At 48.5% G+C, this 144,179-nt stretch overlaps 1 protein-coding gene and 1 non-coding gene across 2 annotated transcripts; one reads left to right on the top strand and one right to left on the bottom strand.

The window, feature by feature from the left end:
• Window positions 1-76,460: 76,460 nt before the first annotated feature.
• On the bottom strand, window positions 76,461-135,658 carry Tfcp2l1 (transcription factor CP2 like 1). Its single transcript, XM_020175363.2, has 15 exons — window positions 135,501-135,658; window positions 131,940-132,091; window positions 105,811-105,887; window positions 105,135-105,240; window positions 104,216-104,322; window positions 102,920-103,072; window positions 98,779-98,889; window positions 96,419-96,510; window positions 93,641-93,692; window positions 93,469-93,562; window positions 91,609-91,699; window positions 90,479-90,582; window positions 88,578-88,720; window positions 83,577-83,628; window positions 76,461-82,476 (listed from the first exon to the last, which is right to left on the bottom strand). The coding sequence occupies exons 1-15, from the start codon at window positions 135,560-135,562 to the stop codon at window positions 82,430-82,432; spliced, it is 1,443 nt and encodes a 480-aa protein (XP_020030952.1). The 5' UTR covers window positions 135,563-135,658; the 3' UTR covers window positions 76,461-82,429.
• On the top strand, window positions 116,737-116,838 carry LOC141423002 (small nucleolar RNA U13). Its single transcript, XR_012447681.1, has one exon. It is a non-coding gene; the product is annotated as a small nucleolar RNA U13 (small nucleolar RNA).
• Window positions 135,659-144,179: the final 8,521 nt, after the last annotated feature.

The following is a 144,179-nucleotide window of genomic DNA, read 5'->3' as shown; positions in this document are numbered from 1 at the left end:
GGGCATGGAAATGAGCTATTGCCGTATAATGGCCCTGGGAGGGTTTGTCAGGGGCCCTTGGTGGGAATGTTGCCCTAACATTTCTCAGTTGCCCTAAGAAAAAATGATGGCACCCAGGCCTCTTTTGTTCCACCAGAAGGGAACAAGCATTTATGGAGCACTGTGTGATGACTACCTCGCTGTATTCTCTCCCATCTCTTCTTGCTGATAGCCTATGACAATCGTATTTGTAGTTCTTTCTGTGTGTGTCATTTTTTTGGGGGTCTTGCTATGTAGCCCATGATCCTCCTGAACTCATGATCCTCTTGCCTCGGCCTCCTGAGTGCTGGGAGTACCACCCCTGGCTCTATAGTTCCATTTTACAGATGAGTAAATGAGGTTCAGGGAGGTGAAATCAATGTCCCAAGATCACACAATCCAGTCAAGGTGCAGGAGATATGGATCTGAAAGCAGTGTTTTTTGTGCCCCTCGCTGTTCCTTCTCTCTCAGCCTCATTCTGTTTTTTGTTTGTTTTTTTTTTCCACCCTAGCCTGCCCTGCTCCTCTCTCTGTCTATCTGCCTCTGTTTCTGTCAGTCCTAATCTCACCAGCTCTCACTTTCACCCTTTGCCCCCTACTCACCCCCAACAAACATACCCCAACAGACAGGCAGGGCTGAGAGGTCCTCAAACTCTACCTTACACAAATTCCAGCAATCCCCAGCTCTGCCCTGCCAACCCTGTGACCTTGGGAAAGTGTTCTCATTGTCCCCTTTAAGATGTTCCAATGACACCTACCTAGCAGGTTTATCACTAGGAGCTGTGGGCATGGAGTACTCAGCCATGACCTGAATGGCAGGTGCTTGGTAAACTCTGGCTCCTTGTCCCAGGTGGTGTTGGTGACAGCAGGTGGGAGATGGGGGCCAAAGGACCCAGCTGCTTCTATGAATGGAGAGTTCTCAACTCTCATCCAACTCATGTGTGCTCCTGAATGACCAGGGAGTGTCACCCAGTGTCTGGCATGCATATCACCCCATGGAAGTGGGCCACTTTAGAAGCTGTGCCCCAGCACAAATGGGAAAGATACCCAATTTGTCTGGCATATGCCCAGCTCCTGTATCTTTCTCTCCTGCCCTCACCCTACTGATCACAGCCCTGACCACCTGCCAACTCTCACTCCCAGGCCCAGGCTGGCCCCCAAGGAGTAACCAAGGCTCACCATCTTTGAACAAAGTGGTCTGCCTTGGCATTATTTACCAACCCAGAAAGGGGAGACCACCAGTCATGTGGAGGCCTGAGGAGAGTGACACCAGTGACACCTGCTCTGGACCATGCTAGGTGAAAGGGACAGCTGGTGCCCAAGGGCCTGGTTCTCTGGGCATCCTGAGGTGAGGGAGTGCTTGGGCTGAGAGCCAGCTGGGCACAGTGGGAAGACTCCTGTCCAGGCACATCGCGTGACTTGTCACTTGCAGCCTCCTCCCAGAAGGGAGACCCCCAAAAATTGAAGGAGGTGCTGAGTGACTGCTGCACGGATGGTCTGCTTACTCAGGCTCTGTTTATGCAAGATTTTCTGAACTCGTTCAGCATCTTTGGCAATGTGGCACAGAGGGGCTAGGGCACCTCTCAGATCATTCTTGCTGACTCTTGTCACCAGACACAGAGGTAGACATGTGGAAGGGAGGGATCAGCTTCAGAAACCAGCAGACAAGGTCAGGGTGAGGTCAGGGAGCTTCTGCCCTGCTGGTCACTGTAACCCTCCTCGTCATCACCCTTGTTTTCTTTCTGCACTTCTGTGAGGTTTGGCTGTGTGGTCTTTAAGGTTTCCATCAGCTGTAAAAGTCTATGGCTTGGGGAGCCACTGTGAAACCAGGGGCTACCTCTGACGTAACGGTGGTGGTCACAATTCTCAGGTTCTCCCTGGAGGTAACCTGAGCTCTGTGCTCCACAAAACCACACAATGGACCTCTGACTGGAGGAGTTTCCCACACCCCTTTTCTTGATTGTAGGGGTGAAAGTCTGAACCCAGAGGTGAGCAAATGGTTAGTGGGTGGCCCAGGCTAATGTGGACCACCATGAAGTCTCCGGCAGGTGCTGGAGCCTGAGCCTCCCGGGTCACGTGGAAGGGGCAGGGATGGCGGACTCAGAGCAAGATCCCAGGCTTAGAGAGCCTCCAGGGGCTGCAAGGCCATGAAGAACCATGTTTCTAATCATTCGTGGATATCTCAGCCTGCTAGACCCCTCCATTTTTAATGAGGAAGCCAAACATATGCTGGGTAATAAGTTTTAGCCATGACACATGAAGGTGGACGCCTAGACCACCTTCAAGGCCCCTGCTTGGAATTGGCACTACTGTATTAGGTTTTCTTTGAGTGACTGACTGACCCCACTCTCTAATGGTCTCTTCTACCCACACTGCCCTCTGACAATCCGTCCATGGTGCATCACACACAGCAAGTCATCTGATGAAGGCCCCTGTAATCCCTGTGGAAAGTGCCAAGTCACTGTGTCACCTTCCTGCCCACATCCCCCAGCGTCTAAACTAGCTGTGGGAAAACTATTACTTTCTTTGCCGAGGGAAACCCTCAGCAAATTATCCATGGGGCCTGTTACCATTTGCCAAAGTGTGTCCTGGAAGGAAATTTTCATCCTGAATGGGTTTAAGCAAAACCAAACCTACTGACCAACACTTGGAGTACGTTCTTCAGCATTTTCTGATGAAAGGAAACTTCACTCTCCTTCCTCTTTCATTTTGATCTTATTTTCTCCAAAAAGAGTCGTAAGACTAGCTGTCAGTTTGGGTGTATCATGTTGTATCACTCAGGTGATGAGTATGCATGTGTGCAGGCAGGTGGGGGCGTGTGTTCAAACTTCCTCCTGACTCAAAGTCATGGGCCATTAATAATGTCTGACTGCAAAACTAAGGAACCACAAAATATTATACTATTTATAAGTAATCTGTTGCCCAAGGCATTGAGCTACTTAATGAAACCTGGAATTAATGTGTAACTTAAGAAATAGATCATTCTACAAATATGGGCTACTAGAAGCATAATTTAAGTTGTTCAATTTGCTGCACTGCAAAGTGAAAGGAGTAAATGAATACAAATAGTAATAACAAAATGTATTGAGCCAAGCCTTGTGCAAATTACTTTGCACATGCCATCTCTTTTGGCTGCCATAGTAACCCTCTAAGAGAGACTTTTACTATTCCCATATTACAGGCAAAGAAACGGAGGCTTAGGAGCATTTTTGTAATTGGCCCAGGTTCACATGAAGTCAAAGTGCATATGGCTTTTATAGTTTGTGGACAGTGCATTGCTAGGGAAGAAAGAATGAAGCAAAAGATGGGTATAAGTATTAGAATATCAATTAATGTCTGAAATGCAAGTATTGATTGGTTAGAAGCAATCACAAAAGTGAAATGAGTTAGAAGAACAATGTGGTTTTATGGCCAAGACCTTGGGAGAGAGAGCTAGACAGCCAAGTTGTGTTCAGTGTCTGGTAGTTGAAGGTGACCTGGTCACTACCCAGGGGTGATGTGGGGAGTCATTTAAGAAACTTTGGGAAGATGTGTGGCTTTAAAGGATGCCCAAGCTGGAACCATTAACACTGTCTTGGGCTTTTTTCAGGTAGAGGCTCCTGGATTCCCTGTGGCTGACCTTTGTGGGCCACGTGGGTAGTATGACTCCATGCAGCTGTTTAGGGAAGGCTCCACACACTCTGCATTCAGTCCCGCAGTCCTGGTGAGTAGACAGAGGCTATAATTCTGTGGTCCTCAAAGAGAAGGGGAGGCTTGTGGAAGGGGTGTGGAGGGGTGCCAGGGAGCCCAGGATTCAACCAGAAGCCAGCCTGGCTACAGAAGAACATCGTGCAGTGTTCTCTGTTCTCTGTGCCTTGATGTTCTGCAGCTACTAGACCCATCCACAGAGCAGGTATGGATTCCAAGTTGCAAGTCCCTGGAGGAAACTAGGGCCACAGGAGTTATGCGCCTGGCTCATGCCCCTGGCTGGGGACAGAGCAGGTTACAGTCCAGCCTTCTCAATTTCTGGCCTGTAGCCATCCCCTTCTCCACTGGACATACTCAGCAGAGCACTTGCTTAGCTACAGGCAGCTTTTCTGGTCCCCTTTGAGCACCCTTGGAACTGTCCAGCCAACAATCTGCTGAACCAGAAGGGCCATTGCCCACCACAGTCTGCCCACCTGGAGAAGAGCAGTGGTCATTTAGTTGGACACCTGCTCATGGACAAGGAGGGCCAGGCTCAGGCCTTGGAGGGCAGCTGCTGCCCTGTCACCATATTTGACCTGTAAGCATTTGCATTCTTGATGTTCATGGTCAGTTAACTTATAAGTAAGCCAAGGGCCTACAGAGGCCCACAGAGGGGTGGGAATGTCTCTTTGCTGCAGAGACTCCAAGTTCCAGACTAAAGTAACATAAAAGGGAAAAAAGGTCTGTGGTAGGTGACAAATTGGAGGTCCTGAGAGGGACAGGGACCAAACCATTGTCACATGCTAGAGACAGGTCTTAGCCAGGCACTGGTGGCTTATGCTTGTAATCCTAGCTACTCAGGAGGCGGAGATCAGGAAAAAAGCCAACCCTGGGCAGATAATTCACAGACCCTATCTTGGAAAAAACCCAACACAACAATGTTTCTACTACCAGCAGCTGGTGACCAGCATCTTTTCTTATTATCATCTCATTTCAATAATGTCATGCCATATTTGGTCCCTAAGTGCTTCATGTTATTACTTAACTCCTTCTGTCCCCTCAAAGTTCCTGTGAAGCAGGAATGACCCACTTCCCATACGGGAGAATGGAGGAACAGGGAGGTGGAGTAATTTCCCTACAGCTGGTCAGCGAGAGAGCTGGGACAGTCTGAGGGCCTCCTGACCTCTACACTGTGTGGCCTCCTAAGAAATATTTGTTGGCAGCCAGTCTCAGTGGTTCACACATCCCAGCTATCAGGAGGCGGAGATTGGGAAGATGGTGGTTCAAGGCCAGCCCTGGCAAAAACTAGCAAGACCGTAACTCAACAAATAAGCCAGGTATGATGGTACCTGTAATGCTAGGAGGTCATAGTAGGGTCACAGTCCAAGACTGGCTTGGCTAAAAATGTGAAACCTTACCTGAAAAATAACCAAAGCAAAAAAGGGCTAGGGAATGTGGTTTAAGTGGTAGAGTGCCTGCCTAGCAAGCAAGAGATCCTGAGCTCAAACCCTAGTGTAAGAAAGAGATGAAGAAAGGAAGGAAAGAAGGAAGGAGGGAGGGAGGGAGGGAAGGAAGGAGAAAAGGAAGGAAGGAAGGAAGGAAGGAAGGAAGGGAAAGGAAGGAAGGAAGGAAGGAAAAGAAAAAATATTATTTGTTAGAACACTTGCAAAAAGGAGAAAGAATGAGAACAGGAAAGAATCCTGTGAAGAGGAGGGTAGTGGAAGGTCTTGGGGGCCTCCTGGGAAGTTGAACTTTGGATCCCATCAGTCAGAGAGGCCCTCCCACAGGGGGCGAGCTCATAACTCAAGGCCCTGAGGTCTTTGGATTCAGTGTCTCTTCACTGCTGGGCTCCCGCTCCCCTTGGAAGTGAAGGGTTCTCATGCGTATGTGAACGTTAGCTACCACCTTAGAGACACGTCCATGACCCTGGTGGATGCCTGAACACTTCTATGTACTGCTGTTTCCTGTTCGTGCACACAGCTTTCTGTCTGACAGATTCCTTAGGTAAACACCTCAGAAAGAGGAAAGGCTTATTTTGGCTCATGGTTTCAGACATTTCAGTCTGTGATTGGTTGGCCCCATTGCTTTGGGGCCTGTGTCAAGGCAGACAGCATATCATGGTGGGAGTGCATGGTAAAACAAAGCCGTTCACCTTGTGGCGGCCAGGAAGCAAAAAGAAAGAGAGAAGAAAAACCTGGCATTCCAGCATTGCCCTCCAGGGTATGCTCCCAATGACCTCACTTCCTCCCTCTAGGCCCCACCTTCTGAAGGTCCCACCACCCAATAGCACTGCAGGCTGGAGACCACGCCTTCAATACATGGGCCTTTGGAGGACATTCCAGATAGACACTGTAGTACATAGGATAAAGCTTAACTTATAAATTAGGCACAGTAAGAGATTAACAATAGCAAATAATAAAACACAGCAATTATGACAATATATTATAATAAAAATTATACAAATGTAGGCTCTCTCAAAACACCTTATTACTTACTTCTAGAATTTTCCATGTTACATTTCCATGTAACAGTGATGCCACTGATGAGGGAGGACTACAGTACTGGCTACCCTCCCAGGTAGGAGACTTACAGGAGGGCATAAGCGACCCTGCTCTGCCTGCAGGTGAGTCAGGCCCACACTGGTGACCACAGCAGCGTGATGGCCACTTCTGATACACTTACTATTCTCTCTACTTTTCTGCATCTTTGAAATTTTCCTCAATAAAAGCTTTGGGTTTTGGGTTTTGCAGTGATGGAGATGGAACCCAGGACCTTGCATATGGTTGGCAAGTGCTCTATCCCTGAACTGTACCTCTCAGCCTCAGAAATATGTTTTTAGAATAGTAAAAAAAAGTCCTGTCCTCAGGAAAATGTGAAGGAGTCAGCTATAGTTTGGTGGCAGGAAGGTCTGTGTGACCACAGAGGAAAATGATGCAGGTGCTTTCTAGGGCAAGACAGGAAAAGTTATCCTAAGGGATGCCCACTGAGCATTAGTGCAGAGGTCAGGCAGGGCGCTAGAGTCAGACAGTCCAGCTCTCCCACTGACCAACTGTGGGGAAGTTACTTAACCTGTCTGTGCCTCCATTTCCCTATCTGGGGAATGGGGCTACTGATGAGAGGGGACTACTGACCACAAGTCATATGACAATGGGTGCCCACTGCACACAGGATGCTCACAGTCAGCTACTCTGTAGGACACAGGTCTGGGTAGCTGTGACTTCTGGAGCACAGCCACCCCACCCGTTTCCATACTGTCTGTCACAGAGACCATAGGATCTGTAAAAGTAAAAACCATTTCCTACGTGACCCTCACAGCAAAGTCTCCCAGTCACTCTAGACCATCATGGACTGCTGCCCTTAAACACAGAGTGCATCTGGTTCCAAACCTATTTGTACCAGGAGTATTAGTTACTGTAAGTATGTAATTTAGTTGCACAGAGAACAGATCAATGAAATAAAATTGTGAAAATGTGTGATTTCTATGAAAATTAGATGAAAAGCCTTGAAAACACTTGATAAACACAGATTCTGATTATACCTATTAAAGTGAGCATGAGGAAGAGAGTTGTAAAAAGGTGGGTTGGGGCTGGGCGCCAGTGGCTCAGGCCTGTAATCCTAACTACTCAGAAAGCAGAGATCAGGAGGATCATGGTTCAAAGCCAGCGTGGGCAAATAGTTCGTGAGACCCTATCTCAAAAAACCATCACAAAAAAGGGCTGGTGGAGTGGCTCAAGAGGTAAGAGGACCTGACTAGCAAACATGAGGCCCTGATTTCAAATGCCAGTGCCACTGAACAAACAAACAAACAAAAGGTTGGGTTGAGGATACGGCTCAAATCCAGAGTAACTTTGCATTCAGACAGCTTTGAGAACATGTGTTTTCTTATTATTATTTTTTTAATTGGAAACAGGGTCTCACTATGTAACCCAAGCTGGCCTCAAACTCTCAATCCTCTTGCCTCAGCCTCCTGAAGGCTGGGATTACAGCCATGTGTTACCACTCCTGGCTGAAAACCTCTTTAAGGATCATGCTGGGGAAATACAAACTGAAATTTGTGGATAATTCCTTGAAGGAGTGGTTCATGGGCAGTGGATGATGCAGTCTCTCAGCAGAACCACATCAAAGAAAAACCCTTAGCCCTATATCAAGATATGGAGTGTGTCTGTGTTTTGAAAATATAATAAAGGTGGAAGCAATACATGCATACACAGGAATTTGGAAACATGTTTCACGGATCTGTACTTGAGACAACTTTTTCAAAGTAACCCAACTACTAATCCCAACCGTGTCGAACAGAGCTTCTGCCAGAGCTCATCCTGAACTTGCTTAGAAACAAGAAAACTCCCCTTCAGTCATGCTTCCCATGATTCCACGGGCGAGGCGTGGAGAAGGGTGCTCCTGAGGAAGCAGAGCAGGAGGGAAGGTCGGACCTGGCCTTGGTGTTAGTGATCCAGGGCTCTGAGGACATGGGACAGCGGTTGTGGAAGTGACTGAAGTGGCTCAGTTTCCCTGAGCAAATGGTGAACTGACTCACATATAAGTATGTGCCAAAAACAGTGGCAGTCAGTTTTCTGATTATTCAAGGAGGGTCTTAGAAACAGGAAATGGGGAGGGTTGGAAAGAACTCTGCGTGGTTGGAATGGAATTGGAAGTGTTGTGTGAACTTCAAATTTTTTAAATAAACTGATGCAGAGCGGTATAGAACGAGTTGGAGATGTCTTTTTAGATGCAAACTGGGGTGTGCATATGTTGCCTAAGTGATCTAGAAACAATCACCCCCTGTGTTGATGACACCCCTGTGTGCAATCTTTGAATAAAATAGGAACCCACAAGTCCACATTGATTCAAATGAATAAATGCCCACCTGAAATGGGGAGGGGATTGGTCTTCCCTACAGGAGACTGCAGCCTCTGAAGATAGAGGGATGGAAAGACCACCATTCAGCAAGCATCAAAGTGCTACAGTTGGTACAGGCAGGGGCCGAAAGTAATCCTAAGGCTGGTGGGTAGAGGTTTGATAGGAGCAGAACACGTGATAGCAGACCCCACTCCCCTGCCCATGAACTACTAATTACCTACAGAGGGAAAATGATGGCTTTAAGGTGGAGAACACGACGAAGCTGGCAGACATCAGGGGTAATTCAGGTGAACTTCAGCTTGGTAGAATGGGAGGACACAAGGCATCCCTAGTGTGAGGGTCTGAGCAGCCATCCTGAGAAGGGCACAGCATGGATTCTGTAGCTCCTGCAGACTCCTTAGGGGTTGTGTGATGACAGCCAATGTTGGATGGACCAGGGGAAGATCAGCCTATGGAGTGAAAGGTCTGTGTTCTTCAAAACACTCCACTTCAAAATGAGGACCTGATCCACAGGGAAGGGGACTAAGAGAAAATATGTGACCCTGAATTAGATCCTGCCCCTGCTGCAAAAAAAAAAAAGAGAGATTTGTGAGGATAGTTCATGAAATTTGAGTAAGACCCATGGATTGAGTGGGCGATTTGAAGACTCATTCTGACGTAGGAGCCTCTCTTTATATTGGGGGAGCTACACCCCAGAATATAAGAGAGAACACTGCAGTACAAGGTTGACAGTTTGGGGAATCTGAATGTAGACTATGAAGGAGTTCTTTGAATCATTCTTAGCTTTTCAGAAGGTCTGACACTTTCTAAATAAAGTTTTATTACTTAGTTACCAAAAATTAAAATAAAATAAGAGAGATTTACTAGGAAAAACTAAAAATTCCAGACTCACAAAGGCTTCAGGCATGGTTTGATCAGAGCTTCAGCGCACATTTTTCTGCCATACTCAGCTCTGTCCTGCTCTGTTGATTTTATCCTCAGGCTGATTTCCTCTGAACCTCATGATGAGCTGCAGGAATTGTAGGCCCTCGGACTGCAGCAGGAGGACGAAGTTACATTTACTGGATTAATCCCAGGCTGGCCCATCCTGATGCTGAAAGTGTGTGAATCCCCTCCCCCAACCAGATCTGGGAAGGGCAGCTCTCCAAAGGATAATATGCCTGTTGGGAAGAGGAAATAAATTTAGGCAGTTATGGGGGCGGGCATAATAAAAAATAAAATAAAAAACCTAGGCACTCAACCAATGAAAAGTCCAGTGCACAGCTGTGTAGAGTGAAGAAGGAGTTTAATGCTGGTACAATGAGTTATCACCACTGCACGGCAATCACAAAGCCTGACACCATTGCTGGTTGGGGACATGGAGTCTTGAACTCATCACTGGCAGACATGCAATGACCAGTTTGACGGTTTCTTATAAAACAGGCCAGCAACCATAAGCCAGTACTGATCCAAAGGAGCCTAAAACTTGGGTCTTCCAGATGCTTGCATGTGGATGTTGATAGCAGCTTGATTCAAATTTGCCAAAACGTAGAAGCATCCAGCACACCCTTCAATAGGTGGGTGGATAAACAGTGATACATCCAGTGGAGAATCCAAAAAGAAATGAGCCATCAAGCCATGGAAAGACATGGAGAAACTTTAAATGCATGTTGCTAAGTGAAAGAAGCCACTGTGAAAAGACCCTGTAAAAGGAAAAAGGTCATTGGTGGCCAGGGTTTGGAGGGGAACACGTGCCTGGGCAGAGCACAGGGGACTTGGGGCAGTGAGAGTTCTATATGACACTGTAATGGCAGGTATGTTACACATCTGTCAAATCCATCAGAAGGGTCGGCACAAGGAGTGAACCTTAATGTGAGCTCTGGACTTTTGGTGATAACGATGTGTCAATGAAGGTGCCACTCTGGAGAGGGGTGTCAATGGTGGGGAGGCTGTGTGTATCTGGGGCCAAGGGATATATGGGAATTTTCTATACCTTTTTTTCAATTTTCTCATCCACCTAAAACTTCTCTGAAAAATAAAATGTGGATCTACACACATACATATATATAATACAATATGTAATATATTACTGTACATAATATACACAGACATATAAATCCGAAAAGCAATTGGAAAGGTTGTTAAGGACTACATTATAGCTAAAGACAGCAGGCCCGAGTAGTCTTAGAGACAAGTTCTACTGCTTCTTTTTATAATGCTGACATGCAAACATCTTAACTGTTAGCAGCGTGAATTCGCTACTGAATTAAATGAAAAATGCATCATGACCAATAGACTTGGCCAGGCACTGGTGGCTCACACCTATAATCCTAGCTACTCAGGAGGCAGAGATCAGGAAGATCATGGTTGGAAGCCAGCCCAGGCAAACAGTTTGTGAGACTCTAACTCAGAAAAAAACCCAACACAAAAACAGGGCTGGAGGAGTGGCTCAAGTGGTAGAGCACCTGTCTAGCAAGCCCTGAGTTCAAACCCCAGTACTGCCATAAAGAATTTTCTCAGAAATGCAAAGAATGTTCACGATTGATCTAAAGGAAAGTCTAAAACTAGATGTCAGAGAGACTGAATTGCATAAAGATGTTGTTTCATCCCAATTCAATCTATAAGTCTTTAAATGTAATTCCAATCAGAACACCAACAGGATTTTTAGTGAAATAGGTCAAGATTACTCTCCCGAAGTTCACCTGGATTAGAAAATGCATGAAGATAACAAAGTGGATTTTGAAAAAGAATAACTCAGAGGTACATAAACTCCTGTGTCCCAGCTGGATTTGATTAGCACGTGCTCTAGGCATACCTTGAAATGCCACACGAACCCATCAATAGGTGCAATTCATACAGGTCACTCAAACCAAATGAAATATGTTTAAATAACGTATTTTCAGGTTATGTAACTAAAAAACACTTATGTATAGTACAAGAAGAATCACATAATGCCATGAAGCAGAATAAAGTACAGAAATAAATCCAATTGTTAAAATATTCACTCATCTAACAACTATTTATTGGATACCTAGTATGTGTCAGTACTGTTAAAATACAAAAAATGGCTAAGAAAAAAATGTAGGAATACAAGAACAAACAGAATAGATAATATTCTAATCTCCTTGAACGTAAGAATACACAAAATGGCTAGAATAACCACAGTGGATGATGTCCTGGTCCTTTGGAACTTACACTGTTAGCAGAGAGATGATGGATGATCTGTACCACTGCAGAGGGTGCTTAGTGCAGCCCGGCCAGGTGGCAGCAGGGAGGGAGGAGAGAGAAGGAGTCAGGACCCAGATGTGTCCTGAAGGTAGAGGTAGCAGAATTTGCCCATCGATTTTGGTGTAGGGTACGTGAGAGAGGAACCAGCAATGGTGCCCAGGTTTGGGGTGTAGCCACTGGAACAATGAGTTCCCAATCACTGAGGCAGGAAGGTTCTGGAAGGAGCAAGTGCCCAGGGTGCGTGAGTCTGACTCTGATCCTTCCATGGCTAATGCCCATGAGATGTCCAAGAGGCGTGTCCATATAGGGTCTGCAGCTGGGTGCATATTGATCTAAAGATCTCAGCATACAAGTGGTAACTAAGGCAGGACAGTGGCTGAGACATGGAACAAGTGCAGGAAAATAAAGGTAACAGCCAGCAAAGTAGGAGGAAATTCAGGCAGTGTGCTGTCCTGGGTGCAGGGGCAGAAGCGTCTCAAGGAGAGGGAGTGATCACTTTGCAAAGAACTACACAGAGGCCCAGGACCATGGCACTGAGTGCAGTGTCTCCCGTCCTCACTGGAACATGCTGGGAGTCATGCCCAGGAACCTCAAGCACTGGCAAGAAAGGGGACCGTTGTACATCAGGTTTTATTTCTTTTATTAAGGAAAAAATAGCTCCAAATCAAAAACAGTAAAATTGCATTTATAAATTGCTGTTGAATCTGGGTACTAAATGTTATTTATTATCTTTTTTCCTACATGTTTAAAATGTCACCTAAAGACAGAAGGAAAAACATCTGTAAGCAAATATTTAAACCATAGATGCATAAAATATGTTTAGAACGATGGCAAGAAGCTGTGGAAGGGCTGGCACTGGCTCACTGGCAGGTCCCCATGCATTGTGGATTTCCTGGGCATTTTTGCTTTTGCTAAAAATTTTAAAAATTGTATTTTAGACCTGCCTTGGCTAAAGACCAACGTGATTCTAAGCTGGATTCATCATTGTATGTTCATTATAATTACTTTCATTTTTTTCCTCATTTTTTTTCTTTTTGTGAGTACTGGGGTTTGAACTCAGGACCTCACTCACACTTTCGAGGCAGGTGACCCTCGGCCCTTTTGTTTGCTTGAATTATTTTTCAGGTAGAGTCTCTCACTTTTGGTCTGGGACCGGCCATGGATCGTGATCCTCCTCCCAATACTCCACCTCCGGGATAGCTGCAATGACAAGTACTCTCCACCACATCTGCTTGTTTGTGAAGATGTACTCTCAGTAACCTTTTGCCTGGGTTGGCCTCAAACCACCTTCCTCCCAATCTCCACCTCCAGAGTAGCTGGGATTATAGTCATCTGCCACTGTATTCAGATTTCCTTGTGATTTTAAAATAAAGTGAAAACATTTGGGGAGTTCTGCTGAAAGTGGTGTGGCCATAGGTGCTATGCTGTGGGCTCACTGGGGACATCATCCTGGGCCCTGGGCAGTCAACTGGAACCATGAACGGGTGGGACTCTTCATTGTCACTCCAAACCTGTTGTTTTATTTGAATTTCCAAAACCATGTGCATCGATCCTTTTTTCTTTTTAAAGGAAATGAATGAATTAAAAAGATAATTAACCTACTGGAAGATTGGGCAAGGGTAGAAAAAGCCAATTTGCAACTGGGTAGATAGGAATGGCCAAAGCCGTGAAAGGCTTTTTTTAGGGAGAGGGTAATGCAAATCATGGAACAAAGAGTCCCCATTGGCAAAAAGGAAAAACACAGGCTGGGGAGCGTGCCCTAGGCGTTGACAAGGGCACGGGGAAATGCATCTCTCACAATGTCGTGGGAGTGGTCATTGGTTTAGTCTTTCAGGAAAGGGATTTTTGGTGTTTATCCACACATATAATGCAAATACCCTTTGCCCAGGCACTTTTATTCCAAGATATCTAACATTGAGAAGTAATTTTATACACGCATAAACATGCATATTCGTATATGCATGATGGCATTGTTTGTTTGATTGGAAAATTACAAATAATCTAAATGTCCGTAAGTAGGGAATTGATGAAGTATGGGATACACACCCTGAAAAGGTGTTAATAAATAGCTGGGCACCGGTGGTTCATGTCTGTAATCCTGGCTACTTGGGAGGCTGAGATCAGGAGGATCATGGTTTAAGGCCATCCAGGGCAAATAGTTCTCAAGACCCCATCTTCAAAATAACCAAAGCAAAACAGGCTGAAGGTGTGGCTCAAGCAGTAGAGTGCTTGCTTTTGTCAGAAAAAGCCCTGACTTAAAACCCCAGTCCCACAAAACAAAACAAGTTAGTCACATAACGTAATGAGATAGAGGAACATGTGACAACACAGAAAGCCTGCCATATTGTTTTGTGGAGGAAGCCAGTTACAGAACCACCTGAGTGTGCTGGCCATGAGCGGGGCTTGTGACCTCTGGCCTGAGTCCCCCTGACCCTAGCCAGTTGGCTCGGTTTCCTCATCTCTATGGTGGAGCTAATGGTAGCTTCTAGAAGGCTGGAATGGGGTTGAGCAGGCTTATGTTTGCCGAGGTACAGTGTTAGTTTCGGACCTGCCACACTTGGGGCTTAATAGATACTTGCTGACAGAGTGAGACTGACTCTCCAGCTGTGCCACCTGACTTTGGAGCCCACCTGCAAAATGTGGTAGGTGAGGATGGGGAGCAGGACAATGATGAGGAGGCTGCCTGGGGAGAACAGGGAGGGTGCCAAAGCTCCTGGTGTGACCCTGGTGGCCTGGGCATGCCACCCTGCAGGATGCCCATCCTCTACACAGGTGGGGCAGCTGAGACAAATGTAGGGATGAACAGTGCTAGTTTGTAATGTCCCCAAAGACCATGTGTTTAAGGCGTGGCCCTCAGCCTGGGATGCTATTGGGGAGGTGGTAGACTTTGAGGAGGTGTGGCCTGGTGGGAGAAAGTTGGATCCTTGGAAGCGTGCTCTTGAAGGGAGCGTTGGGACCCTGGCTCCTCCTCTCTCTGTTTCCCAGTCACTGTGAGGTGAGCAGAGCTCTGCCACCACACATTCCCCACGATGATGGGCTCTGCTGCTACAGGTCCCTGGCCACAGGGCCAAGCTCCCATGCACGGAAACCTCTGACACTGTGAGCCAAAATAAACCTTTCCTTCCTTAAGTGGATTATCTCCAGTGTTTGTCACAGTGATGGAAAGCTGGCTGTCACAGACAGACAACCCTTGGACAGGAAAGTCTCACAGCAGCGTCAGGGTGACCCTGGTTTGTCCTCTGAGCTCTCAGTGTAGTCTGTGAGATGAAGACCTCAGGGACACCTCTCCTGAGGCACCTAATCTTACAGGCCAAGGTCACCTACTCCGGTGGCAGAGCCTGAGGAGAAGAAGCCTGGTCAGGAAGCTGATGACCTTCCTGCTGGATGCTCTGGCAAACTCGGCAGGCCTATGTTCTGGCCTCTTTGAAACGCCAACCTTGAGCTGCCAGAATGGTTGTGTCAAGGCCCTGGGGCAGAGTTTAGGGCTCTGTCTCTTGTCTTTCTCTGTCTCTCTCACACACAAAAGGAAACTGAGAGATGAATTCTTGAAAAATGAGTGCAGGCCTCTACACAGTGTGAAGACCAATCTTTTAACCTGCTGGAAAAACTCACACCAGAAAGAGCAGCAGCCAGCATGTGGTAGACAGTGACCTGAATCAAGACATGCTCCCCGTCCCTTCTTCACGTTGTCACAGGGCTGTCCCCACTCCGCTCTTGCCTGTCTTCCGTCTTGACTCTGACTTAACTACATCTGCTCTGTGTCCAGGGCTCTCTCCACTCCCTACTCTGCTCTTTCTTCCCTGACCTAAGAGTGACAGGCTCAGCTGTGGGGATCTTGACCTCATTGTGCCACCAGTCTGGGGACCTGAAAAAAGCAAGGATGGCTCCAGCCCCTTCTTACCCCCCACTGTTCTCACATTGCCACTGCTGCCTGCAGCAGGCTCTGTACTGAGGTAGCAGGTGTGTCCCCTGCAGTTTTCATGTCTTCTGGGGGTGTGAGGAGCACTATGGCACCTCTTTCCAGAGGAAGAAACTGGGGCCCCAAGGGCATAGCGCCCCCAAACCAGGTCCACAGCTCATTACCACAGTACCACAAAAAAAAAAAAGTTCTGGCAAGAATCCAAAAGCATTGCTGGGGAGAGAAACAGGTTCAGCAGACAGTGGGAGGATGGTACTGGTGGCCTCACCTTGGGTGTATTTTAAATGTTCCACAATAAGACCTTGATGAGCTTTTTGGTTTTGTTTGTTTGTTTTGAAGTACTGGGGATGCAACCTGGGGTCTTGTGCATGCTGAGCAAGCCCCTGATTAAAGCACTCATGATACAACAGGCAGCAAGGAAAGCCAGATGTGGATCTGGGTGACTACCAATCTTGCCCATTTGTGATGTGCATGTGGGGTGGGGGGGCGGGGTGCAGACACCCTGTCCCTGCACAGATGTGAAAAGGTCCCAGGTGAACGATGGTGCTAATTCACAAACATTTATCTCTAGGTGATGGGCTGATCATTTTTATTTCCTTCTTTGACTTTCCTGCATTTTCCAAGGTTTCTAAAGTGAGTGTGTGTTTCTTTTATAGCCAGAAAAGCAGTCAACACTGAGATGTCTGGTGAATTGCTTTGCCAATCTGCACATCTGTGCACATGGTCCCTGGCATGTTGACCTCCAGGCCTGGTTTGCTAAGCTGAGCGGTAGGACAGGAAGAACTGATGGACAGCAGAGGACCCTTCCAGTGCTTGGCTGAGCCTGAGCCAGGTCCCACAAGGATTGGGAGAAGGGCCATGTGCCTGTCACCTTGGAGAACAGGGCCACCACACAGGTGCCCTCCAGTTTTGAGGAGGGACCCAGCCATCCTGCATGCTGCCTGGCTATCTTGGCCCTGCCTCAGGAGCTGGGTGCCAGCGAAGGTGAGCCAGGTGTCAGAGCTGCCACTGTGTCTAGAGAATGGTGGCAAGGCGGCACGTCACCCCAGTTCTCTGGTCGAGATCTGGTTTCATCATCTGAGCCCATGGTGCAGGGCACCAGGGTAGGGGAGTGGGGCAGGCAGTGCCAGCCGGACCCAGCCGGTGGGGCTCCGCCCTTGCTCTGGCTAAGAGCAAACAGGCACCTGTTCCACTACAGAGGACCTGCACGTGCCATGTGCATCCACCCCACAGCACGCACAGGCAGGGTGGACAGGCCCAGGCCCAGGTCCCAGGTCGGGGAGAGGAGGCTCAGTGTCCCACTCACCAGACTGAAGCCCTCTGGGCCCAGTCACTCCTGCTCTTACTTCTGCCACTCTGACGGGATCACTGTGCCCCACTGGCCTCCACTCTGTGCCCAGGTCTCTCCTCTCTGTCTCAGCTGTCCCTTAGGCTTCCATCATCATGTCTCAGTGCCAATGCCTTTTCCTCCAGGGCGCTGTCCCATAGGATCAGGCTGGTGTGGGCAACTTCCAGGCATGCAGTGTTCCTGGAAGTTCTTTCATGTCACTCCCTCCAGGTGCCCCATCCCAAGGAATCCCCGAAGCCTGAGATAGTCAAGGCTACCACACAGACATGTTCCTCCAGGGAACGGTAGTCCCATGACACCTAGCATAATGGTGTAGTGAATGGTTTATTAATTTGCCTGACATTCTTGTGCAGGATGCAACCTGTGCAACTGTGCTCAGCACCTCTGGCCTGATAGAGGTTTGTGTAAATGGAGCAAATGCATGAATGAATAAGGGAGGGAGGAGAGGAGTTGGCCGGAGTCTCCCAGGGGAAATGGCACAGCCAGGCTTCTATCCCAGGCTGGAGAGACTCCAGATCTCATGCTCTGCCTGCTAGGTGAAGGGAGAGTTTGGCTGTGTCCAGGCACCAAGCCAAAATTGCAACACCCAGAGGCCTGAGCCCTGCCCAGGAAGGGCCTTGGACTGGGCAGCCTTGAGCCTTCAGGGGGTGAACACTGGAAGGCAAGACGTGCTGCTAGTGGAAGAGGCAGTGGGCCAGCTAAAGCTATAAACTCAGAACTGCTGGGCCCAGTCTGCCTCCCTTGGGCATGTGAAAATTGATAAGCTCAGGCAGACACTGAGATTGCTGATAAGATTTGCTAGTTAGTTTCCTCCCTGGCTTCATGTCCTCAAGCCATTGTCCCCCAGGCCATTTGTAGGGAGCATATCTAGTGAGACCCACAAGGTGCCAGGCAGGCACAGGATGCTGGAGCCATCAGAGATGCTTCCTGCTCCCCAGGGTCCTCAGGCCAGGACAGATCTCCTGTTTGAGGCCACTGGTAGGTGAAGTCTGTCTGGAGAGGAGCCCAGGGTGCTCCTTACCTGGGGGGGAGCCTAGAAGTCCAGGTGGGGAGCCCTGTGGGTTCTGCTGCTAGCCAAGAGGAAGAGCCGCATCTCTGGCATGCTACCGCACCCCTACTGCTCTCCGGCTATGACCTTTTTTGCCTGTCTAAGCAAGTATCATTGTCAGATTTAGATAACTGTTTTTCTGGGCTTCTTTTAACTTTTGATCTATGTTTAGCCAATGATTCCTGTTCAGAGCTGTATTCGTAGTTCAAAACAAAAATGTCCAGCAATATGGAATATGTTCTAAAAAGTTAGATTGACTTTCAAACCAGCATGTAGACTCTTGTGGTGGTGGTGGTGGTGGTGGTGGTAGTGGTGGTAGAGTTCATGAACCACAAGGTGTGAGTAAGAATTTCTCTGGCAGTTGTGACAGTGACTATGTGACTATTCTTTTTTTTTTTATTTGGTTATTTTGGAGATGGGATCTCATGAACTATTTGCTCTGACTGGCCTCAAACCTCAATCCTCCCCAGCTTAGCCTCCTAAGTAGCTAGGATTATAGGCATGAGCCACTGGTGCCCAGCAACAGTGACTATTCTTAATACTTTTTGCTAGGTGATAGCACTATGCTAAGAAATGATCCTGTGCCAGTCTAGTATCAAGGCAGAAATAGTGCCATTGGTCTACGGAGCCAAATCTGTGCCGCCTGCTCCTTTCCCAAGCCACGCTCAACTCACCTGTCCACCCTGGTCTACTGCTGCCCTAACCTCCCAACTGTCCCCCAATTTCCAGGCTGGCCCCTCTTCTCCATTCTGCACCTGTGAGATCTTCACAAAATGCAAATCAGATGGGCTGTTTTATTTGCGGGGGAGGCAGGAGGTCCTGTGCTGGGGATCAGCCCCAAGGCCTGTCGCACACTGGGCAAACGCTCTGCCATTGAGCAATACCTCATGCCCTGCTCATAGCTGCCTTCTGTGTTAATATCCGCTGATGGCTCCTCCTGCCATGGGGAAGCCTGGACAAGGCCTTTTATAGACCAGCCCTTCCCACCTGCATGCTCACAGTCTCACGGCTCACCCCTACCCAGGCTCTGATGGAATATTCCAGGCTTTCTGTCTTTGGGGGGTCACTGTTAGAGTGACTGGCTCCTTGTAGGTCTTAGTCAAGCCACCTTCTCTGCTGAGTTGCTTTCCTGCCCAGATGCTCCACGGCCCTGGAACTTGTCCCCTCTGAGCATGTGACCTCCTCATGTCACTTTGTCCTGTGCCTCTGTGGTGCTCCCGCATGCTGGAGCCTCAAGGATGGGACAAGCTCCCTGCTGGAGAAAATGGCCATGAGGGGTTGTTGGGAGTGCACAGCAAATTCCTAAGAAGGCATTTGCCTGAATTCCAACCCACTTGGGTCTTTCTGCCTTGGCACAACCGTTTTTGTTTGTTTTTTAAAACTCTTTCAGCCCTTGATATCTTGCTTTTGCTAAAGCTTTTACAGAATCCACTGAAATTCTGCTTATTTGACCCTTTCCCTACATGGGGATGTTTTTTTCTTTTGGTGGTACTGGAGTTTGAACTCCAGCACTTACCACTTGAGCCATTCCACCAGCCCTTTTTTTGGAGGGGGAAGGAGGGGGCTGAGTATTGTCGAGATAGGGTCTCATGAACTATTTGACCGGGCTGGCATCAAACCATGATCCCCCTGATCTCTGACTCCTGAGTAGCTAGGGTTACAGACATGAGTCACCAGCACTTGGCTGCATAGGGGATTTTTAAAAAGCACGTGAACAAGAAAATAAATAGGGAAAGGGGAGAACGAAAGTATAAGCTAAAAACAAGAAAGCTCAATGCATAATACATGGATTATAATGCTAGCCATGGATTAAATTAAATATGTGAGCTTCCTGATAGCCAAAGCAAAGAGAGAAAATAGTCAGCCCCAAGGTATTCAGATTCCACAAGATATAAACAAATTGGTTGCCCAGAAACACAGGCTTTCCTGAGTTGATATCTGAAGGTGATTTCTCTTTAGGTTCCAAATAAAAATGGTATCATGAGATGAGGGGATTGTGTCCTGATAACATCCCCAGTTGGTAAATTGCTGCAGGTCCTTCTTAAGTAGCATTTGGTTGACATCATTCCAAAATGTAACTCACGTCTCCAGAGAAGGGTCAGCCTGGGCAATGCTGGTTTGTCACAAGCAAGCTGTGGAGATCGGCCTCCGAAGAAACGCACTGCCCAAGAAAACCTTGAAGGCGTCAGAGGCAGTGTGATGTCACCCTGGAGGAGAGGTTTGGGAACAAGGACTGTGGGCAGTTGGATTAGAAAGTCCTTTTTGTTTGTTTGTTGTCTTGTGTTTTGTTTTGTTTTTTAAGACTCTCACTATGTAGCCCAGGCTGACCTTGAACTTTCCATCCTCCTGGCTCAGGCTCCCAAATGCTGGGATTGCAGACAAGCAACAGCATGGTCAGCTGAGAAGGTTCCGTTGTGTTTCTTTTCTCAAGGAAAAAAGAGAGTCATGTGTCTGAGGACGTACCTGTCCTGGTCGCACCTGAGAAACTCCAGGCCATACTGAGCTGGCAGCCTAAAAGAATGAAAAGCTCAAGTTTGAGAGTCAAGCAGACCTGGCCAGGAATCCCTGCACTGCAATTCCATGACTTGGGCAAGATACAGCTCCACTCTGAACCTCAGTCTCCTCTTCTGTAAAACAGAGATGGCTAATAGAAACTCTTGGCTGGGAGATGCTGGGTCTTTCTCTCACCATAGGACAGGAGATTGCAAGGTGAATCTGATGAAGAGACTCTGGTCATGTCCTTGGGTGGGGACACAAGATGCTCTCCCTGAACCAGCATCCCATGCTCACTTCCCAGGAATGTTCAGGCCGTCTTGGCCCCCTTCCCACCTGCAGCTCTACCTCCCTACCTCCCCATCCCACATTGACAGCCCAGAAGAGAAGGATTTTAATGGAAGGTCATTACCATTTTCCTCCAGAAGCTTGAGGATTCTGAGGGCTGGGAAGAGTGCTGTCTCTGATGAAGTGAAGGTGCCACCATAAGTTTATGCTCCCTTACTCCCAGGGATCCCCTGTAAATGCTAAGCCCATGCACACCTTCCCTGCTAGTCCCTGCACCAGTCATTCTGTCCCAAGCCATTGAGGTCGTGGCCTCAGGCCCCCAAGAGTTGCCTCCTTGGTGCACCCCATAGGTGAGGCAGTTTCAGTGCCTGGGCCTGTCTGCAGGTCACAGCTAGGGCGCCCCACACTGGCTCAGCTCTGGACACACCTACCAAGAGCTGGCCTGCTGGCTGGCACTTGGGCACTGTTGGGGTTCCAGCTAGAAAGTCAACCCTGTGCTTTCCCTGAGTTAACAGACGAGGACACTGAGGCACCTCTGCATCCCAGGCCTTGATCCTAGCAGGTGACCTGAGGGCTAGCCACCACAGACACACGTTCACGTTGACCGTTGTGGGGCATGCTTCCATGGGCACAAGGGGTCACGACGTGTGACAGGACAGCTGGTTCTCCAGCCCTGCTTTGCTGGCCCAGAGTTTCAACCTTCTGTTCCTTCAGGTTGCCCTACCCAGCGTGGCTGCCACTAACCTGCGTGGCTATTTCAAGTAAAATGAAGTCCGATCCAAGTCAGAATAGCTCTATTTCCAGAGCTCTCTAGCCCTGTCTGCCATTCTGCCAGACTCTGTGTGGGCAGACCATATCTTCCTACCTGGTAGAAAGTTCTGGAACAGTGCTAAATGGTGTGTTAAGCCTTTCCACTTGCTGTGGGAGGCTGGGGAGGGGTAGCATTTTGGTAACTGAGACATTAGGACTGGGGGTGACATATACCTCTCCAACTCATCCCTAGGTCAGGGCTGTTGGAACCTGGGCATCTGTGGCCCTCCCCAGGCTGCCTCTGGCTTCCTGCTCTGAGCCAGGACCACCCCTAACCCTGTGTTTATCCCCTGCACTCAGTGAGGTCAGAAGGCACCAACTGGCTCCAGCCAAACTGGGCTGAGTGGGGCCTCCTGTTTGGAGAGCTGAGGACTCTTGTGGCCCTACAACCAGCTGGGCCACCATCCTCCAGAAGCAGCCTGACTCCCCAGCCAGCAGCACCCTGACTTCATCTACCCATCTGGGAATTTCCTACCCATGGTGGGAAATAGGCAGCTGGTAAAAAGACAGCACCCTCCTTGTCCAGCCCTACCCTGGGAGCATTGCCAGGCAGAGCCCTGTTCCTGCAAGGACCAGCCAGTCAAAGCCCTCACTGGTGTGCGTGTCTGTGTGGGTGTATGAGTGTGCACGTGTGTACATGTGTGTGCACATTCATTGGGTGAGTCTGTATGTTTGCATATCTGTGTATTTTGTGTGTGCACACAGGTGTGTCTATTTGTGTTTCTGTATGTGTGTGCATAAGTGTGTATGTATACATGTAGGTATGTGCCTCAGTGGCTATGTTATCCTGGGCTGAGGTTGCAGCCCGAGGACACCCTCTCTCCCTCCTCCTCTGCATATACTGATGGAGGGCACTGCCTCCTCATGCTGCCCAGCCAGCCGGCCTGGACTGCTTCAGAGACTATAGCAAGTCCAAGAATAGCCTCTAGCAAGTGACAGATGACACTCCTGGCACAGGTCCAGCTTGGCCATCTAGTAAGGCTCACTTTCTCTTCTGTAAAGCTGGGTCAGTAAAGGTGTCTTGCATGCCCACAGCACTCCATGGGGTGTAAGCCTCTTAGCATGGGGCCTGACACACGCTCTGTGCTCAGTGGTGGATCTCAGCTAGGCTGCCTTTTAAGTTAATAACAACAGTCAAGCTTTCCTGACCTTGAACTGCAGAAGCTGGGACTCTGCCTAGCAATTTAGTACCTCTTTCATCCCCCTTGCACCAAGAGGGGACAGTTGTCACTCCCATTGTCTGACCCAGCTGGGAACCAATGGAGGACAGCCCATTTGATCCATAGCCAGAAGTCATCAGATTCCTCTCCAGGACATGGCATGGATCCTGGGGACGCATCAGGCAAGGTGGGAACAAGCATGATCTCTAACAGCCTACGAGAGGGAGCTCAGGGCTAGTTCCTTTCTCAGTTCCGGGTCCACTATGTATCACCTACTGTGTACCAGGCCCCCTGGGCTACCTGCAGTGGTGGAGGAGGGAGTAAAGTCCTGGAGACCCACCTCTGGTGGGGTGGTCATGACCTCTTGCAAGGAGGTCACGACTGGAAGGAGAAGGCAACAGGGACCAGAGCAGGGCAGCCCTTCCATTAAGCAGGTCCTCGGGGGACACTGAAGCTCAGACCAAGGGCTCCTGTGCTGCTAGGGAAGAGGAAGCAGTGGGAGGGCTTCAGGACCAAGAATGGGCAGAGGGGACATGCTCATGTGACTTAAAGGTCCCAAATCTCCTTTCTATTAAAAACTCCCCCTGAGCCCGGAGCTGGTGGCTCACACTTATAATCCTAGCTATTTGGAAGGCAGAGATCAGGAGGATCATGGTTCAAAGTCAGCCCGGGAAACAAGTTCACGAGACCCTATCTCAGAAAAATGCAATACAAAACAGGCCTGGTGGAGTGACTCAAGTGGTAGACTGCCTGCCTAGCAAATGTGAGACCCTGAGTTCAAACACCAGAACCAAAAAAAAAAAAAAAAAAAAAAAAAAATCCTACTACTGAGCTACCCAGGGCCTACACTGTGCCCCTTATGAGTCGTGCCTGCCTTGAGGTTGAGGGCTCTGTCTCTCCAAAGGCAGTCATCTTCCATGTGACAGAGGCACCAAGGCCAGCCCATTCGATTCCCAGAAATGAACTCACAGAGAACAAGATGTGTGGCTGTATTCACGAGCAAAGGGAGAGGAAGAAGTAGGTGATGTCAACGTCGGGGGGAGTGGGACCCCGGTGAGATAGGCTGCAATGTACTAGACAGCTGTCTCCTTCACTTAGGACTGGGCAGCCAGGCTGGAGCTAAGAGGACAATGACTTCATTTTCTGGATATTATTATTTAAACACGGAAAAACTAAGAAAGACAAAAGAAGTTTGTTTTGGCAACTTGACTTTCAACATGGGGCCTAGGTTTCCCCCCTGGTTTTGTTCCCTTGGGTCTGGGGTGTAGTCGCCTCAGGCTGTCTATGCAGGGGAGGGGGCCAGGTGGGAAGGGTACAAAGGGAAGGGCAAAGTCACGTGGCCCCTTGTTTTGCCCACAGGCTCCAAATGACTGGGCTGACTCTTGTGTAACTGCACTGCCTGGTGTATTGGCACTGCTTTGGGTTTTGACTGTTTTGGTTTGGGTTTGTTTGCTGTGGCTCGTGATGGGAAAACACAGCTTTCTGGCGCTGCCCTGTCTGGGCCTCATCTCCTACCACGTGCACAAGGGCCAGATTAGATAATCCTGGCCGCTAACCATGAGAGTAGGGTCACCATGAGCCACCCCACACCAACAGTCAGGGGTGCCCTCACCTAGAGGCCCTCACTCCTACCTTCCCACATTTCAGTCATTGACACATTTCCCACAGCTCACCTCTGGTCCTCCCTTCATCAGAGAGCTGGCCTAGCCTGTCATTCCAGCACTCCAGAGGCTCAGGTGGGAGGATCATGAGTTCAAGGCCAGCCTGGACACAGCTGATGGACCATCTGGCCACTCTCTTGCCTGGCTCCACATTTTGCAAACAGCAGAGAAGAGAGCTGTTTGAGCTGTGAGCTGAGGCAAGTCACTCACCCTCTCTAGCACCAGTCTCTTTAGCAGAAGGCGGGGATCCTCCTCATCATCGTGAAGTCATGTGAGGATTCTGTAAACTGACTGGGTTTAGTCTTGACATGATGTCACCATGAGCCACCATCAGCTCCCCCAATCATCAGCCACCACCTGCTCTCACGTGCCCCCACCCTGTTTAACCCCACAACTCCGGCAGAAGCCATAAGCAGCCAGGTCTTCAGGGCCCCTGGGCCTGTCAGACTTGTTGGTGGGCATTTGGGCAAGCGAGGGGCCCTGGGCGCAGAAGGTGGAAAAGAAGTGCTCGCTCTCACATTCATGCAAGGCCAGGGCCAGCTCCCTCACCTCCCTGAGCCCAGCCCTAAACCTGGGACCAGAAAAGGAGATGTAGACATGGCTCTGTCCTGGAGGGATGGGCCGGGGGTACCTGAGCCCCTTCTGTCTGACTGCATTGACTCAAGCTCATGTACCCACCAGCTACCCTGTGGCCTTTGGGAGCAGAGCGGTGTGGGCTTACCCCCCACTGCACAGGCATGGCCTGGAGCAGAGCTGCATAAAGCAGGTGCTCAATAAACAGGCTGAGCCGAGTTGTGGACAGATGTGCACTTAACTATTTTTGTGTGTTTCTGTTTATCCACCCATCATTTCAGCCACAGCACATGCCCTAAATGGCCTGCTGTGTGCAGAGGGCCCACACAGAGAGGCAAGACCAGCTGTGCCCTCTGGAGTTGTCATGGCAAAATAGGAGAGTGTGAGTGTGAGAGTTGTGAGTGTGTGAGTGGGTACAGTGTGTTAGGGCGTGACAGTATGTGTGGTGCGAGTGTGTGGTGTGTGTGAGTATATGAAAGGCTGTGGTGTTGAGGTTGTGTATAGTGTATTAGTGTGTGTATGTTTATGTGAGCGTGTGTGCAGGTGAACACATGAGTGTGAGTGTGTGTGTGTGCATTGTGCTGTACGAGCACATAAGAGTATGCACGGTGTAGATGTGTACCTGTGTGTCCTAGCCCCGCCCTCTCTCCCCACAGAAAGGTGACCGGACAGCCATTGGCTGGTTCAGCAGACGGCAGCAGGGTTGAACCAGGTCCTACCTTATGCAGTGGAATTTCTCCATAAAGCAGGAGTCCCCTAGGGGGGATGCTGGGCCTGGATGGAGCCAGTTCTTTATCTGTTGGGGCATCTCAGAGGAGGGCTGGGGGCCTGGGCTTCACTACCAGGGCTCTGCTCAGCACAGCCGGGTCACATGTCCCCACAAACCTGGGGGTGGTGAGACAGCAGGTGGTTGCATGGCCAGGGCAGAGATTTCTGATGACAACAGATGACCGAACCAGCTGTGTGAATCAAGGGCTTCCTGAGCGCTAAGAACTGGCCTGAGTTTGGCCCAGACTGTACCTCATTTGATCTTCTGGTGACCATACATGGCATGACCTCTCCCTCGTTTTACAGGCCAAGATGAGGCAGTTCTTGAGGCCTGAGTAGCCTGGAAGGCTTCTGTTAGGACCCCCATCACAGGGAGACTGACACCTTCCATCCGTGCTTCCTGGCAAGTCACAAGCTCCTTCCATAACAGTCACCACCTTGGGGGACCTGAGGGTGTGAGTGTTTTAGGAGAAAAGGGATTCAGACATTAAGTTGGAGGCAATTCGTCCACCCCCAACCTGTTGCTTAGAAGACAGGGAGGCTCAGAGAGGCAAAGACACTTTTGCACAATCACTTCCACAGGAATTGGAAAAGCCAGGGTATAAAGCCATGCCAGACCACTCAAAGCTTCTTTTTTCTCTGCCCATGATCTCCTGAGCATCTAGATTCCACCCTCACCTTGCTCAAATGAGAAACCAAGGCTAGGAGGCAGAATAGACTAGCCTAGACATAGGTCCTACTTGACAAAAATTTTGGGCAAGAGTTTTAATACAGGCCCTAAAGTAAAGGAGGCTGAGGGTGCAGCTCAGTGGCAGAGAGCTTGCTTAACAAGCAGGAGGCATTGTGTTCCTTCCCCAGCATTGCAAAAATAAAACAGATAAGCTGGGCATGATGGGACACACCTGTAATCCCAGCTACTCAGGAAACACAGGAAGAAGATGGTTGACGCTAACCACCTGGGAGCCTACCTGAGAAAAAAAGCTAAAGCAAAAAGGGTTGGGAGTATGGCTCAAGTGACAGTGCACTTGCCTAGAAGCAGGCCCTGAGTTCAAACTGCAAAATAAGTAAATAAATAAATTTAAAAATAGATAAGTAAAAATTTTTTAAATAGTGGAAATTGGCTAGGTGAGGTGGCTCACATCAGTGAGTCTACTTGGAAAGTGGAGATCAGAAAGAATGAGACTCAAGGCCAGCCCAGCCAAAAAAACAATCCCATCTCAACAAATAAACCTGGCGTGGTGGTGGATATCTGTAAAACATGAGAACCTATCTGAAAAAAAATAACTAAAGCAAAAAGGGCTAGGGGTATGGCTCAAGTGGTAGAGCACCTACCTAGCAAGCACAAGCCCCTGAGTTCAAACCCCAGTACAGTCAAAAAAAAACTGGAATAAAATAATGAAGGTAGAGAAGAGATGAGAAGGCAAGCTCTGAGCCTCATGTAACATTGCTACTTGGAAAGGAGAGTGCTGCTTCTTCTCCCTGGATGGCCTGCTTCCCGCCCTTCCTCACCCTTCTTCACCTCCTCAGCCTCTGCCGGGCGTTCACCTTCCAAAATAGCTCCACTCGGCATCATTGTCTGTCTACTTCCTCTTCCGAATCCAGAACTAACGCTTCCGAGTTATAGATTAGCAGGCTGGTCATTTGCTCTCCCACTAGAGCGCGAGCTCCAAGAGGCGGGAGATCTTTTTTTCTTTCTTTTTTTTTTTTTAATCTTCTGTCGTCTCCATAGCCACCCCTGAAGAACGGAACGTGACCACCCATCAGAAGTCCTGTGCCTTTACCAGGATAATCGGTGGCCCCCACGGGGATGCCTGCACTTTGGGACATTTCCCTGGTTCACATTTCCCATTCCTGGCAGGATGTACAATGGTCCTGAAGTCTCTCTGCCTCTCACCAGTGCCTCTTACTTTCTTCTTAAAATTTTAATGGTAGCCATCCTAATATGTGAGACAGGTAACTGCTGTGTTGATTGCAATTCCCTGATGATCAGTGACGTTCAGCCTCTTCTCATGTGCTTATTGGATAGCTGTACCTTTTCTTGGAGAAATATCTATTTAAGTCCTTGGCCCTTTCATTTATCTTTTTCTTTCTTTCTTTTCCTCTTTGTTTCTTTCTTTTTATTTTTGGCAGTACTGGGGTTTGAACTCAGGGCCATACGCTTGCTAAGCAGGCACTCTACCACTTGAGTCACTTCACCAGCCGTGCTTTGGGTTGGGTATTTTTGAGATAGGGTCTCTTTTGCCCAGGGCTGGCTCCAAACTGATCCCCCTGATCTCTTCCTCCTGAGTAGCTAGGAATACAGGCGTGAGCCACCAGCGCCCAGCATCTCAAGAAACTTTTAACATGGTTCTAGACAAGTGCGATCAAAGGATAAAAGGTGTTGGGATTAAGAACTGCATCTACAAGTTTAATGCAATTTCCATCAAAATATCTAATACATTTTTTATTTCTTCAGATATGGGCAAGCTTCTTAAATTTCTATGGAAATGCTAAGGTAATAGAATAGCTAAAACCATTTTGAAAAAATAGAATAAAATGGAAGGAATCCCTCTGGCAGCGTTCAGGCTCACTACGCAACAGCTCCAACAAGACAGCGGGGTACTGGCAGGGCGCCACTCACAAAGATCAATGGGCAGAGCAGAGAACCCAAAAACAGACCCGAGTGAGTTCCCACAAAGCTGCAGACTCAGATAGAGGAGGGGTCACTTTTCAACAAATGATGCAGGAGCAATAGGACATCAAAAGAAAAGAGTTTTGACCTAAATCTCACACCCTACACCCAAATTAGAAAGGTCAGCAAATTTAAATGCAAAGTCATAACATTTCTATAAAAATCTAGAACATTTTTGGGATTTAGGGCTGGGCAAGGAGTTCTTAGATATGATGCAAAAAAGCAAACTTTTTCTTCATCTATAGCAGAAAAAGAGAACTCAGACTTCACTTTCTAAAATTAGAAATGTTTGAGCCTGGGGCCAGTGGCTCACGCCTGTAATCCTAGCTACTCAGGAGCCTGAGATCAGGAGGATCGAGGTTTGAAGCCAGCACAGGGCAAATAGTTCACAAGACCCTGTCTCAAAAGCACCCAAGACTGGGTTGGCAGAGTGGCTCAAGTAGTACAGAGCCTGCCCAGCTGAGTTCCAATCTCAGTGCCACCAAAAAAAAAAAAAAAAGAAAGAAAGAAAAGAAATGTTTGCTCTGCCAGCTGTACTATCACTACATATCCCTTTTCACAAGAAAGAATCCATGGCAACATTTTAAGGAATATTAATTTATACTTAGTGTCCATTATTTTTTTCAGGAAAAAAAATCACTTCATACTGTTAAAAGTATATTGCTGTGTTTTGGACATGTCCCCAAGGGACATGTGAAGGCTTGTCCCCAGCTTGTGGCACCGTTGATAGGCACTGGAACCTTTAAGAATGGGACCTATTGGGCAGTTACCCAAGGGCGTGCCCTTGCCGGGTGTTGGGGCTGAGCTTCCTCTCGCTGTGATTCCTGGCCGCCATGAGCTAAGCAGCTTCCTTCACCACGCACCCCTGTCGCGCTGTGCTGCCTCCCCACAGGCCCAAAGCCAACAGGGCAACCCACCATAGACTCCAAAACCGTAAGCCACAATCCACCTTTTCTCCTCGTAAGTTTACAGTAATGAAAAGCTCTCTCTCTCTCTCTCTCTCTCTCTCTCTCTCTCTCTCTCACACACACACACACACACACACACACACACACACACACGCGTGCGCGCGCAAATCATTTTGCTGTTTAAAGAGTATCCCTAGCATTTATGGATTAAAAGTTATAAAAACAACAACAAAAACACAACAACCTTTGCTATGTTGAAAGACCCCACTCAGAAGAAAAGACAAGCCACCAATTGGGAAGGAAGTACCCGCAAATCACATACCCAACCCGCATCCACTGTACATAAAGATCTCGCTTACTCAACTATAAAAAATCTCATGCTCCAATTAGAAAATGAGCAAAAAAAAGGAAAAACCTAAAAAGAATGAACAGTAGGTAGGCACATGAAAAGTAGTTCAACACCTCCAGACATTAGGGAAATGCAAATGAAACCACAATAAGACACCACTGTATACCTCTTAGAATAACTAAAATTAACAAATATTGACAATACCAAATCCTGGTAAGGTAGTATAAAAATAAAAATCCTTGCACTCTCATACTTTGTGGGAGTGTCCAATGGTGCAGCCTCTCTGGAAATCGCTCTGGAGGTTCTTGAAGAGTTAAACATATACTCATCATACAGCCCAGCTCTCTCTCCTGGGCATTTTTCCCAGAGAAATGACAACTTCTGTCCATACAAATACTTGTACACAATGGTTCATAGCAGCATTTTTTGTAGCAGCCAAAACTGGAAATAATCCATGTCCTTCGATGGGTGAATGCTAAATAAACTGGTACGTCTACACCATGGAATGCTACTGAACAAGGAAACGGGGTGAAGTACTGATACACGCAGCAGCTCGAATGGATCTTGTGATGACTGATTTTAGATGTCAGTTTTCCTAGGCCACAAGACCACAATATTCAATCAAACACCAGACTAGCGGTCACTGTGAACACATCTTCTGGATGGGGCTGGCTAGGAAGTCTATAGATTGGGAGGGGAGCAGAGCGCCTTCCACAGTGTGAGTGGCCCTCATTGATGAGTTGAAGCCCTAAGTGAAAATGACTGAGGTCCCTCCCCCAAGAAGAGGGAGTTCTGCCCCCAGGCTGCCAGTGGGACTGAGCTGGGACCCCAGCTCTTCCCTGGACTTCCAGTGTGCCCTATGCATTGTGGCCTTGCCTGTCCTCACAATTATGTCAAGCAATTCTTAAAATAGTCACTCTTCTTCATATGTATACACACATACACACACACACACACACGTATGCTAGTATGTACACATATCCTATTAGTTCTTCTCTGGAGGACTTAATACAGATCGCAGGTTCATTATGCTAAGAGAGAAAAAGCAACCTCAAAAAGTTACATACTGCCTAATTCCATTTATATAAGACATTCAAAATAGCAAAATTGCAGTGATGGAGACCAGATTTGTGGTTACCAGGGGCTATAGGAGGGGAGGCACATGGCTTTGATGATAAGGAGGTGATAGAATAATTCTAGGTATTTGTGGTGGTAGGACAGCCCTGAGTTTCTGTGGAACTTTGTCCTGGTGGAATGGTTCTGAATGTTTTGTGAAGATGGAACAATTAGTATCTCTGTGGTAATGGAGTAGCTCTGGATCTTGGTGGTGGTTACACAGATCTACACTTGTGCTAAAATTGCACACCCATGAGAGTATGTAAAATGCTGAAACCTGAACAGGCCAGTGACCTGTGCCAATGAGAAGTTCCTGGTTTTCAGATTGTTTTATACTTTTGTAAGATGTTGACACTGGTGAAAACTGGGTGGAGATGACTCTTTACCATTTTTGCAGTTTCCTATGAATCTGCTATTATTTCAAAATAAAACAGTGTTCATTAAAGGGCATTGAGAGTCTGGTGCTAGTGGCTCACTCCTGTAATCCTAGCTACTTGGGAGGCTGAGATTGGGAAGATTATGGTTTGAAGACAGCCCAGGCAAACAGTTCTCTAGAGCCCATCTCCAAAATAACCAGAGTAAAGTGGACTGGAGATGTAGAGTGCCTGCTTTGCAAGTGTGAAGCCCCAAGTTCAAATCTCAGTCCTATCAAAAAAAGAAAAGAAAAAAAGGGGGAGCAATAGGAAAGGTCTTTTAAGATGGTGACCTTGTCTCATTGGCTCCAGAGTAAGCTTCCTGAGAACAGAGCCCAAACTGTCCCATGCCTTGCCCAGGACTGCCTCCTGCCGAAGCCCATCAACCCTGGAGACAACCTCTGCTGAGTTCACAGAAGAGCAACGAGCAGATGTCCTCAGAAAATAACTGCATCTGGAGACAGTGTGTGTGTGGGAAGAATGGCAAATTAGGCGAAATGAACAGTGAACCCCTGAAATGTGCATGTAACCAGATGCCTAATCCTACATCCACAGCCAAGGGCATTTTTGGTGACAGATACTCAGTTCCACAGAAAAGCAAGGGCAAGTGTGGCTGGAATACCTAGCAAGGACAAAAATGGACAATGTCCAGCCTCCTCCACAGAGGTGACAAGCCATAGGGAGCACTGAGATCCCTAGAAGACAATCCAGAGTCCAGGGCCCTCTGTGCCCTCTTCTAAGGTGACAAGGGAGCTGGGAAAATAGCCAGCACTCCATGCCTGGGAGGCAGAGAAGAGGGAGCTGAAAGCTGAGGGCAGACAGGAGAGATGAAAGGCACGCTGGGCGCCCTCTGTGCTGCAGAGGCCTGGGCTCCTGCAAGAGGGAAGAAAACGGAGTGTGTTGCCAGCCTCACCCACCCAGCTTGCCATCTGGCAGTGGACAGAAAGTGTGGTGGACAGTGGCCGGCCCCGTCCAGGGCTGAGACACAATAATCAATCAGTATATCCCTCTGTATGCTTCTGACCCTGGCAGAAGACTGGATTTCCCGTGATCCTAACTGGAGCAGGGGTGCCTGGGCTGTGCACATACACTGCGACTACTGTTTAGGGCAGCCTTGTCCAAGTGAGATGGATAAAATGGCCCAACTCTACCCAGGTGTATTTGGCTAAGACTAGAACACTGTGAGCTACTATTAAAAGCACTGTTTATTAATAATAAGGCTTTTATTATAAGCTCTCTTTCAATGTCTATCTTTCCTTTAAGCTAGTATGTTGGAAGTCGGGGCAATTTGACTCCCTGATTGACAGACAGTCATTAGGTTCCTGGTGCCTGAGGGCCAGTATCGGCCCTTCATATGGCTGGAGCACTCTCATGGCAACCAGGCTGCTTTGCACACCCGAGGACGACTTGAGGAAGTTTCACAGCAACCACAGCTGCTTGCTGCCAAAGCAAAACTCCAGCTCCAGAAGGCAAAGGCACTGTCCCATCACGACTGTTAAAAGCAGCTTACGCCAGATCTTTTTGCGACCACTAGCCTTGATGTTGGCTGCTACAATAGCTATTTTCACCCAGGCCAGAGGGGGAGCTCTTCCCCTGGTGGCCCAGCAGAAGGCCTGTGACTGGTACAAACATAGGCCTTCATGAAGGACTGTATACAATGGGTGAAAACACCCTTACCACACCCCCTTTCCAGCTGTGTCAGCAGGTTGTTCAGGTTGCTTTTCTTTTTTCTTGGCTTTTTGAGACAAGTCTCACTTTATAGCCCAGGCTGGCCTTGAACTCAGACTCCTTCTGCCTTAACCTCATAGTTTCTGGGATTATAGAATCACACCTGGTTTCTGCTTGCTTTTCAAGTCAACCAGTAGACACCTTCCTACACTGCCCCCTGGTGTTGCCACATTAGGCTATTAAAAGGCTTCTCTCTTTTCTTGCCTACTTTTGATTTTTATCTTTGTGGAGTGGACTGAAGAACTGCCAACTTGAGGGGAGACAGTGGAAATGTGACAGCAGAGTGGTAGCAGTGGCAAAGACAGCGGTGGCAGGAGTGACAGCAGCAACAGCAGCAGGAATGGCGAAAGGTCAGCTGACGAGTCCCAAACAGCTTCCTGGTTAGGGAGCAGAGGCAGTGGAAGTGACAAAGGCTATGAAGAGTTGAAGATGAGAATCTATGGCTGCCAGTCTCAGAGCTTCTAGAAGAGTTCTAAGAAGCTGCGCTGCCATCAAGGTTCAAGGGTTCTGACATTCATGGCCTGAGAGGTGTAACACTGCCCTGTAGTGAAACCAGTTTTGGGCCCAAGGCCCAAGCTCCTGGATTCCACATACCAGGTCCAGCCACCCACCCCTGAACACCAAATAAAGAGGCATGGTGAAGGGAGAGAAAGAAGATCTATTACACAGCTCAGGACATGCAGCGGGAAGAGGCTGAGTAAGCACTCAGCTCATCTTCAGCCATCTTCAGGATACAGACATGAGCTATAGGTTTAAGTAGACAAGGAACTGGGGGCAGGGGACAAAGGTATGCATAGTTAAACAGTCCCAATCACAGGTGTGGTCTGGTTGACCATTATCTCAATCCTTGTTCTGGGAAGGGCTCCGGGAGTTGTTATCTGGATTCAGACAGGTAGCCCATGCTGAGTAGGCTTTACTGTTGGGGGTAGTTTCTGTCCCTTGTCATGAAGATGTTATCATCTGTCTTTCCTAGAATCCAAGGTGATTGCAAAGTGACTGCAAAAAGAATGGCTGAGAGCAAAGGCAGATACAAAATGAAGGAGCGATATCATGCTTTTCTCCTGCTTTTAGTTAATTCGTGGGTCTGCGTAAGGAGACCATGTTTTTCAACAAAAATAGTTTGAGCACCTCTTACAATAGGAGCTGAGGGTCCCAGTACCAGAGGCCTGTTCAGAACTGTAACACCAGCAAGCACTGCCTGCTGCTGTCTGCTGCCACCGCTCACTGCTGCTGGAAGCCAAGGGCCACTAGTGGCTAAAACCCAGAGCAATACGCCTCCAGCTTCAGTACCTAGAGCCAGAAGTAGATCCTGGCTGCTAAAGCCTGGATCAATTAGGCCCCTGGCTGTCAGCATTGGAGCCCTTAGGGTGAAGACGTGTTGCCAGGGCTACATTCAGTGGAGCAGAAAGGAGCCAGGCAGGACTAAGCCCTGCATCCCTCCCACAGCCCTGTTCCTCCCTCGAGTGCCCCCTAAAGGTTGAGCATAGTATAGCACCAGCTGGCAAAACAGAAATGGGGCTTGCCCCGCTCAGCCCCAGCACCACAAAGGGTGAGAAAGAAAGGTGGTGCTTTAGCAATAAAATATTGAGGTGCAAGAGCTGAAGACATAGCCGTGGCTATGCCTGTAATCCTAGCTACTCAGGAGGCAGAGATTGGGAGGATCATGGTTGGAAGCTGGCCCCAGGCAAATAGCTTGTGAGACCTTATCTCAAAATAAATTTATCACAAAAAAGGGTTTGTGGAGTGGCTCAAATAGTAAAAGCACTTGCCTAGCTAGGGTAAGATCCTGAGTTCAAAACCCAGTACTGCAAAAAAAAAAAAGAGCTGAAGACATGTGCCTCAGGTATCAGGGCTGGCAGCCCACACACCCTCTGCTCTTCCACCCAGTCTTCTACATGCGCTGGGCTGCTTTTTTACGACCTCTGCTCATTTCTGGGGCTATGCTGGGACCAATCTTCCCTCCTTCCAGAACTTCCCTGCCCTTGGCAAGAGCTGTTGCTTCAGTGGGCAGTCCTACTTGACGCTTGCAGACTTGGAGCTGAGGCCTTGTTCCCAGAGACCCTGAAAGGGCCCTGCCCCCCACCCCCTTCCCCCACCCGCCCTCGGAATCTCTCCCTACACATTCCCTGGCCTGGCCTTGTCACCCTGTTCTGGCAGGCCTGACTTGGCAGGAGTAACTGCCAGGCATTGCTCAGCCTGCCTTGATGCTAGAACAAAGAGCCCAGCTTAGCCTGAGCTACCACCTGCCTCTCAAAGGCCTCAGGCACCATGGCCAGGACAACCCCTGGGCCAGCTTCCCAAAAACAGGTCTGGGGTAAGGAGTGGCATTCAAGCGTGTCTGGCTCGTGTTCCAAGGAAGGAGCACAAGTCTCAGGAAATAAGGGGCCCCGTTCTGGGGGGGAGGGGTTGCAGTAGTGGGGGGCCTCATTGCTGCTCATCTCCCCAGTGCAGCCACCCCAAGAACATATTTCTTTCATTGTTCATTTGATTTTCCATTTTATTGTTTCTATATTTTCTTTTCTATTTTTTCACTTTTTCTTTTTCATTCTTTTTTTTTCTTTGATAGTATTTACTGTGGGCTCCCCATGGGGCAGGCATGACACGTGCTTGGGAAATGCATGGTAACAAGGGAACCAACTTCCCCTCTTGAAGGAACTTAAGAGTCAAGTATCAAATACAGGCCAGAGCTGGGCAAGGAAAAGGGGCAGCCATGGATTGCATGACCTCGAGCCCACCTTCTTTTTCTGTAGTTCACATTCATTTCTCTTTTAAGATGTCATTTCACTGGGAGAGCAAACCCTTAAAGGATCTCAGTTAGTTTGAGGTTCTCATTCTTTTTCTAGGGGAAGGCTTCCATAGCCTCATGGAACGTGGGTTATTCCATGACATAAGAACTCTCTTGAGCCTTTCAGTCTGCTTGCTGCAGGCCTGTCTGCTCTGTGCACAACACATACACAGACACACGCATGCATACGTGTACACAACTATACCTGTGGACAATCACACCCATTCACAAACGCACACGTGCATGCATGCATATACATGCAAAAACACACGTGCATGTGTGCACACTCCCAACAGCCATCCTCATTCCCACTTTTCAGTAACCTCTATCTCCCTACTTCAGCAAGCATGTGGCTGAGTGAGCACACATCCAGCATGTGTTCTTCAAGAAAGACTTGAAAAGGACCTCCATTAAGAGGCAGAATGCTGGGAGTCACTGGCTCACACCTGTAATCCTAGCTACTCAGGAGGCAGAGATCAGAAGGATTGCAGTTTGAAGCCAGCCCAGGGAAATAGTTCGTGAGACCCTATCTCAAAAATACCCAACAGAAAAAAACAGGGCTGGTGGGGTTGCTCAAATGGTAGAGCGCCTGCTCAGTAAGCATGAGGCCCTGAGTTCAAACCCCAGTACTGCCAAAAAAGGCAGTGGTTTGGTAGACTCAGGGCCAGGCCCTTTGACATGGTTTTCTTTAATCTTTTTCAAGACTCATTAAAGTAGGTATGCGGTTATCCCCACTTTACAGATGAAAAAACTGGTCCAGAGATGTTAAAGATACATTCTTCTCTGCATGGCGAGGACTCTATCAGACCCCAGTCGCTTTCTCCCCTGCTGCCTTTGAAGAGGTCCCCATGCCCCTGAGGGTCCAGATCTGGGACGGGAGGGGCGGGATAGTGGGTGAATGGCTTTTAGGGCCTGGGCTCAGTCTATCCTTGGCCCTTCCCCTCCTGGACACAGAGTTCAGGAATTCCTGAAGAGTGAGTCAGAGCATCAAGTGACAGTTCCCCAGGTGTTCAATGACCTGGTAGAACAGAACACACTGGGGAATAGGCCTTTAGCCAAGGCACCTGAACCACCAGGGGATGGAAAGGACTCAAGCCTGCGGTTTTCCTGATGCATGAACGGGCAGGGCTGGGATGCAGCTGAACAGCTCAGGGGTGGGGAAGGAACAGGGCCTGGGTGAAATCAGGCTGAGTCTCAGGGAAGAGATGGCTGTTCCCCTCCTTTCCCATCCTGTGCCATGGGTACGCATGCTGCCCCAACCCTGGAGGGCAAGCCCAGGACTACCCAAGCATCCTCTCTGCTCCAGCACCAGGAAACTGGTCTGCAAACCCCACAGTACAGTCTCTCAGGTGGAGTCTATAAGTTTCCAAACTTAATACGCAGGTGAAACCCCCATTAAGAGCATCAACAAAGTGCCGAGAATCATGGAATCTGTTGGGCTTAGGGTAGACATGATTTGATAAGAATATATAATGAAATAAAAAGGCATGATATGTAGCTATATTTTTTAATGAGCTTATATTTCTTCACCTCAACAATAGTCAACTGATCTGTTTGAAAAAATGGCAATGAACAGGTGTGTGTGTGTTGTTATTTATTCAGAGATGAGAAAATTCTTGGAGCAAATACAAATTCATCAGCCAAATGCAATTAGTCTCAGCCACCCTGCCACAAGGACAGCCTCCCCCAGTGCTACCTGGGTGTCTCCCCCTCACACACACACACATACACACTAGCCAATCCAAGGTGGTACATGGGCCAGAAGTCTTAGTCTGGAAGGTTCTAGTGATAACCCTTTCTGAGCTTCCCTGCTCCCCAAGCAACCTGACTCCTGAGGGCTGAGGTCTTCTCCTTCTTACCCATTCTGGGGGCACTGGGACAGAGTGAGACACTGGCCATGAAACTCGTTGCTGGGAAGACATGACCTGTGGCCATGACCTTGTGCTGTTTCAGATGGGAGCAAATCATATTCCCTTTATTTCTGTCATCATTGAACCTTCATGCTGAGGGGAAAGGGAAAGAGAGAAGGCTACTTCACAGGGAGAGTGAATGGCCAGGAGGTTTTACAACTTCCCTAGAGCACCTGGTCAAAGAGGAAGGCAAGGCAGGTGCTGGTGGCATGTGCCTGTCATGCCAACTATGCGGTCGGCTGAGATCAGGAGAATTTGAGGTTCCAGGTCAGCCTGGGCAAAACAGATGGCAAGACCCCATCTCAACTGTCATCCCAGTGAGATAAGAAGTATAAGTAGGAGAATTACAGTCCAGACTGCCTGAGCAAAAAGTGAGACCTCATCTTCAAAATAACCACAGCAAAAAAGGGCTGGAGGCATGGCTCAAGCAGTAGAGCACCTCCTAGCAAACACAAAGCCCTGAGTTCAAACTCCAGTACCACACACAAAAAAGAAGGAGGCAGTCGGCAGCCAGTACTCAGTCCCCAAACTGAAAGTAGGGTGTCTTGGTTTTCCCTTCCACTTTATGAAGGGCTGGATTGCAGCCAGGCCTCAGATTAGACATGTCAGTTACTCAATGCCAGAGGAGACCAGAGGCCAGTCTCCCTTGCTTACAATGACCAAGGTATCTAGCCAGTCTTCCTACCACCTGTTCTGAGCTGGCTACATACTAGGTGTGCAGGCTGTGATGTATTTAAAGACCTGTCCCCATCACCATAGAGTTATTACCTGGGCAGAGACCGAGATGTACCCATGGTGTGATAAATGCTGTGACCAAGTACCGCAAGGGAACTGTGGGGCAGAGGCAAGGCCACTGCCACCAGTTGTAAGTCAGGGAGGCTTTCTGGAAGAAGTGACAGTGGGCCCACTGTGAAGGATGGGCATGTCCAAGACAGAAGAGTTATAGGAAGAGCATGCTGGGTAGCAAGACAGCTGGCTTTGTTCTTAAATAGGAGTGTCCCTTGGGTCATGGCTTTGTTATATGTGGTGGGTTTTCCCCCAAGTTAAGGACCCAGAGACCACAATCCTGGGGCTTATCACAAGAGGGTAATGGCTCGTTGGCATAGGTGGAAGAACACTGGAAGGGCTTTGAAACCTCAACCATTTATGATCCCCAGATCTCCCTTCTTTCTATTCTGTGTTTCTTTTTTGATATCCTATACATCACTGGCTAGAATGTTTTCAAAGGTGGCTTCTGTCACATCATTTCTCTACTCAGGAAGGTTCGTGTTGCTTCTGTTTCTGGTGATGAAGCCACAGGAGCCAGGTTTACCAAATCACGTCAAGATCTCTGATAGGCATTTGAGGAACAGTTTGAGGGACAATGACTGTGAAGCGCGCGGGTCAGTGGTTTCTGAGAAACAGAAACAAATGAAGCAAGCCCTATACTGCCTCTGCTCACAAGTTTACGGGCATAGAGCAGAGAAGGGAACAGAGTCCTGGGGCACCCTGGCCTGAGATGGGGCTAAAGGTCCAGAGAGAACAGGTAGCCAGAGTTCACAGGACAGAGTGCCAGAGAGTCAAGAACTGCCCAGAGAGAGGACCCCAGGGTTCTGTAGAGGATAGAACGGTTGAGGAAGGGGATTAAAGGTGACAGAGCCCAGCAAGCACACTAGGTCAGGAGTCACTTTTGCACCCCTGGCAGGTCAGGAAAGTTCTGAAAAATTGAAGAGAATACTTCCCAGTTCACACTGTGAAATCAGTTTTACTGTGATTTTATTTCAAAAGGATGAAGACATTGATTACAATGAAAAATTTTAATGAATAGTTTCATAAATACATATGCTAAAAATTACATAAAATTTCACAAAGTGAATCCAATGATATGTAGAACAGATAATGTGAAGAGAACTTATTCCAGGAATGCAAGGTTGATTTAACATTCAAAATCAATCAGCATTAGCCAGGCTCCAGTGACTCATGCCTGTAATCCTAGCTACGCAGGAGGCAGAGATCAGGAAGATTGTGGTGGGGAGACAGCCTGGGGAAATGTTCAAGAGACCTTATCTCAAAAAACCCATCACAAAAAAAGGGCTGGGAGTGGCTCCAAGTTAGGCCCTGAGTTCAAACCCCAGTATTGCAAAAAAAAAGCAATGAGAAACCACTGCACACCTGTTAGAATGGCTAGACTTGAACAAGACTGCCCTGCCGTGCAATTCTCACACACTTCCGGTGGGAATGCCAAATCACATGGTATCTTTGGAAAACAGCGTGCCACAGCTTAATAAGGTAAACCTTCCAGCTGGACAATCCAGCCATTCTACCCCTAAGTATTTACCCCAAGGGGGAGGGGGAGGAATATGCCCAGACAAACTTCTACACAAATATTTATCGCGGCTTTATTTCTAATTTCTAAAGTACAAGTTTTTGTAACTTGTCAAGCCCATAGCAGTTTCATTTACTTGAAACAACACAAATGTCCAACAAAGGATAAATAGTGGCAGGCTATATAACGAAACTGTGCTCAGCAATAAAAAAAAGAATGACTATTGACAGCGTGCCACAACACACTATCATCTCAAATTAATTCTGCTGAATGAAAGAAGATAGAAAACTGTAGCTAGACTGTATGATGATGAAGCTTTAGAAAACAGAAGCTAATTTACCAGGGCAGGCCATGGGTCAGTGTGGTGTGAAGGAGGGGCCTCAGGGAAGGGGTACCCAGGGGCAGAAGGAGCTTTCATGAGCACGGATATGCCCATCTGCTTGATCAGTGACGCTTTTCAAGTACATTTACGTCAAAATATAATTGTAGTTATGTCTTAAATTAGTCACTGTATTATCATTTTAAATATATGAAAATTAATGTATAGCAATTTTAAAAAGCTGTTTTAAAAACAACTTTGTGGCCTCCACTGCCCTTAGATAGTAGTCCAGTTTCCTGCCTGAGCATTCCAGGCCCATTGTCACTTAGCTCTGCTGAAAAAAAAAAAAAAGAAAACTATGAAAAAGTTTATTCATAATGCAGCATAGTAAAGCAAAAATGTCATGTGAGTCAGCTTTCTATCACATAACAAATATGTGAGATAAATCAACTTATAAAGAGAACGGTTTTATTTTGCTTTGGTTTTGGAGATTTCAGTCCACGGTTGGCTGGGCCCATTGCCTTAGGGCCTAGGGTGAAGTTAGCACTTCAGTAGGGTTCAACTCATGTCCCAGAAGTAAAAGAAAGGAAGAGAAAGGGGCCAGGACCCTAAATCCCTGTCAGGGGCACACCATAGTGAAGACTTCTCACTAGGCCCTGCCTCCTAAAATTTCCACCACCTCCCAGTAGCACCAAGGTGAGGGCCAAGACTTTTATACACGGACCTTTGGGTGATGATCCAGATCCAAACTATAGCAAATGTTGACCTACAGTGTGGGTAGAAATTTTTTGGGTGTAAATCATATCCTGCAATAACTCATTCAGAGACATCTTTTCAAGTAGCTCAAAGCTGGAGCACAAAACAAGATTCAGGGTGAACAGGAGGAGCTCAGAGAAGAAAGCATGGGTTTGTTATTTACTCAGCAATTTTCTCAACTGAGAAATGGTTACATAAATAAAATTACATATTTATACCATGTATGGTGATTGGAAAATGAGAGCCAAAAGAATTGTGAAGTGTGGGTGATCCTCAAGTCAGGAAATTTCTTTTTTCTGTTTTTATTTTGAGAGGAAAGGCAGACTTCTCTGTGAAAGACTTTAGGAGAGATTTTAAAAGGGAAGCATTTTTGAGTTCAATGGGCTCTCAGAATGGCATCTCATCTTTTTTTTTTCGTGATTTTATTAGTCTATAATAATTGTACGAGAGATACATACGTACTTACAAGATATCTTAGATCTACCCCCTCCATCGTTCTCCCTCTTCCCCTCCCATCCCCATCTTAGAACAATTTCAACAGGATTCATTCTTCTATTTTCATGTATGGATAAAAATATACCCACCACATACACCTTCATTCCCCCTTTCTTGTGCCAACCGCTCGCACTGGTACTCACCTCCGGAAATGACCTATTTTTCCCTTCTGCATTTTCTTTTAAAGTGTGTATTGATAGTCCAAGGGGGTTTTGCCTTGATACTTCAGGCCTGTGTATATCATGCTTTAATCAAATTAACTCTCCCCCCATTAGTTACTGATTCTCTATCGCCATGCTCCTCTATATTCAACAGCTTACAGTACAGTGCATTGTATTGTATTCAGATGTAGATAGGTTGTTTCAATATTTTTCATTCTCTAACATTTATCTCCCACCTCTTGTGGCCCCCTCAGAGGACTCACTAATGCAATTTTGTTCTCTCTCTCACTATATATATGATCATATACGTATCCCTATATATACATTTAACTTATAGGTCTAGCTTCCATATATGAGAGAAAGCATGCCACCTTTGATTTTTCGAGCCTGGCTCACTTTGCTTAGCATGAAGTTCCCCAGTTCCATCCATTTACCTGCAAACAACATGATTTTATTCTTCTTTATGACTGAACAAAACTCCATTGTGTATATATACTGCATTTTCTTAATCCACTCATCAGTTGTGGGGCATCTGGGATGCTTCCAAAGCTTGGCTATTGTGAACAGTGCTGCAGTAAACATGGGTGTGCAGGTGGCTCCATCATATCCTGGAGCACGTTCTTTTGGATATATGCCTGGGAGTGATATCAATGGGTTATACGGCAGCCCTATTTTAGTTTTTTGAAGGGCTTCCATATTGCTTTCCATAGCAGTCACACTAATTTACACTCCCACCAACAGTGTAGAAGTGTTTCTTTTCCCCACATCCTCGCCAGCATTTGTTGTGTGTGTTATGATGCTAGCCATTCTGACTGGGGTGAGGTGGAATCTCATGTGGTTTTGATGTGCATTTCCTTTATGGCCAGGGATGGTGAGAGTTTCTTCATGTGTTTACTGGCCATTTGTGCCTCTTCTTTTGAGAATTGTCTGTTCAGTTCATTTGCCCATTTATTCGGTGGGTTGTTGATTCTTTGCAGGGTTATTGTTTTGAACTCCCTGTGTATTCTGGTTATTAACCCCTTGTCAGATGTATAGCTGGCAAAGATTTTCTCCCATTCTGTGGACTGTCTCTTCAGTCTGGTGGCCGTTTCCTTTGCTGTGCAGAAGCATTTTAGTTTCTGGCAGTCCCATTTGTCAATACTTTCTCTTAATTGCTGAGCTATTGGAGTTCATTTATAAAGTTATTACCTAGGCCTACATGGTCCAATGTGATCCCTAGTTTTTCCTGGATCAATTTCACTGTTTCAGATTTTACATTAAGATCTTTAATTCATTTTGAATCGATGCTAGTACAAGGTGAGAGATTGGGGTCTAGTTTCAGTCTTCTGCAGGTGGAAATCTAGTTTTCCCAGCACCATTTGTTGAAGAGGTTGTCTTTTCTCCAGTGTATATTTGGGCACCTTTGTTGAAAGATGGCTGTAGTTGCATGGGTTTATGTCTGGATCTTCTATTCTATTCCATTTGTCTCCATGTCTGTTTTTGTGCCAGTACCATGCTGTTTTTATTGCTATGGCTCTGTAGTATGCTTTGAAGTCAGGTATGACATCTCATCTTAGCAAATTGTTGCAAGCTGGATGACAGAGGAGCTGCAAAGCTGCAAGTAACACAGACAGAAGCAGTCACCCAGGGTCCCTAAATGCAACCACAGCAAGAATGCCCAGGAAGCCTGCTGGAAAACAAATCGAAGGTTCACGCGTAGACAAACAGACTGATGTCTCCATGCACAGCACAGCGTTAGTGCGTGAGCCCAACACTTCTTTTCTTTGTGCTTCATAATTTTTATCTTCTTCTTATTGTCACTGATTCTTTAATGTTTATGTTATAAAAAGAGGAAGAAGACTGTGATAGAGACAGGATTTATCTTATAGCACCTAAAATACTCACTTTACTATTTTTACCTTTTATAGAAAAGCTTGCCAATCCCTACTCCAGCATACGCAGACATAGCAAGTAGCTAGCACACACAGTATCTGCCATTTTAGTCCACAGCAGACATGGCTGACCAATCATAGCTTCCTTTCCTAGCTAGGCTAGGACTAGGCCATAGCATCTGACTCAATAAACTTCCCTGGACAACCACTGAGATCAATCAGAATTGCCATGTTGTATGAAACCCACTTATCTTCCCTGGGTTCATGTGTGTGCCTGAATTATTCAATCCTCTTAAGGCCGAATGACAGAATCCAAGGTCCATAAATGGTGGAGCTCAAATTAACTGTGTAGTCTGAATGGCCACACCCCAAACTCTGCACTCATATAAGAAAAGTGGATGGAAAAGTGACATTAGTGTGTGCACAAAGCCAAAGAAGTCTCTTATTTTTATACTAATCTCTCCTCACTCCCTAATCCATGATTAGCTAAGGACTGTGCTCCACAGAGATTGGCTTTGAGCTGGGAGACTAGAACTTTCCTTTGGCAGAGGAAATTTTAAGCATCTTAAATACGCAATGTGGAAAAGATAAGAGCAATACAACTTTGGCAATGAACTGTCTGGCCCAGAGCACTGTGGCGGAGGGAGGGGCCTCGGAGTTATCACTGAGGAGGAGTGAGTAGGGGCTTTGGGTTGGCGGGGGTATCAAGATGAACTTCAGTCCCCACCCACCTGAAAACCATAGCCATTCACACATGAGAGTGCGTTCTCTTTCCCTCCCTCCCTCTCTCTCTCTCTCTCTCCATCTCTCTGTCTCCCTCTCTCTTTCTCTCTCTCACTTACACGAACACCTCATAATGTCTAAGATATTTACATTGGAGAACTTTTATTTACACTGGAGTTCTTTAATTATAATAATAAGAGCTGACACATATCAAATGGAAATTACATGCCAGAAACTTCACATATTATTTCTAGCCCTTACAATAATCCCATGAATTAGTTTCAGTTATTCCCATTTTATAGAGGAAATAATAGAATTTTAGAGAGTTTAGGGAACATACCAAAGTTGCATGAGCTAGTCGGTGTTTTCATGGGGACTTATACTGAAGACAATCTGGTGTTCTGGTTTATTTTTTGTTTTTTTATTTGGTGGCACTGGGGTTTTAACTCAAGGCCTCACACTTGGTAGGTGAGTAGGGGTTACTTTGGGTTGGTGGGGATATCAAGATGGACTTCAGCCCCCACCCTTACTGCTTGAGCCACTCCAAGAGCCCCTGAAAAAAATTTAGGGGCAAAGTGAGCTCTCTTCTCCTCACTGGGACATCCTAAGACAAGGACCAGGACACAGGGGACATCTGAGCAGACCCCCGCTCTTTCTTGCAGACAGCCCAACTGGGCCAGCCAGAGTTCAGAAGCCAGGCTGAGGAGATGTTTCACCGGCCTGTCTGAAGGCCCACCTATCTCAGATTTGCTTAGGACACTGATATAAATCTTCTCACCGGCTAGTTTTCTTCCAGACTGAGTGAAACCATCAGGCATTTGTGCACACTGTCCTGGCTTCAGGCAGGACAGTGGTTTTTGGGTTTGTGCAGTGCCTTGGACAAATAGAAGATAGCTGAGAGTTTGAAGCAAAGTCAAATCCATGTCATTGAGTCCCCCATCACTTAGTTTCTCCCTAAAAACTTGGTGGTTCTAAAAGAGTAAACCCTTGGGTGCTGTTGCTATTGCTTTTCTCAAAAACAAACCGCAAGCCAGGGTTGACAGTTCATACCTGTAACCCAGCATTTGGGGGACAGAAGCAGGAGGAGTGTGAGTTCAAGGGCAGCCTGGATCACAGAGTGAGATCCTGCCCCAAAATAAAAATTATTAAATGGCTAGGGTTGTGGCTCAGTGGTAGCACTTGTGTCTGGCATGCATAGGGTCCTGAGTTCAATCTCCAGTGCCTTCAAAACAACAATGAAACCAAACTGCAGACAAACCCTTCTTGCCCTTGACTCCCACCATGGACGTCTCTGAGGACTCGATAGGGTAGAGAACCTATCAAAGTGAAGTGTGAGAAATGGGGGCATTGAACTATACAGAACAGTTGGCACACAGCAGGAAAGACATCCTGGAAGCATTACATATCGCAGGTAGTGCTTCTCCCAGTCCTGCCACCATGCCAGCAAAAGCTCTGGGCTTTATGTCCCAAAGAACCTACAGAGACTCAGAAAGGTGGGAAGAGACTTCAGGACTGAGGAACGACACAGATGGGAATCTTCGGGTTGGCTTGTGTGCTTGCCTAATATTGACTGAATTGGTACTGGTAGTATCAGCAGCCAGAAGTGGCAAGAGCTAAGATCAAAACAGGCTCCCATAAAAGTCTGCTGTCTGGGCTGGGTGCAGGTGGCTCATGCCTGTAATCCTAGCTACTCAGGAGGAAGAGATCAGGAGGATCGAGGTTCGAAGCTAGCCCAGGCAAACAGCTCTTGAGGTCCTATCTCAAAAATACTCAACACAAAACAGGTCTGGTGGAGTGGTTCAAGTGGTAGAGTACCTGCCTAGCAAGTGTGAGGCCCTAGGTTCAAACCCCAGTTCCACCAAAAATAAAGTCTGACCTCTGGAGCAGAGAAGCAGAACACAGGCAGCCAGTCTGACCCTGAGTCACTCAAACACATGAAAAAATTGTGCAAAGGCCAAGTGGGAGCTGTGACTTTCAACCAGGCTGTGAGTTCACCTGGTCCTAAGACCTAGCTCAGCCTTGCCTCCTTCTAGAAACTTCCACTGCTCTCCATTGGCTTAGGTGTCCTGGGCCCCCACTTGCAGCCTGTGTATGGGCATCAGGTGCTTTCTACAGAGGCCAGCTTCTGGGGTGCTTGCCTCTACAGGGTGCCCATCTCACAGATACCGGTCCCAGGTGAATGTCTCCTGCCACCCATGAAGGTCTGAGTGTTGTCTCTCTGTGACTGTCCTCCAAGTCCTTATGTTTCAGTAACTCTGGTCTCTTCCTTCGCTCCCCAGGGCAGAGAATGGTGACTGCTTCCAAGAGTTATTATCTCCTCCTTAACCAAGTTTTCTTGTCTTTTCAGCCACTTAGCCAACAACTTGATACCTGGTTAACACTGTTGAAATCAATTTCCTTGTAAAAATGGAGGGAGTAGTTTCCATCTGCTCACAGGGTCCCGGCTGCCCCTTTAGGTTAATGAAACATGCTTTTTCTTGTTTTCTGAGGAGGGGGTGAGCTGCTTCACGTGGTGCCTGACACTTGTAGGAGACATCCACTCGTGTTACTCCTCTTTCTTCCCTGGATCATCCTTAAAGTCACATGCTACCAACATTTTCAAGAATTGTCAGTTTTTCTTTCTGAAATATATACAAGAACCCAGGTTTGGAGACAAATACAGCCGCATTTGAATCCCAGTTCTGCTACTTACTAGTATAGTGCCTATGACAACTGGTTTCACCTCATCTATCAAGTGACAGTACTTACCTTAAAGGGTTGCTGCAAGGATGGTTTGAGATGACAGTGTCTGGCATAGGGTGGTATTATGAAAATTATCTCTAGTAACTCATGTTTGCTTATTTCATGGACACATTGGCCAGATAGATCTATGAAGTAAATCATGACTTACTTGACATAAAAGAGATAAAATAATTATCTAAGACTAAAGGCAAATAAAATGCATTATGCAAATGCTTTTAAGAATTAAAGAATGAGCTGGGAGCCAGGTGCTGTGGCTCATGCCTGTAATCCCAGATACTTGGGAGGCAGAGATCAGGAAGACTAAGGCTCAAAGCCGGCTCCAGGCATAGAGTTTGTAAGACTTGATCTCCAAAAAAAAAAAAAAAAATCACAAAAAAGGGCTGGAGGAGTAGCTCAAGTGGTACAGTGACTGTCTAGCAAGCATGCAGCCCTGAGTTCAAATCCCAGTGCCACAAAAATAAATAAATAAAAATAAAAGAGGTGACTGAACCAAGGATATAATTAAAAAGAAAAATGATTAAAATGAGCACTGTACTAGAAGAAACACAAGAAAGAACAAGCACAATGCATTAAGATAAATGGAACAAGGAAAGGAAGACATGGGATTTTTTTTAAAAAATATATTTAAAAAGAGATCAAGGTATTGAAAGAAAAGTGATAGATACAGAGGACAGGCAAAGAAGAGTCAACATTTGTATACTAAGGGACTTTCATGAAGCATGTGAAAGCCATGGAAAAGTTAGGCAATGACTAAAATCTATGATTCAGGAAAACCTTACTGTAACAGAAGAATTTGTATCTAACTATGCCATGAAAGAGTGGACCACGTATCTAGGGAAAGTAAACAACACGGCCAATATCAAGATGCATTTTAGTTAGCAGGGCACCGGGACCCACACCTAAAATCCTAGCTACTCAGGAGGCAGAGATCAGGAGGATCATGGTTTGAAGCCAGGCCCCAGCAAATAGTTCAATAGACCCTATATCTAAAACACCCATCACACAAAAGGACTGGAGGCATGGCTCAAGTGGTGGAGTGCCTGCCTAGCTAGTGTGAGGCCCTGAGTTCAAGCCCCAGGACCACCAAAAAAAGATACATATTTTAGTTAAATTATTGGATGCTTTGAAAAAAAGTTAAGAATCTTCCCTCAAAGACCACATTACTTCCCTTATCCACAGAGAAGAATATTTAGCTCTGACCAGGGGTTGGGCGAGAGCTGTGAATAGGGACAGTTTAGGGAGGATATTTTCCTTTTAGAGTGGTGAAACGGTCTTCAACTAGATAGTGATGATGGTCAGACATCACTGTGAACGCACTAAATGTCCCTGAATCACACACTTCAAATGGTGCAGTGATGACTTTTGTTATATGAATTTTGCCATAGAAAAAGCAAGACCCAACTATATCCTGACTATAAAAATAACACTATAAAGACACAAAGTTAGAAGTACAAGAGTGGAAGAAGATATACCATGCTAACAACTAATTAAAATAAAGGTAGAATTACATTATTAGATAAAAATAGAATCAAAACAAATAATTTTTGTTCATTGAGTAGTGATAAAAGGTCCGGTTTCTCAAGATGATATTATAATCTGAAATATGTACCTAACAACAGAGCTTGAAAATATAGAAACAAAAACTGATAAAACTTAAAGAATATACACGTCTACCATTATATTTGGATATTTCAATATCCCTCTCTGTCACAAGTAGACAGCAAATGAGTAAGTATATAGGTGGTTTGAAAAACACTATCAACTAAGTTCACCTTTGTTCCAGAAAAACCCAGTCCCAGTGTACGAGAACCAACCCTAAGTTCCCATGAGACCAAAGAAAAAGGCATATAGATCCAGAATTGCATAGAGTGAAACTGATCTGGGACTTACTGACAGAAGTGTGGTCCTGGGCAAGACCAGTAGATTCCTGGGACTGGGGTTACAAGTAGGGGACTTATAAAGTGGTCAGGATTAAAGTTACTTTATCTGTTGAGAACATACCTGGTTTACCGTAAATTAATGTCAAGGCTTCAGGCAAAAATCCTAATGCTATCCATACCACTCTGATGGCTCTGTTTTCTATGGGACACTATGTAGAAAGCCAACTAGTTCCACTTGAGGGTAGTCATGGTAGTTATAACTCAAGATGGCTTCAGTCATGTCAAGCTGAATCCCTACAATCTAACTGAACACTTCATCCAACAACAAGAAGACACATCTTTTGTCAAGAATGCAAAAAGAGTTTACCAACTTAGACCATATTCTCATCTTCAGAATAAGTCTCAGTAGATTAAAAAGTTTTCTAATAAAAAAAGGTACATTTTCTGACCATAATGATATTAAAGTAGGAAACTATAGCAGAACATTTTCTGAAAAATACTCAAATGTTTAGAAGCCAAGCAACACACTTACAAATTCTTCACGGGAAAGGAAGAAATTACAGTTCAAATTAGAAAGTATTTTAAGCTGAATGAAAACATAAAACATAGAATATCAAAATTTGTGGGATGTAACTAAGGTGTGGCTAAAGGGAAATGCCTATGAACTCATGGTTAGAAATCTTCACTTATAGCAGGGCACCAGTGACTTATGCCTGTAATCCTAGCTACTCAAGAAGCAGAAATCGGGAGGATCATGGTTTAAAGTCAGTTGAGGCAAATAGTTCTCAAGACCCTATCTCAAAAACACGCATCACAAAAAAAGGGCTGGTGGAGTGGCTCAAGTGATAAAGTGCCCACCTAGCAAGCATGAGCCCTCAGTTCAAATCACAGTGCTGCCCCCCAAAAAACCCCCAAAATTATTGTTGTAAGAGTAAATATTGTGTGTAATAACTATTGCTCAAGTGTGGCTCAATCAGTAGGGCACCTGCCTAGCAAGTATGAAGCCTTGAGTTCAAACCCCAGTACTACCCTCCCCAAAAACTATTGCTCAAAAAATGGAAATAAATGAATGCGTATGTGTTATGTTAATGTATTTTAATAACTGTATAATCTGTTGTTGCCTTATAGGTATTAGCTAGGAATAAAAGAATATTACTTTAAAGCAGGTATTAGAAAAGATTCAGTAGACAGATAGATAGACAGACAGATAGAGAGAAGATAGATGATACATAGGTAGGTAGGTAGATGATAGATAAATATAGATAGATAAATAGATGATAAATAGATGACAGATAGGTAGATAGATAGGTAGGTAGGTAGATTGATAGAAGATACATAGATGACAGAAGCATATATACATTGATACGCCATATATATGGCCAATGATGACAATAAATGCAAATTAGCTTAACACCTATTAAAAGAAAAACTTTCAGATTGGCAAACAACAATAATCTTATTATAAGAGATACAGCAAAAATAGATATGGAATTCTTATAAATAAAAAGAGAAGGACATGCCAAGCAAATGCTAATAAAATAAAAGCAAGAGTCACACGCTTAATAACCGTCAAGGGGGAATCCAGACTGAAATGCAGAAGAGACATTAAAGAATGCTCTACAATGCTAAAGGCTCAAAATCCCGGTGAGAATGAGCAGGTACCAATATTTATGCACCCAAAATTGGTAACTAAATAGTCCACCTTTGTCTCCTCCTTGTCTGAGGGGATATATCCCAGGATTCCCCCAGTGAATGCCGGAAACCCACATACATTTGGATTCCAATTCAAGCAATCCTTTGTATGGGAACATGTGCAACCACAGAGCAGATGCTGATTGACATCAAGAAGTTAACATTAATGTTTTAGGCAGAGTAGTATTGCCGTTATTTTTTTAAAAGAGTCCTCATCTTTTAGGAATATATACTGAAATTCAGTTGAAGCTGTAAGTCTGAGATCTGCTTCCTAATAGTTCAGAGGGCTGCAGAAAGTAGAGAAGGAAAAATCAACACCGCTGTGCACTAATTGTTCAAACTGAGTGATGAGCCAGTCAGGTTCATCACGCTCTTCTCTGCTTTTATGTGTATTTGAAAATGCCCATGAGGAAAAGTTTTAAAATCATAAAAAGGTCGGGGGGGCATAGAGTAACTTACAGACTCACCAAGTGGAGACTTACGCACCCTAGAAAACAGGTCCACGAGGACAATTGCTGTGGCCAGGCACAGCCATGCACTAATGTCTCCAGATCCTCAGTTTCCCTTCTGTGAAAGGACAGGGTTGACTGATTCGATCCCACTCACACAGGACAACCCCATATAAGGGAAGATGGCACATGCAGGGTGCTTGCCAGAGGCTCTGGCAGGCGACATGCACCTAACACAGAGTTGATACCGTCATCCTTACTCCACAGGCTAAGGAAAATGGAGGACCATAGACATTAAGTAATTTGCTGAGGACATGCGGCTGGAAGGTGGAGGTGTCCCCACACCCAACATCTGCCCCTCTAGCCTCTCCATGAGGAGATGCGAGTGACTTCACCACAGGTTCTGGCTCTGCTTTGTCTTTCGCATTTCCTTGCTCATGGATAGTCAAAGTCTGACCTGAGAAAGACAGAGGAAATTAAGAGGGAATGTCAGAGAACTGTCCATCTTGACAGTTCCTCTTTTCTCTTCATCTGGGTTGTGAGACTGAACGTCAGAGCCAGAGAGTTACCAGAACAAAGATGGGTCATAAGCTAGAGGTGCCAGTGGTTCACACCTGTAATCTTAGCTACTCAGGAGGTAGAGACCAAGAGGATCCCAGTTTGAGTCCAGCCTGGGCAAAAAGTTTGTGAGATCCTATCTCAACCAATAGCTAGGCACAGTGGCTAAGCCGTCATCCCAAGCTATCATGGTTCCAGACCAGCCTGAGCAAAAACAGTTTGCGAGATCCCATCTCAATAGAAAAAGCTGGGCATGGTGGCATACACCTGCCATCTCAGTAAGTGTAAAAGTGCAAAATAGGAGGATTGTGGTCCAGGCTGGCCTGGGCAAAAAAAGAGACCCTATCTCCAAAATAACCAGAGCAAAAAGGGCTAGAGGTATGACTCAGGTGGTAGAGCACCTGACTATCAAGTGCAAAGCCCTGAGTTCAAACCCCAGTCCCACCAAAAAAAAGAAAAAGAAATGACATGCTGACTATGTATAAACACACATTAAATTAAAAAATATTTAAAGATATAAAAAGAAATATTTAAGTGACAAAGTTGGTAAAATGAAAATCTAACAAAGAGAAAAACAGAATTAGTTACCAGTTGTACTGGCTCTGTCCACCATTGCTCCTCAGAGCTGGGCCACCAACCCCCTTCCCGTAGACTCAACTGTCCCCTGTCCCCTCCCCTGTCCACATTTTCAGAGCAATCTGGCATGAGGAGCTGCTTCGTGGGCAGCCTAAGCCCCACTGTCCCCACGTCCACCTGCAGACTCAGGAAGGCAAGTATCTTTTGTTTTTTCCCCAACGGTCTTGCAAACCAGGGCTGGCTTCGAACAGCCATCCACCTGATCTCTGCCTCCTGAGTAGCTAGGATTACAGGCATGAGCCACCGGTGCCCGGTGGAAGTGGGTATTATGCCCCTTTTGCGGATGGCAAACCAAGACTCGTGACGTTTAAATGACTGCTCAGTGCTGCACATTCAGGAAGTGACAGAAGCTGGATCCTATGCCAAGTGTGTTGGACAGCCAAGTCGGAGCTACGCCTCCTCATGGTTCACACCAAGGGATTTGCTGGGAGATGCACCAGAGAATAGGGTGACCTCCTGGCCCTGGGGGCATGGCCCAATGGGAAAGGTGATGTGCTCACCTGGAACAGTAGCTGTCTTGCAAATGACCTTGCTGGGTACAAACACCAGACACTCAACTATGGCTTCCAGGGATGTCAGAATAGACAGGAAGATGGGAGAACAAGGTTCAGGAAGTGTTCAGGAAGGTTCAGGAATCAAGGGACACCCGGAACAAAAGCACACCCAAGGTCATGCCCCCAGAGTTCTGGATAAGGTCTGCCAAAACCTGCTGGTCCCTCCCTAGGTGAGCACCAGGCCCACAGCTGCTCCTGGGAAGGCAGTCCTGCTTAAAAGGCAAAGCCCTGGCCAGAGTGTCCTTGTGGGCAGCCTGAGTCCATGTACCCGAGAATGGGAAGAGGCATGACCTCTTAGTCGCCACAGTTGGTGGACCATCTTTTGCTGATACTCACATAAGGGGGCTTACTCTCCAATAGAAGCAGGCTAGGCATGAACAACCTCCCCCACTCCAAAAACCAAACCCCCTGCAATGACTAAGAAGTAAAATGGAACGAATGGCTTGAGAGCTAGAAGTTTAGAGGGACCCACGCCAAGGCCTAGAATAGCTCAGGAGGGCTTCATGGAGGAGGAGGGTCTTGACTTGGGCCTAAGTCAGACAGGATGAGGCCTGGGCTGTCTGTGATACCTGCCCTGACCTGGTCAGCTGCCTTGCAAAAAGCATTCCAAGTGTCCAGGGCCTGTACCACTGCACCCCCATCACAACTGTCATGGCCACCATACTGGCTTGTGCAGTGCCAAGGCAGGCTAGCCTCCTTAGCCCCATATTACAGATGAGGACATTGGCCTTTAGAGAGGACAGGCCTTGGTGGAGGTGGCCTGTCAGCTGTGCAGTCAATACTCCTGGCTCTCAACACAATGTCTCCCAGTTGACCAGAGAAGCCTGACACTGTTCATGTCACTCCTGCTTGATGCTTCCTCCATGAATGTCTGTAGCCCTCATACCAGCCAGTGAGAGCTAAGACAGTGAGAGCCACACATGATCAGCCCTCTTGAGTAGCCGTGGAGCCCAAGGTCACGACCACCTAGTTTTCAAGGTCCTGAGTCCATGTTGGCCTGGTGCTGGCTCCACTCCAGCCAGAGATGTCTTCACCTCGTCACCCTGCTATGGAAGGCTGCAGATGAGGCATCAGGGGAACAGTTCCGATTAAGCCTTGCCCACTCACTCGAGGTCAGCCCCGCCTGGCCACCTGGCACCCTGCAGGCAGCGCAGAGGGAGCACCTGTCTGGAGAACAGCGGGTGTTGGTGACTCTAGCACCTGCTGCGGGTGGCTCAGGAGGCAGTTTGGTCTGGGCTGGGGGTGGCTCATCGCTCTTGCTCTACCTGGGACCCCAGGCTCCACTCCACAGTCCAGGGCATTTGCTACCCACTGGCCTGCTGCAATAACCAGCATTAAGACTAGGTTGAGTGTTCGTTGGAAACCCTCCCATAACAGGGACAGAGCTGGGCACCCTGGGCTTGTTCCTCCCAACCTTCTTCATCCTGAGCACACACCACACACATGCGGGAAACTTTCTAGGCAGGACTGTGTCCATGTTCCACTTGCCGGCCACCTCTATGTTACTCCAAACACTCATTTCTAACATACACACGCACGAGGTCAGGCTACCTTTTGCCTTTCCTACCAAGGTCACCTCAGTAGACTGGGAAGCAGGTGACCCTGAGCAACTCCTAGTTTGGCCATCAGTGTGTGACCTTTCACAGCCCTCTCCAGCCATGGTGACTCCCGCTGAAAGGCAAGAGACTGGATATGTCAGACCTCAGACCTCTGCCTCTCACCCACATCCTGCTCCAGCCGCCTCTGTGACTCAGTGGTACATGCTGTCAGGCACACCTGCTAGGGGCCACACACTCACAACCTGAAAGGGTAGCAGGCAGGAATAGATGGGTAGACTCCCCTTCTCCTCTCTCCCAGGAGAACTCTGGCAGCTTCTCAGCTGTAGGACCCAGGATGCCACCCACTAGCATCCTGACACTTCTTCATCCTTCCTGCTTCATCTCCCTGTGCACGGCCCCATCTCCTTGGGCTCACACTCCCTTAAAGGATCCCACACAGAAGCCAAAAGCCTCTGACCCTGCTTTTCAGGGACCCAGGTGAAGACAATGGGATTGGCAACTTCTCAGGCCTCTATCTGTGACGATGTTCTTTTAAGAACAACAGGAAGGCCTGCGCCTTACCCATCTCACACCTGTGTCCTCTACACATGGGTACCTGACCCTCAATTTCTTTCTCTGTGAGATGGAGCCATCCTGCACAGCTGCTCCAGCATTAAGTGAAATGATGGATACACTGTATCTGCACGACACTTGGTGCCCTGCAGATGCCCCATAATTAAGCCAGCACCACCCAAGACTTGAGTGGAGCACTGAGGGGCACTGGTTGCAAGCAGAGCCCAAGAAAGGTTCCAGCTATCCCTCAGAGGTGCTGTGTTCCAGCTGGCCATCAGGGTAAAGGAATGACATGTACCCACGGCCTCCCACCTTGTCTCCTCTCTCCATGAGTCCCAAGATCCAGTGTGCACAGGTTGGGTGATAGACACCCTGGGAAGGAAGCCCAGAACCCTGCCAAGCTTCCGGCAGGCGCTCAAGATCAACAAGTCTCAGGTTTCCTGCTTGAGGTCATGTACCTACAGCACATTCTCTCTTTTCAAGAGAGAACACAGCCCCAGTGCTTCTCTGACACTCTGACTGATCCTCAGTTTCCCCACAGTGGCCTCAACCCATCCACCTAGACAACCAGGGTGCAGCTCAAAGACAAGTCCTGTCTCAGCTTGAAAACTCCAGCAACTACACTCTATGACCAGAGCCAGTGTCCAACCCAGGGTGACACACAGCCTTCAGGGCTTTGCTTCTGCAGAACCACTGACAGCATCCCCACTATGTCCCACTGCTCTGGAGGCACAGGCAGGGTTGGGAGTCACAAGACAGTGCACAGCTGGCAGGAAAGAGGCTCTAGATGCCTACTCTGCAGGCACAGCATGCCTGGCCAGGTTGTCATGCACTGGCACTGCCTCCCGCCCCCAGCCCTCTGGCTTCAGGTGCAGGTTGCCCAACACAACCTTCTAGAGCCAGTGACCCATGCGGGTCTCTGAGTCAGCTACAAATTCTGCTCATCCTACACTTGCAGCTCCCCAGGAAGGCCTCCTTCTTTCTTCCCCTCCCCACCTCCCGCCAGGGCTTCCCAGCACCTCTGAGGCCACACATCTCTGAGGGACTTTGGAGTCAGGACAGTGATGATCACGTCATCAGTGCCACATCTTGCTGCCCCAGTCTTTCCACTGGAACACCAAGCTCAAACTTTCCAGCCTCTACAAGTCTCAGGATGGTGGGTGCAGAACACAACTTGTACCAGGATGACCCTGCGACCAGATTCCTTTCATGGCTCACCAGGCTCTCAGAATAAACTCCTCCAAGGCCTTTTGCCTGCTCAGCGGTGTAGCCTCTCCTGCCACTGTCCCCATGCCCAGAGGCTGTGCCACATGGTCTCAGTCTTTCTATGGGCTATGACATATTGTATTCCTGCTCCATGGGGTCTTTTCTCTTCTCTGACAGATGTCACCTACTTGTCTTGCAAGATTCAGGCCTCATCTTTATCCCCACTGCTGATCCTCCAGGCCAGGCATGTCTTCCTCTGGGTCCCTCAGTGCTGCAGCTCCTTTCTGGTCTATTGATCCCATCATTTCTTGCTGTTTTGAGACCATCTATTGACTGAGCTCTTTGAGGACGGTCCACGTGTCTCCTTCATCCCCTGTGGGCTCAGCAAAGTCTCAGAATGTAGTAGATTTCAAAAATGTTTACAGGGCTGGGTGCAGTGCTCTAATCCCAGCTACTTGGTGGGGTGGAAATTGAGAAGATGGAGGATCAGGACTGGCCCAGACAAAAAGTTAGCAAAACCACATCTCAACAAAACAAGCCAAGCTTGGTGGTGTATACCTGTCATCTCACCTACATGGAAGGCTGTAACAGATAAGAGGATAATGATCCAAGCCAGCCCCAGGCAAAAACATGAGACCCCATCTGAAAAAATAGCTAAAGCAAAAAAGGACTGGAGACATGGCTCAAGCCATAGAGCACCTGCCTAGCAAGAACTAGACCCTGAGTTCAAACCCTAGTACTGACAAAAGAAAAAATGTTTATGGGATGGACAGATGGATGGAGGGGTGGATGAATGGATGGGCAGGCAGATGAACAAATGGGTGGATAGACAGAAAAATGGATGGACATATGGATGGATAGATGGGTGATGGATGAAATGGATGGATGGATGTGTAGATGATGAATGGACAGACAGATGGATGGATGGATGGATGGGTGAATGGATGGATGGATGTGTAGATGATGAATGGATGGGTTACTGGTTGGATGAACAGACAGATGAGTAAGTGGATGGGTGAAAAAATGGATCCCAATAAAATAACAAAAAGTTCCTAAATTTCCTTACATCCTCCAGGGTGATAACAACTTTGAAAATGTTAGATTACATTTGCTTGAATTGCAAAGCCCTGATAGGGAGAGTTTTCTCCCATTGGGATACTGACTTTATTCATGCAGTCAGCATTCACTGTGAGCCTCCTAGGTGCCCAAAGGCACAAGAAAGCCCAGTAAATGAAAGGCCAGGGCCCTGTCCACAGGAAGTTGGTGCCACCACCCAGACAGACCAGCCACATCTGGAGTGTGTCCTGAGAGCCTGTGGCCCCCACCAAGCTGGGCAGCAGAAACAGAGGTAGGGGCAGGGGAAGGAGGTGAGAAGCACCCTGAGCTGCCCACCAGAACCCGGAATCCGCACCTCTAATTTCCTCGTCCCATAAGATATGAGAACACATTGCCCCCAGCCCTGGCTCTAGCATTAGCCTGAATCGGACTGTAACCTCATCCTGGAGGCCAAGCTGGCCAGACCCAACACGGACCTGCACCCTAATAGGTCAGCTCTGAATCCAGATCCCAGTCTTTACCCACATGAGGGGTTCAGGAAATGGTCAGTGTCAACTTGCAAAGGACACCAGAAGCCCAGGAGAAAATCACTCTGGCAAACACACATCAAATTCAAAGAACGGATCTATCACAGACGGCCTCCCATAGCCCTGACCACAAACCAAGGCCCTGTATCCAAGACTCAGGTACCCCCAAGACACGTGTCCCCTCGTGCCATCAGTGCCTGGGCCCAGAGGAGTTGTCTGGGAACAGAAGTGGGGCACCCAGCAACCCCGTCCCCTTAAGCCTCACTGCCCACCCTTGGCCAGCCTCTGGCCCTGCACGTGCATTTGAGAGCCTCCTGCCTGGGCCAGGCCCCACGCTGGGCACTCAGACTGCAGGGGATGGAGCCCATCCAGAGTCTACCCTCCACACCCAACCCCACTGCACAAGCAAAGTAGTCTCACTCGTTCACACTCAAGGACCATCTTCTGTAAATCCCAAGATCACGGGTGAATGTCCCACAGTCAGAGACTTTGGGAACCTGATCTGGTGGACACTCCACTTGTAGCTCCAGCTCTCAAGGTGGGCTCAAAAGTATAAACCTTCAGGCTGTGCGTCACATACAGTGTGCAGTCCTAGAGACATGATGGAAACTAAGCTTGGCCTGTGATCGACACCTTCTCTCCCACGGCAGACCTTCATCAGAAGACAACGGCTCGTTCGCATGGGACCATGGACCAAACACAGCTGAATAAACTGAGCGGTGTTGACTAAGAAGTCTTCCTGTGCTGGGCACCAGTGGCTCACGCCTGTAATCCTAGCTACTCAGGAGGCAGACATCAGGAGGATCACAGTTTGAAGCCAGCCCAGGCAAATAGTTCATGAGACCCTATCTTGAAAGAACCCATCACACAGAAAAAAAGGTCTGGTGGAATGGCTCAAGGTATAGACCCTGAGTTCAAACCCCAGTACTGCAAAAAAGACAAAAAAAGTCTCCCTGTTACTGGCTTGGGCACTGCCAGCGTCGGCCTCTGTGGCCCTCCCTTTCTGAGTTGCTGGAACAGAAGCGTTCCTTCCTTAGACATTGTAGCAATTAGAATGCATTTGGTTATAGACACTTGGTCATTATTTCCCTTATGCTCATGATGACAAGATAGCTGCTTCCCTCCCAAGACTCACAACCACCTTTTCGTCAGAAAGAAAAAGGAAGGTAAAGGGCCAAAAAAATGTCTTCCTGGCAAAAGTTTGTTCTTCCCTAGGGACTTTTGCCTAAATCCTGGCATCAAAACCTGTGTCGTGTGTTGGCTCCTAAACTCAAAGTGGAGTGGGCGACTGAACAATGTTGTGTTCTGGCATTTGTAGAGGAAGGAGGGACAGAAGGCAGACAGCCATCAGTGTCTGTCATGGGTGAGACAATTATATCTCCCAGCCAGAGTACAGCAAGCCTCGTTGGCCTAGAGCCTGGCTCCTCTTCCAGGGGACTCCACACCCCTCTCTGGCCTTTCTTTTGACCTTACATTTAAGTGCTCAGAGACTGGGCTTCTTTAAGTCACTGTCCAGTAGCTCATTAGGGGCTACTGAGCCCTTGTTGTGCATTTGTCCCTCTGCTCTAAGGATGATACTCAGGGCAGTTCCAGGCCTCTCCAGGATGAGGCACCTCTGGTCCTAATGCCAGCATTTGATATCTCAGCCTGCAATGCCCCTGCTCCCTGAATCCCCCTTCCCATGCATCCAGACCACCTCTTTCAGGAAGTCTTCTGAGATGGCTCCACCCTTTCTCTATACTTTCTTGAAACCCTTCAAAACTCCACTCCTTTTCAAGATGCCCCCAGCTATCTGAGACTCCCCAGCAGACTGTGGGTGGTCCTGGGCAGAGCCCATGTCTCTCTGGCATGTGACCTGCTGAGTGGCTGGTGTTTTCTTCAACGCTTCCCAAGATACAGATCATTTGGGGCCAAGGCTGCCCCTGAATATCAATCTGGTACCTTGTCCCTATGTGGCCTGCATCCCCACCCCAGGCTGATGTCAGAACGTCTCTTCTCTTCTTCCTTAGGTCTCTAGAGCCTCACCCAAGATGCCCTCAGTGCAGGGAAGTGTCCCTCTGTGGGACACTGGACTTCTTCTTGTCCTGGCCCTTGTTTTCCTTCCATCCCCTCCCTTCAGAGGCCAAACTTGCTGGCAGGTGTCAGCCCAGAGCACAGCGGCCAGGTGCAAAGGGGCTCTGGGTAGCCAAAGTGATACCATGAAGTCACAAGGAGGAAAGAGGCCTATATCAATGTGCAGCTGGACCTCACACAAGCTGGCCCATGATGAAGGGGCTGTGTACAACCTGCCCCACATCCCTCTCCCAGCAGACTGTTGCTCTACCCTGTCATATCCACAGAGCTCCTGCTGGGCACCCCCAGGACACAGAGTGACATCTTTAGTCCAAGGTCTAGCGGAATGGTGCCCCACTCTGTGCTAGATCTGGTCCTCTACCCTTTCCCCAGGCAAATTCCTGATTGGATGGCTACATCAGTTTTCAGATTAGAGCAGTAATTACCAAAATATTTTCTTTGTACACTGATGCCCATGATTATCAATGGGTGAGGAAATAAATTTGAGAATTTTGGAGAAAATAGGGGGAAACCATCTCTTCACTGCAGACCTTCTCAGAGCACTTAATGTGCTCTGGTGTGGAATGACTGACAGGAAGGTATGATGTGTTGCATTTCCCAAACTTGTTTGGAAAAAAATAAGGACATCTGTGAACCTCAGTTCAGGGAATTCCAGATTAAGGTATTCCTTTTCTTTTTCTTTTTCTTTCTTTCTTTCTCTCTCTCTCTCTCTCTCTCTCTCTCTCTCTCTCTCTCTCTCTCTCTCTCTCTCTCTCTCTCTCTCTCCTTGTGCTGGAGATTAAACCTACAAACCTATGTAAGCTGGGCAAGTGTTCTACCACTGAACTACATCCCCAACCCAAAATTCATTCATTCACTATTCACTCATTTATCCAATAAATGTGTACTGAGCCCTGGGTTGGGCACTGGGATGGGTCAGAAAACAAGACAGATGTGGTCTCATGACACTCACCCTCCAGGGGAGGACAGACAGACTCCACTTTCATTCACTCACTTGGTACACACTGGCTGCATCTGCATTCCCAGCCCAGGGCCAGACCCTAGCACAGAGCCAGCCATGACTGCTGTCTGCAGGATCAGAGGCATGGTTATTAAAAGAAGCTTCGCTCTTTTTCCCTCTTCTAAGCCACCTGACAGCCTTCCCTTTTGTCCCTGGGCTAGCCCAGCCCTCACACTCCTTGACCTCTCCAGAGGAGCCAGGATCCCTGTGCTGAAGGCATCCACTGCCTGGGGACAGCATGACAGAGATCTGGCATCTTGCCTGGGCCCTCCACAGCAGCACAGAGAACTGACCTGTACCACCCAGGTTCCTGACAGTGTCCTGCTGCACAGTACACACCTGGCCCTCCTGGGGCTCTCAGGGTTACTTAGTGCCTTCAGGTGCTGGTGGCCAAGGACCTGTCAGGCTCTCTGGAGACAGTTGTGTCAGGGATTCTTTACACTGGATGTCCATTAGTGAGTGGCTGCCCGGGAGGCGAGAGGATGGGGCAGAGGAGGAGCCCAGGTGTCATGGTCTCTCCCAGGGAGGCCTCAGGCGATCCCGTGGGTAGCTCTGGAGCTGGGGTGGCCCTGAACAACTGTCCCAGGTTGGGGGCAGGGGCTGTGCCTTCAAACCTCCCGTACCGGAGTTACATGAGGTCCCTCTGAGCTGGAGGTTGCAGCATGTACCCGGCCCAGGAAGGAAACAGAGTCCTGGCTAAGGGGCTATCTTTAGCCAAGGCAATGCTGAGTGAGGCGGACAGACAACCTCCCAGCAGCCAGGGACAAAGTCTCTCAGTCCTGAGGCGGAACCAGGGTGGGTGACGCCTATATCTCCCAAAACCCTGATGGCAAGAAGCAATGTGGCTAGAGGGTACAGTGCCACCTTTAAAGCTGAGTCCCAAACCTCCACCCTCCACTTCTGAAGTTTAACCCTAGGCAGCTGGAAGACCCAGTTTCTTGAATCTTCTTTTTTTTTGTGCAGTACTGAGGCTTGAACTCAAGGCCTACACCTTGAGCCACTCCACCAGCCCTTTTCATATTAGGTATTTTCAAGATAGGGTGGTCTTACAAATTATTTGTCTGGTCTGGCTTCGAACCACGATCCTCCTGATCTCTCTTCCTGAGTAGCTAGTTTTACAGGCGCGAGCCATGGGTGCCTGGCTCTTTAAACCTTAAGCAGAGGGCTTTCTAGCGGAGGTGACACCTGAGCTGGGAGTGCAAGGGAGGAGTTGGTCCGAGAGTGGGGTGGGGTGGGGTGGAGAGGGAATTAGGGCTCGGGGCCCAGGAGGACTTGTGGTGCTGGTGGCCTTTGCAAGCTGCTACAGGGGACAGCAGAGAGATGTGGCTGGACAGCGGGCAGGAGCCAGATCACAGAAGACTGAAGATCCAGGCAAGGGGAAGCTGGCCTTATTCTCACTTCAGAAGGAGTCTGTGTCCTTGCCATAACCGTTCTAGTTTGCATGGTCCTCACACTGACTTAGGGCTGCTGTGAGGGCTTAACCTGGATTAGCTCATTTGATGAAGCATTGAACACTGCTTGACAATAAGCCCAGAGGCATAGAGAGGCTTAGCTAGTTGTCCATGGTCACCCAGCTAATAAGTGGCATCAGGCAGCCAGGCTCCAGCACACTGTCCCTAACCTCTAGGGCTCATCACAGGATCGCTTTGACTTGCTTGACCCTCAAGCAGGCTCCTCCCCCTGCCGGCAAGGTGGAGATGCTGCCAACTCAAAGCCTTCAAGCCTCCAAAACTTCAAAAAGGCAGCTTGTCTTCCAGGGACAATGCAGCCGGCGCCAAGCCCCAGGGTAATGGCCCTGGGCCAGGGACATGGTTTGGCCCCAGAACATCACAGAGCGATTTGTAACACCTTCGTTCTGCGATTGGGCAGCTACAGGGAGAGGCAGATGAAGTACAGGAGATGGCCCCGAGTCAGGTTACCCCAGGGGCAGAGGAAAAGTCCCTTCCCCATCCCTGTCCCTCACACACTCCTGCCTGTGCACCCAGTCAACTCCATGCTGTGCATGCCTGGGTCCTCATCCTGGTAGAGTGCCTGGCATGGCTGGCCTCCATCTGCAGCTCTGTGTATGACCACCTCCTCTGACCCCCAAGTCCACACCCTGGTTGCTGCTCCTGCCTCTGCTTCCTGGCCTCAGTAATCTGATGTGTCTTCCAGGGCCCTGAGCTCACTCAGCAGGGGGAGGCTTGCCTGCCTTGAGCACCATCAGCTCCAGGCTGAGCCAGGGATCTGGGCCTAACTTTGACTTAAGGTCTCACATGAGACAACAGGTGCCTCCCAGGGTCTCTGCATGCTAGGCTTATCCCTCCATGGCTTTGGCGAACATGAATGGAACCTGTCCTGTCACCCTGGCAAGGGTGTCCAGTTGAGTCAGACCCAGACTGGCATGTGCTCCAGCTGGGGAAGAAAAGCACCCAGGAGCTGAGGCCCTGACCCAAAAGGAGACTTAGAAGGTAACAAGTGATTGGCCAGGCTTTCATGGGGACTGCTGTGTGCAGAACACCTGCCATCCCCCCTGGAGTTCCCACCACAACCTATAAAGCAGGACTGAGGCTTGGAGCGGTACAGCTCCTTCCCGGAGCACACACGCCAGCCCCAGGAGGGATTCAAACCCAGTTCTGAATAATCCAAGTCCAGGTACACCAGGAACACAGAAGGCAAGCAGAGGATGGCACGGAGAAGCAGGAACAAGACCTGTGACATGAAGTGGCACCCGAAGGAGCAGGCCCTGGGAGATCAGGTGACTCACCAGGACACATCGTGGTTACAAAACAGACACTGCCAGAAGCTCGCTCTGAATTACTTTTTTCTGTTCCTTCTCTGCCCTTCCACTCCCTGTTCCCTGATGCTTGAAGACATTCTGTTCTCACTGAACAGGGCACCTCCTTTCTCCTCCTGTGGACCGAGGACCCTCAGCCGACTGGGATCAGCGGCTCTGGCCTCGACCTCACACAGGACCCAAGAGGGCTGGGCTAAAGGTTATGCCTGAATCTGCTGCCAGGCCTGCAAAGCCCCAGCTCCGCAGTGCTTTCTGCTCAAGTTCAACTCTGGGCTTCCTCCCAGGCCTTTGCAAGGGGCACTGCCAGCTCTGCAGTCTTGCTTCCCCTGTTCCTCCTGCCCACTATCCTTCATACTCCCTGGCCACTCTACAGCCAGGCCTGCCCATGCTGTACCCCACCAGCCTGGCGCCATGGCTGCCACCATGAAGTCCTCAAAGTTGCAGCTCACAGTGCTACAGCAATTGCCCCCTGTAGGTCTCAAGGAGCTGAGGCTGTCTTAAAGAAGACCCAGGAGAGAAGGGCCCCGTGTCTGCATCTCACACTGAAATGTCTTCCAAAAGCTTATTAATGGGTGGGGAGGAAGAGGGAGGGAGGAAGCAAGTTTGGTAAAATGTTAACATTTTAAGAAACCTAAGTAAATCATACTGGAAACTTTTCGTACTACTTTTGAAACTTCTGTAAGTTTGAAAATATTTCTAGGGGTTGGAGGTGTAACTCAAATGGTAAATTGTGTGAGGCCCTGGATTCAATCAGAAAGAAATAGGAAGCCAGGCACCGGTGGCTCACACCTGTAATCCTAGCTACTCAGGACAGAGATCAGGAGGATTGAGATTTGAATCCAGCTCCAACAAATAGTTTGCAAAAATACCCAACACAAAACAGGGCTAGGGAAGTGGCTGAAGTGGTAGAGCACCTACCTAGCAAGGGTAAAACCTGAGTTCAAACCCCAGTATTGCCAAAAAAAAAAAAAGGAAGGGGAAAATATTCTAAAATTAAAAATAAAAGGGGAAATAAGTTTTCTGGTTTCTGTGGGGCTAAGAACGGAACCTAGGCCTCAGGCAAGTGCTCTACCACTGAGCCTCTCCACAACCTGGGAATAAATTTTAAACTGCATTAACCTTAAGCCTCATGTTCAGAAAGCACCCAGACCCTCAAAAATGGGCTGCAGGGCCCTTCCAGGCAGCTGCTCCCCATACCTTGTTTTCATGGCCCCTGAGTGCCTGGGGGCAGGTCTGGGTTCAGGGCCTGTTGTCTCTAGCACTCTGTGCTCTACCAGGTAGGAGCCAGTAGGTGCTTCCAGGGCAGCAGGGGAAGGAGGTGGTGGGTGATACTGAGCCACAGGCTGGGCCTAGGGTGGCATGAGACAAGTGTCACCCTGGGCAGCCTCCTGGAGTGTGCACTGGGAGCCATTGTCAGGCGCCTCAAGGCCATGCCTTCCGCCACCTGGCCCATGTGCAGCTCATTCTCTCAGGGCCAGAGAGCCCCCTGTTCTGCAGGGGAGCTGAGAGGAAACAGACAGAAGGAAGGCCAGGCAGCTGAGGGCAGGTAAGGAGGTGGTGGGTCTGAGGGAGTCGTGGAGGGCAGGAGGCAGGAGCCGGTACAGAAAGCATTTCAGACCAAGGAGAGGCTTGCTTTCTGGGCTGTGCTCCAGGTGCCAGGGATTCAACAATGCATGAAACAAAGCCCATGTCCCCTGGTGCCAACATTGTAACCCCATACCATGGAGGTCTGTGATGTACCTGGTCCTCTGTGGCATTAAAAAAAATTGTTTTTATTATTGTACTGGGGGTACATGGTGACATTTACCAAAATTCTTACAATATATCATAATCGAATTCACCCCGCCATCATTCTCCTTCATCCCCCATTCCTCCCCCTCTGTGACATTTTGAAGCACAGCAAATCAGAGGACAGATAGAGAGTGAGAGATGGCAGGGGATGTCCTATCTGGGGGCCATTCACACCAACAAACCACATCTTGTGCGGGGCAGGGCACCCCTACCCACAGGTCCTGAAGGGAACAAGGAGGAGCTGCGCAGACACTGGAAGGAAGGGCTTCAGCCTCTCCCTCCTCCTTAGAGATTGGGGGGTGAAGATGGAGCTTGATGACCAGCCCCCCTCCAGCCAGTCATCTCATTAGCATACAAAAAGACTTATCACTTGGAAGATTTCAAGGATTTTAGGAGGATTGCCAGGAAAAGGAAGAAGACAAAAGTATATTTCACAATATCCCAGTGGACTTTGATGTGGTATGAAAGAGCCTTTTACCCTCCTGAAGAACTAACTTATCACAGGCCTTCTTCATTTTATTTTTATTTGATTTACTTTATTTATTTATGGTGTTGGGGGTGAAACCCAGGGCCTTGAACATGAGGGTAGGCAAACCCTCTACCACTGACACACGCCTCCAGCCCCAAGATTCCGTGTGTGTGTGTGTGTGCGTGCGTGTGCATGTGCGTGTGTGTGTGTGTGTGTGTGTGTGTATTTGAGACAGGGTCTCATAGGTAGCCCAGACTGGATTCCCATCCTCCTGCCTCTACCTCCTGAGAGCTGGGTTACAGGCATGCACCTGATTTTCCAAGATTTCTTTAGTGAGGACCATGGGTGGCTCTCCTGCTGTGTCCAGGTCCTGGAATGATGCATGAGCAACAGGGATCTGGTGAACAACACAAGTCCCTGTGCTCCGGGAGCTCCTGCTGGGGTCAGGGGAGCTGAGGACGGTGTCTTACCCCACCTGGGTGGGGAAGAGGTCAAGAGGGCACCTTGCAGCAGATGAGAGCACTGCAGGACACAGCCAGAGAGCAGCATTTCGGGTTGGGTTGTGGACAGGTTGTCAAGTTCTCAGGAAGGGAAGGAAGGTGGTCATGAGCAAGGAAGTCACGTGACTGGGCCCTCTCCATGCAAGAGTGGTACTATGTGCTTTTCACATGTCATCGCCTTGAAACTAGGCAAATGTCCTTGGGAAACAGGCATGATTGTCCTTATTTGATGGACACGGAAGCCCCAGTTCATCCACACAGCAGCTGGTCCAGGCAGCTGACCACAAACTCCCGAGGGCTGGCTTCTGTGCACCTGCAGGCAGGAGGCCAGGCAGGCAAAGGCCACCTCTGTTTCTACCAAGAGAACCCTCCTCACTTTCCAGAGGTCTCAGCCAGAGCAGCATTGATGGGGAAGAACAACGGGAAACCATGCCAGCCTTGGCCTGGCCTGATTGCTCAAGGTGTATGCTGGAGACCGGCCCTGGCAGGAAGGGCAACACAAGTCCTTCTCTTGCCAGCACCAGGAACATGGGCCCACAACCAAACACTGCTAACACCAGCTTGTGGAAAGAAATGACAAGAAAATTGGTGAAAAGAGAAGACACAGGGTCCCCTGTGTCACAACAACGACCCCCTCTAGCTGGTTACAGGGCAGGTCTGTGTGTTACAGGACTGCATGTTTCATTTACTAAGCATTTCTTCCTCTTTTTCCAATCTATTACGCACATCCAGAAAGGTACACAACAGACTCACAGCTCAGTGACTTATCACAAAGCAAATGCCATGGAGGCACCACCCGTCCAGAAATAGTAGCCACTGCCAGCCTTGAGCCCCTCCCTCCCAGAAGTAGTCACTCCTATGACATTGGGTGGTCATAGGGCAGTGCCTTTCCGCCTAACATCACTTTGGCATCCTTGGACATCAGCTTTGGAGACCTTTTCCATGGAGCTTTACCATCTCTGACTCTTCCACTCTTCCCTTCCCATTGTGTCTGAGGGTCGTGATGCAGTGTGGACTCTCGAGTGCTGCATGCTGGAACTTCCTCACTGACGTGTGCATGGAGAGCTCTAGACAACTGTCCTGGGCATACTCGCTGCCTCTGGCCCTGTCCCTCGTGTCTGTCCTACAGGGCACTGAGCCAGCCTCTGGACCTCCCACAACAGGGGTCTTATCTGTGGAATCAAAATACCCTCCCTTGCAGCCTGGCAGAGCTTCTAAAAGTTCTATAATTTCTTGCACCATAGAGGTACCAGAACTTCTTCCCCCCACCCCTTACTGTTTGGTCTTTGATTCCACTTTCTGATGGCTTCTAAAACCCTTTTCATTTCCTGGGTGCTAGGAGTATCTTTTGTTCCAATGGGGTTCCAATGAGGCAGGGAGGTTCCTGGATGGAGGCCAGTCACCAGGCAACCAAGCCATGATTAGGTGATTAGAGTCCCATTCTAGGAAGAGAAAAAGAGCTAGAGATCACACCAATGTGTTGATGTCTTCATAAAGACCCCTGTGTCTCCAAACACTAGAGCATAACTCAGTGGTAGAGGCTTGTCTAGCTAGCACTCCAGGGCCTGGGTTCCACCCTCAGTACTGGGGGAGAAAAAGGAGGGAGGGATGGGGAAAAAGAAAGAAGGAAGGAATGAAAGAAAGAAAGAAGGAAAGAAGGAAGGAAGGAAGGAAGGAAGGGAAGGAAGGAAGGAAGGAAGGAAGGAAGGAAGGAAGGAAGGAAGGAAGGAAGGAAAGAAAGAAAGAAAGAAAGAAAGAAAGAAAGAAAGAAAGAAAGAAAAAGAAAGAAAGAAAGGAAAGAAAGAAAGGAAAGAAAAGAAAGAAAGAAAGAAAGAAAGAAAGAAAGAAAGAGGAGGGAAGGGAAAAGGAAAGAATCCTTGAAGGATGAGGGTCAGAGTTCCCAGGTTAATAAACATATTCACATGCCAAGAGAGTGGCACAACCCAACCTTCCAACCTTCCAGCTCTCACCCTGTGCACCTCTTCAGCTGGCTGCCCATCGGTGCCCTGTACCCCTTCCCCTTATTAATGGAATAAACTGGTAAACATTAGTCAAGTGTTGTCCAGAGATCTGTGAGCCATTAGAGCACATTAGTGAGCTTGGAGAAGAGTCACAGAACGTCCAATGTGTAGCTGAGTGTGGGTAACCTGGGACCCACACTCTGGGACTGGCATCTGAAGCAGGGGCAGTCTTGCAGGCCTAACCTTTCCCTTGGGAGGGCTGCACTACCTCCAGACAGGCAGGGTGGGGACTAACCTGTAGGACCCACTTGGGGTCCAGAGAACTGGAGCATTGGTTGGTGTGGGAAGTGAAGTGTTGCATGCATGTATCACTGGGAAACCAGTTTGATTTTCCTACACACTTTATGACCTAGGCATCTGGGTTCCTTCGCAGCCTGGATGGGCCACTGAGTCACCAGGGGCCCTCGATGTATCTCTTTCTTTCCATAGGCCTCAATTTCCCAGCAGCAACAAGCACAGAGGAGACAGACTAGCTCAGGGTTCTCCCAGCCTGCCCCACACAGCCCTGGGGTCCTTCTGGGGTCCTCAGAGCCCCACCCCGCCCCAGTCTGTGCTTTGAAGGTGATGTTCTGTGCTGTTTCCATTAATGAGGGCTTGGAGGGAGAAGTTGGCAGCCCACAGGCATGGGAGATGTCAGGGTTTCTTGCAGAGTTGCCTCTCCAGTACTGGGGCACTGGGATCCAGCTGGAATCCCACAATGCCACAGTTGTGTCCTGCAGGAGGGGCGTCCTCTTGCCCAGTGTCCATGCTCTTCTGTGCCAGAGACTTTCAGGACTGAAAGAGGAGGGGGAGGCCTTAGCCCCGCCTGACAGTGGGCCTCTGTTTTGTATACAAAAATCCCCATGGGGCTTAGGAAGCCTGCAGGCCCATTCTGTCTTTCCAACAACAGTACACTTTTTTCTTAAAGACAACAGCGCACACTTAGATTTGCCACACAAATAGGGACCATATGAATATTCTGGAGGAAGCAAGAGACAGTCACCCTTCCTTAACTTTCACATTTCCCCCAACCAGTTACACAGGGGTTGGGAGGGTCAACAAGCACCAGACCACACTGTAGTACCTGGCACACTGTACTGTGGCCTCAGAATGACTATTGGCTTAAAAACAAACAGGAATGAATGAATGAGTATTGATGTAGGATACCCTAAAGACCATCCCACTTGTGACTTCTCTCTCTCTCTCTCTCTCTCTCTCTCTTCCTCCCCTCTCCTTTCCTTCCTCTCCTCCCTCCCTCCCTCCCTCTCTTCCTTCCTTCCTTTTTTTTTCCTTCCAAATTAATGCAGCCCTCCTGCCGCAATGTCCCCTTCTTAAAGTAGGACTGGTGATGGCACCTGAATAGGTCTGTCCTGGGCTTTAGTATCTGCAGACTGAGCAGACCCTAGCACCATGCTGATGCTGTCAGAGCTTTCATCCCATCTGGGTTTTCTTTCTTAAATTCCATGGTGGCAGAGAACGCTGGACCCACAGCTGAACTCCATTTCCCAGCCTCCCAAACAAGCTGCTAGCCAGGACACCCTACTTAACTTGTGGGCCGAAGAGATGGCTGGCACTTCAGACCTGTTCTTAGGAATCTCTCCTTCCACCCTCCAGGTTCTCCCTCATCCCTTCCTCAGCTGGAAGAAGCAGGGTAGAGTGCAGGCCTTTGAGGCCCCAAATGGCCTAATTGTCAGGTGGAAAGAACTTGGGTGACCATGAAGAAGGCAGCCCTGGCAGGTCACTTGGGCCTGAGACATGAAGGAGAAACAACCCTTTATTGTGTTAGGCCATGAACTTTGAGGGGTGGCTTTGAACACACAGCATTCCAGTCAGCCACCATATCCACAGGTTCCACGTCTGTAAACTTCACCAATTTTGGATTGAAAATATTTGGGGAAACAGTGTGTCTGTACTAAACATGCAGATTTTTTTTTCTTGTTATCATTTAAACAAGACACTGTAAAGACGACCAGCTTTCCATTGCATCAGCTGTTATTTTCTCTAGAGATGAGATAAAGTATCCAGGAGGACTGCATAGGTTTTATGCAAATACTGCACTATTTTATGTGAGGAAATTGGACACCCATGGGGTTTGGTATCTGTGGGGCCCTGGAACCAGGTCCTGGGGATGTGATCAGATGACTGTATCTAATCTAATATGGTCCTAATGGGAGAATATTTTACTTCATTATTTTCAGGATTTTCCAACTTAATGTCTTTTTCTTTTTTCTTTTTGCAGTACTGGGGCTTAAACTCAGAGCCTCCACCTTGAGCCAGTGCACCAGCCCTATTTTTGTGCTGGTTTTTTTTTTTTTTTTTTTTTTGAGATAGGGTCTCACGGAACTATTTGCCCAGGCTGGCTTCAATCTGCAATCTTCCTGACCTCTGCCTCCTGTGTAGTTAGAATTACAGGCATGAGCCACTGGCGCCCAGCTTAATGTCTTTTTCTAACAACGATTGCCATACTGGGTATTGTTTCATGATCTCAGGAGTCTTTTTAATGTTATTTTTTGGGGAACACTCTCTGGACAGTTTAGCTGGTCAGCAGACCCACTCTTCAAACTCTGAAGTCACTAGCAACAAACAAAATGGTACTCAAAATACTTCTTAGAACTCCAGTTTCTGCTCAGGGCCCTCTGACCCCTTTCCTAGCGTCAGGTTGATTTCAAAACAGAAATGTCCCTCCCCTAGGGGCCTGCAATCCCTCCCCTGCAGCCTGAGTGGAGAAGGAGGAGGTGCTTTCAGAGTCCTTGGAGCCAGGCCATAGAGAGGACAGGGGACCTCCACTCTTCAGTGACACCACACTGGAATGCTCTCACCACTCAGAGAAACGCAAAGTTTTCCCTGGAGGTCCCTTGGAGGGTGGTTTCCAGAGGGCCACAGTTGTCACAGGGGGAAGTCCAGGGTAAAAGGCTCCAGGTGGCCTTTACTGCCTGAACACTTACTGACTTACTTACCACCACATGACTGTCTGAAATAGTGATTATTTATTAATGTTTGTGGTACCGGGGTTTGAACTCAGGGCTTTGCACTGCTAAGCAAGTGCTCTGCCACTTGAGCCACACCTCCAACCCTTATTTTGGGGGGTTTGAACTCAGGGCCTCGTGCTTACTAGGTAGGTGCTCTACCTGCTCTACCACTTGAGTCATGTCTTCTGCTCTTTGCACTGGTTATTTTTGAGATAGGGTCTTGTTTTATGCCCTGGTCCACAATTCTTGTGGCTGGTTGACAGACACAAGCCAACACACCTAGCCAGTAGTTGAGATGGAGTCTCCCAAACTTGTGTAGGCTGACCTCAAACTGAAATCTTTCCAATCTATGCCTCCCAAGTAGCTAGGCTTACAGGTCTCAGCCACTATAGCCAGCTCACTAGTCCCATTAAAATAAACAAAAAACGAGTGCTCAAAATGTAGGAGACAAGAAGGTGGCCTGCATAGGATCAGAGCAGCCTCCCAGGCCAGCCACTCCCCAACCCCCCCAAACAGGGACCCCGCAGGCCTCCCTAGTGTACCAGAAGTGAAGTGTTTATTAGGCCAGTGGCACTGGAGGCTGGGTGAGTGGGTGGCCAGGGAGCTGGGGTACTGAGATAAGAGTCCTGGAGACCTGAAGCTGGGGTACAGAGGGAGGGGTGCAGAGGGAGGGCTGCACCCGCCAGCACCCAGGGACCGGTCTCCTTCCCTGAGCAAGTAACTTGTTCTGAATGGTGGTGGCAGAGCCAGCACAGGGACACTGCAGTTGGAGGATGAAGCCATTTAGTGACTATAAACAGGTGGGGCCCAGGCTTGCTTGGCTGGGACTAGGTTCTGAGTGAAGCCCACTTAGCTGGCTCCTGGCTGCAAACCTACCTCACCCTCTTGGTCCCAGGAAGACAGGTCAGGCAGCATCTGAAGGGGAAGGTGACTCTAGCTGGCTCCTTTCCACGGCACCAAGGGCACAGTTGGGACAGGCTGGGGTGGGGAGGGGACAACTGTGGTATAGCTTGTCCCAACCCTCCCTGCTTCCTGAGAATAGGAAGCCCTGGGGAGGGGTGCCCCCAACCTGCCTCCTTCTCTGCTCAGAAAAGCACCTCATCCTGGCACCATTTGCTCCCCAACATCAATTCACCAATCCCTCCCCAGAGAACACAACACACTGGAGAGACCAAAGTCCTTGGAGCTGACAGACTTAGACAAAATCCTGCCTTGCTCTGCCCCAATCAGCTCTGTGCCCCTGAGTGAGCTACCCAACCTCTCTGAGCAAGCTGGACCACACACTAGGGATGGAAAATCTCTAGCTTCGTATGTTCGGTAGCTGGGGGGCCTGTGAATTAAGTTGCAGAAAGATGGTTTAGCAGGAGAAAAGACTGGTTTTATTCCCATATGTATGTAGAAATTCACAAGAAAATGTGACTCAAAGAGGTGGATAGAATCTGGCACTTACACTTACAAACACCATGTTAGGATGAAAGGGCACGTGGGGGAAAACAAATGACTTAGGAGAACAGAGGGCAGATAAGGTGGTCTGATGACAATATGTCTGTCTAGGTTTCTTCTCTCCCTGCTGACCTCCTGACTCCTCTGGAGACAGAAGTCTCAAACCTCCCAGGGAGGGGACTGATGACAATGGCATCCCTGGGGAGTCCCTGCTTCTGGTAAATAGAGGAAGTCAGGAAAACAAGCAAAGTCCTTTCTCAGCATCTGTTCTGCAGGACATCTACAAGGCAGAGCCCTCCTCGTCTAGCAGGCCCAAGGCCCTGGGTTCTATCCTCACCTGCCAGTCGCCATCTTGCTGGCATTTATTCAATCAACAAACACACCTGGAGGGCTTCTCCCTGCCAGGCCTTGGGCTAGACCCTAGAGGGGCAGTGGCCAGATGAACACATTTCTGTCTTCCACCCAGCCAGTGGAGCAGACAGGCAAACAGACAGTCATGACGTTAGCACAAGAACTATAGCAGCCAAGCACAGGCCCAGAAGAGGAGGGCCTGGCAAGCTCTGTGTTTGTGCCAGGAATGAGGGGACCCCATGATCACAGGTGTGAGCAAAGGAACTTAAGGGAAGGGGGCAGAGAATTGCATGGCTCCCCTCCATCCCCTCTTCTCTGTGTCAGCCCTGTCCTTCCTCCTCCCCACCCCCTCACCCCCCACGACTTCAGGTCAGGCTGTGGGGTTATCAGAGATCCCAATAACTGTTCTGCCACAAGCCCTCCACAGATAACCCTCTTCCCTTGTAATTATGTTTAAATATTGATCCTGCCCAATCAAGACCAGTTAAAATTCAACTCTGCGGAGTTCTGGAAGCCTTTCAGTCAAGCCTTCTTCCCTGGGGTGAAGCAAGGGGAGGCTGAATGAGGGCTGTCACCCTGTCACTGGGTGGCCAGAGAAACCTCCGGGCCTGTGTCTGCAGTGAGAAGCCCTTCCCAGTGCGCAGACAGGGAGGCTGTTTCTGTTCCAGCCAAAGCTCAGCTAGGAGATCTTGTTCAGACACTTCTCCCCAGAGGATTCTGATTGGCATCTTACAGTGTCCCCAGGCTGTGAGGAGGTCCCTAGAGACATAGAGGCTGATTTTCTCCCACCTGAAGAATGGCCCTCAGCAGATTCCATCAGAGGCTCCTAAGGGTTTGGTTCTTGTTCATCAGCCTCCCAGGACTAATCCTGCTGATGCTCCAGCCTGCCATTGTTGATAGCTCTCAACAATGGATGCCCCTTCTTGCCCCCATGACTGTCTCTGGTCCTTCATATGGACCACCCCAGCCAGCAGTGGGGGAGCCCCTGAGGCCCAGGACCTCCCAGGACTCAGAAGTGCTTGGTGCGGCTATTGCCTGCTGGCCTTGAGCAGACTGGGGTAGAGCACTGGCAGCCACCCGCCTGTATCCAGGAGGCCAGGAGGCTCCTCCACTCATTGAGGTCCAACTTCAATCAGTTCCCCCTGGAGTGAGGGTGGCACCCTCCTATCCCCCCACCCCCACTCTGTCACAGCTCCCTGGGCTCAGGTTGACCTCTGGGTATTAGCTGATCCCAACCTCCTTTGGACCCCTCTTCTCTGGTGCCCCCCTACCCCATACCCTTGTCTCTCACCTGTGTGCTCAGTTATTCATGTTCCCTCTTAAAGGTTTGTCCTAGAAAGAGGGCAAACCTCCTGAACAGTGATTGGTAGACTGTAGCTCACTGACCAAGAGCACCAGATCCCACCTCAAATGCAAATCCTCAGGGCCCCGCATATTGGGTCACACTTGTAATCCCAGCTACTCAGGAGTCAGACATAGGAGGACTGTAGTTCATGTCTGTGCCAGACAAAAGCCTGGGACCGTATGAGGAAAACAAACAAATGAAAAAAGGGCTGGGGGGAGTGGCTCAAGTGGAAGACACTTCCCTAGCAGGTTTGAGGCCCTGAGTTCAAATCCTAATACTACCCCCCCAAAAAAAAAAAAGGAAAAGAAAGAAAGAAAGAAATGCAAGTCTAAGCCCCTACACTATGGGGCTGTTTTTTCGCAGTGCTGGAGATGAAACCCAGGGCCTCGCTCACGGTACACTAAGTTAACCCTCTACCTCTGGGTGCTATTCCCAGCCCCAAGCTCTGTGTCTTACCAGCTCTCCTGGAGACCTAGTTGCTCAGGACACTGGGTCTCATCTGGAGTTAGAACCATGAATACAAACCTCCCGGGAGCGTAGGGTGTGGTTTAATGGTACAGAGTACTTGCCTAACACTGAGAACCCCTGGGTTTCATCTCTAGGACCATCAAATGTAAATAAATAAAGTACATTGTGAATTACTCATTTAAAAAAATCACAAAAACAAACCTCCTGCCTCCTCCTGGCTTACTGTGTGCCAAGGCCTCTGAAAACTCTTTAGTTTGGCCCACTCATTTAGTCCACGTAACTATCCTGGAGGCACGCATGAGCAGTGATCCCATCTGCGGGGAGTGAGGCAAAGAGAAGTTTAGTAACCTTGCCCCAAGTCACAGAGGCAGGAGCTGAATTTGAAACCAGGGAGTGTCACCACTACCAGGCTTCCCCCAAGTGTAGCCCTGGGCTACCAGCCTGGGAAATTCTCAGCCATCCAGGTCCTCAGGCCCCAGCTCAGACCTGCCAAGTCTGAAGCTTTGAGTGGGGCCCAGTATCTGCAGACCACACTGCTGCCCCAAATGAGCCATCATGGGCAACGTACCCTGAAAGCACCTGCTGGGAACAGACTGCCCTGCAGCATGGCTCTCTTGCTCATGCACGACCTCAGTGGGGCTCAGCTGCCCAACCTACCCAGGTCTCCTGTGGATCGGCAGGAAGGAGCCGCTGTCACAGAGCCCTGGTGGGCTCTCAGCCTTTGGAAGGTGCTCCTGAGCACACCCTCAGCTCCTGTGTTCTCCTGGTTGCATCTGGGCTCTCTGACAAGGCAGTCACAGTCAAGCAGAAAGCAGGGCAACTCCCAGGGGCTGGCCTTGACCTCTCTCTCTCTCTATTTCCACTCTGAATCCTTCAACCCGACTTCCTTGGTAAAGACTGAATGTCTGTGTTTGTTTGACAACACCCCCCTCAACCCCAAGGCGGGATTAGGAGGTAGAGCCTTTGGGATGATTAGGTCATGAGGGTGGAGCCCTTTACAAAAAAGGGAGCTCCTTCACCCCTCCACCGAGGACACACTGAGAAGATGCATCTATGAACCCAGAACCAGGCTGTCTCCAGACACAGAATTGCTGGGGTCTTGATTTGGACTTCCCAGAATAGTTTGTAGTATTTTGTGGTAGCATCTGAATCGACAGCCATCATTTTCCTTTACACACACACACACACACACACACACACACACACACACACACACACACGCACACGAGTCTTTAAGGCCCCATGGAATACTTCTTGGCCTAAAAAGGGAGGAGGATGTCTGACCCAAGCCCCAAATTTAGCCAGATGCTGAAGACAAAAGCTGAGTGATTCCATGTAAATCAGGCCCCTAAAGTTGTCAAGGTCATAGAGACAAAGTAGATGGTGGCTGCCAGGGGCTGGGGAGGGGACCAGGGTGCTACAGTTTAATGACTGAGGGCTGTAGCACGGGACTGCTGTGAGCATGACTGTGACGTAAAATCTATGTTCACCATGATAACAACCATGACAAACAAAGCACCAGGAGGCCTGAGCCATGGGTTTTCTTACAAATGAGTTTATTTGCATTCTGACCCAAGCACAGATCCCACATACAGATTTCTCACCGGCACAATGATATAGTAACAAGTGCAAAATATGCTTTATTTCAGGTACAAAACAATGTGGCAGTATGACAACTTAGGGTCTCAATGGTCACGCCTCCTCATAACCTGTCACACATGCTTGACCCATGTGGGCCACCCCATTAGGTACCCCCACCACCTTGAGAAAAGAATCACCCAGTCTGAAGGAAGGTGGGTGAGATACAAATCTTAAGAAAGAAATCACTTTAAATTCAGGACCTTAGAGGGCAGACACCAGGCTTTACCCAGCAAGGGGAGGGCTGGGGAAGAGGCTCACCAAACAGTAGCCTTCCATTTCTGACTCCCCAGCAGAGAGGCAGGCTCAGGACAGAAACCACAGCAGTATGTAAATGAGGTGTCCCACCTACAGCACAGGAGTAGCCTAGGTGGGGACACCAGGACGCTCACCTTGACTCAGTCCATTACAGGTGGAGTAGCCCTAAACGAAAACACTGTGTTTTGGAATATCTACATAAACACAATGAGGTATTTTGGGGACGAGACACAAGTCTAAACACAAAATTCACTTATGTTTCATATACACCTATCCACATTCCCTGAGGGGAATTTTATAGATCTTTACTGTACCCGTGTTTTGACTGTGACCTGTCCCAAGGTCAGGTGTGGAATTTTCCATTTGTGGCACCGTGTCAGTGCTCAAAGTCTGCCATTTTGGATTTGGGGATTAAGGACGCTGAACCTATAGTAACTGTAGGACACTGGCCTGTACCTAACTTCCCAATGTTGGTTTTCTCACACAAGAGCCTGGGCTACTGGGAACTCCCCATGGTGCTGGAGGAGAACCCAGTGAGAGGCTGAGAGAAGTGGGGGGCAAGGCCTGGCCAAAGGGAGGCCAGTTAGTGGTGACTGACACTAACACAGCCTGCGCTGAGATGGAGAAGACCTGAGGGGTCCACGGAGGATGGATGAGCTATGGGGGTGAGGCCATACCACCCCACGCAAGGATCCCTACCCTCCAGGGCCAACCCAGAAACGTGGGCCCAAGGAAGGCAGGGAGTTGCCCCTGGCAGTCCCTCCATGAGCAGGAAGAATGGCAGGACAGGTGGGGAAGGGTCTGCAGACCCCAGAGAAGCTAAGAGAGCCTCAGGCACTAGTTGGAGATGAGATCAGGCTATTCTCTCCCAAGACAGAAATATTCCTGTGACCAGCCCAGGCAGCTGCTGCCCCCTGTAGCCCATGAGGGCGCTAGATCTGTGGCTCTGGCCTTCAAGAGAGGGAGCACCCCACCCTATCTGTTAGGTGCTACCCAGGGGGTAGCAGAGGGTAGGGAAGAGAGCCTGGAGGGGCCTTGGCAGGCCCACCTAGAAGCTTAGAGGGGTGTCAGGAGCTCTCCTGAAAAATGTGGCAGACTGCAAGGAAGCAGGGATGCTAGGAGGCCAGAGAGGTCAGACTAGCACTCATTGGCCCTCTGATTTCACTGCCCTATCCCCAAGGGACAAAGAGAAGGGAAGGTGGAGACAGACATTTCAGACCAGCCAGCTGGACTAGCAAGATCTAGAGTACACAGCCCCAGGGAGACTGGAAGAAGAGTTTGCCCAGGGCAGCTGCATGGAGACCAATGTCAGGGACCCTGCTTATCTGTGTGGCTAGTCTCCCAGCACCGCTCATACTCTCTAAAAAGCTGACTCAGGGTATAAACCCCCAATGAGAGTCATGTCACCTTCCTCCAGGAGTGCCCTCTCTCCAACTCTGGGGAGCTTGTACTCCCCGAATGCAAAGGTGGTCTGTGCCTAGGCCACACCGTGCTAAGGGCTCCAACAGCATACACAACACACACTCTGACTGAGCTTGGGATGCTTGCACCCTTGCAATGCAAGAGCACTGATTGGTGGCTCCACATACCCAGATGTGCACACAAAGGTCACGTGCCCCCTGTATGACTCTGACAAAGATGAAACAATGGGAAAGCCCTGCCACCCTCAGATTCATCATGTAACTGTCATGCAGAGACTCTGAGGTCTCCCAGTCTGTATTTTTCTTTTGTGGTGGTCCTAGGTCTCAAACATAGGGCCTAGCACTCGACCACTGAGCTAGACCATTCACTGAGCACCCAACCTGTGGAAGACACTTGCTGTGCATGGGCCCAGGACCCCTGACTCTTGGTCCTGACTCTCAATTCCCCAAACCCTACCTTCAGCTCCTTCACCCTCCCTGAGAGCCCAGGGTATTTTTCCCTCTGTTCTACTGCCAACAGCAAAAGAACCTGTCCATTTATTTCATTATTTCATCAACTTGTTAATGATTTTCAGAACTTTGGTCACTAGGGCAGGCCCCTGAAGCAACACTAGACTTGGAAATTTGTGACCTGCTTGCTGCTCAGCTCCCTTTCCTGGTAAAGCCTTTTCTAGGTTAACAGCACTGTTCAAGGGCCAAGGCTGCCTGGGCAAGAGGTCACTGGGGCAATGCCTGGCCTTTGCCTAGGACCCCAAGTCAGGACTTGGAACTCCCCCCCGCCCTCCTCCCCCAGCAACTCTATTGTTTCCCCCATTGGTAGCCTCCGTCTCCTTGTTGGAAAGGTACAACCTGCTGAACAGGGGAAAGAATCACAACATGGCAAACAGAACCTGGCAAGTGTGATGGCCTCATAGTAAAGAACTGAGCGTTGGGATTCCATTTTAAGATAAATAGCCTTGGCCTTGAGATGAGCTCTTGTATCTTCTTTCTCCAGGGTTCACTTTAAAAAGCTGCTGCTACCAAGAAGCCAGCACCTAGAATACTTGACAGGGGAGGTGGGGAGGACCCTAAAAAAGAGCTGCCCCACTCCTTCCCAGATCACAAGAAAGACACTGGACAGGAATTGCTTTTCTGTATTTTACTGCAATTTAAAAAACCCTACAGTTTTAACTCATCCAACTCCCATGGAAGGGGCCAAATGATGAAATGTTAGGCAGCTGAGACAATTTGATACTAAATAACTGTTTGTACTCTTTTGGTATTTATCATTTTTTTCTTTGCAAGGTACAAGATTTAATTATAACCATTGGAAGGTAAGAAGACTCCAGGGGCACATCAGAGAACAGAAGGCTTGACTAACAGCATACTTCAGGTAACAGTCCTTTGTCAGACCCTCTTTTAAAAGAAAGTAAAAATAGAAACCTTCCAAGTTTCTTAAGAGTTCAAATTTAGCCTCCCCTCACCTGGCCAAGGGAGTGGTCACTTAGGTGTGGTGACCACACAGACACCTTGAAGATCAGAAGACCAAAGGTCTAGCCCTGCCTGGTTCTTCCACTAATGGGCTGTATGGTCTTGAGTAAATTATTCCATTTCTACGTGACTCAGTTTCCTCCTGATTCAGAAAAGGAAATGATTGGTCCAGACATGGAACATGTACCAAGAAAGATGGCAGAAATCAGAGTGGTGTGACCCAGGATTGCTGAGATGGGGAAGGGAAAAGAGAGCAAGAGTGGAACAGAGAGGCAGTTATAAATAGAGTGGAGCCTAACAGAATGAGGCAGGGAAAAGGGGAGTTTCCCAGTGACGTGATCCCACCCCAGAAAGGAAGATCCAGGAAGAACCAGGGACCTCTAGCAAGGGGGCCAAGACAACTCCACAGGTACGGAAGAGTCTTTTCGATAATTCTTGTGGGAATAAGTAGCTACCCACATACAAAAAAATGAAGTTAGATCTCTACTTCACACTATTTACAAAAATTTTGTGAGAACTATAAAGCCATGAAAATTTTTAGAAGGAAACAGGTATGAATCTTCCTGGCCTTCGATTGGGCAATGGTTTCTTAAAGAGGGCAACAAAAATACAAGCTACTATGACCTAGCAATTCTACTTTTATGCACACTCCCAAAAGAAATGAAGACATGTCAGCACAAAGATTTATACAAATATGTTCATAGCAGCATTATTCATGAGACCCCCCCCAAAGTCGAAACAGTCCAAACGTCCACAACTGATGGACACAGAAGGTCCATGTGCTGAAATATGACATGACAATACAAAGGCAAAGTACTGATACGAGCTCACCATGAATGGCCCTAGAACACTTGCTGAGGGAAAGCAGTCAATCGCAAAGGATCACACTACATGATTCCTTCTATATGAAATGTCCAGAACACTACGGGACTCCATCTATATGGAAAGTACAGGCACTAGTAGAGTCCTAGGGCTGGGGAGTGTGGGGAGGCGGGGAGAGGGGTGGAGCTGTGATAGCCAGAATATAGGTTTCTTTTGATTGTAATGATAAGAATGTCCTGAAATTGATTGTGATTTTGTGAATTTACTAAAAACCACAGAATTGTGCACTAAAATGGTAAACTGGAGAGCATGTGAACGACATCTCCATAAAGCTGTTAACCCCTCCCCCTAAAAAGGACAAGGAAGCCAGAGCACAGCAACTGTCCCAACACAACCATTAATAGAGCCCTTTACTCCCAGAGGTGTCCTGGCTTATATGATAAACTTATATCATTACTCTTATCACTATGTGACATCACGCAGGTAGCTTAGCCTCTCTGGGGCTCAGTTTCCCCACCTGTAAAACAAGGTCTGTCCATTCTGTTGAGCTTTGAGTCAAGCACTAAATTCCACAAAAGCTCAATTTTGAGAAGCTGTGAAATCCACTCAGGTGGTCCAGGGCTCACCATGGCTTAGAAGATGAACCAAAATTGGCAAGGAGTTGACGCCTTGTGCCAGTACAGATTGCTGAATTCCAAGAACAGAGACAAAGACAAAAATCCTAAGTTTACCATGGTTATTGATACTCAGATTTCTTGATAGTTAAGAAAGGTGATCCAACCACTCTAACGCAGGCAAAGTACCCTACACATATTCCCCCAAAATGGAAAAAGATAAAAACTTAAATGAGCCTCCTCCTAGAAAATGTCCTTAAGAAACTTGGTAGACTTGGTAGTGGCCAACCAAGATCTTCTTTAAATGGGATTTTGTCAGTTTATCCTAAAGGGTATAGTTTATTTTTCTTTTGTTTGTTTTGTGGTACAGGGGTTAAACTCAGGACCTCACACATGCTAGGCAAATACTCTACCACTGAGCCACACGCCCCTAGTCCAAGGTGTGATATTTTGATGGTCAAGGTCACCTGATGATGACTAATCCTCCTTACCCATGACTACTTAGGAAATAAAATTATACCAAGCAGGTCAAGAGGAGTCATTTTGTTCTAATCCTTTCTCTGCTCATGAGGATGTGTTTGAGAAGTGTCTTTCTAGTCCTACCCCACCTCTGGGTCCCCAGATAGGCTCAGAACTAGCTAGCATCCATGAGGCAGGTCATACAGATACACGATGGCACTGACCACACTGATGCGAAGACATAAACGTCTGTCTAGGCTTTACTGCAGCAGATCTTTAGAAACAAGGCGAAGAGACAGAAGGCACATCAACTCATCCAAGACAAGAGACAGGTGCCCACCAGGATCACTGCAAAGGCAGGCAAGGACAAAGACAGGGGAGGGTGGCAAATTTCCCCTATCAGGTCAGCAGAGTTGGCTCCAAGCCAGCTGCCAGAGGAGGTAAAGGCACAGCGTGAGGCAGGGCTTTTGCTGGAGGCAGACTGGACCAATACAGGTGGCACCAAAGTGCCAATGATCCTCTAATTGAGGAGTTTAAGGCTTCAGAGATGACCCTACTATTTGCTTCTTTAGAATATTAGGGTTGAGAAATAGAACAAGGAACCATTCAAATGCTGGAGGCCAAGAGGAAGGAAGAGAGGAGCCATTGGCTTTCTGCATGCCAGCCTTTGTGTCCACAGGTTTCTGCTGGTTGATGGTCTATAGCTTCCATGGGCTGGGCAGGTCCCTCGTAGCCTCAGCTCGCCAGATGAGACAGCAGCTGACAGTAGTGAATTCTATACCCAGGGGATCTGTGGGGCATGGAGCGGTGCACGTCCTACTTCTACTCACAGTCCACATTTCAGGATGATGTGGTAGCCGTCATTGCTCTCAGCTGCAAGAGAGAAATGCCGCAAAGTGTGCTTCATAGGAATCAAGGCACAGTATTGTGCTATTTGGATGTCCCCAAAGGCAGGACCACCAAAATAAGGCCACACAAAGGAATATACTGACAGAAGCAGCAATGTCAGCACACACCTTGTCATCTGCCTTGTTCATTTCTTTTTGTCAACGGGCGTTTCTACCCAAGGATAAAAGCATCTATGTCCCAGGAGGCTTTGGGCGAACCATGATTGGCAGGGATGTTATGGGGGCTTCTAGGCCCATCAAGGCACTCATTGGTTGTGCAATACTTGGATCTCAAAAGTTCTCCAAAGCCCATGAATGAAAGGCTTGGTCACCAGTCTGTGGTGCTATTGGGAGGTGGTGAACCGTTAAGAGGCAGGGCCTAGTGGGAAGTTAGATTGATGGGGGTGTGCCCTTGAAGGGGATATTGGAACACAGCCCCTCCTTTTCCTCTCTCTTCGCTTGCTCTTCCATGAGGTGAGCAGCTTATTCTACCACATACTCCTACCACAGTGGTCTGCCTCTCCACAGGCGCAAAAACAATGGGGCTGACCATGGACTGAAACCTCTAAAACTGTGAGCCAAAACAAACCTTTCCTCTTTTTATGTTGACTATCTCAGGTATTTTGTTATATTAATGGAAAAGCTGACTAACACAGGCTAGATCCACAGAACAAGGGTGGTAAGAAGCCTCCACATAGCCCATCCATCCAACCTCCTAGCCCCAAGGAAAAATGAAAGCAAGGCTGTCTCTTCCTTCTGTGAATAAGCACAGACTCCTGGCACATGGGGAGTATCTCTCAGCAAAGTGGGGATGCTGATGTCCTGTTGGGACACCTGGCCCAGGTGGAAGTCCATGCCCAAGCCCCCCTTAAAGTCCCTGACCCATGTTGCCTGCCACTGAACTCCACACTGGGGTTTCCTAGGCACTCTGTGTTCCCAAAGGCTGATCCCAGGTAGCCATCCTCTGAAGGGACCCTATTGTAGGCAGGCCCCACCCACCTACCTATCCAGTTTTCCCTCATCCCAGACATCAAGGGATACAGCCAACGTACTTTAATTAAACAAGACATCAGGAAGGGAGTTTACCTTTTAATGTGCTGAGGCTAAAACAAGATTCATCTTGGAAATTTTGCACCATCTGAAAGGCAAGAGACAGTTCCTCAATGATGAGTTAATAATATAAAAAGGCTCAATGCCACAGAGCCTAGCTACTCACAGCTGTAGAAATGACACTGGCTCAGCTACACTATGCAGGTACATGGTGACACTACAGATCTACTGAGAAACAGATGACAGAGTCAGTGTGTGCAACTCTAAGTAACAGAAAGGATGGAAAACAGCCTGGAAAGGACCGGGGTAGTATCATTTCACATAGCACAGGGGTGGTTGATTGTACTTATTTTGTCTTTTCTGAGTTACTAGGTTTTCCAACTCTGCAATGGACTCATTGTAGGAATGTGTATGCATGCAATGGGAACAAATAGGAAACCAAGGCCAGTCACACACCTCATCCACAATGGTAGAGCCACTGAAAAATTCCTACTGCCTAGTGGCTCGGTAGCCATGGTAATGTGGCCGCACGGTGAGTTACTTGTGTTTGTGGTGATGTTGTGTTAAACAACCTACCATGCCGTCAGCGCTGCACATCCAATTATACAAAGCACATGTATTAATACCGGTAAACGTGACTATGTGACTGTGGTCGTGGCTTCTGCTTTCCGTTACTATTTTTGAGGGTGCTCCTTCTAAGTGTTCTGTAAAGCAGCATCTCATGTCTACTGCATCTACTGCACTGCAGTAATGAGCGTGTGGGCACCACACAGGATGAGCCCATGACAACAAAATCACCTGAGGAGGCTTTTCAAGGCATCTCATTGTTAAAGTGGCACATGATTATAAATTGTTTTGAAAAACCAAAATGGTAATTACTAGAATTTGTGCCTCAGTGCCTATGAGGACAAAATATAAAAGAGGCACCACTCCCTGTCTTTGCAGATGTGGCAGGAACCTAACAATTATGCACAACCTCTTTAGAGTTGCAATTGTGACCAACTCCCCAGTAACCATGGATAAGTCTTTCTCTCTCTGCAGCTCAATCTATAAAATGGGGGTGCCTCAAGAACAAAAATTAATCTAGAAGGCCAGGTGCCAGTGGCTCACACCTGTAATCCTAGATACTCAGGAGGCAGAGAGCAAGAGGATCACAATTTGAGGCCAGCCCAGGCCAAAAAAAAAGTAGAGACTCTATCTCAAAAATACCCAACACAAAAAAGGTGGTCTAGTACCTACCTGCCTAGAAAGTGTTAGGTCCTGAGTTCAAACTCCAGTACAAGCAAAAAATATATAATATATATATAAATATGAATTTCATATATAATATATAAAACCAGGATGGGAGCCATGAAAACTGGCAGCGCCACTGCTGGCGGGGAGGGATGTAAATCTAGAAAACTAATGTGCAACCTGGTGGAGACGACTGTGTACATTTTCCAAGGCACGTATCCTAGATAAGAACCCCTCTGCCTGTGCATATACAAAGACATTTATAAGAACACAAAACTGGAACGAGCCCCAGCATCAACGCAGAATCACAAGTCACCTGTGAGCTAATCATTTATGCTGCGCAGTGGTGTAAAGCCCTCCTGCTGTACACGTCAGCAGGCCAAGTCTCCAAAGGGAGTCCCAGAAGTACGCACTCAGATTCCACTTCCGTGAAGTTTGTTAAGGAAGAACAAAATTCACCCCAGCAGGTGGGGAGCGGAATATGAAACGAGCCTAGAAGGAGCTTTTAACATAATATTCTAGTAGCCTGAGTGTAGGGCCAGGGGAGCTTATCAAACTGTACAAGTTCGTTTTATAAACTCTTTGCATATATATGCTGTATTTCACAATATACACTTAAAGAATATTAAAAATATATATACACAAACATGCACAACACCCACCAGGATAGCAAAGCCTCTTTCAAATTTGAATATTATAGCCAGGTGTGGTGGTGTGCGCCTATAATCCTAGCTCAGAGGATGTGTAGATGGGAGGATCATGGTCCAATGCAGCAAAATGCCAGGCCCTACAGAAAAAGAACTAAGCGAAAAGGGTTGGGGGTGTGGCGCAAGTAGTAGAGCGCCTGCCTGGCAAGCATGAAGCCCTGAGTTCAAACCCTAGTACTATCCAAAAAAATTTTTTTAAAAATTTAAAATTCAACCCATGGACTGGAGATGTGGCTCAGTACTGGAGTGCTTGCCTGACACATGTGAAGCCCTGGGTTCGAGTCCCAGTACCACACATACCAAAAAAAGTAATACATTTTATCACCTGCTCTGGGTTATTACCTCAAATCTAGCGAATCCATCCACCTGCCCACCCCTAGCCATCCCTCGGGGTTTAATGGTGTCTGAAGTATATTTACTCCACACTACCGGCCGCTCCATTTGGGGCTCTTGGCAGCCCAGCCACTTGGACAGGCAAAACCCTCAACAAGGCCAGCGTGGGCTTAATCAGTAACTCCCGGATTAATTAAATGTCCTTGCACCCCAAGGGCCAGCGCCATGCCTGGCCAGGCTGCCTCCAGCGCTCTGGGCAATTAAGAAGCAAAGGTTTCCAATTGATTTGGGGTTAAGAGGCAAAGAGACTTTGGGGAATGAGAACCACCTGCTTAGCCAAGGTGGCACTGGAGTTCTGTGCTCTGCTTCACTTGCTTAACTGCCTGCTATTGAGGGCACAGGTCAAGCGGGGGAAGGAACTTCCTCAGAGACCCATGAAACTGCAAGGGCTCCCCAGTCCTGCCTCTTGTCTTCCCCAAAACAAATTCACTGTGAAGTACAGAGGCGTGCCTTCTACGCCACCACAACTGCCCACCGCTAGGCACCCCCCACCTTCCGGCTACTCTCAAGCAAGCGCCCGGCCAGGAACTGTGGGCCTGGCTTCCCCATCGGTAAGATGACATTAGATTTCAGAGTGATGATATGGAAAAATCTGAACTGGTGATGACACATGCAGATACCTACAAACACAACACACACACACACACACACACACACAGATTTGGCAGAAACACACTGAAGCTAGTGTCAACCCCTCTTAAGGAAACAGGGGAAAGGAAGAGCCTTTTGCTGTTGCCTTCTGCTGTCACATAGCGTTTGACATTTAGACTAGTTATGAATGACTTCTTAATTAAAAAGAAGGGCACTATTTTCTCATTTATCCTTAAAATGAGAACCCATCACCCCCACTCTGCTCATGCAGAAACTGAGGTTACACACATTTCCCCAAGGTCACTCAGTGACCTTCCTTGGGAACCTTAAGTTCTCTACTTTTTCTAGCCACCATTCTAGTACATTCTATAGCCCTCTACTCAGGGGATTTCAGAGTTCCTGGAATCGGTTTGGGGGCTGAGCCAGGGGCTCAAGATCCTACTGCTTTTTCCAATAAGTAGCTCTTGTTTCAAGAGAGGTTAGATATCCTGCTGGCTCAGAGCTAGGGCTCTGCAGCTGGACCACCTGAGTTCCCACCATTAACTCTACCCCTTACCAACTATGCCACCTGGGGGAATTAAGTTTCTCTGTGCCTCAGTTTTCTATCTGTGAAATAGGGTAATAGCATCCACCTCATAGAGAGGCAGTCTATGTCTTACTACCTAAGACAGTAATCAGAACATAGTAAGCACTTGCTATAGTTTGGATCTCAAATATTCCCCAAAGGCCCACTGAAGGCTTGGTCACCAGCCTATACTGATATTGGGAAGAGGTAGAACCTTTAAGAGGAGGGACCTAGCCAGGTGCTAGTGGCTCACACCTGTAATCCTAGCTATTCTCAGGAAGCAGAGAACAACAGGAGGACTGAGGTTTGAAGCCAGCCACAGGCAAATAGCTCATGAGACCCTATCTCAAAAATACCCAACAAAAAAATGGACTGGCAGAGTGGCTCAAGTGGTAGAGTGTCTGCCTAGCAAGCATAAAGCCCAGAGTTCAAACACTAGTGCCACAAAAAAAAAAAAAGTGGGACCTAGGGGAGAGTGTTAAGTCAATGAGGTACGCTCTTGAAGGGGAGACACCCCAGCCCCTCCTCTCTCCCTCTCTCCCTCTCTCTCTCTGCTCACCATGAGGTGAGCAGCTTCCTCAGACATATACTCCCACCGGGATGCACTGTCTCACCACAGGCCCAAAAGCAAAATAGTCCAGCCAATCAAGTGCTAAAGCCTCTGACACTGTGAGTCAAAATAAGCCTTTTCTCTTCATAAACTAATTATCCCAGATTCCATTACAGTAACAGCGACTAAAGCCAGCACTTTATGCATGCTGTCACTTGTTGCTATCGTTAGCTGGAACAAAGGTCCAACATGGAGCAGTTTAAAAGCATCTGCTTATTTCATGTGCACAGAATGCCTGAACTGTCAGCGGCCGGCTCAACCTCCCCTCCTCAGCCACCAATGGGAGCAGTTCCAGCAGGGTCCTGCTCGCTTCTGAGCCCTCTGCTAAGGATTCCTTCCACCCCTCCCAGGCCTGTGCTGCCTGGACAGACCCAGGGAGGCTGTGGCACCTTCACCAATTAGCAGAGGCCCTGCTCGCTTTCATCCCCCTGGCCCAAGCCCAGTACCTTACTTCTCCTGGGGCTTGCTCTGGGGACTGCCACCTACTTTGGGGAGCACCATTCTCCTGACATCCACAGCCCTGACTGTGAGCACCCTGCAGGCAAGGGTGCAATGTGTTTTCCTGATCCTGCAGGGCAGCCAGCCAGGGGCAGAGCAAGGAGCAGCTACTTAGCAGCTATTCAGACCCACACCCGGCCTCAGGACTCCGCCTCCCAGTACTGCAGGCAGAGCAGCCCCAACACAGTGAGCTCTTTCTACAGCTTGCATCTTCAATGTCCCCTAAAGACCCACGTGTTAAAGGTTTGGTCACCAGTCTGTGGTGGAACCTTTATGAGGTGGGCCTAATGGGAGGAAGTTAGGTCACTGAGGGTGTAACCTTGAAGGGGATATTGGGAACCCAAGCCCCACAAAGGATGCTTTTGGTGTGTGGGTGGTGGGGCTCCGCCCAGAAGACTGAAGCTGACTGAAGCCTGGGCTGGGTCAGGCATGGCTCTCACCTCATTGCTCACCACCACGTGGATGCCTGTAGGGCCCTGCCAGTAGACCCGGTGGATGTGCTGGGGAGGGATGCTGTACAGGTTGGCAATCTTCTCAATTAGCTCCAAGGTGGTCAGCTCTTCCAAGAAGATGGCTTGGTATACTGGAGGAGGGTCATTAAGTGGTCATTAAATTAGCATGAGCCTGCCTATGTCCCCTCCCCAGCCTGAGAACCCAGTAACTTGTTTGTAAGATGCTTATCCCCAAAGCAATGGGAACCTTCCCGGAAACTACATGCATAGACAGGTGAACAGATGTGCCCATGGCTCCTTGTTCCTGTTTCCAGCTCTCTTGGGCACTTATGTGAAATGCAGACTCCTGGCCCAGCTTTAGGCCTGAGGACTCCCAGTTAGGGGCAGAGGCTAGAGGAGCATTCTGACTGGTGGCCTTGCTTGGGAAGAAGGAGGAAGGTCTATGTCACCTTTCTCATTGTTTAAAGGGGTTACTGGACGGCTTGAGGCAGCAGAGGGATATTTACGTCAATTGTTACTTGACAACAGGGCAGGCCAAGCTGACATAAGCCAGTCAGCTAGAGCACTGCAACCCCAAAGGGAAAAGGGGAGGCCTAGGAGGGACTCATGCGTCAGCAAGTGGCAAGATAATGGTGAGATGAAAATACTTCTTTGAAAAAAACCTAAACTCACTGGGTTGGAGCAAATTCCAGGGAGGATTACTCAAGAAAAAAAAAACATCTTTTTTTTTTTTTTTTCTGGTGCTGGGGTTTGTACTGGAGGCCCTGTGCTTGCTAGGCAGGCACCCTACCACATGAGCTACACACACCCCCAGCCCTTTTGGCTTGAGTTATTTCTTTTGGATAGAGTCTGGTGCTTTCTGCCCTTGGACCTCAACCCTTCTGCCTCTGCCTCCAAAGTAACTGAGATTATAGGCATATGCCATGCCTGGTGGGATTACTCAATTTTATGGGGCCTCAAGTTTCTCAAAAGTAAACCAAGAGGGATTAAATTTAAGGTTCCTAAACTTCTTCCTTGGCTCAGAAACCAGATCAGAAACCCAATATTTTAAAATTGCACTTGGGTAGCTGCAGTCAAAGGGGAGGCAGGGGCTCTGGGTTCCTGCCACATAGCAGATCCACTCTCCCAGGATTTCCAGCAGCTCACCACTGTTAGATCCCGTGCAGCGAGAGCAGTGCTCACATCATTTCCTTCTAGTTCCACACCAGGCATGAACTCAGGCCTGGTTTCTAAGGTGTCATTTTGATTGCTTTCTCTTTCCCTCTTCTTCTTCTTCTTCTTTTTTTTATTTTGGGGGGCAGTACTGGGGTTTGAACTCGGGACCTCACACTTGCCAGGCAAGAGCTCCACCACTTGAGCCACCCCACCAGCCCTTCTAAGGTGTCATTTTGGAACAGAATTCTAACAATTCTTTTTTTAATTTTTCAGAGCCACTTCTATTTTTTCTGCTTTTATTCCCCAAACAAACCAGGCCACTGGCAAGAAAGTACTAGAAGGATTCTAGGCTGAGTTGGTGTGTTGTAACCATCCTTTAGTCACTGGCCTTTGCTACCCAGCTTAGTGTGCTCAGAACAAGGACAGTGAACAGAGGCCTGGGACTCCTCAGAGCATCCTCTCTCAGAAGCCCGGTGTGTGCCAGTCTGGGGAGATAAGAGGCTATCGTATGGGCAACAATGCCTCCTCAAGCCAGGGCATGGCCCGGAGTGACAAGGCTGCAGGTTAGATGAACCCCTGGTTACTTTTGTGTGTGTTGAGAGACCTTGCCTGTCCTCCACAGCAGAACAGCTGAAAAGAGGGGATGTGTCTGGACATTCCCAAGAAGCACGCTGGGGAAGGAAGGCACCCAAAGCTTGGGCAAGGGCACTGACTCTGCTCCCACAAGTACTCACCACACAAGCTGCTGTCCCCACTGCCATCCCGCTTCTGCTGCAGGGGCACTCGGTTCTGCTCCAGCTCCTGACAGACATAGATGGTCATCTTCGGCCTCACATTCCTGGCACGAGAGGAAATAACTAGCAGGTGAGATGCACCAAGTTTCGCTGTTCTAGAATGTTCCACAATGTTCCAGAAGAGAGAGCAAAAGCTACAGTGGGAAGGACTCAGGGAGGAAGAGGATGGTGGTGGCTATGCAGACTGCCTTTCATGGATGGGTGGGAGGGGACAAAATCTAGTCCAGGTGGACTGTACTGGCATGACACAAGCAAGGAACAGTGATGGACAGCCCTTCCAGGTCCTGTGAGAGTCTTTGAGGGAGCGAGGACCATCCTGTGTCACAGCTGAGAAAACTGAGGTTCGGGAAGATAAAAGGGTTTTCATTGTCACACAGCTCCTAAGAGGCAGATCTGGAATTCAAACCCAGATGTGTTGTCACACCAAAACTGCTATCTGTGTGGCTACTGAATTCTAACTTCAAGGCTGGGTGGCAGCTCATTGCCAGAGCACATGCTTGGCATGCCAGAGGCATCTATAGTGCCAGAAAAGAAATAAAAGTTCACTCAAGTTAAATAAAATTTTTAAAATTCAGTTTAACTGTCACATTAGCTCAAGTGCTCCAGCTCTCCCCACTCCCCGCCGGTTGGTGGCTCCTGGACTGGTCAGCACAGAATATTTCCACTATGACAGCAAGTTCCATGGGATAGCACTGTCCTGAAAACTTCACAGAGCCACATGTCCTACCCCAGGCCACAGCTCCCCTCAAGGAGGAGACAGCACTGATCCAGGACTTTGCAAGTGTCCCAGAGCCTGGGCAAGTGGCTAAGGGGCTGGATCCAGAGGTTCTGGTCAAACGCAAAAGAGAGACCACTGCAGCTGGCTGGTGAGTGAACTCCAACACAATACCTTATTCCCCCAGCACCTCCTCCTGTATTTGTCTCCACACTGCAGGAAGGACTCCATCACCCAGTCCCCACCAGGCAGCCCACCCACACACACCCACAGTCCAAGATGATGAGACCAGATTCCTGCCACACACAGCTGTGTCACAGCCTCCAGCCAGCTTCCCTGAGAAACCGACACGCACCTGCCTTTGATGGCGTTGAAGAGTCGGATCCCATCTGCGGGGCCGCAGACCTGGACCAAATCATCTCTGGACATCTTCAGCAAGTCCGCGCCTAGGCAGGAAGAAGAGCCCCGGTTACATGTGACACACAGAGAGAGCTCCATCCCTGAGCACTGTGCGGTGGAAGACGAGGGAGGGCAGGTCTCTGCCCCGGTGTGCACCGGACACTCCATGGAGAGAACCAGCAAAGAGCTAAACAAGCCCAGGAGGTCACAGCCCACGAGATGTCAGAAACCAAACGCTGGCACTCACAAAAGTACACAGAATGGAGGCAGTAGGTCCTCCCCACCGACTGCCTGTACCCTCCTCCCTCTGTACTTTTCACTGGCATTAATCTAGGTACACAGATTTTATCAGCATGTTGGCAGTGTGTGTGTGTGTCACTGTGCAGAAGTACACAGCTCACTGGAGGCTGACCATCCAAACACACCTGGGAACCCAGCACAGACCAAGGAACAGAGGTTACCAGCCTCCCAGTACCCCATGTGGCAGCCACTCCCTTCACTCCTAGAGAGCCACTGTCCTGACTCCAAAAGGTGATTTGCTTGTTCTTTAACATTTATGGAAATGGACCTGGAGTGGGGGTGGGGAGCTGTACTTTTCTAGGGCTGGCTTTCCTCCCTCCAAGTCCCAAGTCAGGGCTCATTTGAGTCTAACATTGTTAGACCACCTCCATATTTAAAGGAATAGGAGAAAAAGAATTTAAGAAAGGCAGCACAGCACAAAGGCTGGATCTTCCTCAAAGACCAAGGTATCACCCTACGTCCCAGTGCCCAGGAAGATTCTCCAGGGGACAAGTACACCTGAGGCCCCAATTCCCCTCCCTTTTCTCCTGCCAAAGTCAGATACTGTCTCAGGCACAATTCTGCAGGCACAATGGCTCTCTTGCTATTGGAAGTAAAACCCAAAGTCCTTCCACTGTGCTCCGAGGGCCCCTGGCTGGCTCTTTGACCTCATAGCCTCTGCTCCAATAACCACAGGCCTCTGCTCTGTGACCACACCGGACAGGCATCCACTTTGCAGCCTCTGCACTTTCTCTCTGCTGGGAACACTTCCCCAATGCCCACTTGTTCCCTCTCTCCCCTTCCATCTAGCCTTTGCTCAAGGAGGTCCAGCCCAGGTCAGGGTCCTTCCTGACCACCCCCACCTGCATGACTTGGTGACTCATGCGTCTGCACTGACTCAGAGCTGCAAGCCTCCCCATACCGCTGCCCCCAACACCAAGAAAGCTCCTAGAGACACTGAGTTGGAAGATGAGCTGATGCTTTTTTCTTCACTGCCACAGATGGCTTTGGAAACCCCTCCTTGAGTCTGGACCACCTTTACTCCAAGTCACTTGGACTGACCTCCCTTGTGGCAAGACTCACTGCTCATTTTACTTTTGCACACCTGACAGCATCTGGCTCAGGACTTGGGAACCCTCAGTACCAGCTTTCCTGCCTTACCTATGGCTTCACCTCCAAACACCAGGCCATGGCTCTGGAGACAGGAAGACAAGCTTGTATGGCAAGGAACATGTAGTGAAGAGGTGCTGAGGACACACACTGCCCTGATTGGCTAAGAGGCCCCTTCCTGGGCAGCCAGAGCCCACCTATTCCTGCAGGTGAGGGAATCTGAACAAAGTCACCCAAATAGCCACCCAATGTCACTCTTAACTGGGAACATCTAGGGGCAGCACATCGCATCTGCGTTATTTCATGTCTGTAGCCAGGGTCAGCACTGCGGGTGTCCTCATCCCCAACACAGCCCCAGCAGGCCAAGGGCAAATCCTGGACAGCCTTGCAAAGTGCTTCCCGTGAGATTCAATTCTGAGACACTCACCTGAGAAGCTGGCGAAGAGCCGGCAGAACTGTGAGAACCTGTTACGGTGCAGCCACTGCTGTGCATCCTGAATGGAGGCTGATGGGAGCAGGTGCTGCAGGAGAAAGGAGCCCTTGAGAGGCCACTCAGAGCCCAGGGGGACCGCCAACCCGAGAGCCTGGCGCACACTTACGTCACTACCCATAGGCAGAGCCTCCACCGGATGATGGGTTGGTGAGCTGTTGCTGAAATAGAAAAGGGACGGCGATGAGGAAAGAGAGTTTTGAGGACATGGCAAAGGTCCTGTCACCTAAGTCGGGTGCTATGTCCAGTCAGATGTGAGCTTTGTTTTAAATCAATCCTCAAGAACTGTCTGAGTCAGGCAAAGGTGAACAAGAGCTAATGTATAGTCCCTCAAAATATCTAGTGAATGCATGGCTGGGGACAGAGGTTCTACAAGTCCCAGCCAATGACCCCTCAACCTCAGTACTCAGCAGCAACAACCTGGGCACCCTGGTGGTTGACCCCTGTTATAGTGGTGATCAGATCCTCTCCCACTAGAGTTCCTATCTAAGCCCCAGTCCAAAGGAAGAGGTGGCTGACTATGTGCCCCAGGTCCTGCTTCTCACCATAACTCAGAGCCTGAAAAGCTGCAGCCAAACCAACAGTGCCAGTGAATCCTTGCTGTCCAGCCACAGGTATGCATCCATCATGGGAAAAATAGCACCAGGGATTTCCCAATAGAGAGACACATGACCTTCCTTAAGTGCCAACTCAGGAGGCACTTAAGGCTCCAAAATAGCCTTCCTAGGTGGAGGGTGATGATGGTTGTACCATAATGGGAATGTACTTAATGCTACTAAGCTGTACACTTAAACGTTCTATAGCATTTACATCATTGAGATTCCTTTATTGAGATCTCACCTGTCAGAATGGCCATCGTCAAGAAAACCAACGACAAATGCTGGCAATGATGTGGGGAGAAAGGACACTTATGTACTGTTGGTGGGAATATAAACTAGTCCAAACACTACGAAAGTCAGTATGGAAGCTCCTTAAAAAATAAAGCTAGAACTGCTATACGATCCTGCGATACCCCTGAGCACCCATCCGAGGGAATGTAAATTAATGTTTAAGAAAGACACCTGCACACTCATGTTTATAACAACACCATTCACAATAGCCAGAATGTGGAATCAGCCTAGGTGCCCATCCACCAATGAATGGATAAAAAAAAATATAATACACACACACAATGGGGCATTGTTGAGTCATAAAGAGAAAATTATGTCATTTGCAGCAAAGTGGATAGAGTCAGAGATCATGTTAAGTGAAACAAGCCAGACTGAGAAAGACAAACATCATGCATTCTCTTTCATATGTGGAATCTAGTTCTTAACCCTGAGTGACAGGAATGTAAAACAGGTTCTGTTTGGAGGTAGGTTCCAGCTAAAGGAGGAAGGGCAAAAGGAGAGGGCATGGGGAGGTAAACATAGTCAAAGTACTTTATATACATGTATGAAAATAGAACAGTGAGACCTGGTGAAATAGTTTTAAGAAGAGGGGAGAAGGGAGAGGGATAGATGGGGTGAATTTGATTGAGGTACATTGTATATATACATGGAAATATTACAATATAACCCCTTTATACACCTAATATATGCTAATAAAAAACGAGGGGAAAAAAGACCTTTCCCGGGACGATCCTTATGCTGGTGGGCAGTAATCAGAGCTGTCTTTCAAATGACTATGCTGTGCTTGGCATCACATGTTCTTCCTGATCCCATGGAATTCTGACTCCCCTTTGTAGTGGAAAAGTCAAAGCTCAGGGAGGTTAAGGAAATCACCCCCCCAAAAAAGTGAACATTTAAGAGTAGGTCTGAGCCAGGCACTGGGTAATCCTAGCACTCAGGAGTCTGAGTTACACAGCTGAGACCCTGTCGTAAAAGCAAAACAAATGGAGTAGGTCTGCTTGATCTAAATATGAACCCCCTTTTCTAAGTCTCTCCCAGTCTCCCAGGAGAAGGCTTCACCTTGGTAAAATCTAGTTTGTGGGCAACCTTGCTTTTTCATTGGAGCGTTCTGTCCGCTAAGCAGGGCCTCCAAGTTACAGGCAGCCAGAAGCCGTTTGGGTTCTGCGCTCACCTGTTAAAGGCACCTGGCTTTGAGCTCTCCCTGCCTCCACACCTCTCCCAGAGCACACCTGCCTATGCACAGTGATCCCACAGGCTCCAGGCTATAGAACCTGCCTGTAAGTCTTGCAATGTCTTGCCCGGAGTCTCCAGGGCTGTGCAGAGCCCTGTTTCTCTGCAGAGCCAGGTAGGTGGCCCTTGAGGCCAGTACTGGGGCTACAAAGTCTGAAATCCAGGGTAGGGAGGATCTGACCTGGACAGCCCCCACTCAGTAAGAGAGCCCAAGAGTTGGACAAAGAACCAGAAGGGTCTCCCAGCCATCTGGCCATCTAGCACATGTGAGAGCTCCCCAGGGCATCCAAGGCCAGCCCACCAGGCTATCCTGACCCACTTCAGGCCAGCCCTGATGTTACAAGGTAAGCTCTAGGCAGCTGTCCCACAAGACACCTTTTGCAGAATTGTGTAGGAATGAACCCAAAGAGCTGCACAGAAAGCAAATGTGGTCTGGGCATGGTGGTCTTTAACCACAGGGCTCACGAGGCTGAGGCAGGAGGATGGTGAGTTCAAGGCCAGCCTGGGCTATTCAGTGAAACCCTGTCTCAAAAAACCAAGAGCTGGGATGTAGCTCAGTGGTAGAGCACTTGCCCAGCACATGCAGGGTTCTGGGTTTGATCTCTAGTACCAGAGAGAGAAAGCTAAATATGGCTGTGCCTGCCACACCAGTTAGCTATGCTTAAACCAGATAGTGCCAGGCTCTGTATGAAAGTGAGGAAGACCAAGAAAGGGACCTCCACCCCTCTGTGTTCTGGGACCCCCAAAGGGAGGGTGGTCAGACATACCCTTCGCCAAGGCCGAAGCTGTTGGGAGAGCCATTGTAGCTTGGGGACGGGGCACTGTTCGCCTGGTAGGCCACGTCAGGCCATGGAGAGCACTGTGGGAGGACAGACAGGGCAGTGTAACTCAAAGAGAGCAGTCCTCAGGATGAGCTAGAGTCTACAGAGGCACCAGCCTACACTCCTCAGGCATTTCCAAACAAGCATCCATCAACAACGACGCATGAGACCCTGTCCTCTCAACACAGTCCACACTTACTGAGTGCCCAGATGAGCCACAGGCAGAAGGGTTAATAAGAGTCACACGGGGGAAAACCCAGTATGACCTAAGGAAGTCATCCCTGGAAGCAGGCAAACCGTGAAAGGCATCTTTCCTAGTGGTTGCTTCACAGTCATGTGATTTCTGAGCCCATAAGAAACAGTTCTCTCTGGTACAGACAAATATGCCTTTACAGGGAACGTAAGCAAATTCAAAGAAAGAAAAAGCACATGGTAAATTCAGTACTAAAGCCCATGCTATTTGAGGGAAAAAAAAAAAAAACCCAAAAAACTGCCTGGTGACAAAGGAATGATGGGTAGGAGAAGCACTTGCACAGTTGACCAGGAGCAATTTCTCACAGCACAACTATGTGTCATATCCACTTCAGCATCTGAGGGACACAGAACACATGTGATGAGAGTGTGGTCCTTGAGGAATTTCCGGTGCACAAGTCAAGAACGAACCACACAGAAGTCACCCAAAGAGCTGCAACCTTCAGGCCTCTCCTGCTGGGGGAAGTGAGTGGGCCAAGTGTAGTTTCTTCCTTCCATGCTGGAGAAGGCCAATCTGAAGCATTCCTAAAGCTTTGCTATCACCTACCAAACGCCAGGGTTGGCAAATATTTAACCGCTGTGAGCGTGGGCTGGAATTTGTTGATGCTAAATCCTCCGGCCCCAGGAACGCTGATGAGCTGATAGAAGGGAGACGGCACCTCCCAAGGTCACGACTGAGGCTTTACCCCTAGCCACACGGTACTGGGATCAGGGCTGGACGGCTGTAGTATGAACCTCACCAGCACCTCCTCTTGTCGGGGAAGCCAGGGGAACAGCAGAGAAGTGGAGGCTCATCCAGGAAGAGAAACACGTCACTAGGTAAGGAACACTCCTAGCAGTCTCACCAAGCATAGGCAGGGAGTTCTGACCCATTAAAAGCAGTCCTTGGGTCCTGCAGCTACTCTCTTGGCTGGGGACAGGGAAGGGCTCTGCCTGTACCATGCCTCCTGGCCACAGTTACCAACGTGTGTAAAACGCATTCATTTTTATGCTGTCTTATTGCAAGACTTCCAGTGCATGTGGCCTGGCCGCCCTCCTCTTGGACATTCTGTGCCCAAGCCACACCCTAAACCCAGCTCACCCCCCCACAGCCAGCATGGTCTTGTACCTGACTTCTGAGTAAGCCCAAAGCACAAACACACCACCCCTTAGGCAGCTCAATTGCAGAACACAGTGGAGAATCATTGTTTAAAGAAAACAGAACCCAGTAAAAATGGAGGCACCAGCTGTGACCTGTGACAGGGGAGGAGGAACCTGTGACAGTGAGCACCTCAGAAGAATCCCTGGATCTAAGGACACTGCAATAGGCTGCCTACAGGGTCAGCCTTCAGAGGAGATGTCTATCAATACCCACGAAACAGTCATGAGGCCCTGGGATTGATCTCTAGCACCTAAATTTAAAAAGCCAGTGCATGCTCACACACTGCCATCCAGGGACCCCACTCTGAGAATGGAGTCCTGCACACATTCTTGCCATGTGTGGCGCCACTTTCAGAAATGGCAGAGTCAAGAATCAGCCTCATGTCCACAACAGACCACCATACAAACACTAGAAAGCTCTTTATGAAAGGACAGAGATCAGACACGAAATAGTCAGTGCAGAACAGTAGGCCTATGCACAGTGTTGGTACACAAACGCAGGTGTGAGGCCAAGGTGTGTGTGTGTGTGTGTGCTGGCCTCCATCGGTACCAGGGAACCAGAGACACCTGAGATGAGAAGCTGAGAGGCTGGGGGGTGGGAGGAGTTGATGGGAGGGGGATATTTTTGGTTGAACGCACTTTAATTTTGAACCATGTGAATGAATAATTACCTATTCAGAATACCAAAGTACCCGAATTGCGAAAAGTGCAAACATATTCAAAGGCATCAGAGAGCTGAGTGACTTCTGAACCGCCTCCAGGTCCTACTGGATGAACACAAGCCCCAAACACGTGGAACAGGCCATGACTGAATGGACACAATCTGTGATGCTCTTGTCCACCCAGATGGATGACCCTGTGCACTGAGGGCCCCCTCTCGGCCCTGGGACGCCCGGCCCCAGCCTTGGGCTCACCTCCGTGAGAATAGTGGTTTCATAGGCTGGCTGGTATCTTTCTTTCTCTTGTGCGGTTCTTTTCTCCATCTTTTCCCTATCGGTTTTCTGCTTCCGGTCGGCTCCCTTTGGCTGCAAGTGCAAAGCACAGGGTCCACTTAGTTCAGAAAGGGACAGGGTGGCTGCTGAAGGAAGATCCCAGACCTACCAGTGCCCGCTTCGGGTCCCTCAAGTGCAGTTCTCTCACCTCCTGTGTGCCAACACAAGAACCTGTGCCTGACATGCTTTCTCACCAGAGTCTGGCACTTGTGGCTCATTGGAAAGTGCCTGGGAAAAATTGCTTCTGATGGCTACTGACTTATGGAAAGGAGCTGTGGAGACCCAGGACAAATCACAGTGCACTCCTGCTGCCCATGAAGAGCAAAGAGAAGTGAAGTAGCCTCTGTAGGTCAGGATCTGTTCCATCCTCCTGGGCTGAAAAATACCAGCCACATGCTACAGACCTCTTTCTGTTGTTGTTTTGGTTTGGTTGTTGGGGGCAGGGTCTAGCTATGTAGCTCAGGCTGGCCTGTAACTCAGCGTGTTGCCCAGGGGTGTGCCACCATACCCACCTGCTGAGCTCCCAGCTTACACTCCACACACAGGGCAGCAGGGTGATGTTCCCATCCTGATATGGCTAAGTTACAGTGGAAGAGGCTGCCAGTCCTGGATGCCCGGCAAACCTGAGTCACTTACAAAGGGTGTCCAGGCCTCCCAGCCACCATTACTCCTTCTTTACAGATTGGAGGCTGAGGGGTCCAGGTGTGCATGCAACCCCATTCCAGCCCTTCTTGGCCTCCCTGTATCATCGTCTCTCACAAGCCCACAGCCTAACTAGCAAGTAGAGACAGGGACTCCAAGACACAGTAGAGTTGAGCAGTTAGTTCTACTGAGCAGACACGGTCAACACAAATGTTTAGTTCAGGCTCAGTGGCACCACTGAGGAGTTTCACTCCAGCATGTGCCTTCCTCAGGTTTGTTTCCCAGCCCAGAGGTTTTCAGAGAGGCAAACGTCAGGGTGATAGTCACTCTGCATGGAGGCAGGGCTGCAGGGGCCCCCATGGGAACAGATCCAGCATTCAGTGTGAGAGAGCCAAGCAGGGATCTAGGGGAGCTGCCAGTGGCCCAGGTGTGATGCAGCCACATCTAATCTCCTCACTCCACCTCCAAGCAACCACCCTCAGAGGAGGCCCCCTCCTTCCTTCCCAGAAGCCCCAGGCAAGGGGCGTTACAGTGAGACCATGGCCCAACCTGCATGTGGAGTGTAGCATGGACCTTTAGGGGGCTGGCTGGTCAGAGAAGAGCCAGCCTTTTCTTTCACAGACTCTGGCACCCAACACATAGCTGCAGAGCATGGCTTCAAGGAGGCAGGGCTCTCAGTTACTGGGACAGTAACCAGGATAGGAAGGAAAGTGTTCACGTTGCGTTGTCTCAACCTGGTGTGTACACGCTAGGCCATCTGCATCTATGGATGGGGGCGGGTGGGTGGTGAACATACTTCCTATGGTACCCTCAGACGCCAGTCCTGGGTAACAGGGCTGCTCCCCAGTGTAGGAGATGCCAAGGCCTTCCTTGGCATGCTCACATAAGATAGCTTCCAGCCCAGTTTCTCAAGCAGGGCCTGGTGGGTGACTAAGGAACCTGGCGGGGGGGAAGGAGCAGGGCCCTTATAACTTAGCCTCTTGCTCAAGGTGAAAAAAGGAGAGTTAGAGGGGGTATGGGCTGAAGCACGCATGGGGGCAGGGACCCTCCTCTGTTCCTCTCTCTCTTACCACCCAGCAGTGTCTCCTTCCCAGGGCACATGGGAGGGTGGTGGGTGATAAAAATAACGTCTGGGCAAGAAGTGAGTTGCTACTTGAGGCTGAAGGGATGTGGCTGGCGGGCGTTTCTACATGGTAGGGCAGAGGGGTGACCAGCGCAACAATGAACCACAAGCCAGGCTAGGACGCCTGCCATGCAGCCACAGAGCCCAGAGTGGGCACAGGGGCCAGAAGTGGTAGGGTCCACTTTATGGGTAGACCTGGTCTCCTGGACATTGGTCCCAGAAGATGCCACACTCTAATCCCCAGAACCTGACAAAGAGAGAATTCTGATTGCAGGTGGAATTAAGATGAATGATCAACTGACATTCAAACAGAAAGATGATCCTGATACATTGAGGCCCCATTTAATTATGGGGCCCTTAAAAATGAAGAAGGAAGAGAGCAGAGGTCAGGGTGATGCCCTGTGCTTGCTCTTGCTGGCTTTGAACATGGAAGGAGGGGCTCCAGGCTGAGGAAGGGGGCATACTGGAGAAGCTAGACAAGGAATAGAAATTGATTCTCCCCTAGAGCCTCCAGGAAGAAATGCAGGTGCACCTTGTACCTCTAGCCGGCGAGACTCATGCCAGACTGACCATCAGCGTTGTCAGATAATCAACACGTGTAGTTTTAAAGCTTTTAGTTTTGTGTTTTAAGATAGTCTCTCACTATGTTGTCCAGGCTGTTGTCAAACTCCGGGGCTCATTGATTAGTGTGTGTAGTTTTAAGTCACTGAGTCTGTGAGATGGTAGCAATAGAAGCAAACACAGCAGATGAGCCCAGTTTCCCGGACCCCTTCCTTAGGTTTCTACCTCTTCTCCCTCCCAGCTGGGGGCCAGCATCACTGAGGGACCAGGGTATCCCAGTCCAGAGTCCAGAGCCAGGACTGCAGACTCCTTCCCACAGTCCTTGAGAGCCAGACGCTCTTAATTCAGACAGACAACATCCCCACTTCCCTTGCTTCTCCCAAACTCCTGCCAGGGTTCAAAGTACCACACAGAGGAAAAGGGCACAGCCCTGTCTTCTGGAGCCACCAGGTTAGTTGCAAGACAGTCATCAGGTTATGGTTCCACTTGCGGGTGCTTGTTTCCCCAGTCATCTCTGCCCAGGACAACCAACATGGCTCAGCGGCCTCTCAATTGTCCCTGTCTGAGGTGACTCCCTCTTATTTCCCTCCAGCCCTGGCAGGTGGATGTTTTCAGCAGGCACAATTGACTCATCCATGAAAAACAGACACTAAGGTTGTCAGTCAAGGTGACTCCCGCCAGGATGTGCCTCCACTACCTGTGGGCAGGCACCAGCTAGAGCTACCCAGTTGGACAAGGTAGGTTAGACCTGCAGGGGACGAGGCTGCAGGCCTGCTTGGCACGGGACATCTTTGTGGTATGAGAATGACACAGTCCTGCTATGTCCCTCCATCTCCCTCAGGGCACACAGGACAGGGAGCTGGAATGCTGCCTACCATCTCCAGGAAATAACCAGTCCAGACTAAAGAGATGAAAAACAGAGACAAGAGACTGCAGGGTATGAAGCAAGCAAGGAAGACACAGGAGGGGCCTCTGAGAATGTGTCTTTAAGATTAACACTTTTTTTTTCCTGGTGCTGAGAATGGAGCATAAGGCTTTACCCATGCTAGGCAGGTGCTCTACCACTGAGTTCCATTCCCCAGCCTTTTTTCTCTAGAAGAAAGCACTGCGGCCACTTGGGAGACACAGATGAAGAAGACTGCGGTTTGAAGCCAGCCCAGGCAAAAAACAGACCTCAGCTCAATCTATAAGCCAGACGTGAATCATGTTCCAGGTTAGGCCAGGCAAAAAGCATGAGACCCTATCAGAGAAATAAATAAAGCAAAAAGGGCTAGAGGTGTGGCTTAAGTGGGAAAGCACTGGCAAGTACAAAGCAAATTCAATCCCCAGTCCAGCAAAAAAGTAAAAAAGACACTGCAGAGAGGAGGAAAAAAAAAAGCATCAGATCAAGTTTTCAAAAGAGAGGCCCATGGTTCATGTTTAAAGGGAATGTAGATGTGAGAACTTACAGGTACCTATAAAGTGCTGGGGGGAGGGAGCACTCAAAAAATGTGCAAATCCCATCATTCTTACAAAAGTGGAGATGCAGAGAACCCAGAGCTTCTGAGGAAAACAGAGTAGATGCCACAGGCTTGGAGATACCTCAGCAGGGCAGGGCAGACCTGCAGTCCAGGCACAGGAGCCCTGGGCTAAACAGATGCTGTGTTCCTGGCTGGGCCTCTGACAGCAATTGCAAGGGTCAACCTTGTGATGTCACTGCAGGCAGATGTGAGCAAGGGCCAGGCCATGGCGTCTTACCTTGAACACCTTGATCTGGCAGCTGGCTGAGTGCAAGTGTTCTGTGTACTCGCCATTCTCATTCTGCTTAAATGTGTCGATCTGCACCCGAAAAGGCACCCCCTTCTCACCCCCGTGCTTCCTTGGGGTGAACTCTGTGCTGATACAGTGCACCTGGGAGGAGATGATGAGCAGGTAGTCAGGTGGGGGCGTCTTACCTCTTCTCCACATGGAGGTATGTATCCCAGCCTCCACTTCCCTGCTGTTCCCTCTCCATCAGGCCAAGGGCCTCCCTGTCCACATCCTTCCACCTCTGTCCCTTTACTTTGCCTGACCAGGTACGTCCTTGTCATTGCTCCAGGCTACTGGCGCCTACCCTCACCTAGGGACTTCTCCTTTGGCAAATCCTACAGAGTTGAGTACAGGGATTCAAGCACAGCCCCTAATATTCTGGTGCCTATTACACCTTTTTTTTTTGGTGGTACTGGGGTTTGAACTCAGGACCTCAAGCATTCTACCACTTAAGCCATTCTACCAACCCTTTTTTGTGTTGGGTATTTTTGAGATAAGGTCTCACAAACTATTTGCCCAGGCTGGCTTCTAACCACAATCCTCCTGATCTCTGCCACAGGTCCCTGGTACTAGAGCCAGGGACCTGCTATATATAATACACATTACTGCTATATTCTAAAATAATGTTAAAAATACATTACTGTAATGATGATAACACTGTAGTAAGTTTTATACAGTAAGAATATTATAATTTTTTAAAAGAAATATATCACTAAATATATCACAAAATAACTACTAACTTTTCTTGAGTGATTTTCATGGGAAAGGTATTACATCAATATATTTAGTATTTGATTTATGAAATAAGTGGGACACTAAGAGGCAGAGAATGGGGAGGAAAACTTGCTCTCTATACACAGTGGTGTCGATGAGGGAGCCAGGATCAAACCCAGAACTACACCACAAGGCCACAGCCAGGCCCTTAGCCACCTCAACCTCAGGGAGTACCAGACAATGAGGCACCACAGCAGGAGTAGAAAATGAGCAACTCGTTCAATAACAGCATCTATAACGGGAAAAAATGCTTACTTTCCAAGTATATATGCTGGGAAATATTGTTTATTCTATAGGCAGAACCTGAACAGAACTCTACAGCATTCAGGAAAGGACTCTCACCCTGTGCTCTAAACAGCACCTGTTCTCTCCCTTCAGCTCCCTTCCCTTAAAAAGCAAACAGGAGCCATCCAGACCCTCCGGATGGGCTGGTTTTGAGAAACCACCGCCAAAGCCTTTCTGCTTGCTCACCTGAATGAAGGCAGATGCTCTCTTCGCAGGATCCCACAAAAACTCCACTGCATTCAGCTGGGTTGGGCTGGCCCTGGGGTCCAAGATACCAACAGACAGTGGAATATCTGCACATACATACACACACACAAAAGTGCAAACGTCAGCCTCTCCCGAAGACTCAGGGAAGGATATCAATACAGGGCCAAATTCCTTCACCACAATTTGAAATGCCCAAATCTCTGGGAGCTATTTGGGCAGAACTCCTCTGGCAGGCAGCTTGACTTGAATTGCCATGAACAATTTGTAGTCTTTACCCTGTTTTATGTGAACAGTCATTTTATTTTGCTGCAGAAATACCATGCTTGAGTTTCTGCTGGAAGTGTTCCTTGATGCTACGGGTACATCATTCTACTTTCTGAATCCTAAAATGCATCTGGTCTCAGGGGCTGTGGACAAAGTGGCATGGGCCAGTACCTGAAACCCCCCAAATTCCACTTCCATTGTGTATCTACCTCTGTGATGCTTCCTTCCCTTGTCACTTATCAAGATCAGTTAAGGCTTTGCATTTTTCCAGAAAGCCCTCTTGGAACTCCCTGCTGGCATGTCTTTGAATTCCACTGGACTTTTCCTTTCCAAAGAAAAAGGGAATTTAGGGCAGGACCTGGTGGCTGGTTACCTCTGCAAGCTCCAAGGACTTCCTTCCTTCCTTCCGCCACCTCCCTCTTTTTTCTGAGACAGGGTTTCACCATGTAGCCCAGGCTGCCCTTGAACTCACAGTCCCCCTGCCTCAGCCTCCCTAGTGCTGGGATTTCCCATAGGGCTTTCCATAGGGCAGTAGTGTGCTAAGATGCCCTGTAGGCATGGGTCCAAATGGCATTCATAAAGAACCCCAACGTGGCCTGAGTGCTTTGGGCTGGATCTGGCCCAGGAGACTCACCGATATCCAGGATGCGATCCCCAGGCCGGCTCCACCGCCAGCCCTCTAGCTGCTGGTGCTCTGTGTACTGCAGCCGGCGGTCATGGAAAACCACACGGATGATGCTCTATGAAGGGAGGTGGTGGGGAACAGCTGGGTGTGGGGGTCAAGGAGAGCCAAGGAGGAGCCTGTCCCAATGCCCCCAGCCTAGGTGAACCCTCCCACCCTTCAAGCCTCCTGGGGTTTCCTTCCCAGTCCTCTGACTCCATGCACTACTTTCTCCTCAGAAGCCACAACCACCAATAATGGGAAGGCTGACAATCCCTGCCATCATTACCAGGATTACGAAGGGCTTTGACACCCACATGTGATTGACATGGGTGAGCGAACCAAAAGCTCAGAATGGCTTGGTAAGTGGAAAAGCCAGACTTGAGCCTGCAACTGTCCGACCCAGAACCCACTCCATCAGCCCAAGCCACTCTCTCCCTCAATGGGAAAGCATGATCCCGAGAACGGGATGAAGGCTGAGTGGAACCCGTATCTCTTTCTCTGAGCTCCCCCCACCCCCACCACACACACACACAAACACACACACACACACACACACACACACACACACACACACACAAACACACACACTTCTCTTGCCCTGCCCAGCAAGCCCAGGTGCTCAGGCCCCAACCAGCCCAAGACTGACCTTCACGTATTTTGTGTTCAGATCTTGAAAGTCTCCCAGCTTCCTGTTCTCCAGCAGTCGGATTTCATAGGACTGACCTGGGGGGGCGGGGCGGTTGTTAATGGTACATATTCCATTTCTGAAATGTTTCCAAGCTAAGGGCTCACCAAGCTAGCAGCCTTCTCAACACCCTCCATGCCCACCCAGACCTCAAGGCTGTGAGGAGTGAAACAGAAGAAAGTCCATGGCCAGTTCGGCTCACTCTCTGGACTGACTGAGCCCCAAGACTGCCATTCAGCCTGCTTGGGCCCTAGGGAATGTACCATGTGACCTCTCCAGAGACAGACTATGGAAATACAGTTGATATTAAAATTACAGAACACACACCATTGTGCATGTATAAGGAACCCACCCAGATGGTGGACATAGCTACTCAGATTCGAATTACTAGCAGATAACTGCCCACTCCATTCCTGAGAACAGGTGTAAAGGAACGAAGAAGCCTGTTAAACATTGTCCTCTAATGGAAGAATGAAAAGCATTTTCCCAAGTTAAAAGAATTTCATGTATTTGAAAGGGTGTGGGGATTCTATCCAGCAACATGAAACCAGCACAAGCTGGCCCAAGAATAAGCAGGAACAAAAGATCCATACATCATAACAACAAAAACTTCAGAGTGTCTCTGGAAGACAATAAACAAGCAGGAGACAAAGAGTTCCTGGATGGAAGGCATCGAATGACGCCTGTTCTCCCTCAAGTAAATGTCACAATACAATTCTAGCAATATATCAGTTTAATAAAAGGTGTTGTACATATAAGAGGAAATATTTAATCACTGGTATTGGTAAACTGGATTCGCTTTATTTTTTTTCTTCTCTGTGTGACACTGGGAATTGAACCCAAAGCCTTGCACGTGTCAGGGAAGCACTCTACCACTGAGCCCTTTTTTACTTTTAATAAGTATAGACTAATGAGAAGATACCCCTCGGTGTCATCTAATATAACTGTGCGACATTATCAAACCCAGGAACTGACACTGGCACGGTACAAGTCACAGCACAGTGGCCCTTGCTCAGATTTCCCTAGCTTTTGCATCTCTCTTTCTCTCTCAATGTCTCTTTCTCCCTCTCTCTCTCTCCTTCCCTCCCTCTTCTACCTCTCCCTCTTTCTTGTTCTCTTTCCCTCCCCCCCACCCTCACAGATGCAGAAGTATGAAGTTTTATTCCACCTAGACACTACCTGTGCAGACCCTCACCTCCTAACAAATAGCAAAATCAGTTACCATTAGATTAGAAGTGAATTTCTTAAGGGGGATGAGGAGGAGATATCACCTGTGACACAATTTCAATTAGACAGTTCGGGAGAGCTACTGTACAATATGACCTGTATAGTTAATGGCATGTTACGTTCTGAAATACACTGGGTCCAAGTTTACACATTACAGAAAACAACACACTTGAAGGGATGCATGTTTTAGTCTGATCTGGTCATGTCACATGATAAATATGGACAGTTTTCATCTGTCAATTTTTTTGGGGGGGGCAGCACTGGGGTTTGAACTCAGAGCTTTGTGCTTGCAAAGCAGGCACTCTACCACTTGACCCATGCCTTCAGCCCTCACCTGTCAATTTCAAAAAGCAATTTCTCAAGGTTTTAATATGAATGAATAATATCGCACACTTAGTAGGGAAGAGTTTCTGAACCTGAATTCAATGAGGAAAAAAAAGAATTCTAACGATGAGAAACTTAAAATTATATACACGTATTAATGTAAAAAACTTAATGCTAACAACAAACTAGGAGCAGCAAACCTAATTGGTAACAGTTATTTACAGCATAAAAAGCAACTGACTAGAAAAACACTAAGGTCCTCCCCTCAGGGAGCTGAATGGTGGTCTTACATCCTGTATCACATTTTAATTCCAGGAAACTCAGAATGTGACCTGTTATTTGGAAAAGCAGTCTTAGCAGATAAAATTAAGGGTTCTGAGATGAGGATATATTTGGAGATCATTCCCTTGGGCCCTAAATCCAATGACTAGTACAAATGAGAGACACACAAAGAAGGCAAGGAAAAGAGAAGGCCACATGACCATGGAGAGAGATGTGATGTGGCCACAAGCCAAGGAATGCCTGGAGCCACCAGAAGGTAGAGGAGGCAAACCAATTTCTCCCCCCCACACTACCACCCCAGGTTCCCAGAAGGTGTGAGAATAAGCTTCTGTCACTTTAAGTCAATGGCATGTATAGTAATTTGTTATAGCGGCCACAGGAAGCAAGCCCATGAGTAATGGACAGCACAGGAAAAGAATAGGAAATTAAAACATTCCATTCAAATATTTACAGAGCAACAGCTGCGTGCTGAGTGCTAGGCAAATCCTAGGGACACGCTGGTGAGCAGGACCCAGTAGCAGCCACAAGCCATCCTAGAACTCACTCAACCCTGTTGCCCCTAGACCTGGACGCGAAAGTGACCATGCACAGTCATCCCCACTCGGTGAGACCCCCTTCTGGGCTCCTAACAGCGCTATCCTATGACATCACCAGCACATGCTTCTCAACCACGCCAAGCCCCAGTGCTGCTTGGAAGGTGTTCTGTGCACCTTTCCCATCATGAGGAAGAGAAGCAAACCACAAACTTGTCCTGCCTACCTACCTGACCAGAAGACATGCCCTGTAAAAGGGTCTTGCTAATCCAACTCATCTAACTTTCTGGAAAAGGCAGACTTTAAAGGTACATTTCCTGGCTCTTGAACCAAGAGTCCAGCCTTCCCTTGCCATGGTCGTACAGAGCACCTCACACACCCTAACTGGTTTTTCCAGTGTCCTCCACCTTCCCTGATGAAGAACGGCACTGGCTAAGGCCCAAGGCACAAGTGGTCATTATGGGAATTTACAGGTGCTCCAGGGGACCAATTAGCGCTGACCCTAGGCTCTGCAGACAACCTGATCTCAGGAGGTTGCAAAGCCTGCGCTGAGGGGCAGAGCCATTGGGTGGGGCCGGGATCACATCCCAAGCCAAGTCCCACTCCAGGGCCTCTCCCCAGTTACCCTGCTCCTCCAGCCTGACTCAGGCCTGTAGATGGAAGTCCAGCCGCCCTGCCCATGCCTGCCCCAAGGCCAACACAAGGCCAGACTCATCAAGTACCCCCTCCCATGGCATGGCGCCACCAGACGGCCTTCCTCCAGGTTCACATACTAGCTGTGGAACGCGGTCACGTAGGCTGGACTCACCTAGAGCATGCAAGCCCTCTCTGCTTAGCCAGCACCATTTCTGCACATGAGTGGAAGCCGTGGAGCAGGCCCTGTGAAGGCCCGGATTGTATCTGTCTTGCTCACCACGGCACTGTTTGTTGGGAACAATAGTAGGCTTGGCAAATGCTTCTGTTTGACTACATATTCTTTGCAGTGCTCGTGTAAGCTGGCAGTATGGAGTGTGCAAAGGTAAGACACACCTCTGCCCTCAAAGGGTTTGCAATCTTCTGGGACACATCAAAGAGTATAGGAAAAGGGCAAGAGAAAGGCAGAAATTGAACAGGAGGTGACACAGCAAAGGACTGTCTCTTTCTGCCTCCCATGAAGGGTGGGCAGGATTTCTAAAGTCGAGGGGAAGAATGATAAGGCACTTCCCCATAAAGAGGCAATAAGGCCTCCAGGGAACAATAAGCAACAGCTTCACTCGTGCGGCACACAGATGGCAGTGTCTACATAGATATTAACTCACCTGAATCTCCAAACAAGTCAATAGCAGCAGTTAGGATCATAGGCCCCACTAGACAGGAGGAAGCAGGGGCCAGAGAGGTTACCTGCCCACAGCAAGCTCACACAGCACGTTAGTGGACAGCTGTACGTGATTTTCTTTCAATTTCTCCTTTCTGAAAGGCAGAGACTGGCCATTCTGTACCCCGATTAAGGTCTGCCTCCATGGTCTTAAAGTGTAACTCCCTTCTGTGCTGAGATCTTTGCTTGTTTCCTACATTCTGAACAATTACTTAAAAGGGGTGGGAAATCCCTACAGGAAGTGAAAGAACTAATTTCAGAATTGTGTAATGCTGGGGAGGTTGTGGAGTGTTAGAACTGAAAACACAGGGTCAAAATCAGCACCCCATAGTTGCCTCCCAGCTGTGGGGCAGGACATGGCAGAACCCCTTGTGGGCTTTACTTCACTCAGTCCTCTCAACAAGCCGAACCCTCCATCTTTCCTTTATTTCTCAAATCCCAATGCCCTGTGTGAACCAAGATAGACCTCAGAAGTCTGACTAACTTCTAAGGTAACCATGCTGTGTCATGTTTCCTCATGATCAATAAGTCTTCCTGGAACACATGTTCCCATAACATTTACAGCACTCTGAATATACGGTAAGGTTTGGTAACTAAGCCTGGCACCGGTGGCTCACGACTGTAATCTTTGCTACTCAGGAGGCAGAGATCAGGAGGATCGCAGTGTGAAGCCAGCCTGCACATACAGTTTGAGAGACCCTATCTTCAAAATACCCAATGCAAAAAAGTGCTGGCAGAGTGGCCCAAGTGTAGAGTGCCTGCCTAACAAGTGTGAGTCCCTGAATTCAAACTCCAGTACCATAAAAAAAAAAAAAAGTTATGGTAACTAAAACCATCTCATTTTTGACAGGCAGCCAGTCCCACTGAAAAGAATAAGAAGCCTAAGCTGGGTGCCAGTGGCTCACGCCTGTAATCCTAGCTACTCAGGAGGCAAAGATCAGGAGGATTGTGGCTCAAAGCCAGTTGGGAAAATAGTTCGAGACCCTATCTAGAAAAAAACCAACACAAAAATAAGGCTAGCAGAGTGGCTCAAGGTGTAGGCCCTGAGTTCAAGCCCTAGTACTACCAAAAAAAAGGAATAAGGAGCCCAGACTAGACTAACTATATAGGAACCGGTTATAGGACAGTGAGAAAAAAAAGACAAGTCCATTTTTTTCAATAGTGTGAGACAATTGGTTATCCACATGGAAAAGTAAATGCCTATCTCACATTATATTGATTAATAAATCAACTCTTGAGTGAATGAAAGACCTGAATATATATATTTTGTACCAGGGTTTGAACTCAGGTTCTTGAGCTTGCCCTGCAGGTGCTCTACCACTTGAGCCACACCCACAGCCCTTTTTTGCTTTAGTTATTTTTCAGATAAAGTCTCTCATTTTTGCCTGGCCTCAGATCATTGATCTTCCTACCTTTGGCCTCCCATGTAGCTCGGATCACAGACTTGTGCCACCAGAACTGGCTTATGTATTGAGCTGGGTGCAAGGGGAGAGGATTCATTAACTTTTTGCCTGGGCTGGCCTAGAACCACAATCCTTCTGATCTCTGCCTCCCAAGTAACTGAAATTACAGGCATGAGCCCAAACCTGAACATTTCTAGAGAAAATATGAGGTTTTGACTGTGAAGCAGGAAAGGATTTCTAAAACGAAAAACAAATGTACAAATCGTGAAGCAAAAGTTACATTCAAATTTGGGTCTTCTGAATAAAAGACAGCACAGCCTAGTTGCAGACTGGAAGATACTTGCAGCAAATAAAACGATGACTTCGACATATGCAGTACACCAATATACAAGTAAAGAAAAGACCAGCAAATCAGCAAGAAAAATCTCAAAAGCACATTATTAAACAAAAAAGGTACATATGAAACTCTGTGTCGAAGACAGGAGAGATACCTGCTCATTTTTCATTTTTATGGCACAATAGGAATGGAGCAAAAATTTCTGAACATGCATTGAATTATCAACACCAGTTTTTCACCAGCGGCTTTGCTTCTGGGGCAGAGGAAAAGCAACAGGGTTAGAGAGCTCCAGTCAGATGCAGATTTGGCAAGGCTGAAAAAACTCTGTTGGGCACACTGGTGACTTTTCTCTTGGATCTGAAATTAAATCTCACAATCGCTCATTCTCTCTTGCACACACACAAATACAATAGAGGAAAAATCCTTGGATTGGTTGCTCTTCTGCTTTGTACTATGGCCATATGCTTGTGTCCAGGCTCACTCTACAGGCAGCTCCCAGGCCTACAAGATGGCAGTCACTGTACACCTCCCCCCGCCCATGCCATTTGTGCCGGCAGCACATTGGGTGCAGGAGTAACACCGACCACACTCCATCCCACAGTTGGGCTACATCAAAATCCTGCTGCAACCTTGCCAAATCTATTTTATTTAAACAGCTCACTTTTTAAACTTAATTTTATATTTTAAAGTGCATTATGAAATCTTCATATAGAAAACCATGACAATATACCAGAAATATATAATAATTGCAAAACACACATAGGTAAGGAGCTAACAGTGTTCCTGTGGGTTTTACAGCTGGTTCTGGAACTCGGGTGAGCTCTCAGGCTTGGAGACCAACCCCCATCCCACCCACTGGTCTCTGCACCTCCAAAATGTGGGCAGGATTAGTAAATGATCATAGTGTTGGAGGCTGAAAGCGAGCCCAGAAGAAAATCTCGTGCTGGGAGGTCTTCAGGAGTGCTACTATGGAGGCCAGGCTCACACCTGCAAACGTAGCTACTCAGGAGGCAGAGATCAGGAGGATTGTGGTTTGAAGCCAGTCCAAAAAAAAACAGTTCTCGAGACCCTGTGTTGAAAATGCCCAGCACAAAAAAGGGCTGGTGAGTGGCTCAAGGGGTGGAGAATCTGCCTAGCCAGTGTGAGACCCTAGTTCAAATCCTGATATTGCCAGAAAAAAGTTCCAGCACAGGAAGGAGGAAATGGATGGAAATCAGACAGGGAAAAAGGCTTTAAGGCAGCTCCCTTTACTTTTAAAACTGTGAAGGAAGGGCCTTTCAAAGTCTAGCAGGAAAGGAGCCCAGGTCACTTTGTGATGTAAACTAGCCCCACCCAGGGAGACAAGGTGACCTAAGAGTGGGAGGAGCTGGGGCAGGGCTCTGCCCATCACCCTATGCCCACCTGCACTGTGACTGAGCCCTGGTGACCCTTCCTGCTTTGGCCCTGGGGGACTCTTCAGCTGGACATCTTCAGCCTGGTGCCACACCCCAGCACTACCCCAGAAGGATGGCTTGGAACCTATCCAAAGAGCCACAGGAAAGGGCAAGAAGCTTCCTTCACCTTCCTTACAGCTGTGCCCACACTCCGTGCCCTTGCCCTTTCTCATTCTGCCCACTCAGGAGCAGCGGGCTTGTGGGTAGAGGATGGAGAAGCAAAAAAAATACAGCACTGTGCTTGGCCCTGGGCAGGTGCTCAGCTAATCTGTTTTCTCCCTCTTCTCCCAAGCAACCCAGAGTATTCAGGTGGCAGCAGCGAAGATCTCCTGGAAGGGGCCACACAGGATCTATTTGGGGCTGGAGGGCCATCAAGTCTCTGCCACGACTACTCTGCCTCTGCAACAAGGAAGCAGTCACAGACCATCCACCCAGGAGGGCACAGCTGTGTGCCAACGGACATCCAGTTCCATAGCCCCAGCCCCTTTTTCAGCCCCAGGAGGTGACAGATTTCTCATTAATAGTCACCAACCTGACAATAAATCCTTTAAAGCAGTAAGACAGCTGGAGCCAGAAGAGCTGAAGCAAGAAGAGCTTCAAATCTTGCTCACTCTCAGCAATGAGTACAGAAATGCCAAAGGAAAATAACACAATGCCTATCCTAACAGACTGGTAACATTCCAGAAGACAGACATGAGCAGCGGGTCCTCACCTTATGTGTGCTGGAAGCGGGTGATCACAGATCACGTCCTCCTGGATATTTTGACAATACTCATCAACACTAAAAATGAGCACATGTGGGCTGGTGGAGTGGCTCTAGTGGTAGAGCAGCTGCCTGGCATGTGTGAGGTCCTGAGTTCAAACCCCAGTACAGCCAAGAAAAAAAAAGTCCCAGTTAACATCACAGGGAAGGACAATGTTACTACCCCTGCCCAAAGGGCACAGCCTGAATCTAACCTGAGGAAACATCAGGCAAACCCAGGAGAAACCGTCTGTGGTCACCTGGCCCGACCCTTCAGAAATGTCAGTTATGGCCAGGTGCCAGTGGCTCACACCCGTAATCCTAGCTACTCAGAAGGATTGAGGTTCGAAGCCAGCCCAGGTAAATAATTCCCGAGACCCTATCTCAAAAGAACCCATGACAAAAGGGCTGGTGGAGTGGCTCAAGTTGTAGGCCCTAAGTTCAAACCCCAGTACCACACCCACAAAAAAATTTCAGTTATGAGAGACAAGGAGAGGCTGAGACTGGTCCAGGTAAAGCAACTGAGGAGAGACACACAACTACATCAAACGTCATCCTGGACTGACCTTGAATCAGGGCAAAACCCTGCTATTTTTGCTATAAACGACACTACCAGGACCATGGGGATAGCACAGTGGACAAGCATAGCGTGCTTCATACCCTGGGTTTGATTCCCAGCACTGCAAAAAACAGTGTTTTAAAGGACATTGTCAGAATGATTGACCCTATTTTAATAGGACTGTGATGATAGATAATGCTATTATATCAATGTGAAATTTCCTGAATTTGACAATAGAATTGTGGTTCTATAAAACAATGCCTGCAAAGTACTCAGGAAAAGGGGCCAGGGTGTCTCTGCAACTACTCAGGTGGTTCAAGGGGGCGGATTTATCTGTGGCTATCCCTACCTACATTATGCTTGTATAGGTGAATATGCACACACCTATATATAAACAGATACACACGGCTGTATTTATATGTATTTATATTACATGCGTGTGTGTATATGAATGATAAAGCAACTGTGACAAAACATTAAAAAACTGGTATATCTGGTGAAGTAGTCTGCTGTACTAACTTTTCAATTCTTCCATGGTTTGAAAATTAAAAGTTAAAAAAGAAAGCTAAATTAAGATTACAAAAAAATTACAGACCTAGATCTATAGGCATGAAAACACACACACACACACACACACACACACACACACACACACACACACACACGGGAAAGCAAGTTGGTAAAAAATATAAACAGTGTGACTACTTTTGTTAAGTTATACACATGGCAGAGCACAAGGCCCTAGGTTCGACTCCCACTTCTGCAAAAACAAAGTTTAATTTAAATAAGCTATGCACATACCTCCATTTGTAAGTCTGATGTACATATTAACCTGTGAGGAGGGAAGAACCTCTCCCTTTTCTATACAATCAATATTGGCTTCAAAAAAGTTGGAATACATTAATACGTGAATTTGAAAACCACACAGAAAAAGGAAAAGCAAGTGCACCACATTGTCCCAAGACCATAACAGATGTTCACAACAATAGTGACTAGAATTTATTTTCCCAGTGCCAAGTTGGTACTCAAGAGTCAATAAGACAGTAAGCACTTAAGAAAGATAGACCAAAGAACACTGAAGCAAAATGCCAGAGGCTCATGCCTGTAAATCCAAGCTACTTGGGAGGCAGATACCAGGAGGATCAAGGTTCAAGGCCAGCCCAGAAAAGAGCAAGATCCTATCTCAAAATTACCCAACACAAAGTAAAAGAGCTGGCGGAGTGGCTCCAGAAGGAGAGAGCCTGCAAGACCTCATTAGCAAGCATGAGGTCCTAAGTACTGCCTAAGTACTAGCAAACCCTAGTACTACCAAAGAGGAGAGAGAGAGAGAGAGAGAGGAAACAATGAACACCTACAAACCACATCAGGCAGGTAGAGGGGCCTCCAATCCAGGGTCTCACTGGGAGACCACCCCAAAATCCCTAGTGCAATATAACTGGGCTGTAGAAGTCCAGCGAGGCACTGAGAGATGTGCCCAAGGTCACAGTGCAAGTTAGTGACAAAGACTCAGCAGCCTGGCCCAGGACAAGAGAGGAGAAGGGAGCTGGAGTCAGGTCGGACATGCTCCAGTTTGTCTGGAGTTGAGTCCAGGCCATCTCAGGTCCTGGCTGCATAATCAAAGGAAGTTCTTCTTTTTTTATTATTATTTTTTTTGTGTGTGTGTGTGGTTCTTGCACGCCCAGTACGGGCATGCAAGGGCTCTGCCACTAACATACATCTTCAGCCCCTAAGGGAAGTTTTTACCTTCTCTGCATCTCACTCAGCATCTGTAAAATGTTCTCTGCAGCACTGCTGAGAGAGCATCAAGTGAGCTATCACCTCCAACCTGCCATGTGACAGCCTTCAGCAAGTGCTGGTCCCTATCACCACCATTCCCACCCCAAACAAGACAAGGAATCAATCGCTCTCCCCACTGGGCCCCACCCATGTACGGGCCACTGTACTCTCTGCAGCACAAATAAAACTCTCCTGCAGCCTCACAGTAACCCCACACCCCGAGTGACCTAGTGCCCAAGGTCACAGCCTCAGCTGAGGTGCACCCTAAGGCAGGGACTCAGGACGACCCAGGCCACTCAACTAGCTTCAGAAGATCAGGTGTTTTGAGCAGTGCTACCCAGAGCAGCCCACTCCAGCTGGTCTCCCCTTGGGCCATGCCCACCAGGTGCCCCTGCAGAGCAGGGAGGACAAGCCATCGTGGCTCTGCCCAGTGGGCAGAACCCAGAGCAGGGCTTCTTGCCCAGATCACCGTGTTCCCAAGAACAGGAGGCAATTGCCCGGGCTAGCCAAGATTTACAGGTTGTTTACTTTCCAACAGTTGCTGGTTTGGGTAATTAATGCCACATAAAACATAATGGAGGCCATCACTACCCAGAGAAAGGAGGGCAGGGCGCCAACAGTTCTGAAAGAATGGCAGAGGCAGAAGCACAGTGCTTCTGCTGTGCCTGGCAAGTGTAGATTGTCTTGTCACCTATATTTGATCAGCATTGTGCAAGTGCGCGTGCTAGTGTCACCGTACAATCTCTCAAGGAGATAAGGCTCCACCATCAGAGTCAAGCCCTGATCCCGAAGGACCATCACCTGTGTGACCCTGGACGTCGAGGACTAGACAGTGTGCCTGGCACACGGTGGATCCCCAGTAAACACCTACAAGATAATATTAAGTATGTGTGTTTATGTGTCAAGAAAAAAAAAGGATCCTTTTTTGGTTCGTAAGTGATGACTGGGTGTTCCCACCTTTGCGTGACATGTTCCACCCTCAAAGCTTGTCGTGACGTTAGCACATTGCATGTCTGACATAAGAAAAGAAAAAAATAATAATAAACCATGCTCCTTAGGGAAGGGACTGTTTCCAGGGTGGGGGTGGGGGAAATTCCCTAAGAGCCTGAACCATCTTTTAGTGCCCAAGTGAAAACCTAGAGGTGACAGGAGCCAACCAGAATGGACTCCAATGACTACAGTTCAACAACACGTACAACAAAATAAGTAACACAGTGCTGAATGATGGTACCTAGGATAAATCAATGAATAAATAAATTAATGGGAGAGAAGAAAAAGCTTCTTACAGTGGTATTCCAAATACAAACTTAGAAAGAAGGGGAGAGGGAGAGGGCGGAGGGAAAAGGAGGGGGCAGGGGAAGGGGGGGAGAAATGACCCAAACATTGTATGCACATATGAATAAAAGAAATAAAAATAAATTAAAAATAAATTTAAAAATGTAGAAAGAAGAAGATAAACCGAAAGTCACCACTAGGCAAATGGAACAGTAATAAGTGGTTTAGTCAAGATCCACTGATGGAGCTGGGAGCTTGCTAGTGCCTGCCTAGCAAGCGTGAGGCCCTGAGTTCAAACCCCAGTATCACCAAAAGAAAAAAAAAAAAAAAGTAAAGAAAAATCTATCCTGTGAGTTAGTAGGCCAAAGGACAATTAAGTCAAGAGCAGACCCCATCTCTTAGATTAGGTCACAAGTGTGACTCACTGGGCTCCTTCCTACCCAGCCCCCTAAGTAGCTCCTAGTTCCCTCCTGCTAGCCCCACCCATCCAAGCAGTTTGGGAACTCAGTAAGGAGGACCATGTGCCAGGCTAAGGACAGCCCTATTCCCCTATCAGCTAAAAGCTTGACACTCCTTTCTCACTTGCTCATATTGTAGTGAGCACCACCTGCCCTGTTTTCTCTCTCAGTCTGTGGTGACAGGAAGGAATTTCTGGGGACAGTCACTGCTGAAGCAAATGGCCTGTCAGTGCTGCTCCAAGGTATCCTCTTGGTCCTCACACCCAGAGGTGCCAACACAGAGGGACCCTCTCAGGGCACAGCTCCCCAACCCAGCCCCTGGCAGCAGAGAAGAGTAAGGCAGAGGAAAGCTGGTGGCAGAGACAGCCTAAGCAAGACAGGAAGACAAGACATAAGAGCCTCTGGTTCCACTTTTCTTCAGAGGACCTGCTGCCACGCTATGGTGGAGTCTCCTGCTGTTACAACACCAGCAGGTACCCAATAGTAGCCTCAAGAAGAGGCCCACCCTGTAGCTCAGGCCTATAATCCTAGCCACTCAGGAAGCAGAGCTCAGAGGCTGGCAGAGTAACAAGTGGTAGAAGCCTGCCTAGTAAGCATGAGGCCCTGAGTTCAAACCCTAGTACCAACAAAAAAATTAAACAGAAGAGCAAGAGGCTGTCACCACCTCACGCCTAATCCATCAAAAGACACAACAAAGAATAGACTCTAGATATGGAGAAAGGAGCCCTCCTCCATTGCTGGTGAGAATGTAAAGTGAGGCAGTGGTTTTAAAAGCAGTCCTATAGTCCCTCAAAAAGTTAGACATAGCCACCACTTGACCCAAAAGAAATGAAAAAACAGCTTGGCATAAAAACCTATACACCTAAGTTCATAGCAGCGTTATTCATCAGAGCCAAAAAGTGGAACTAACTGTCCATCAACTAAAGACTGATCAAGTAAATATGTACAACGGAACATTTTCAGCCATGAAAAGGAAATGAATGACGGACCAACCGCCAGTGGTCCATGCCTGTAGTCCTAGCTACTTGGGAGGCTAAGATCAGGAGGATCAGAGTTCGAGGCCAGCCCAGGCAGATAGTTCAAGAGACTCATCTCCAAAATAACCAGAGTAAAACAGATTGCAGATGTGGCTCAAGCAGCTCAAAGCCCTGAGTTCAAACCCCACTGCCATGGGAGGGAGGGAGAGAATGAAGTGCCCAAAATAGAGGACCCTTGAGAATACCACGTTGATTGAGAGAAGCCAGTCACAAAAGCCCACCACTTGGTATGAAATGCCCAGAATAGGCAAACTTATAAAAACAGAAAGCAGCGTGGCAATTGCTCCAGGCTGGGGAGAGAAGATTGATTACTAATGGGTGTGGGAAGGAAAAAAATGGTCTAAAATTAGTTCCAGAGATAGTTTAGTATATTTAGTTGAGTATACTAAAAACCCCAAATTATATGCATGCACGGATTGTAGGTATGTGAATTATATCCCAATAAACTGTTTTTTGGTGACCTGGAGGTATGGGTCAATCACACTGCCTGAGTTCAAACTCCAGCACCACCAAAAAAAAAGTTTTAAAAAGACCCAATGAAGTACCATTCTATGTTCTAGGGCAAGTCACACAGCCTCTCTGGGCCTCGGTTTACCCAACTATCTGGGAGGGCGGCATGGAAAAGCTTGCTCGTGCTTCTAAAGGAAACTTGCAGGTTCTGATTCAGTCATCCTGCGGTGGACCCAAGACTGAGTTTCTACGAGCTGTTGGGAGATGCTGGTGTTTGGACGTTTTGGGTAGCAGATAAGTAAAGATGTTATCTGCCCTCATTCTTTAGGACTCTAACCCTGTCTACACTGTGAATTCCTAGAGCCCGTGTGGCCTCTACCCACCATTCAGGTTCACAGGGTCTTCTAACCACCCAATGGGAATTTCCAGGCAGGGCCACAGGCTAGAGAATGACAGAGAAGGTCAAGAATCTCCCAGAGGTGCCCAAGCACAGAACTCCTTCTTGGCAAAGCACTCACGATGGGCCAGGGCCCAGCCGGCTCTGCCATGGGAAGAGGTGGCAAAGAGCAGTAAGAGTCACACACTTAGCCTGTCACACCCTTGGCACCATGGAGAACAGCCCGGGCACACCTTACTGCCTGATCAGTAAGACCCCTGCCCCTCTGTGGAGCAGGAACCCCACACTCCAGGAGCCCCACAAATGCCATCCTCAAGCTAATCTGGAGAGAGGACGGGAATGTACTTCCAGAGATGGTCAGGAACCCACCCCATGTGCTGACAAATCTACTTCACCCTCCAGGCCTCAGTTTCCCCATCAATTAGGGGTTAGAAGAGATGGACCTCAAAGTTCCCAAAGGGCATCCCTGTGTAAAACACAGGGAGGGGCCAGCTATGGTAGCACATACCTGCAATCCCAGCACTGAGAGGCAGAAGCAGGAGGATCATGAGTTCTAGGCCAACCTGGGCTATTGTATAGTTCAAGACCCTATGTAGACAAAGACAGGAAGGAAGCCAACTTGAACCTCTAGCTCAAATGGTGGGGTTCTCTCCTGAGTGACTCCACAAGGAAGAATATTCTATGGGGCCACCTCAAAGGGACAAAGTCCTAAGGAAACAGGGTGGGAATACCCATTCCCAGCTACTAAAGAGAACCATCTGTCTTCCTGTGGCCTCTACAGCCTCCAAGTTGTCTAGCCAGGGCCAGGACACAGCACGCACACTAGCCAGCCCCTCGTAGTCTACAGTTTTATTTACTCTGGGCTTCCTTCCTTCTCTTTTTTTTTTTTCTTTTATTATTCGTATGTGCATACAATGCTTGGGTCATTTCTCCCCCCTGCCCCCACCCCCTCCCTTACCACCCACTCCGCCCCCTCCCTCTCCCCCCCACCCCCTCAATACCCAGCAGAAACCATTTTGCCCTTATCTCTAATTTTGTTGTAGAGAGAGTATAAGCAATAATAGGAAGGAACAAGGGTTTTTGCTAGTTGAGATAAGGATAGCTATACAGGGAGTTGACTCACATTGATTTCCTGTGCATGTGTGTTACCTTCTAGGTTAATTCTTCTTGACTTAACCTTTTCTCTAGTTCCTGGTCCCCTTTTCCTATTGGCCTCAGTTGCTTTTAAGATATCTGCTTTAGTTTCTCTGCGTTAAGGACAACAAATGCTAGCTAGTTTTTTAGGTGTCTTACCTATCCTCACCCCTCCCTTGTGTGCTCTCGCTTTTATCATGTGCTCAAAGTCCAATCCCATTGTTGTGTTTGCCCTTGATCTAATGTCCACATATGAGGGAGAACATACGATTTTTGGCCTTTTGGGCCAGGCTAACCTCACTCAGAATGATGTTCTCCAATTCCATCCATTTACCAGCGAATGATAACATTTCGGCTGCATAAAATTCCATTGTGTATAGATACCACATTTTCTTAATCCATTCGTCAGTGCTGGGGCATCTTGGCTGTTTCCATAACTTGACTATTGTGGATTCTCCCAAAACTAATGAACCAATAAAGAAATGGGCAAGTGAACTAAACAGAACTTTCTCAAAAGAAGAAATTCAAGTGGCCAAAAAACACATGAAAAAATGCTCACCATCCCTAGCAATAAAGGAAATGCAAATTAAATCCTTCCTTCTCTTATGAAATGAAGGAGTAGGGACAATCATGGTGGCTCCTTCTGTACAGTGGTTATTTATTTATTTATTTACTTACTTACTGGTGGTACTGGGGTTTGAACTCAGGACCTCATACTTGTCAGGCAGGCATTCTACCACTTGAGCCACTCTGCCAGCCTGTTTTTATGTTGGGTATTTTTGAGATAGGGCCTTGTGAACTATTTGCTTGGGGCTGGCTTTGAACCCAGATCTTCCTGATCTCTGCCTCCTGAGTAGTTGGGATTACAGTTGTGAGCCACCAGTGCCTGGCTAGAGTTGTGTTTTAAAACTAAAAACAAAACACAAAACACCTTCCTCACTCAGAACAGTCCTCACTAGCCATTCTAACCACTGTGCTGAACCAGTCAGCCCCAGAAGTGTGACCAGAAGCCCAGTCTACAAAGAACCAAGTCTCCCTCGGCAGGCCCTCCTCCAAACACCATGACCAGTGAAAAGAAGCAGTAGCAGGACCCTATCACTGGGGACCCTTGGCTGTACCTGGTCCTGGGTAAATCAGAGCCTCATCTGCACAAAGGTCCCCAACCAGGCACACACCCCACCATCCCCTCATCCCTATCCCACCCAGCCCACTGAAGGAGCGCTAGCCACCAGCCCTTGCTGCATTTGGGGTTGGATCGCTCCTGGGGTCCAGGCAGATAGTGCAGTCACTTGGACTGGAAGGACTTTGGTGCCCCTGGGAATAGTTGCATCTGTCCTTCCAGATGGATCATCGTCAAGCCATGGAGTGAAATCTTAGAGGACCTGCTTATCTGGCACCTTCCCAGCGTTGATTGCAGGTTTAGCTGCTCCCTGACCTTACAGCACACTTAACTTGGGCAGAAAATTTCTTCCTTGAAAGCATTTCAAGAATATAGAAGGTTTTGTTCTTTGTTTTGTTTGGTTTGGTTTTTTTGACAGTTCTGGGGTTTGAACTCTGGGCCTCACACTTGCTAAGCAGGCGCTGCATCGCTTCAGCCACTTCGCCAGCCCTAGAAGGTTTTAATATAATTCCTTTTGTTTGTTTGTTTGTTTGTTTTGGCAGTACTTCAGTTTGAACTCACAGCCTCTTACTTGCTAAGCAGTGTTCTACCACTGAGTCACTCCAGACAATTTTTGAGAAGGTTTTTTTTCAAGATAAGGTTCTCATGAACTATTTGCCCAGGGCTGGCTTTGAACCTCGATCCTCCTGATCTTTGCCTCCTGAGTAGCTAGGATTACAGGCATGAGCAACCAGTACCTGGCTGTAATTCTAAAGAATATGCCATTCTTGGCTCATAGGACCCTCCAGAATTAGATGACATAAATGCATAAAACGTAAAACCCTGAGAGCTTGTTTGGAAGTTCTAGAGGGGGATCGCGGCGACTCATATACGCTTGGCCAAAGAATGGTCCTCCTCTATCAGGGAAGGTCGTCCTCATTGACCAAGTGTGCACTTCAGTAGGACGCACATGGTTGAGGGAGGAAGGGGACACCCGCCTAACCAGCCAGATCAGCCTAATCAACCCTGGCGGCCAACGGGAGAACAGGACAGACGTCGCAGCCAGATCGCCCTCACACCCCCAAATCTAAACCTTGAGCCCTGACTTAGCACTGCCAGTGGAGAACTTCACCACTGACAAAACACAGAGCACTAAAAATATGGCAGAGCATCACCTCAGGCTAGTGGATAAGTTGCATGGCAAACGAATTTGACATTTGCCAGGTGCAGGGAGCACACCTGTAGTCCCAGCTACTCAGGAGGCTGAGGCAAGAAGATCACCTGAGCCTAGGAGTTCAGGAACAGCCTAGGCAACAGTGAGACTATGTTTCAAAAAAAGAAGGGGGGGGGGGAGGAGATTTGGGCGCCATTTCTATAATATGTCATTATATATGAAAATATGCCAAAATCTGAAAAAAAATCAGAAATACTTCTAGTCCCAGCATTTTGGATAGGGATACTCAACTTGTATTTTTACATAATAAACTGCTCCACCACTACTTAAAGCATAATCAGAGTTTGTCAAGAGCAAACTGAAACATTAAACATCATTTCTATATACTATGAGCTATGATAAGCAGTATCATAGTAACCTATGATACTTATACATAGTAAGTATAAGTAACCTCAGATTTATTTCAATACTTACTGATTGGTTTTAGAAACAACAGAGAATAGCCAGGTATGGAGGCACATGCCTTCATTCCAGCTACTTAGGAGGCAAAGATAGTTCGAGGCCAACCCAGGCAAAAAGTCAGGGAGACCCTATCTCAAAAAGAAAAAAAAAAAGCTGAGCATGGTAGGTCATGCCTGTAATCCCATCTACTTAGGAGGCAGAGATAGGAGAATCATGGTTCGAAGCCAGCCTGGGCAAAAACTCAAGACCCTATCTGAAAAATAAACTAAAGCAAATGGGCTAGGTATGCAAGAGGCTGACTCAAGTGGTAGAGTCCTTGCCTAGCAAGTGTAAGGTCCTGTGTTCAAACTCCAGTACTGCCATAAAAAAAAAAAAGAGAGAGAGAGAAAGAAACAAACAAATAAAAAATCAATGACAACTGCACCCCAAGCAGTAAAACAGTATTTTTTTTAGTTTAGACCTAAACTCAGATTCATTATGGAGTGTTGAAAATTGGGGAAGAATTTGTTCCCTGCATTTTGTTTTGTTTTTAAACTTTTGTTATGTGGTTTGCTGATTAAACATTTTTAGATTTTAGGTTGTCTAAATAAAGTATCTTTATATGGCAAAAAATCCCCAAAACAAACATAAACCTCATTTAATTCCCCAGGCAACACCTGAGGTGGGTGTTGGGCTCAAATATTTTACAGAAAACATGGGCTGACAGGTTTGGCTAACTTGGAAAAGGAGAAAGGCAGAATCAGGACCTGGGTACATCCAGTTCCAGGACTCCCCACTTGCAAAGTGAGACCCCACTTCCAAGAAAGGCAAATTAATAGCATCGCTCAGACTGGGGATCCCAAGAAGAAAAACTTTTTTTTTTTGCCCTTTGACTTCGCCTTAGATACTTGAGTGGATATAAACTAATGAGCAGAAATTTAAGAAAGATCCATATAACAATTGAACAAAGCTGATAATCTATTTTTTCTCAAATTCATCCTTAGGTGGAAAGTTTGGTTGACAGAGTGGCTCAAGTGGTAGAGCACCTGTCTGACAAGCATGAGGACCTGAGTTCAAGCCCAGTGCCACCAAAGAAAAAAAAAGTTTAGTTTTTTTGTTTGCTTACAGTGCTGGGGATCAAATCGAGTGCTTGTACGTAACAGGCAAGCCATCTTCCCCTGAGCTACACCCCCAGCCTGAAAGGTGCCTTTTAATTTAAAAAGGAGTGCTAGATATCTTCCATGGGTATACTGAAGGATTTTCTTTCATTTCTTTTTTTGGCAGTGCTGGGGATTGAACCCGGGGCCTGGCACATGCTAGTCAAGCACTCCAGCACTGAGCGTATAACCCTAGCCCCCTTGTTTTAGTTCTCGTGCCCACATGAAACTAAGGATATTTTGGGGAAAAAGAAAAAGCAAGTTGTCAAACAGTATATATAATTCCATTTTTTCTTAAAAATAAAAAGTCATGCTCCTTCCTGTAAGCATATACGTAAGTGTGTCCATATAATTGGTCATATATTGGTTAATGTATGACTAAGAAAAATCTAGAAGGTAGGACTGTCAAGGTTTTCTGGAGTACATATTTATTGGCTGTTCTGTGTTATAATAAGCAGGCACTACTTTTATAATCCAGAAAAGTAAGAGGGAAAGCTTTTATTTTTCAAAGTAGTGTACTTTGGTTTTTCCAGTTTATATTCCCAAAGTTTAGGCTAAAAGTTAATCTTGAAAGAAAGCTTCAGCTGCAGAGAAAAGACAGCAAACAAAGTGAGTAATCCTTAGCCTCATTCTTTAAATTCAAAGTCACTGATCCAATTGGAAAGAAGGAAAAAATGTAACCAGGCACTCACTGTTTGCCAGACCTTCTGTCGTCCACTTTGTCACAGATGAGGAAACCCAGGGTCTGACAGATGAAAGGATTTGCCTGGAGGAACTGGGCAAACCAGCTTGCACTTCCCTGTTGGTTTTCCAGCAGGGAAGGCAGGACTTACAGCCTGGAGAAACTCTTATCTGCCTCCCAAGTCACTGCAGCAGGGGAAGGGGTTGGGGGTGTGCTAGGCCACCCCAGCCTCACCCACCCAAGCTTCACATGTCACAGTTCTGGGTGGCAGACAGATGGGCTCCTGCGAGGGCTTAGCCTAGAACCCTGCCTGCTGAGAAAAGCTGCCAGACAAGGCAAAGGACGGCATCTCTCCTTCTGGAAGACCCTGCCTATCCACCACAGCTCAACCACTCCTGCCTGCTCCACCATGTGACAGGAGAGTGGGAACCCAGTTTGACCTGTCAGGCTGCCAGCTGAAAACAGGACCAGGACATTTTAGGAGAATAATGCAGAACAGAATATCCCCAGATGTAGCAAAGTGGTAGAGTACTAGGCTAGCATGCATAAGGCCCTGACAGAGAAGGAAGAAGGGAGGGAGAGAGAGAGAAAGAGAGAGAGAAAGAGAGAGAGAGAGAGAGAATAAATTCTAAAGTGCTAATCACAGGAGTATCACCCTAAAGGCTCAGTCACATAAGAGTTCAGTGCTTTCTGTAATCAATTTTTTTTCTTGCTCTGGAACCCAGGATACTTGGAGCTCACACACCTCCTGCCTCTACCTCCCGAGTGCTGGGATCACAGGCTGGCACCACCCTCGCTTAATCACAATTTAAAGGGCATTTTAACACCCTGCCCAAGAAACGTCTGCCCAGCTTGTACCTATTATCTAGTTGTGCAGTGAACGAGGAGCAAATAGGAAAGGTAAGCAGGTCTCCCAGCCTTTAATCTGGCCCCAAACTCCTTCCTTGCCATTCCAAGAGATGCTGTTCTTAGTCTAAGACCTGACCCTGTGCTAATCTCTGAATTGGGAAAGGAAAGAAGGAAAACAGAGCCGGGCGCCAGTGGCTCACACCTGTAATCCTAGCTACTCAGGAGGCAGAGATCAGAAGGATCTCAGTTGAAGCTAGCAAATAGTTCACAAGACCCTATCTCAAAAAATACCCATCACAAAAATAGGGCTGGTGGAGTGGCTCAAAGTGTAGGCCCAGAGTTCAAACCCCAGTACCTCATCAAAACAACAACAACAGAAATGTTTCTTCTTTATTATAATAATGGCAAAGATGAGGTATCAACTATGTGCCAGGCACCCTCTCCAGGGCTCTACGAGTACTAATTTTATCCTCATAATAGCACCTACTCTGCAGGGATTTTATTTTCCCCAACATGTTCAGTGACTGCAGTGGCTGCCTGATGGCATGGCCTTGGCCAGTCACCTGGTCCACCTCGCCAACTGCAGCATGCTACTTCAGGTGCTCCAAGCCTAGTTATCCCGCAGCACTTAGGCTCCTGAGGTTGTTGACTACACACCCTTCACCCCATTTTTTCAGCTTCTCTCGGTTCCCATTGACCCACCCACTCTCCCTCTCCTCCCCTCAGGAACCTGTATTTCATGAATGAATGAAAGCTAGACTCCTGAATAATTCATTACTGCATTCATGTCTCCAGAATTGTTCTGGTGGAAAATACCAAAGCTTTCTCCACAGCAAGTCATTCCTGTAAAGCTCTTTCTTATCTCCAAGCCAGAATGGCCTGGAGTTTCTCTCCACCACCACCACCCACCTCCTCCCTTCCCTCAGTTTTCAGCCTGAGGAAAGATCTGTCCCCACAGTGACCTTTGGCCACTGACAAAGAAATAATCCGACTATTTGCAGGCCTTCACTGATAGTTACCTACTCCTTAAAAAACACTTTTTCCCCCCCAGAGGAAAAGGACATATTTTGTTTTTCAAAGCATTTTTCACCACTAGAGAAAGCAAGCCAAGACCTGAGGCAGAACCCCATGGAACACTCCTTGCCCGAGCCACATGTGTCAGGGCAAATTGGTGACACTGCACTGAGGAAGGTATTCGGTGGCTTAACAAATGACTTTGTGATTTACAGATATAGCATCCCTTGCATGTTTTCAGAGAACCTGGAATACCTCATTACAAGGAAGAGGACAGCATGGGATCGACTTGTAGAAAACTCGGTAAACACAACAGCCAAATCAACAGACCCCAGTAACCTAGCAGCAGACTTCCACCTGACCAAAATGGCCTTGGTGTCTTGGTGTTGAAACTGCCCTTTTTTCTTTTGAGTGGGGACCTCACTATGTCGCCCAGACTGGTCTGGGCAGACAAAAAACAGAAATAAAATCAATCATTCTTATTTTTAAATTTTTTGGACAGTCAGAACCCATACTATGCAGACACTAAGCTTAGTGCTTGGGGAACAGTGATAAAAAGCTAAGACCCGGCACAGCCCTCACAAAGCTTCCATTCTACTACAGACCGGCTCCAAAGTAATTCTATGTAGATTTTCTTCTGGCAGTTGTACAATATTCTGCCCTAAATTAACAAGAGAAGTACAGATATTTTAAATGATGTTTAAGATACTTTAACAATAATAGAAAATCCTATAAGAATAATATTTAATAAAAGAAGCAAATTGCATAAAACATGATCTCATCAAGTTAAAGAAAAAAACATAAAAGAAATCTTTAATGGTTGGAAAACTGACCTTTAAGAATAAATGATTGGGTCAGGTGGCGATAGCTCACGCCTGTAATCCTAACCATTTAGGAGGCAGGAATCAGGAGGATCATGGTTCAAAGCCAGCCCTGAGCAAACAGTTCATGAGACCCTATCTCAAAACAACCCATCACAAAAAAAAAGGACTGGTGGAGTGGCTCAAGGTGTAGGCCCCGAGTTCAAACCCCAGTACTACACAAAAAAATAAATAAATAAATGATCGTGAGTTGGAGGCCAGCTTGGGCTACACAGCAGAGACCCTCTCTCAAAACAAACAAAAATAAAATAAACTTTTATAGGGGGAAAAAAAAAAAATCACTGGCCTGAGATTATAGCTCAGTGATAAAAAAAAAACTTGCCTAACAAGCTGGAGGCCCTCGGTTTAATCGCAAGCACTGGGAAAAAATGTGACACATATTCCAAGCCATAAATGAAGTTTATCACACAGTATAGTTACATGGCCAGCAACCAACAGAGGAAAATATTGCAATACACGGCAGCTGAAAGGTTGATGTTCAGCCAGGCGCCAGTGGCTCATGCCTGTAATCTAGCTACTTCAGAGGGTGAGAGAGGAAGGATGGGAGTTTGAGGCCAACTCCAAAACCACCATAGCAAATGGACTGGAGGTGTGGCTCAAGAGACAGAGTGCCTGTTGCAAGCTGAAGCCCTGATTTCAAACCCCAGTCCCACAAACTAAATTAATAAAGGCTGATACTCTTCATAAATGACTGTCTTTTCCAAGAGATATACACCTTAACAGAAAAATGTGCAAAAGACATAGATATAATTAAAACGAGGCCGGCACCAGTGGCTCACGTCTGTCTGTGATCCTAGCTACTTGAGGAGTACCTCAGTCATGGCAAATCTCCTAAATAACTAGAGCAAAGCAGACTGGAGATGTGACTCAAATGGTAAAGCACATGCTTTGTGAGCGCGAAGCCCCGAGTTCAAATCCCACTCTCTCTCTCTCTCATACACACACACACACACACACACACTTAATTAAAAAGAAATTCAAAAAGTTCAATGAATATTTTTAAGTATTCAAATACATTAGTAACTGTAAGAGTGCTAGTTTAGCATGACGCCAGTGGCTCACACCTGTAATCCTAGTTACTCAGAAGGCAGAGACCAGGAGGATGGAGGTTTAAGGCCAGCCCAGGAAAATTGATCATGAGACCCTATCTCAAAAATACCCAACCCCAAAACAGGGCTGGCAGAGTGGCTCAAGTGGTAGAGCACCTGCCTAGCAAGCATGAAGCCTGAGTTCAAACCCCAGTACTGCCAAAAATAAAAAAAGAATGCTAGTTTAAGATCAAATTCAATAGCCAGGCACCAGTGGCTCACACCTGTAATCCTGACTACTCAGGAGGCAGAGATCAGGAAGATAGTGGTTTGAAGCCAGGCCAGGCAAATAGTTCCTAAGACCCTATCTTGAAAAAAGCTATCACAAAAAGGGTTGGTAGAGTGGCTCAAGGTATAGGCCCTGAGTTCAAGCCCCAGTACCAAAAAAAAAAAAGATCAAATTCCATGTTTCACTTATCAGATGAAAAGTGACCGTTCTCAGTACTGGGGAAGACAGTAAAATATCATGGCTGGCCTATAAACTAGTGCATCCTGAGAAGATAATTTGGTGATATGTATCCAAAGCCTTTAATCCAATAATTCTGCTTTTAGGTATAGATCTGAGAAAGACACGAGATTTATAAACAAGGATGTTCAGAATATTGAATTTCCAACAACTGAAGTTACCTGTCCATAATACGAAACTGGCCAGAGTTACAAACTCCACACCTAACACTGTAGCTATTCAGGTCCCCAAAGCATTTTCGCTTTTGGGGCAGTACGTTGTACTAATAATCAATAAAATGTCATTTAAAAAGCGTCTGGAGCAAGGAGTGGGGCTCTGTAGCAGAGTACTTGTCAAGCATGCAGGAAGCCTGGGTTCCATCCCCAGCACTGACAAAAACATAAATAAAATTTTTTTCTTGAATATCCAAAGCATATCAAATTAGCACAGGAAAATGGCACAGTGGGAGTAACTCCCTCTTCTAACATCTACAGTGAGCAAGATGTGCCTCTTTTAAACTCTTTTTCTATTTTTGAGGTACTAGGAATTGAACTCAGGGTCTACCTTGAGCCACTCACCAGCTCTTTTTTGTGATGGTTTTCTTTCGAGATAGGGTCTTGAGAACTATTTGCCCAGGCTGGTTTCGAACTGAGATCCTCCTGATCTCTGCCTCCTAAATAGCTAGGATTACAGGCATGAGCCACCGGCACCAGCCTTTTAAAATTCTTTTTAAAAAGACCTATTGTGCTGGCTGCCAAACACCTCCTTGAAATTGGCTGATTATAGGGGTTGAGCATGGCTAACACAGCCAAATTCCTTATAGACCTGGTCGGTCAGCAAGACCTGAGAGCTCACTCTCGGCACTGTGGGATGTGGCCAAGAAGAACCACATCAGTGGACTCTAAATCTCATGCAAGTCCTTCCATCTGACCTAAAGCAAGAACGAAGAGGCCCAGTGAGGAAAGAAACTGCTCAAAGCTGGCAGCATCTGACCTTCCATGAATGAGCAAGGACAATGGCAGAAGTCACCGCACAAACAACCACAGACACAGAGGAGTGATTCCACTTGGCTCGTCACAGCCATCAATGGCCCCTGGCCTCTACAGATGGAGCTCAGCTGCACAAGACTAACTGGAGGCACCGGGCAGCCCACAGGGACAAGCCCTGTCTTCCTTGCGGTCAAATGGGGACAGCGCAGTTTCTGTCCAGGAGCAGACTCGGAGCCGCTGCTTGTAATGGGGTGACAAGCTCAGCAGACAGAGAGCCTGATGAATGCAATGGATGGACTTCACCTTCTCCCCAGATGGAGGAGACCAACGCGCTTACTGTATGCCCCATAATTCAGGGTGGCCCCACAGAAATCAGCGTTCCTCTGCCCCTCTGTGCTTCCCATGTAAGTCAGTGAAACATGCTGGGGGCTCATGAGGAAGAATGTGCTCAACACAGACCCTAATAGTGACAGAAATTGTCAAAACTCTGACCATCAGGACACCGATGCCACCTGCGCACCTGATAAGGGGAACTAGCACTGCCTGGCCTGCAGTCCCAGCACTCGGGAGGCAGAGGCGGGAGGATCGCAAGTTTGAGGCCAGCCTGGGTTACAAAGAGAGACTCTGTCTCGAGAAAACAAGCCCAAACCAGGAACTAGCAATTGGACAAGCTCCATCATGCCAGGAATTTCATTTACCTTCACACTTCTTCACAAAAAATTAAGACTTCTCCCCAGTGCCGGTAGCTCACACCTGTAATCCTAGCTACTCGGGAGACAGAGGTAAATAGTTCTCAAGACTCTTCAAATCCCAGTACCACCACCAAAAAAAAAAAAATTAAGACTTCTTATTTTGCACATGAAGACACTCAGGCTCAGAAAAAAAGAAACAGCCACTCAAAAGTCACAAAGCTACTTAGTGCAAGAGTTGGAATTTGAACTCTAAGCTTAGGTGGGCAATCTCGCCCCATTGCCACAAAGAAAACACAAGCAGAAGTCAGTCCCCATGCTACAGAGGACAGGGCCAGCCTCCCCGTCAGCACTGCCCTGGGCAGTTCCAAAACAGGACAGCAGATCTGGTAAACTAAAAGCGCTCAGTCTGTGCTTACAAAGGGCATCAATGGCAGTCACCATCAATGGTATCGGCCACCAGCCACTGAACATCTGCTCCACGCAGGGGCTAGGATGAATGCTACGGGTGCCCCATGCTTGGCCTGCATTCTAACTGTGTAGTCCACATTTCCTTTTTCTTTTTGAGATGGGGTCCTGCTGTGTTGCCCAGGGTGGCCCAGAATTCCAGGGCTCAAGAGCTGCCTCAGCCTCCCAGTAGCTGGGACTGCAAACATGTGTCCCCATGTGTCCCTGTGCCCAAGGGTTCAGCGTTTCCCCTTTCAGATGGAACCGTGGAGACTCAGGGAAGAATCTGAACCTGTCCGTGACACCAAAGCCCTACTCTTTCCAGAGCCCCACCTCACCCATGTGACAACTGATGAGGCCCTCACTGTTCATGCGTCATCCTGGCCCCTGTCCCACCCTGGTCTGGAGCAATACCTTGGTTGAGGTAGGTCAGGGTCTCTTCATGCAGCTTCACAGCTGGGGACGTGGCAGCACACAGCACGTACTGCAGGGGCGGCAGGCGGGCTCCGTTCTCGGGGGACAGCTGTGGCTCCTCCTGCTTGAAGATGGGCAGGGCAAGCACATCCCTGCAACACACAGGAAGTTACTGTCACAAGCAGGATCCTGGGGCCCTTCCCAGAGACAGAGCAAAGCAGGAGAGCTAGACGCAGACGGCGGCGATGCTGGCCTAGCTTCTGACCCTCAGGTCACAAGCACTCCAGATGTTTAACAGGTCACTCCTGACACTCAAGAGATTCAGCCATCAAGTCACTGAGGAGGTAAAAAGGCGTAATCTACTACCTCCAGCAAACTTAGAAGTGACAATCTTAGAAGTGATGGAGACTAGCAGCAATGAAGTGACATTTAGAAGTCATTTGCACCCTCCCACCCCCTCACCCCCATGCTGTCGATGCAACCTGGAACTTCACACAAGCTGGGCAAGCCTCTGCCACTGAGCCATGCCCCCAGCCCCCAGCCATTTGGTTTCTATCCACAGGAGACCACTCATCACATGTTACTTTTAGAATAACCTGAGGGATGAGACACTTTAGTTTTTAATCAACTCATCTGTTTATCAGCCACTTCTCAAGACCAAAAACTCCCAGCCTTGAGGCTCCGTGAAGTATGCAAATAAAGAGACCAGCTGGCTTCACTCACCCAGGTGGACATTCCCCCATCCCTTCTGAAAATGACCTGCTCCCCCCGCCACTCCCCTCCCGATTTAAGGCTCATATCTATCCCTCCAAACTGCAAAAAAGGAGGAAGAACCTTGCTTTCAGTCAGTTTTTTTACCTAAATGTAAAATCTGAGCTGCTCAAAGATTCTTTTCTTCTACCTCAATACACAACTCCCACTGCATCAAAAATGCCAGTCTACCATCAGCCTGTGACCAAGGTACTTGTTTCTAGATTTTTTTTTTTTTTTTAAATTTAGACAAGGTCTCACTTTCTTGCCCAGGCTGGCCTCCAACTCCTGGACTCAAGAGATCCTCCTACCTTAGCCTCCCAAATAGCTGGGATTTCAGATGGGCACCCTAAGCAAGGGACCAAGAAATCCTTGAGAACTTGAGTGACCTATAGGCAGGAGGGACTTGCTTAAGACTTCTAAAGTAGTGCACTACAGAAACAGGTGCCAAAAAGGCATCCTGCCCTATCTTGATAACCCTTCTCCCTTCGTGGGTCCCACGGCCATGAATCATCAGCCGACCCTACTTCACAGCATAAACAGTCACTGGAACGACCTGTTCCTTGCACATCATAAACGAGTGTCTATGAAACACAAACTCAGCACACCACACCCCGAACAAGTCTAACCAATTCACAGAAGGAAAAGCCTGGCTTCGGGCACACCTCACAAATCTTTCTCAAGCCACCATCTGCTGCCCAAAGAGGAGAGCAACCCGGCTTCGCCCACTGGGCGCCTTCCTTTTCCCAGCCCCAGGTGGTTATCTAGGAACAGGCAGGCCTGCTTACCTGGGAATTGCATAATTTCATGTTTGCCCAGACCATGTTAAGTTAATAATCCATGCACTGCAGCCTTTAAATTTAAAAAAGAGGGAGGGTGGTGGTGGCTAAGAACCATCACTCAACGGTAACTTGTTTTAAGCCTGGCATCCTTATTTGCCAAGGAATAAAAGTGACCAGAACATTAAACAGAAAGGGGAAGAAGGGAGTAAAGGCCACTACCCTGGTGAGGTCAGATGACCAAAAAGAAAAGACAAAGAAGCAAGGAGAGATGGGAGTAAGTAGCTCAGTGGTGGAGGGTGGAGTGCTTGCCTAGCATGAAAGACGCCCAAGGTTCATCTCCAACACGACAAAAAAAGGAGAAAAAAAAAAAAAAGGAAATCCAAAGAAAAGTCAGGGGACCAGGGACATATGCACCAACCCAGCCCCCCTACCCTTGGGTTCCACTGAGGTAAGCCTGCTGGATGGGGAAACCCCCAACTTCAGACAAGTGAAATTGAAGGGCAGCAGCCCTTCATCCCCAGTTCCCCTGCCTCTCCTTCTCGCAAAACCAAAATCCTAAAAGGTATCTGAGCTACTCCACAGAAATCTCCATCTCAGTAGTAGATGTCAAAATGCACTCTAGGCCAAACAAAATCGTTTCATAATGGGAAGAAGTTTTGGGGATCCAGGAAGTTTTCAACAGATGTACTTTCAATTCAAGGTCACCTTCAAACTCATTTTTAAGGTACAAGGAGATACTTAACGGCCAGCTAAACTTTGGACATAACTACAGCCCCACCTGAGATGTGCAATTCACTAAGGCATTCCCTTGCAGCAGTTTTTCTAATCGAACAATCTCCGAGATTAACATCTTCCATTGGCTTCCAATGCCCCAGAGCGGCATCCTGGGGACATCGCCATGGTCTGTAGGGAGGCCACGGTCCTAAGACCCTAGGCTTAGGTGGTGATCTCCCACCACTCTGAATCAAAAGAAGCAGACACATCAGTTATCCTCTGCTTTCTAAAAGAGGGACGCTTTCAGGGGGGACTTCGGGACAAATGCAAATCCGAAGCCAGGATAACAAAGTACCTGTGGTGATAAATCTGAGTGGGAGTGTCTTGGGGCTCCAAGGGTCTGTATGTCCGACTTTGCGGCGATCAGCGCAGAGACGCCGTCTGCCTCACTGTTCACTTTTCCTAAGCCCACGTCAAATGCCCTTTGGGTTAAATTAGGTACATTTAATAAACTGTGACTAGGATGGAAATAAAGACAGGCTGAAGCTGGTTCCGGCGAGTTCAGAAAGTGACACGACTGCCATTAGCGCCCAGCCGGCTGTACAACAGGGAAAAAACAACCCTCCTTGAACTGAAGCAAACGGGGGTCCCACTTCCTCAATGGGGTCTTTGCAAAACACAGGACTTAACTTTTCCCTTTCAAGAGCACCAGTGAAGTCCCTGCGTTGGGACAGAGATCGCGGTGAAGAGTGACAGACGCTCGGGCCTCGGCAAATATTCGCAAGCCCACCTGGCTGGGGAAAGGGCGGCTGCGTCTCCCGGGCCAGCCCACCAGGCTGCAGCGCAGGTGCGCAGGAGCGCGCTCGCCACCGCCCGCGGTCACCGGGCCGGACGAAGGGCACTGCAGAGGGGGAGAGGCTCGGAGAGGGACCCTGGCCGAGAGGGGCAAAGAGCAGGGGACTAACGTCAGGGGACAGGCTCGGGACGGATGGCAGTTTCCTGTACTCAGATCCCAGTTGGGAGAGGAGGGGCGCGGCAGAAGGACGGACCTGCCTGGGGACCCGGCGGCACAGGTGCGCCCTGTGCCCCCGGGGATCGTCGGGGAGGAGCACTCGCGGGCGTCAGACTCTGCGCCCAGTCTCCTGGGCCGGCACCCGAGACTGATCACTTGTTCTGTCTGTCCCTACAGGGGTCTCCGGGCGGGTTTGTCCCTCCCCAAAGCGCGGAAAGCCGAGATGGAGTGTGGGGGCGCGGCCCGGGGTGCAAGGGCGCCCGGGCCGGGTGGGCCCGAGCCGCGGGATTCGCTCGGCCTTACCGCAGGTAGCTGCCGGAGTTGTGCTGGTTGTAGTGCTCGGGCTGCGTGTGCCAGAAAAGCATGGCTGGAGCTCCGAGCGCGCCGGGCGAGCGAGGCGCTGCAGCGAGCGGAGACGCGAGCGCGCCGACCCTGCGGCCACCTGGAAGCGCCGCTCGGAACCCGTGCGGCCCCGCCGCCACGCGCATTTATGGGCGGCCCAGGGGCGGGGCCGCGGCTGGACCGCCCTACCCCCCACCCCACCCCATTCCCCCACCCCACCCACCCCACCCCCGCGGGAAGTGCGGCCGCCTCACCTGGCTGACCCGCGCCCGCGCCCGCGCCTTTCCCGGGAGCGAGCGTCCACCAGGAAGCGGGATCGAGGACCGGAGCGGCGCGGAGAGCTGGGCCTGGCCCTCCCTGCCACTCCCTATCCGCGAGGGTGGGGCCCAGGTGGCCCTCGCTACAGCCACCTGCCTCACGTACCCCTCAGCCCAGGGCGGGTCCCCAGAGCCTCTCGATGGTGGCCAGCGGTTTGGATGCCGGGGAACGCCGGCCCAGGCACCCTCGGTCCCCTCACCTTGTTCCTGTTGTCCCACTGCACTGCACACTGAAATCAGCATTTTTGGGTTTCCTTGTGTGTCGGCTGTCTTGTCTCCCCTACAAGGTAAACTCCAAGAAGGCAGGGCCTGGGCTCTCTAACTCACTTAAACCTACTGTCCAGAGCAATGCTTGGGACGTAGAAGGCGCTTCATAAATACTTGTTGAATAAAAGTGGAAAATGGAATGCATCGAGGGAGTAATCACAAAAGACTTCCCGGAGGAGGTGGCATTGAGCTGAAGCCTGGTGGATGCTGAGGAACCATTTGGAAGGAAAGCCATCCCAGGCAGAAGCGACAAGGGGTTCAGGCAGACCTGGCAGTGCCTGGGTGACCAAGGGGAGAGTTTAGGAGATGAGGTGGGAGAAGTGGACGGGGTAGATCGCGGTGGTGGGGGTGGAGCCCGGTTTTGTTGTTTTTAATCTCCCCTCCTTTTCCCTTTCCTCGGGACTTTATTCTGTTTCTAACGGAGGAGCTGCGTTTATGATTTGCCTTTTGAAAGGTCAGTCTGGCAGGCGTGGGGGCGGGGGTCCTGAGGGCGGAAGTCAGTTAGGAGGGAGGGAGTTCCACCATGTTGAGCCCTGCAAGTGATGCCTGCACCCCAACGCCTGAACAGCGGAGGCAGACACTCTGCCGTCTGGGAACTAACTGACTGAGTCCCCTGGAGGCCCCGACCCTTGACTCCCAGCTCCCCCAGGAGGGATATGGGTGAACCCTTCTCACTCTGCTGGCCCTGCTCCCCTCCCTCCAACCACAGGTCACCACTAGCGAGCCACTTCCTCCGAGCAGCTCTCCAGGACTGCCACCTCCCCATTGCTCTTCTGCCCCGAGAGGAAAGCGGAAATGTTTCCCCAGACACCGGTGGTGCTGGTAGCAGGCAGGCCCCCAAGCCCCACCCGGCCCTCCAGGAGCCACCTCTGCTGCATACAATGCGGCCCCAAGATCACAAGGCGCTTGGGGTGGTCCACATTCCAACGACTATCACGCCCGTCTCCGACAAGTGGCGACAATGCTAATGGGCCATTTTAGCCCCAGGACTCCCCACGGAGATGGTGAAGCTGACACCGTAGCTGCAGCACTGCTCAGGGTCTCTTGTCTGCCCGCCCCCTTTCCAGGTTTCACCCAGGTGTCGACCCTAAGGAACTCCCGAATAAACCCCACGACCACTAAGTTCCGTCAGGACCCCATTACCTGCACTCGGGATAATGCAGCGTGGGCAGCTCTTCTGTCATTCTAACCGCAGTCATCGTCGTCGTCATCGTCGTGCTGTGTGATCGGGAAAGTGGAGAGTGTCCCGGGATCCAGAGGGGGACTTTGGAGCTGGCCAAGTCTGCAGGGTGTGGGTGGGTGGAGGTGAAGCAGGGGTGGATGAAGGAAGGCCTCCCGCTGAGTGTGCATCACGTGGTAAGATGCAGAGCGAGGGAATGGACCCAGGAACTGAAGCTTGGTAAGGACTGAGACCCTGGGTCTACCACTTAGCTGTCAGAATGTGTGACCCTGGCTGCTTATCCCATCCAGAAATGGCATCCACCCCCCCCCCATACACCTTTCCAACTGGATTGGCGGCTGACTTGCTTCACCATAGAATGCAGGGGACTCAACCAGTCCTAGGCTGGCCCCTAAAGTGCCACAAGGCTTCTTTTCCTTGTGCATAGCTCTGAACCACCGCCCTCAAGGTCCCAGTGCCCACCTGGTGAGGGGACCCCGCCAGCCTTCAGTCATCCCCGCCACCTAGCAGAGCGTGTCCCCAATTCCCTGAGGAATCGGCAGCGACAAGACATGCTGGCAGACTGGGGAGCAAAGACATGATTGTGATGTTAAGCCACCAGAGTGGGAGATAGTTATTTCACACCAACAGGGAAACAAGATACGGGTCCTTTGAACCTCAGTTTTACCACTGATTAAAGGGGAGTGACAAGGCTTAGCTTTGTGGTTGTGAGGAAGCTTGGGGACCCATGAGTACCAGCTCAGGAATGGTCACCCTACTGTCCAGTGGACTCCACTTTGTAGGTGACTGCATACCCTCCCCCCTCCTTAAGTTTTTCTCCCTAAGGGTAGAATCAGCATTTGAGTCCTGCTGTGTGAATAACAATGCGAGTCTCTGCCTGTGACATTTCAGCGTGCCAAGGCACAATTAGACCTGGCTTGAACCCCTGCGCCTTCTCACCAGTCTGCTGAGAAGACAGATACAGGAAACGGTCACGGTCACCAGTTCTCTTTTCTCTCTTGTGGAAGTCCGTGGTCTTCGTGTGCCAGGCCCAGTGCCATTGGCTGGGCGCTTCTCAATGCTGAGAAGTAGAATCTGAAGCTCGAGAGGCTGGATGCCGCAGCTGGGAGCGGAGGCCAGGTATCCTGAATTCCTTTCTTCACCCGATGCAGGACAAACTTGCATTGCTCCAAGGATCAGCCCAGTGTCCCTCCAAGGGCAGCAGCAAGGTCCCTGCAGAATTGTCAGGGGCCACCCTCTTGGCAGCTCCCCAAGGGCTCCCAGCTGCACTTGGAGGAGATCACTATTAAGACTCTGGAGCCCGAGAAGATGGTTTTTGATGGCTGGATGGGAATTCAAGGATGGCCTAGGTAAGGAGTGGGATTTGGCCCAGGGCAAAGGCAGTAGGGATGCTCTGAGGAGGGAGGGAAGCAGGGCGGTGGGGGGAAGCTGTGAGGCCTGGGTAGAGGCTCTGGAACTCTGGGGCCTGGCCAGCCCTCCGAGTTGTCCAGAATTTGAGCAACGGGTCAGGTCTTTGTATACCACATTCACCAGCCATGATCAGATATGTTTGCCCCTGGACAAAGGGCTCAGGTGGAACCTGGAGAGTACTCAGTGCTGTCACCTACTGATGCTCCCCATAGTGGGGCACTGAGTGCCTCAGCCCGGAGGGGACACCTCGGCCAGGCACCCCGGCCAGGCACGAGGCACCCACCACGCTCTTTAAGCTTGGGCTCTTTACTTATGGTGAAGATGATGATGCCTCTTGGAGCCACAGGGAGGACTGAGGGTGAGAGAGCAGGCAGAGGGCTCTGCCGATCAGCCAGTCACCAAGCATCATTATTACTTCTCTCAGGCTCACTAAAACCCTCAGGCTCTGGTTAGAACTATATTCTGCCAAAAGAAACAGAATTCCCTCCCCTCCACCCCCACCAAAAAAAAAAAATGGCTTAAACCGCACAGAGACTTGTGTCCTCTCAAGTTCCAGAAGTCTAGGGTTAACACTGTCCAATATGGCACCCACCTGCCACAAATGGCCACTGACCACTTAAAACATGGCTGGTCTGAATCTAGATGTGCTGGATCTAAAGCACACGCCAAGTTCAATGACTTAAATGAAGTGGAGCGCTGGTGGCTCGCACCTGTAATCCTCACTACTCAGGAGACAGATCAGGAGGATTGTGCTTGGAAGCTAGCCAAGGCAAATAGTTCGTGAGAATATCCATCGCAAAATGGGACTGTGGAGTGGCTCAAGGTGTAGACCTTGAGTTCAAACCCCAGAACCACAAAAAAAAACCAAAAAAACCAAAGACTTATATGAGAAAAAGAGGCGAGGATAGAGCTCAGTATTATATATATATTATATATTTTTATACCAATCATATGATAAATGGTAATATTTTTAATGTATTAAACACTACGAAAATTAATTTTACCTGTTTACTTTTACTGCAAAAATTATACAATGGCTAACATTTGTGACTTGCTTTATATTCCATTGGACAGAGCTGACATGAAGCAGTGGCTGCCAACCAGGTGACTTGTCCCACCTCCCACCGCAGAGGACAATAGCAATCTCTGGAGGCTCCCCACTCAGTCGGGAGTGATACCAGGGAAGCTGCTCCACATCCTAATTTCTCACAGCAAAGAATTAGCTGGGGTAAGGGAAACCCTGGTTAGAAATAAATAACCATGGCACCCAGTCCCCTTTTTGGGATTTTTAGGCAGCACTGGGGTTTGAACTCAAGGCCTCATGCTTGCTAAGCAGGTGCTCTACCACTTGAGCCACTCCACCAGCCGTTTTTGTCATGGGTATTTTCAAGATAGGGTCTCTTGAAGTATTTGCCCAGGGCTGGTTTCAAACAACAATCCTCCTGATCTCTGTCTCTTGGGTAGCTAGGACCAGCGCCCAGCTTTTTTGTTTGTTTGTTTTGTAGTGCTAGGGATGGACTCCCCATTCTTCTTCTTTCTTTGCTGTGTGTACCTTTCTTTTGCAAAGTATTGGTACAGCAGCTACAGGAACTCCAGCTATTATGACAGCATTTCTACCAGGCAGAAAAAGGAAGGCAGAATATGGGCTGGGCACACCTTTCATCTTCAAAGATGCACACGCCACTTCTGAACCCAGTCACCTGCCCTTTTCTTGCAGTGGTCTGAATCAGATGTACTGGAGATGTATTCCTTATTGGAGTGGCTTGTGTCCAGCCCCCCACCCCCCAAAAGATTGACAGTTCTCACTGAGAAAGATGGGAGAATGGATATGAGGGAAACTAGTGTCTGTTGTGCTTTGCCAGGGGCACAGGTAAGGAACGTGTCAGATACAGAAACAAGGCTAGTGGGTAAGGCGACTTGCCAGGGCACAGTGCATGGCAGAGCTGGGCGTGAGTCAGGCCTCCTGACACTCATCAATGTCTTCATTACCACCAACATGCCGTATGATAGACTTGCCTCAATCCCATTTGTGTCTGAATCCCACTTTCCAGGGGCTGAACCATCTCCCCCAGATGTGGTTTGTTTTCATGGCTGATCCCAGTTTCACCATCAAGAACTTGCCTAGAAGCTGGGTGTCAGTGGTTCATGCCTATAATCCTAGCTACGTGGTAGGCTGAAATCAGGAGAATTGTGTTGTGAGCTCAGCCTGGGAAAATAGTTCATGAGACTCCATCTCCAAAATAACTAGAGAAAAATGATCTGGAGGCGTGGCTCAAGCAATACAGCACCTACCTTGTTGGCCGAGGCCCTGAGTTCAAACCCCAGTAACTAGCTAGAGCCTTTCCTTAAGCTGTTTCTTCAATGTCGGATCAAGTCTGTGGATTAATAAATAGTATCGTGTCAACCCCAGTTCCTTAGCTTTGACGAATGGGGGTGGATAATGAAAGATGGTAATGGTGGGAGAAGCTGGGTGAAGAGACTCAGGAGTTCTCTGGGTTTTGTTTTTTGCCTTTTGTCTTTTTTGAAACAGGTCCTCACTGTGTAGCCCAGGCTAGCCTAAAACTTGTAATCCTCCTGCTTTAGCCTCCCAAATACTGGAATTACAGGCATGCACCATCATACCCAGCTAGTATTGTCTGTGTTGCCAACTTTTCTGGACATCTACAGTTACCCCAAAATATACTCAGAGCCTTGCATATGCTAGCAAGTGCTCTATCTCTGAGCTACACCCCCATCCCTGATTTGCTTTCATTAAAGCAAAGCTCACCTGCATCATTGACATGTTGCATGTTCCAAACTGCCCAGCCAGGGTGATTAGAGTCTAAACAATGGCTATGTGTCTAGCCCTCGACATATCCAAGCTCTACATGGGAACATTGTTTGCTATTTTGCTAGTTCATCCTCTTTCACAACTGCCCCTTGAAACGGATGACGGACCCAGTGTACAGATGAGGCTATGGAGACCTACGAGGTCAGGCCACCTGCCCAAAATCACCTACCCAACAAGTGGAGGAGCTGGGATTTGAACTCAGCCCCTCCCATTCCAAAGAACCTACTATGACCCTCCATCTCCTCTCCCCTTTCTACCCCAGGTGTCCCATTAGTCTCTCAGACAGCCTTCAGGTATTCTCATCCTGAAGAGGGCTGCCCTGCGCTGCACTCAGCAGTCACAGCAAATTGTCCTGGGTGGAGCTGGCCACCTGCACTTTGGCACAGTGCCTTCCCTCCAGGGCCAACCAAGTCCTGTTATCTGCCTCACACCTTCTGCAAATGTCCCCAGTTACAGGTGCCAGCCTCCGCAGGGGCCACACAGAGTGCCTCTTCCCTAGGTCCAGGGACAGCTACTCCAGAGAAATGGGGGGGGGGGGCAGAACACCAGGAGGGAGACTGCAGCCGGACCCTCCCCAGGGACACAGCTGAGGCAGAAGAGGGAAGGAGTCATTGCTTCCATTTGTTTCCCTGTACACCTCCGACATACTAGGGAGGTGGGTGTCGTTACACCTAGAGAGACCCAAGCTCCAAAGTTCAGCACCTTGTCCAAACTTGCACAGCTTGGGGGCAGTGGGACAGGACCGGTGTAGTGTCTAGCTAGAGAAGCCAGGCCCTGTCCACTGCTCCAAGCTCAAAGAAGAAGCCAGACAAGCTTCTACAAATTTCCTCAAGGAACTTTTTTTTTTGTGGTATTGGGATTTGAACTCAGGGCCTCACACTTGCTAGGCAGGCGCTCTACCACTTGAGCCACACTTTCAGTCTATTTTAGAGTGGGGGCGGTCTCACGAACTGTTTGCCCAGACTGGTCTTTTTTTTTTTTTTTTCTGAAATGTTTTTTTTTTATTATTCATATGTGCATACAAGGCTTGGGTCATTTCTCCCCCCTGCCCCCACCCCCTCCCTTACCACCCACTCCGCCCCCTCCCTCTCCCCCCCACCCCCTCAATACCAAGCAGAAACCATTTTGCCCTTATTTCTAATTTTGTTGTGGAGAGAGTATAAGCAATAATAGGAAGGAACAAGGGTTTTTGCTGGTTGAGATAAGGATAGCTATACAGGGAGTTGACTCACATTGATTTCCTGTGCATGGTGTTAGCTTCTAGGTTAATTCTTCTTGACTTAACCTTTTCTCTAGTTCCTGGTCCCCTTTTCCTATTGGCCTCAGTTGCTTTTAAGGTATCTGCTTTAGTTTCTCTGCGTTAAGGGCAACAATGCTAGCTAATTTTTTAGGTGTCTTACCTATCCTCACCCCTCCCTTGTGTGCTAAAGCTTTTATCACGTGCTCAAAGCCCAATCCCCTTGTCCCAGACTGGTCTTGAACCGTGCTCCTTCTGATCTCTGTCTCCTGAGTAGCTAGGATTACAGGCATGAGCCACCGGCACCCAGCTCCTTGAGGAATTTGATATTGGGGACTGCCAGTGAAAACACCCAGATTGCCCCATAGTGACAAATCAGTAGCAGGCCCTCCCATAAATCCTGAGCTCCCAACCAGTTGCTTAGTCCCTCTGAACAAGCAGATAACTAAGGATGACCCAACAAGTGAGAAAGGGCTTTGCATTAAAAGATAAAGACCAAACCACAAACACGGGCCCAGGAGAGAGGAAGCAAGAGTTAACTGGGGGAACTGGAAGCCAGCACAGAGCAGATCCATTTAGAAACCTGTCACCGAGCGCTGGTGGCCCATGCCTGTAGTCCTAACTACTTTGGAGGCAGAGAACAGGAGGATCGCAGTTTGAAGCCAGCCCAGGGAAATAGTTCAGGAGACCCCCAACTTGAAAAAAACCATCACAAAAAAGAGTGGGTGGAGTGGCTCAAGTGGTAGAGTGCCTGCCTTGCAAACGAGAGGCTTTGAGTTCAAAAAGAAAGAAAAGAGTTTATCAAGTCAGGCACCAGTGGCTCACATCTGTAAACCTAGCTATTCAGGAGGCAGAGATCCCGGTTTAAGGCCAGGCTCGGAAATAGTTTGTGAGACCCTATCTCGAAAATACCTAACACAAAAAAATGATTGGCAGAGTAGCTCAAGTGGTAGAGCTCCTGCCTAGCAAGTGTGAGGCACTGAGTTCAAACCCTAGTACCACCAAAAAAAAAAAAACAAAAAAAAAAAAAAAGAAAAGAAAAAAAATGAAATCTATCAGTGCTGCCTTGGGCCAACCCTTGTTGATAAGGCACACAGCATGCCGTATACCAGCGCTGCCTCGCCTGGCTACGGCAGGGGCCATGGGAGCAGCCCATGCTAGCACCAAGCCACACCAAAGCACCATTGGCTCATCAGGTCATGTGCCCATGGGTGGTGTCCACCTGGGGCCACACCTGCTCTCGAGGCTGGATGTCACACCTCTTGTGGTCCGTGGGATTATGACGTCTCCCAGATCACCTGCTCTTCGATGACTTCCTGCACAGCCCCAGTTAGCTTGACTGCTTTCATGAGGCTCAGTGTGACCTCCACCAGGGAGCCTTCCGATCTCCAGAAGAGCA

The sequence above is a fragment of the Castor canadensis genome, chromosome 4 (assembly GCF_047511655.1).
Source record: "Castor canadensis chromosome 4, mCasCan1.hap1v2, whole genome shotgun sequence".
Classification (NCBI taxonomy): Eukaryota; Metazoa; Chordata; class Mammalia; order Rodentia; family Castoridae; genus Castor; species Castor canadensis.
Note: the sequence above shows the minus strand (reverse complement) of the source record. Positions and strands in the feature narration are given on the sequence as shown.

Excerpts from the sequence above, each read along its gene's own strand:
- Tfcp2l1 (XM_020175363.2), bottom strand. The coding sequence starts at position 135,562 with ATGCTTTTCTGGCACACGCAGCCCGAGCACTACAACCAGCACAACTCC. Across the intron at positions 132,092-135,500 it reads AACTCCGGCAGCTACCTGCG|GGATGTGCTTGCCCTGCCCA; the intron begins GTAAGGCCGAGC and ends TGTGTGTTGCAG. Across the intron at positions 83,629-88,577 it reads ACGTGGTGGTGAGCAATGAG|ATGGTGCAAAATTTCCAAGA; the intron begins GTGAGAGCCATG and ends CTTGCCTTTCAG.